Consider the following 106355-nt stretch of genomic DNA (forward strand, 5'->3'; position numbering starts at 1 on the left):
ATAAATGGAATGGAAAACAACTGTCATATTCCTGATTTGGTACAATTTTTTCCCTATGGTTCTTCAATCTATATATATCAATCTTTTAACAATTTGCACATGGTCATGCTTTTCTGTGACGTCTTTACACCTAATTCATTGCATGTTGAATTGATACAAATTGATATTTAGTCTTATGTACCTGAATTTTATAATCGTTCTTATATGCTTTCAAAAAGCCTGTAATTGACTATTAATAAATTCATACCTGTACTTTGTGTTTTATTTTGGTTTCCCGCCCAATTTAACACTATGTAAACCATAAAAAAAATGCCTGTATGGTGGTTTGTTAGGCTAGTTTAAAACCAGGTTCAAAACAATAAAAAAAAATTGTACGAATTGAGACTGATATCAATTGATTTTTCAGTTTATATGGACTTCCCTTTTTGAATTTACCGTGGAGTTTAATTCAAAAATGACAAATAAGTATAGAAACGTAGGATTGTCTAAAATATTTGTAAATTATTCATTATTCATCAAAGTCTACTCTGTAACAGTCTTTACATAACTGTTTCTTTTATAAGTCAGGAAAATGTATGTTTTATCATATATTTTGCCAATGCTTTGTATGAAATGCCTCAAATAGGAATCAAAGCTTAGTAAATTCTATTTCTCTGTCAAATTTATTTTGCGCTTTGACACTCTCTGGTTGTGAGACCTTTATTTCTGTACTCTCTTTTCTTGGTTTATAAAATTTAGCTGCTAAGAATAAGAATATCAATCCCAACACTTTTAAGCATATCCACCAAACCATAATACGAAGTCCTAAATCGGTTTTATTATAAATCCAGCAAGATCCCTGCTTTCCACATGTATTCTGCCATACATCACACGAACTGTCAATGATTGCGCCCAAAAATATAGGGCCAGGAGTTGTACCTGGAATGCATCAATCAATAAATTGACATATGTTCTATCAAAATCAATTGTATTTCTATCATTATACAAACATGAAGGAGAGAAATACCGATGTCTGTTCAGGTATATAGTAAACAATTATTGCATGATTTTTTTAATTCAAAATTAAGTGCCACACATGCATCACAAAGTAAGCATATGCAATATAAAAGTGATTTTAAAAGATACAGTCATTATGTTATTGTTCTATTATATGTCATCATGTTATTATTCTATAATAAATTTGAACGACAAACGACAAAATTATTTTACTCGTGTGATGGTATTAACCATATGTGGAATCTTAAAAATTCTAATTATATACCTATATGGAGTTATTTTCTTTCAGAACGTCAGGTCATTCTTTTTCAGAATCAACCCGGACGATACCATGTTTCAATGGTATATGCTCTAAGGCATAAAATAATTACCTGTGTAGGGTCATTATTTTCCTTGATAAACATGCAATTTATGATTTACTTCAACATTTTATTCGTCTAATAGTTTTTTGTTGCCGATTTGGAAATTTATTTTCTAAAGTACAACCGATGATAGATGTAAAAGAAACCGTCATCGTAGACCCGCAATTTAATTTTACAAACAAATAATAAGAAGTTTTGTTGATTTACCGCTATAATAAAGAAACGTTATCATATAGGTCAGATGAATTTTAATGTAGACTGTCATAAAATAAATCCAGATTTAACATGTGTAAGATTTTAAAAATCTAAATAGGTTGATTGCTTAACGTCCAGTGGCAAATATTTTTTGCATGTTCAGAACGATACACACTGAATAGGAAATCATATGACCTACATGTATTTATATTCGTCTTCGTGTCAGTTCGTAACTTTAAGTATACCTTTTACTCTATTAAATGATCAACTAATAAAATAATCTTATATTCTATTGAATAACATTAACATAACTCACGAAAGGGTCGGGTGCGGAGGGGATATAATTTTATCCTGATTTTCTTTTAATAAAATGTATTGCTATTCGAAAGACAATCTTTCTGAATTTTTCATTCGATTCAAGTAAAATGGTTAAATAAATAACAACTTTTCCGCGATAGAAATAACATAACAAAACGAAACAAAAAAACATACCCCTCCCCCTTTTCCATAAGCTAAGTGGTACAATAAATTACTTACAATGCGTCTTGTATTTGTCATACACCGTTATCAGATGGTCACAATACATTTGTGTCTTACTTCATGCAGTTACAGTAATATTTGTATTGTGTATGGATAACAATTTTTAAAAGGTTGATATCTTAATTATTTAGTGAGTTTTATTTCACATTTAAATGAGCCGTAGGGCGTATTAAAACCTGAACGCATTAGAAAGGAATATCCCACTTTAGTGTTGTCGGTAAAAAAAAGATACTAAATTTTACAAATCTTTATAAAATCTTTGACGGTATATAAGTCAGATAATGCATATTTTAAGGTTTTTCTTGTCGTAGAACACACCGAGGGGTGTCAGGATTGTTTAAAGAAAGACCTCCCTCCGGTCGGTCTTTCATTTGATCAATCCTGACACCCCTCGGTGTGTTCTACGACAAGAAAAACCTTAAAATATGCATTATCTATAACAGAACTTCTGGACAATTTTAAATCTCGGTCTATTTCTAAAATTAATTCTAACATAACTTTTGATTTTTTAACCCTGTATACCACAATTCCCTATGTGAAATTAGAATTCTTTTGAATAAACGTTGAAAGACAATATTTCTTCCTGTGACGTTTACTTTTTATGTTTCTATGTTGTGTCATTAGGACTATTGTTTGTCTGTTTGTCCTTTTTATTTTTAGCCATTGCGTTGTCAGTTTATTTTCGATTTATGAGTTTGTCTGTCCGTCTGTTATCTTTCGTCCCTCTTTTACATTATCTGACGTCAGACACGCAAAGCAATGAGTGTAATTTTTTAACTTGATTGTAAACTTTGTGCTTTTGGCAAATAATTGTTTGTTTTGAGTTTGTAACACAGTGATGACTACTGTACCCATATTTTGACTTTTATTTAGCATGTCTGTTTCGTTCACGCATCGTTGTTAATATAACGAAATTTGATGCGACTGTCATATAAGTGAGAAGGTTATTGCTATAAAACGATGTTCAATCCACCATTTTCTACATTTGAATATGCCTGTACCAAGTCAGGAATATGACAGTTGCTGTCTATTCGTTTGAAGTGTTTTGTCATTTGTATGTGCCATTTTAATATGGACTAAATGATTGAATTTTCCGCGGGGTTCAGTATTTTTTGTGATTTTACTTTTTAAGTGTATAAAATGAGACCAAGAGTTATCCAAAGTGAAATTCAAGAAAATTGAACTGTAAAAACAAACAAAAACACGAATGTGTCCGTAGAACACGGATGCCCCACTGGCACTATCATTTTACATGTTCAGTGGACCGCGAAATTAGGGTCACAACTTTAATTTTGCTTTAAAATCAGAACGATCATATTATAGAGAACATGTGTATTTAGTTTCAAGTTGATTGGACTTCAACTTCATCAAAACCTACCTGGACAAAAAACTTTAACCAAAACTTGAACCTGAGCTTCGCACTATCTTTTTCTTGTTCAGTGGACCGTGAAATTGGAGTCAAAACTTTAGTTTTGCATTTAAATCAGAACGATCATATCATAGGGAACATGTGTACTATGTTTCAAGTTGATTGGACTTCAACTTCATCAAAAACTACCTGGACCAAAAACTTTAAACAAAACTTTAACCTGAGCTTCGCACTATCTTTTTCTTTGTTCAGTGGACCCCCGTGAAATTGTGGTAACAACTTTAATTTGGCATTAAAATTAGAAAGATCATATCCTGTGAAACATGTGTACTAAGTTTCAAGTTGACTGGACTTCAACTTCATCAAAAACTACCTTTAATAACTAAAAACTTTAAACTGTAGCGGGACGAACGGGCGCACGGATGAACGAACGGACGAACGGACGCACGGACCAGAAAAAAATGCCCCTCCACTATCTTTTTTTTTTTTAGATAATTTATAATAGAGAATCGTGGCTCAGTTTGTCACGTTTCAAAGTCATTTATAACTAGATGTGTCAAAGCGACACGAATGGCCCCGTCTCAAAAAGTTGAAAAAGTTCAATAACACATGTGGACACAAACTTGATGGTAGTCTCACATATTAAAAATCAGCTCAAAATTTCGAGGCGTTTAGAAAAAGTCCGTATAACTGTGACTTTTAACAATTTTCAAAGTTGTAAACCCTTAAAGTTAATTTTGGCAAATATTAACGGAGCGTAACAAAACTTAAACTTGATATGTAACTCATCATGGTTAGCTAACATACCAAATATCAGTTCAATATCTGAAGGCATTTAGAAAAAAGATCCGTAGAACTGGGGTTTTCAAAAATTCATCAAAGTTCAAAGCCCGAAATAACAGCAAAAATTAGCAGAGCGGAACAAAACTTAAACTTGATCTGTAACTCATCATGAAAAACTCACATACCAATAATCAGCTCAATATCTGAAAGCGTTTCGAAAAAAAGTCCGTATAACAGTTTTCAACAATTTATCAAAGTCCATAGCCGGTAATTTCGGCAAAACTTGGCCGAGCGGAACAAAACTTTAATTGATCTGTAACTCATTTTTGTTAACACCCATGTCAAAAATCATCCCAATATCTGAAATAATTTAGAAAAAAAGGTCTGTATATCTGTGATTTTCAACAATTTATCAAAGTCGAAGGCCCGAAAAAAAGGAAAAATTAGCGAAGCAGAACGAAACTGAAAATTGATCTATAACTCATAATGGTTAGCTTACATACCAAATATCAGTTCAATATCTGAAGGCATTTAGAAAAAAGATCCGTAGAACTGGGGTTTTCAAAAATTCATCAAAGTTCAAAGCCCGAAATAACAGCAAAAATTAGCAGAGCGGAACAAAACTTAAACTTGATCTGTAACTCATCATGAAAAACTCACATACCAATAATCAGCTCAATATCTGAAAGCGTTTCGAAAAAAAGTCCGTATAACAGTTTTCAACAATTTATCAAAGTCCATAGCCGGTAATTTAGGCAAAACTTGGCCGAGCGGAACAAAACTTAAATTGATCTGTAACTCATTTTTGTTAACACACATGTCAAAAATCATCCCAATATCTGAAATAATTTAGAAAAAAAGGTCTGTATATCTGTGATTTTCAACAAGTTATCAAAGTCGAAGGCCCGAAAAAAAAGGAAAAATTAGCGAAGCAGAACGAAACTTAAAATTGATCTATAACTCATAATGGTTAGCTTACATACCAAATATCAGTTCAATATCTGAAGGCATTTAGAAAAAAGATCCGTAGAACTGGGGTTTTCAAAAATTCATCAAAGTTCAAAGCCCGAAATAACAGCAAAAATTAGCAGAGCGGAACAAAACTTAAACTTGATCTGTAACTCATCATGAAAAACTCACATGCCAATAATCAGCTCAATATCTGAAAGCGTTTCGAAAAAAAGTCCGTATAACAGTTTTCAACAATTTATCAAAGTCCATAGCCGGTAATTTAGGCAAAACTTGGCCGAGCGGAACAAAACTTAAATTGATCTGTAACTCATTTTTGTTAACACACATGTTAAAAATCACCCCAATATCTGAAATAATTTAGAAAAAAAGGTCTGTATATCTGTGATTTTCAACAAGTTATCAAAGTCGAAGGCCCGAAAAAAAAGGAAAAATTAGCGAAGCAGAACAAAACTTAAAATTGATCTATAACTCATAATGGTTAGCTTACATACCAAATATCAGTTTAATATCTGAAGGCATTTAGAAAAAAGATCCGTAGAACTGGGGTTTTCAAAAATTCATCAAAGTTCAAAGCCCGAAATAACAGCAAAAATTAGCAGAGCGGAACAAAACTTAAACTTGATCTGTAACTCATCATGAAAAACTCACATACCAATAATCAGCTCAATATCTGAAAGCGTTTCGAAAAAAAGTCCGTATAACAGTTTTCAACAATTTATCAAAGTCCATAGCCGGTAATTTCGGCAAAACTTGGCTGAGCGGAACAAACTTAAATTGATCTGTAACTCATTTTTGTTAACACACATGTCAAAAATCATCCCAATATCTGAAATAATTTAGAAAAAAGGTCTGTATATCTGTGATTTTCAACAATTTATCAAAGTCGAAGGCCCGAAAAAAAGGAAAAATTAGCGAAGCAGAACGAAACTTAAAATTGATCTATAACTCATAATGGTTAGCTTACATACCAAATATCAATTCAATATCTGAAGGCATTTAGAAAAAAGATCCGTAGAACTGGGGTTTTCAAAAATTCATTAAAGTTCAAAGCCAGAAATAACAGCAAAAATTAGCAGAGCGGAACAAAACTTAAACTTGATCTGTAATTCATCATGAAAAACTCACATACCAATAATCAGCTCAATATCTGAAAGCGTTTCGAAAAAAAGTCCGTATAACAGTTTTCAACAATTTATCAAAGTCCATAGCCGGTAATTTAGGCAAAACTTGGCCGAGCGGAACAAAACTTAAATTGATCTGTAACTCATTTTTGTTAACACACATGTCAAAAATCATCCCAATATCTGAAATAATTTAGAAAAAAAGGTCTTTATATCTGTGATTTTCAACAATTTATCAAAGTCGAAGGCCCGAAAAAAAAGGAAAAATTAGCGAAGCAGAACGAAACTTAAAATTGATCTATAACTCATAATGGTTAGCTTACATACCAAATATCAGTTCAATATCTGAAGGCATTTAGAAAAAAAGATCCGTAGAACTGGGGTTTTCAAAAATTCATCAAAGTTCAAAGCCCGAAATAACAGCAAAAATTAGCAGAGTGGAACAAAACTTAAACTTGATCTGTAACTCATCATGAAAAACTCACATACCAATAATCAGCTCAATATCTGAAAGCGTTTCGAAAAAAAGTCCGTATAACAGTTTTCAACAATTTATCAAAGTCCATAGCCGGTAATTTAGGCAAAACTTGGCCGACCGGAACAAAACTTAAATTGATCTGTAACTCATTTTTGTTAACACACATGTCAAAAATCATCCCAATATCTGAAATAATTTAGAAAAAAGGTCTATTTATCTGTGATTTTCAACAATTTATCAAAGTCCAAGGCCCGAAATAACAGCAAAAATAGCGAAGCTGATCGAAACTTAAAATTGATCTATAACTCATCATAGTTAACTCACATACCAAAAATCAGCCCAATATATGAAGGCGTTTATAACAAAAAAAACTCCGTATAATGGTTTGTTGCGGAATGAAGGAATGACGGAATTACGATATTACGGAATGACGGACAAGGGTAAAACTATATGGCACCGACAACTTTTTTGCGGGGCCATAAACATTAGCTTTTGTATGTAAATTGTTCTATGTTTTTCTCAACATTTGTCCACTGTTATTGATATTATAATAATTACCTAACTTTTGTATGTAAGTAGGATCTACTTACTCTTCCGGAGCACCTGATATCACCCATAGTTTTTGGTGGGGTTCGTGTTGTTTATTCTTTAGTTTCCTATGTTGTGTCATGTGTACTATTGTTTTTCTGTTTGTCTTTTTCATTTTTAGCCATGGTGTTGCCAGTTTGTTTTAGATTTATGAGTTTGACTGTCCCTTTGATATCTTTCGTCCTTCTTTTGTTTTATGTTTTTCTCAACATTTGTTCACTGTTATTGATATTATAATAATTACCTAATAAACGAACAAATAGCACCTGTAAACTAATAGCAAAAGATCTTTGATCATGCGGGACGCATCTGTATAGATTAAAAAAAAGAAAATATTACATTTTATATGTGTGATAACAGCCTGGAAATATTGTTTCTTATATCACACTATTAAATATAAACTGTTTTAGTTTTAAAGAATTTTCCAAAAAAATAGTAAAGGATGCTCGAGGTAACAACCATTTCGTTTTGGCCCCAGATGACTTTTGGAATGATTTCATTATTGAAAAGTTCCCTTTCGTGGAAAAATGACATTTTTTTTATTTAAGAATTAATATAATTTTTTTAACTCATCGGTGACCTATATTTTTTGTTATTTTTTTTCTTCAAATAAGTTGTACTTCATCTAAACTATTGTAAGATTTAATCGATTTCTCTCTATACTTATTTTTGTATTTCAATATAACCTCTATTTTTCCTATTAGTTCAATAGAAAAAAAAGTACCTAAACAAAAATGCATGCTTCTTTCCAAGGTAGATTGCGATCTTAAAAGAACGGTGACCCCGTTTTTTATTTTAATTTTCTATTACAAATATGATAAATTTCATTTATAGAAAAATATTAGCAAAATCCTATATTTAAACAAATGGATTTATACCCTCGAGCCCCCTTAATATGATATTCCAGCAACACCTGCATACAAGGTATATATATATGTAGGACTCGGAACCGCGATGGTACTTCTAACCGTGATGGTCACGCTGAAGTTCGATGGTCCTCGCTGTAGTGCGATGGTTTACACGCTGAAGTGGGATGGTGGCTTTCTGACGTTAGCTTTGTTGATAGCTACTCTTGGTGCGATGGTGGTTACACTGGCGTGCGATGTTCTGTCTGTGACTTGATTATATAAGCAAAATAGACACGAGATGTTTAAATGAAACAGTATCATGAAAGGAGCAACCGTTTAACTTCTAAAGGGGGTATGGTATTTGTCTTGGTTAGAAACTGTTTTCCCCGCAATGCGCTAACTTTTTTTGTAGAGTTTTTCTAACTTAATTATGCCCGCGTCACACTGTCCCGATTTTTACACCGATGGTAACACGATTATGGAAATTTTCTAAATCGGGACAGATCGTATCCAGATCGGGCTATTCGTAGTGCCATCTTTAACCATCGTAGAACCATTGGCCACTTTTTCTAGCCTTCGGGGACAACTTCGGGAAGAGTTCTAAATTTTTTAACATGTAAAAAAATCCCCGAAGGTGCGTCCGATCTTGAGGGTTTGTATTGAGTTCGTATCACCATCCTCACCATCGTAATGTCACCAGGAATGCATCTTTGAACATCGTATTGCATTCGTGTTTCTATCGTTTCCATCGGGCAGTTTTGACATTACGATGTCTACACGAATGAATCACGAAGCTACCTGAAGGTATTACGATGGCAACACGAATTCGTGAAGACCTCGAAATCCCGTCGTGTTGTCATCGAATAAAAGTACGAAGGCGACAAGATGGAACTACGACGGCAATAAATCAAGCTAAATGTAAGTTAATTTTCGAGCTAAAATACATTTAAAGTGCCATGCGCGATATGCACTGGTCAGTCTAATACGACAGTTAAGAAAGACGTTCACAAGACATAGAGCTCATATCATATGAATCTATGAGAACAAGAAAGGCGACAGCGTTGTTTCTATTAATTCAAATGGAACAATAAAAGCAGCTATTACAGGCTCAAAATTTACTTTTACAAGTAAAATATTTTTTTTGTCAATTTTTCAAGTAACATAATGAAAATCAAAAATGCGCCCCGTACACCAATACTGCAGGTACACGTACATGTAAATAGGGAAACCAACTTTTTCTTCATTATTCTTATTTTTTATGTATCGTCTGAGTTTGTCATATTTTGCCGCACTTGTTGCTTTCCCCACATCTTTCCTTTTTTCTATATCATTATCATATTCTCCTGGAAAGAGCTCTTTTTGAATAAAAGGGATCAACGAACCAATTACCTTACCTTTAAGATAGATCAGTAAACATGGGCATAATTATGGGTGATTATTCAGACTAGTGCACACATTTTACAGTTCAAATAAGGCAATGCCGAGCGTGGCATCCCCTCGTATGTAACATATTGGGGACAAATATGGGCACTATTTTGTATATGACACATGCAGAAAATGGTAAATTGAATATGCATATTTGATACATAGGAATCAACCAAAACATTCCGTAACTGGAAATACCTTTAATATTGTATTTAGAACCAGCAGGTAAAAAAATGAGCAACCAATTTCCTGTGTATTATGCTATTTCAAGGAGAAAAAAACAAGTCCATCTGCATGACTTTGACCTTTGGCCTTGAACGTAAAAAATGTCAGATCATTACAAGGAGGAATTATATACCAAATGTGGTTAAAATCTGTTGAAGCATATTGATTTTCGAGTGTCCACAAGGGTAATATTGCCTTGTATTACAACTGCCACTGTGACCTTGACCTTTGAACTTAAAGGTCAATAGCGCTTAAGATATTCTTAACGAGTAACAACATACCAAGCTTTGAGCATTTTGGTTCTAGAGTGTCCATAACACTTTTATCTACACGCAACTTACATGTAGTAGGCGAGGGGATAATAAACTAAGTTTTATCCTCAAGCCAACGGTCTTCCGTCTTATAAACAAACCAGAAATGAATTGTACAAGATAATATATATTCAATATTGATCAAACAACTCTAAACGCGTGATGCCTTCGGCATATAATTTAAATGCATCGTAAGCTGTACACGACATCTTTTAGACATCGTATGGTCATCGCGCCATCATCGGAATCCATCGTGTAGCCTTCGTAATCCATCGTGTATCCTTCGTGATCCATCGTGTAGGCTTCGGCTGAGATATGAATCTTAAATATCCGTCTTCGGTTTACCTTCATATGTCTATCTTTTGCTACCGTATATAATTTCGGCACCATCGTATAGACCTCGTTATTTATCATACTTGTTTCGGTCACTTTTTGGTATTTCAACGAGATCGGGACCAACTTCGTACGAACTTACAATTTTCGCATTCCGGTGTCCATCGAATATAAAAATCAGGACAGTGTGAAGCGGGCATTAAGAAATAACACAATTAAGGTATTCAAAATATAGTTTTTGTCAGTCATTCCCTTAGATTTGACAACCGTAGTTTGCCATCCTCGTATGTGGTAAATCTTTTCAGTTCTGCTCAGGTCAAATAAAAAAATGAATGTTTTTTAATCTAATTTCAAATATGTTTTCCGATTAGCACGCATTAGTATGGGGATACTAAATTGCTAAACAGTACACATAGGAACCAGTCATGTTGTAGACAATTATCACAGAAGCCACAATAAAACAAGACTAGACAAGTTTGTGTCACAATTACAAACACTGGTTCGCCCATTTGTTGGTCAAGTTTATCTTTCATGCGCTTTGCTTCCAATAAATTGCCTCCACGTGTAATGCAACAAACTTTCCAGGACTAAAAATGTTCGTTACTTTCTTTTTAACTCCCTTCCCACATTTAGCATGAAAACTGTTATCTACAACCCTATCATCCTGCTTCGAATCTATGTTGCATTTTAAAACGTCACAATATTTTAACGTCATGCTAAACCATCGCACCTCAGCGAAGGAACCATCGCACTTCAGTGTCCCCATCGCACCTCCAAGTCCTATATAATTAAAATGGATACGATATTCACGGTCTTGTATTTCCTATCATGATTTCCTTAATAGAGGAAAAGAAGCTTTTTATACAAGAGTTCTAAATTGTAAAGTTGAAATCATCCTTTTGTAATTTTTACGAACCCCATCACAAGTCGGTTGACCGTTACGGAATATCCGTTTCACAGATAATATCGGATTTATTCCTAATGTCGTAACTACAATCCTTTTCCTCTTCCAAAAATGTGACCTACATAATAAGTACTGGGTTTGTAATAACATGAGCAGATACGACGGGTGCCACATGTGAAGTAAGATCTGCTTATCCATCCGGAGCACCTTTTTGCTGCGACTGTCATACAAGTGAGAGGTTTAGCTAACTATAGAACCAGGTTCAATCCACCATTTTCTACATAAGAAAATGCCAGTACCAGGTCAGGAATATGACAGTTGCTATCCATTGGTTTGATGTATTTGAGCTTCTGATTTTGCTATTTGATTAGGGACTTTCCGTTTTGAAATTCCTCGGAGTTCAGTATTTTTGCGATTTTACTTTTCTAGATCAGGCCCAGTTTTTGTTCGTGTTGTATAGTCTTTAGTTTCCCCCTTTTTTTGAAACAAAGTAAACTAAATTGCATTTTAGAAAATAATATTGTAACATAGCAGCAAATACAACAAAATGTTATTGTTGAAAAAGAACATGTAAATACTCATATACTATCAAACTTGCAAGCAGAAATATTATTTAACTTAGCTGGAGTATGATTATATTGAAATGATTTCGTTCATATGGCGTGTTGCTTACATTGAATTTATTGAACAAAGGAATAACATGTTAAAGTTTCGGTTTTGTTTTAAGTTTCGATCGAAAGAAAGCATATATATATGACCTGTTAGTCAAATGCGTTTTGTTTAAATATACTTTTTCACGCTTTTGGTCTTTTGGAAAATGTTGTTTGTGCTGTTTTTAGACCCTTCTACAACGAAATTTGTTTGACATGCACACGTATAAAAATTGCGGTTTTTATCCAACGCAGTCATAGGTTTGAACGTAGTTTTCAATTTAGACTCGTTTATATTTTTTGTTTGGGCATGTATCATATTTTCCCTCCGGTTTATATGATCCGTTCATCCTATATATTGACTCTTAAAATTCAAGAGTTAATCTAAAAATGAGGGTACTTTCTCTAAAAAATGAGGGTACTTTTTATATGGCCTTCCAAATACCGTTTCGATCCCTAACATCACTGAAGAGACATTTATTGTCGAAATCCGGATATGGTGTACTAAAGAAATATTGACACCGAATGTTTGTGGCACAACATCCTGTCCACAAGTTAACAATTTTTTTTCTGTGACGTATTAAATTTATATTAACATCTTGTGATCAATTTTATTTGGCAATCGTCAATGGCAGTCAGCAGGGTTAAAGAACATCAGTTGTTCGACCTGTTAGTCAAATGCGTTTTGTTTAAATATACTTTTTCACGCTTTTGGTCTTTTGGAAAATGTTGTTTGTGCTGTTTTTAGACCCTTCTACAACGAAATTTGTTTGACATGCACACGTATAAAAATTGCGGTTTTTATCCAACGCAGTCATAGGTTTGAACGTAGTTTTCAATTTAGACTCGTTTATATTTTTTGTTTGGGCATGTATCATATTTTCCCTCCGGTTTATATGATCCGTTCATCCTATATATTGACTCTTAAAATTCAAGAGTTAATCTAAAAATGAGGGTACTTTCTCTAAAAAATGAGGGTACTTTTTATATGGCCTTCCAAATACCGTTTCGATCCCTAACATCACTGAAGAGACATTTATTGTCGAAATCCGGATATGGTGTACTAAAGAAATATTGACACCGAATGTTTGTGGCACAACATCCTGTCCACAAGTTAACAATTTTTTTTCTGTGACGTATTAAATTTATATTAACATCTTGTGATCAATTTTATTTGGCAATCGTCAATGGCAGTCAGCAGGGTTAAAGAACATCAGTTGTTCGACCTGTTAGTCAAATGCGTTTTGTTTAAATATACTTTTTCACGCTTTTGGTCTTTTGGAAAATGTTGTTTGTGCTGTTTTTAGACCCTTCTACAACGAAATTTGTTTGACATGCACACGTATAAAAATTGCGGTTTTTATCCAACGCAGTCATATGTTTGAACGTAGTTTTCAATTTAGACTCGTATATATATATATATATATATATATAAATGTTTGTATTGTACCTAACGAAATCTTTGTTTCGTTACTTCAGGTCACACTAGCGTCTGTTTGACTAGTTCAATTTCCTGACGAGAAACTTAAAGAACAAAAACTTTTTACCCTTCGATTTATGTGTCAATCACAGTTATGTTAGTTGGGTGAATTGATGCTATTTGTCAATTATTCTCATTAAAATTGTGTTGTTTACTTCCAATGTGAACTAAGATAGTGAAAATTGCTTACCAACAAACTATACTAGTCAGTGTTTGGCACGTGTCTCCACAAAGGAGCTTTGAATTATAAGTTCAATAGAACATGTTCTGGTTAATTGTAATGATGAAAAAAGTAAATGAAAAAAATACAAAAATACTGAACTCCGAGTAACATTAAAAACGGAAAGTCCATATTCAATCGGCAAAGTCATAAGATCAAACTACTGTCATATTCCTGACTTGGTACAGGCATTTTCTAATGTAGAAAATGATGGCTTAGAACTGGCTTTATAGCTAGCTAAACCTTTCACTTGTATGACAGTCATATCAAATTCCATTATATGGACAAGGATGTGTGAACAATACAAACAGACATAGTTGGTAAAAATTTCAGCAATTGGAATATAGCAGACAAAATTGTGATATAACCTTAAATCACTATGAAAACAAACAAATGTGTAACAAAGAAACACAAAAAAAATTGATTGATTGATGGTTGCTTTACGCCGTATTAGCACAAAAAGGCTATATCGCGGCGAGCACAAAGAACAACTTTAGAACAAAGCACATTAGCAAAAATGAAAGACAAGATGACAAACATTTACAAAAACACAATAACATAATGACGGGATGTATAAATTCAGAGCCACGCTATATGAATCAAAGAAACACAAAAAGGCATATAACCAAAGAATATTAGCAAAAACGAAAGACAAGAATACAAAATTTGTCAGAAGAATAACACAATGAGCAATACTTAATTACAAACTCACGTCACATAGTCACAGTTAGGAATACATAAGTACAGAATCACGTAATCCACAATGCTTTTCAAGATACAAATGGAAGTGAACGCTTTATTTTTTTACTTTGGGATGCCTAATGGCAAATTTTGATAGTAGTAAACAAAACGGTAAAAAATGCTACATACAGAAACAAGTGATCAGTATGGCTTAGATTCTTATTGTTGAATTTCAACTAATTGTAGGCATTCCTATTGAAAATAACTGTGCACCGGTCATTGCCGACCTCTTGTTATTGTAATAGGAGTCGGAGTTCCACTGTCATCAACGAGCTGGTGAAATTTATTTGTCTTTTTAGATTTTTTTAACCTCGACTGCTTAGTTCATTTTCGGTAAAATCCGTATGGCATGGCTCGGTATTTATACGTCCCGACATTGTGTGATTGTGTTATTGTAACTTTTGTATTCTTGGTTTTATTCGTGCCTTGGCCATATGCTATTTTGTTTTTCTTTGAAGACATATTTGTTTGTTTTGTTAGTGATTAAGATAAAACAACAATGCTGCCTGCTGTTCCCTTATTTTTTATTTGTTACCTATTATGTCGGTTGCTTTTGTTCACATATTGTTGTCAATATAATGGAAGTGTATGAAGTGTCATGTGTACTATTGTTTTTCTGTTTGTCGTTTTCATTTTTAGGCATGGCGTTGTCAGTTTGTTTTAGATTTATGAGTTTGACTGTCCCTTTGGTATCTTTCGTCCCTCTTTTGTCAATATAATGGAAGTGTATGAGTCATGCAAATGACATGTTAACGAGTTATACAACCAGGCTTGAGGAATCATGTTCTACACATGTCAATTCATATACCAAGTCAGGAACATGATAGTTGTTTTCCATTCGTTTGAGCTTTGGATTTTGTTATTTAAAAGGTGTCTTTCGTTTTGAATTTTCCTTGGAGTTCGGTATTTTTGTTATTTTGTTTTTAATAATTATTTTAAATAGGATCTGTAAATCCGTTTGTATGTGTTTAAGGCAAACATTACCTTACTTGCTTTGATAATAAAAAACAAATGAAAATAATAAATAATACCTGAAAATTGCTGTAAGGATTGGTGACATAGTTGAAAATGTGAACCACATTATTAGGAAGAATAATACACAGAACACGTAAAACCAGTTGCATTTGGCAGAACAGGCACCAGACACTGCCAACGCGGTGTTTTGAGCTGAGCTTATACAATCGCAATTCATATACGACTGAAATAGATTAAAATATATAAAGAAAGTATATTCATGTATTAATTTGATTGTAAAATTTAAAAAGGACAGATACATTGTTTCGTTTGGTTTAGATTTATAACTTTTTCTTCATGTCATGTGCTTTGTTACAGCCGAAATGTCAGAATTCACATACTAGTATGTTCCATAACAATAAGGATAATATATTAAGCTATAAGTACATATTAAGTTATCAGTTATTATTTAATTTGAATCTTTAAATAATTTAATGAATTCTACAGAAAAGGAGCAATAGATACCAGATGGACATTCAAACTCATAAGTCGAAAATAAACTGACCATAAACACCATGGCGAAAACGAAAAACAAAACAGACCAACTAACAAACAAATAAACAATAGTTAAAAAAAACACAACAATGAAAATCCAAAGAATGAGCAACATCAACCCCACCAAAAACTATCGATGATCCCTTGTGCTCCGGACGGATAAGCAGATCCGGCTCAACATATCGCAACCGTTGTATTGCTTATATCAGTACAAACCAAGTAATAATTCTGAAGGTCACATTCGAAAAAAGGGAACGGGATTGTAATAACAACATTAGGAACAAAAACGTTGTCTTTCAAACGAATATTCCATTCCGGTCAATCAACTTGTGACGGCCTTCTCAAAAAATAACAAAAAGATTGATTTCAACTTTACAAATTAAAACTCTTGTTTTCATAGCGTCTTTGTGAGAATCAAACCTCTATAAATGAAATCATGAAAGGAAATACAAGCCCTGGAATATTGAGATATATACTCTGTATGCAGGCGATGCAGGAATGTTGCTACATTGAAATAGAAAGTCCATAATGGGAAAGCTGAAAATTACTTTTTTGTCGTAAAGTTTTGTTTTTAACCGACCCTCATTAACAATCTTTAGATAAATCCAAGATATGAGGCGGATTTAAATGTATCTATTGTATCCTTTCACTCAACATCGATGGGTTAATAAAAATCCCCAATACTGAATGCCGAGTAATATTCAAAATGGAAAGACCCTCTTCAAATGACAAATCAAAAGCTCAAAAACATCAAACAACTGGATAACAACTGTCACATTCCTTGTCTTGGTACAGGCATTTTCTTACGTAGAATATTGTAGATTAAACCTAGTTTTAAAGCTTGTTAAACCTCTCATTTTGATTATTGATAATGATACTTTTAACGTAATCAACAAATTTGAAATGTTTATTTAAAGAACATCATCTAGCAGAAAGTAAGAGCATACTGTTGACTTCTTTTCTTTCTTTCCAAATTAAACCTGTATATAAATAACGAAATAAGTTGGCTAGAAGAAAGGCACAGTTTGAGCACATAAAAATGCCAATTGTTTGTTTGATAACACGTCCTCTAAACGTAACAAATATGTTGTCAATCAAGAAATCAAGCATCTTAATAATGTCAGTTGTTTCAATCAGAATTATTTATTTTTTCATGATAAAGGATATATTAATCCGTAAGACAAGAAACTTTTATCTATATTGGCCATCCTTTTTCATGAAAAAAATCGGACCAACTCTGTTAATTTTTCTTTTCCATTCATATGAAAGTGGGTGACGATTAAAATATAATTGCATTATTTTTCTTCTGATACAATCGCTTGCAAAAATTATGTTGTTAACATAATTCTAGGGGTGATTTCTTGGTCGTAAAGTTATTGTTTAAGAAAATGAAAAATATCGTACTTTCGTTCCATTTGTATTTATAGCTTTGGTACAACCTGCATGACACGGTGAAAAGTAAACTGTTTTGTTCTGATCACAAATTGGTTCAAATCCTGCTGTTGTGCAACCACAGTCATTATTACAGCTAGCAATCAAAGAAGTTCCAATTTCTCTGAAAATAATATTGTCATTTAAGTTTCCAAACTTTGTATGAAAGATAATCCTTATAATTTGACTTCAGGGAAGTTATGTCTGAATATATTTACGTAATGTCTATCTTGATTGCTTCGTTTTGTTGACTTTACAAAAAAAAATCCATGGTGTAATGTCCTTGACAATTAAAGTAATAGTATTTATATGAGAACTTGGAAAAATAATAACTCACACTTTGTAGTCTGTTGACACTCCCGCCACTGGTTGACTCGGACAACTTGATAAGAATATTGGTACAAGTAATGCTGCCAGGCCAATACTAATGCAACAAAAGTATATTATTCCACGAAGCTTCAGATTTAGTCTGTTTACCATATATCCACCAAATATCATTCCACCGCCAGATCCAGGTATTGTTATTGCACCTGTCACAAAATAATGAATTATAAAAAGATCTTTTGTTTGAGATTATACGCTAGTTTCAATACGTTTTATATTTGTTTTGTTTGATGTTGTTGGGTTTTTGCTTCATTGACGTAAATACCATGTTAATTTTTACATTAACATACAAATATCATGCAAGGCCACTCAAGCAACCTGGTAATACATATACTTATATCAGTATAAACCTTTGTTGCCATAATCAGTTAAACCATTTTAGTTTAAAAGCACGCAATTTTCAGACCTTGCAATTAACAGTCGGATATAGTTTCAGCTGTTTAAGTTAACCAATCGTAATGTTCCAATCGAATTTTAATGTCTTTTTCTGATAAATAAGTAATTCATTGTGTTACACACAGAACAAAATAATATTCACATAAATGAGTAATTGACGTCCGAAAAAAACCTGATCTATCTGTATTTATCTTATTACCTGCCGGTTATTCACTAACTTATTCGATCGTTTCAAAGTATAAAATTGAGAAAGGAAATGGTGAATATGTCAAAGCGACAACCACCCGACCATAGAGCAGATAACAGCCGAAGGCAACCAATGGGTCTTCAATGTAGCGAGAATTCCCGCACCCGTAGGTGTCCTTCAGCTGGCCCCTAAAATATGCATAATAGTACAGTGATAATGGACGTCATACTAAACTCCGAATTATACACAAGAAACTAAAATTTAATACATGTTTATCCCATAATTAGTTTTCTCATTTTGTGATTACCGATAATAGTTCCTGCCGTAGCTAGGTCAACATTGAAAAATTCTTGTATTATTTTTGATACAAACGTTGCAGTGCCACCAATTAGCAAAGTTTCACACACACTGCCCAAACAAAGGAAAACATATGTAGGGTTCTTGATCTGAAAGACAGTTTTTAAATCATTAAACCATAAAATATATCGTTCGGTCATAGTGAGAAAAGAATACGTGTTTCTGATATATGTCAGTGATTCTGTTTGGGAATGATCGTCGGTTAAACCAGTGTCATCTTTTTACTGTTTTTTTAGGGGAAAAAACATGTTCATCAAAAAATATCCTACTAAAAATCCTATAAATAATTTTAAAAATTGCGTCATCATAGTTTTATTTCTAAATATAAAGTTACAAGAACAAAAACACCGCACTTCAATGAAAATTCAATACGGAAAATCCGTTATCAAAAGAAAAAAACAAAAGATCTGATAGCTTTGTTCAAAATTCATTATTTAAGTTCCATCATTTAATCGATAGGGAACATGCTTCAAACGATGTATTGTCGAGAAAACCTAAACACAAGAGTTATGTTCACAGATCATTTTATTCAATAAATGCTTTACCTTGTTAATGTGCATTAATATATATATGATAAAAAAAGGCAACAATAGTATACCGCTGCTTGAAATTCATAAATCGATTGAGAAAAAAAACCAAATCCGGGTTACAAACAGAAACTGAGGGAAACAATCAAATATAGGAGAAAACTTCGGCACTATAGCTACACAACACTCAAATGTAACACACACAGAAACGATCTATCATACAACAATGGCCATTTTCCTGACTTGGTACAGGACATTTTAAGTAGAAAAAAACGTAAGAAGTACACCTAAATAAGGAACACATGTACACTTTAATTTTTACAATGTAAATAAATAAGGCTTATTTGGTTGTTGGACCATTAAAAAATAAACAGTGACAATATGCGTGACTTCACAATCAAATCATTCTACAGCTTCGTAAAGGTTAAAGTAGCTTACAAAAAGCGAACAGTTTATTGTTTGATAAACCAAATCAACACGAATTACACAGTCAAATAGTGCAACTATAAAAGAAAATGTCGATCAATTTCGATGTATATTTGTGTTTGTTTGAATGAATGATTTAAACATCATAAAATTGAGAATGGAAATGGGGAATGTGTCAAAGAGACAACAACCCGACCAAATAAAAAAAACAACAGCAGTAGATCACCAACAGGTCTTCAATGTAGCGAGAAATTCCCACACCCGGAGGCATCAGTTTGGTTGCAAAACCTTATAAAGCTCAAATATCTCCGCTCCAAAATAATAACTGAAACTTAAACAACTTAAACAACATTAAGGCAAAAGTTAAGCATTATGTTGGATATAACTATTTATTAAAGTCACGTGTTATATCAATGTGTAGCAGATCAAAATAAAAACCTATTCCCATTAAGATTTCAAAAATAAACACATCGACGGGATTGGGTACCATGTTTGCATATGGTTATCACCACAACAAGGACTGAATACGAAACACAAACAACTTAACTTCATGTGTACCTCTCATAGATATTCTTAAGATTAATCAATAAAATTATGAATTCAAATCTTACCAAAAGCAGGAACGAACGCGGGAAATCTTTCCAGTTTTTACCAAATGATGCTTGTGCAGTGATTTCTTCTGCATCATTATCGTACGCCTCTGACTTTCTTTGCTTTTGAAGCTCTTCATAACCTGGTCAATGTTATAAACAAAATCTGACATAGGAAAGTATGAATATCATTTTATTTACGCATGTCCTGTTTTTTCAGTAGCCATATTGCATTTCAAAATAACTATATCAGTCGTTGATGAAAAGAAATTATGATTTATAGCATGTTGTCATACCAAAGACGGTTACGTCGTAACTAAAATTTCCTTTCCTTTCATGAATGTGACCTACCGAATTAGACTATTTGCCAGATTTGTTATAACATGCGCAACACGACAGGTGCCACATGTGGAGCAGGATCTGTGTACCCTTCCGGAGCACATGAGATCATCCCCAGTTTTTAGTGAGGGTCGTGTTGCTTATTCTTTAGTTTTATATGTTGTGTCATGCGTACTATTGTTTGTCTGTTTGCCTTTTTTTTCATTTTTAGCCATGGCGTTGTCAGTTTATTTTCTATTTATGAGTTTGACTACCTCTGGTATCTTTTGTCCCTCTTTTATCATAGTTGACTTCTTCGTAGCTGCTCTTTATAGTACTAATGAACAATTGTTTTCAGCTTATGATTCAATGTTCAGAAAAACAATTAAAAGATATAAGAAGATGTGGTATGAGTGCATATGAGACAACTCTTCATCAAAGTCCCAATTTGATATATTAACCATTAAAGGTCAAAGGTCTTCAACACGGAGCCTTGACTCACACCAGACAACAAGCTATAAAGCGCCCTAAAACTACAAGTGTAAAACCATTCAAACGGATACACCAAACTACTTATCTATATAAAAACGAGAAACAATAATCACAATAGCCACACCAACAGACGACAACTACTGAAAACATCAAATTCCTGACTTAGACCATTGCAAACAAATGCATTGGGTTTAAGCATTTAAATAGGTACCACCCTTCACCTTTATCTGAATTAAATATGTGGAAGTGTAGTGTAGAGAGTAGAAAAATCAAAACTGTCAACAGAATTAAAAGGAGCATCACGTTTTTGATGGAATTACAATCAATATATGAACTCTTTTGAAATAAAGTTTGGAAAACCAGAATTATGAATTAAGAGTATAAAGCCATTTTTTACTTAAAAGAACAGACAAAGTTGTGCAAAGTATTTTTTACTGATGGAATTGTAATCGTAGTTTAAGAAAAAAATCTATTATACTTTGATCAATGAATTGACAAAAAAAATATTTTAATCATACTCTCGCTATATCTGAAGCTATAAACCTGATAAAAACATAAGAATTTACCTGGAAGACGTCGAGGATACCCAAGTATTGGAAAAGCAACTAGAATAAATGCTGGAACAGCTATTATAAATCCAATCCACCATGCTCCTACCCATTGCGGATCTGATGATGTCAGTGGTAAGCTGAAACGATAGAACATTAAAACAGCTCTTCTTTTATTAATGATCAACTTGGTTAGATAACCATGATAAACAGGAATTAGTGGGGATAAAACACATACAAAGCGCATAGGTTAAAATATGTCATAGAGACCGAGAAGAATTTAATGAGGATAGTTTAATCGAACATAAATTAAAAAAAATAGGAAGATCATTAATAAAACAAAGACTGCAGATGCGTAGGAACAACTTAAATGGAAAATGGTTTCTTCGTCGGTTGAAATATAATTATTAACTAGCTCTCATTTAACGCGAATACTCTTAGACTGGTTCTGATTTCTGTGTTTTTTATCGTTCTTAATTCTTTGTCGACCGAATAATTGGCCATTCAGTCATACATTTTCATTAGTCTACTTGAAATGTTCGTGTGCATAACAATTGTACTTACTTAGCTACGTCAAGTTTGTCTACGTCAACAAAGACATTCAGAAAACTACCCCCTACGATATAACCTGTGGCAACCCCAACTGCATCTGAGCATAGAGTTAACCCTGCAATAATAACGTTGAGAACATCGAATAATTATGAACCTTTCATTGTATCTCGCTACCTTTTTAAATTGTATGTGTAAGACAACGATCTGGTTTAAGTCACTTTCAAATTATTTCATATCATCATTTCTAACATCTAATTTTACATAACTTAAACAAAAGGAAGCAATTTCAAGAACTTTGAATAAGCAATCTGTGTTATGTCTATAGGTGTCAGACCACCAATTACTCCCTCCAATTTAGAACGTATGTGGAAGTAGGCCTACTGGGACAAAAAATAGTGCATTTGATGTCATTGTTTACTTAAACTAACCAACAAATTGGCAGAAACGGAACTTTTGGTGAAATAAAAATATATTTAGACCATTTTGAGACAAAATTTACTTGTCTATGAGTTTGCATTAAAAATTGAGGATTAATGCACTCCATAGTATACTAATTTAAGATTTCCAGAAAACCAGGGGTTATTTTTAGTGGTACTTCTATTCGGGAGACCTCTTCTTTCTTATGTGATTTTAAACGTATGTTGAAAAATTGCATGTAGAAAGCTGATCTATGTACAATGCAGGATATACATGGTTTCTATGAAGTTAAACTTTTTGGTTGAACAGATAGGGACTTTTAATTGGTGGTCTGACACCTTAAAACGCTAAGATTTATAAAATGAAACTTCATAGCAACACTATTAACCTCACCTATATAAAATGATGTTAATTTCTGTTTACAGTTTTCGTCTATATAACTAAGCCCAATAGTAAACATGGGTACAGCACCTATTCCTAATAACATCTGTCCAACAATAAACAAGGCATAATAAACTTTGAAGTATTCTTTGATTTCACCAACGTTCGAGGAACATGAAGACGTTGTATTTCTTGTGCTGCAAAGGTTGTCACTTCCATTCTTAGAGGAATCTAGTGAAATATGGAAAATTAAATACCGCAACCCCCTTATTTCAATATTAATTCCCTTATCATGGCGAAGTCGTAGAAATGAAACATATCTTAAACCTTTTTTAATCAGATATTTATTTAGGATCATTTAGTATTGACTACATGTATTCAAAAAGAGGGACGAAAGGTACCAGAGGGACAGTCAAACTCATAAATCGAAAATAAAATGACAATGCCATGACTAAAAATGAAAAAGACAAACAGAAAAACAATAGTTCACGTGACACAACATAGAAAACTAAAGAATAAGCAACACGAACCCCACAAAAAACTAGGGATGAACTCAGCTGCTGCGTCAGGGTAAGCAGAGTCTGCTCAACATGTGGCACCTGCCGTGTTGCTCATGTTTTAATAGTCAATTGCTTAACTTCTGTTTTCAGAGAACCTTTTGATATATGTGCTACCATTTCATTGAATTTTAAACAGACCTCAAGATTTTAACAACAAAAAAAAGTTTGTTTTACCAATTTATAATCATGAAAATATTTCCTTGGTATCTGAATTCATTCAAGTTCCTATTGTGACTATACATGAAGATGTCTTTAAAATTGTGTAATTGATCGAGGTCTGTTTTACGCACGCTCTGTATATAAACAAATGTAATAAGAAAACAAAAAGTTTTAAAATACTGGTTAAAAATTGTAACTCATAAACCACTTATTGTGTATGATATCTATATATTGTTACTCAGAGATGCAAATACTGGTAAAACTAATTGGGTTTCTAATGTTCGTGACCTATTGTTTAGTATTGGTTTAAACTTTGTATGGTACCAGCAGTCTGGTATGAATATATCATTTGATGTAATAAAAACTAGATTAAAATATCAATATATTCAAAGCTGGTCTGCATCTATGCAGGATTGTGAGAAACTTACTATGTACAGAATTTTAAAATTAGATTTTTGTTTTGAAGATTACGTAGATTATAACTATAATTCACATTTTTTCACAAAGCTACGTAGTGGTACTATGAAGGTAAATGTTGAGATAGGGCGTTATACAAATATACTAAGAGAAAACAGATTATGTACTTGCTGTAATATGAAAAGTGTTGAAGATGAGTATCATTTTACTCTAGTTTGTCCTGTGTAAAGACATGTACGACTGCAGTTTTACCAAATTATTACTGTTCATGGCCAAATGTGACAAAACTTATGTATTTGTATCAAACACAATCTAGATCTTTAGTTGGAAAATTTTGTAATTATTTGAAATCTGCCTGGCAGATTAGATCACATTTAATAAGTTGATCATTTTTTTATTGTACTATCTTATTAAATTGTTCTCTGTTGTTTATTGTGTGTCACAATGTAAATATGGTTGTGTTGCTATAGCATGTACTACTGCTTAGCAAATAAAGAATTCATTCAAATAAACAAAACAGCTTAGATCTAGTGAAACTTGGGAATTACTCATACCTGATAATGTGTAAGCATACTTTTCTCCTATAAACTGCGGAAGAGAAAATACAAGACAACCAAACGACATAAATAAGATTCCAGCCCCCATCAGTTTAGGTTTATGGCGTCTTTCTCCAAAGTAACCGAGAAAGATTAAAAGAACGAAAGCTCCAAAATCATTGGCACTGACAATGATGGCCGATTTTGAACTAGACAGTTCATAACGTTTTTCTAGAGCTGGAATGATTACATTCACCACGCCACTTACAATGAATCCATCGAAAAAAGTGAAAATGCATTGCCAGAAAACATGCCATCGGATTGAATTCAGTCTCTGTATACAACTGAAAAAACATAATCATGTATAATTTGTAAAATAATGACAATAAAAAATATAATTACAGTAAAAACTAAAAACATCGTGGCCTAAAAGAAAAACATCGAAAAGACAAACAACGATCTACAAAACGCTACAAAGAACAACACGATCCCCAACTTTTTTTGGTAGACAGACTTGTTATTGTTACAACGCTACATAGAACAACTCGATGCCCAACATCCATTGTTAGACAGACTTATTAGTATTACAACGCTACATAGAACAACACGATGCCCAACATCCATTGTTAGACAGACTTATTATTATTACAACGCTACATAAAACAACACGATGCCCAACATTCATTGTTAGACAGACTTATTATTATTACAACGCTACATAGAACAACACGATGCCCAACATCCATTGTTAGACAGACTTATTATTATTACAACGCTACATAGAACAACACGATGCCCAACATCCATTGTTAGACAGACTTGTTATTTTTACAACGCTACATAGAACAACACGATGCCCAACATTCATTGTTAGACAGACTTATTATTATTACAACGCTACATAGAACAACACGATGCCCAACATTCATTGTTAGACAGACTTGTTATTATTACAACGCTACATAGAACAACACGATGCCCAACATCCATTGTTAGACAGACTTGTTATTGTTACAACGCTACATAGAACAACACGATGCCCAACATCCATTGTTAGACAGACTTATTATTATTACAACGCTACATAGAACAACACGATGCCCAACATCCATTGTTAGACAGACTTATTATTATTACAACGCTACATAAAACAACAAGATGCCCAACATCCATTGTTAGACAGACTTATTATCAATACAAAAAGTAAAATCACAAAATTACTGAACTCAGAGGAAAATCAATTTGGAAAGTCCATAATCACATGGCAAAATCAAAAAACAAAACGCATCAAAAACGAATGGACAAGAACTGTCATATTCCTGACTTGGTACAGGCATTTTCAAATGTGTACCTTTTATTCTTTTATCACAAATAATACCTTTTTTTCGCTTGAAATATATTTTGTCATGTACGGGCCGTTTGTAGCTTATTATACGATAAGGTTTATGCTTTTTTTTAAATAGTATTGTAGCCTGTCTACATTATTGATAATCATACTACGTTTTGTTATTTTTTTAACAAGTAATATTTTGAACCAAGTCAGGAATATGTCAGCTGTTATCAAATTGTCCGCTTGCATCTATAGTTCATGTTTCTGTTGTTCCCGTATTTTATGTCTGTTTGTTTTTTTCACGCATCCTTTTCTTTATAATGAAATTTGATACGACTGAGCTAGAAGTAAGGGGTTTAGCTAGCTATAAAACCAGGCTTTATACACTATTTTCTGTTTTGTTCACGCATCCTTGTCTTTATAATGAAATTTGATGCGACTGAGATAGAAGTAAGGGGTTTAGCTAGCTATAAAACCAGGCTTTATACACTATTTTCTACATAAGTATATGCCTGTACCATGTCAGGAATATGACAGTTGTTATCCATTCGTTTTTTTTAGTATGATCTTTTTAATTCTATCATTTCATTTCGGAATTTCCTTTCTGAATTTTCTTCGGAGTGAATTTGTTTTGTGATTTTACGCTTTCCTCGGAGATCAGTATTTTTGTGATTTTACCTTTTCCACCTATAATTAATGTGTTTCCCTCTATTAGAGGAATTTAATTTTATTCAGATCAATTCTTGCTTAATCAAATTATGACTATTATACTGCGGTATATTACTGTTGCCTTTATTTAATGAAAACTATATATAAAAAAAATATTACCTAAATTTTATTGGCCAACACCCATAGCGGCGATCTTCATTTTGATTGACGACCATTCTCGATTACACAGACAGAAGAACCTGTAACAACTAGCTAGTATGTACAATAAGTCCTTTTTATCTATAAGCTAATTTAACATTATCAACCATTTCAATACAAGAAAAATCGAGTGTAAAAATTCATGAATTTTCCTACCGATATGGTATTTAGAAAGTGACAACCATATTACATTATACATACTAAATTTAGAAAGTTAAAAACCTGTTTTATTATACTTTAAATAGGGAATAAAGAAAGGGATATCTGTATCATTACCCCATAATACAATAATCAAACACCTGATATCTGATAATTCTATATTACATGTACACAAGAAAAGGAACTGTTTAAACCACCGTCAGAGTTATGATTGTTATTTATTACAATTTTTTAACAATAAATGTAAACAAAATATAATGACATCATTCCGACCTTCACAGTTGTGTTTAGTGATAAATCAATCGGAGAAATACCATCTTCGGATTAAACATTCTTACTGTCTTCTCTTTATAATGTACGACTTATTGCCAATGGTATACGAAATATTGGGTTTATTTCTGTCAATGCGAATAAGTTATTTGTATCAGAATAGTTTAGATTGACCCTGAAATACAAGTCTAATAAAACCTCGGTAAAGTTAAGTACGGTATAAAATTGAGAATGGAAATGGGGAATATGTCAAAGAGACAACAACCGGACCACAGACAACAGCAGAAGGTCAACACTAAATCTTTAATGCAGCTAGAAATTCCCGTACCCGGAAGCGTCCTTCAGCTGGCCCCTGAACAAATATATATACTAGTTCAGTGATAATGAACGCCATACTAAACTCCAAATTATACACAAGAAACTAAAATTAAAAATAATAAAGACTTACAAAGGCTAGAGACTCCTGACTTGGGACATGCGCAAAAAATGCCACGGGGTTAAAACATGTTTATGAGATCTCAATCCTCCCCTATACTTCTAGCCAATGTAGAAAAGTAAACGTATAACAATACGCACATTGAAATTCAGTTCAAGAGAAGTCCGAGTCAGATGTCAGAAGATGTAACAAAAGAAAATAATAAAATGACAATAATACATAAATAACAACAGACTACTAGCAGTTAACCAACATGTCAGTTCCAGACTGCATTTAAACTGATTGAAAGATTATGTCTTCATCATATGAATGTCAGGCACAATCCTTCCCGTTAGGTGTTTAGCATCATAACATCATAACATCATAACATATATGAAAGGAACATAACCTGTGTCATGCCAACAACTGGTTTTTAAATAAATGTGTATTCCTATGAAAGACAATTCAATCCAGCTTATGCACATTTTTATTTTTGGATATGGACAGTGATGAGGTACACATTAAAAAAAGATTTTGTCACATCAAAAATAATGCGAGGTTATTATAGATATAAAATGAAAAAAATAATCTAATTTGAATGCCAGAATGTAATAATTACGTTATTAAGCCTACCTCTTTCTATTTTGTCTTATCCTTGATTTTACATCTTGAATGTTTCTTATTACATAAAGATCAAACACAACTAAGATAAACATGCGGCTTACATATAAATGTGTTATCTTTTTTGTCGCTTCATATCTCAAATCTTTTAGATAATATTTAATCAGAATGGACCCTACATATCACTGAAAATATCATTGATTTTTCACTATTATCTATGTATGTTTTTGTTTATACAGTTCTGGTAAAACACAAGACTAAGTGGTGCATTTGTGATCTTTCAAATTCTTTTAAGAAAAACTTTATTTTCTTATTATTTTATGTTTCATGCGACATATGTTCGTCTGATTAGTTTAAACTTATTTATTTATAGTGGCTTGGGAAACAAGTGTTGCAACTTAAATCTTATTGACATGGTAGTGGAAGATGCATTAAAACAAAATTGTATATCATTGTGGAAATGTTGATTGAGCTATTGTTGTACGGTCAACATTTTATTAATGCCTTTCAAATTCTATTGGTTTGGGTGGAGAATTGTCTGTTTCGCATTTATACTACACATCCATACTTTTAATTAGTTGAAGGCTTTGTTGTTCGTACTGTGAAGATGCAGTAGAATGCGCCCCCGTACCTGTGGTATATGTACTTATATTTTACAGTTTTTTTTATTATTGAGATATTTTTTCTATGTTTTCGATTATATTTATTTCAACTATCTATTGCATATTAAAAGCAGACATGATAAATTGTGTAATCCATGTGTACAGCATATATGACATATACAACATGAAAAATAATGTAGTTCGGGATGACACCGTCAGAAGTACCTGCAACATCTAGCTAGTACATACAACAGGTCCTTCTTATCAAGGTTTGATAAATACTATTACACATAATTGACCGGAACCACATATCATGTTTCTCTGACTGTTTATGGCGTCTTTACACTAAATCCATTGGATGTTGGATGTTTAAAGATTGATACTTTAGTCTTAAAAAAAAGTTTATTTTTGAATTATTCGTTATAAGCTTTGAACTAGCTGTCAGTAACTGGGAGTTCTCCCATATCTGGACTGTGTGTCTTTTTGTTGTTGGTATGTAAAGGCCCCCGGTCACGTCAACGTGTTTTTGTTATTGTTAGTTCATTGTTATTTGTTTGATACCAATTTTCGTGAAATTCGTGGGTACAGGTGAACAACGAAATTAAATATCAATCGAATAACAGATTTTCTATAGGATTGTATTCATACTTCTGTAAAACCAAGAAAATAAAAAGCCTAGAGTACTAATTGTGCACACCAACTGGCCGATTTCTTTTTGTACTCGTATGCAGCGGAATTAATTCAGAACCTTTTGAAAAACAAAAAAAAAGAACCTTGCAAAATTCTTTAACTTTACTTCCAGATACATTGATGATATCCTATCACTGAATAACCTATATCTCAGCCAATACTTACATCTCGTATATCCCAGTGAACTTAAAATTAGGGATACTATTAATACTAGAAGGACTGCTTCATATCTTGACAATTTCTCAATATTGACACAGATGAACAATTTCACACTTAAATCGATGACAAAAGAGACGATTTCAACTTCCCAATTATCAATTTTCTATTTCTCAGCATTAACATATCCTCTTTCCTTTCGTATGGTGTTTTCACATTTCAGTTGATACGTTATGCTCGTGTATGTTCAAACTATACGGACTTCATATACAGGAGTGTGTTGTTCTATATTGCATAGATAAGCTGGTTGATTTATCCGTTGGAATGGTTTTACACTAGTTATTTTAAGGCCCTAGCTTGCTGTTCAGTGTGAACCAAAGCTCCGTGTTGAAGACTGTACTTTGACCTATAATGGTTTACTTTTATAAACTGTGACTTGAATGGTGAGTTGTCTCATTGTCACACATTCCACATTTTCTATATATACAGTCATTGGTGAATACTAAGCATGTGACTTGACATTGTGTGTTACAGAGACACTAGCTACGTAATATAGAAAAAATAAATATTGATTATTATTGTTTAATCATTAATAAAAGTGAAAAGGTGAGGTAAAAATTCGCTTTTAACAACCAGTTTGGTTTAGTTCTGAAAAAAATAAGACATAAACAATGCTGATGAATTATTCACTTGCAAGTGAATAATCCAACCTCACTAAATCTGTATACGTGTGAAGTTCAAGTAAACCTCTAAGTCTGATATGGGTTACGCATGAACTAGGCGAGATCAGCTAGTAGCAGGAAAAGCACTGCCACTTCATATATTTTTTTTAAATTTCCCAAAACACAGTAAATAAAATATTTTTTTTAATAGCCTATTGTGAAGATTTAGAAGATGATGTGGTATTATTGCCAATGAGACAACTCTCCACGAGTGACCAAAATGACACAGAAATTTACAAATATAGGCTACTGTTCGGCCTTCGACAATGAGCAAAGCCCTTACCACAATGCCAGCTATAAAAGAAAGCTTATAAATAAGACGTTGTATTCCATTAAACAAGCAATCTTAAGAATAGGCTTGCCGACATACATTTTACGCACGGCTACGCCAGGTAAAATTATTGTTTATCTTAACACGCAACACGACGGGTGACACATGTGGAGCAGGATCTGCTTACCCTTCCAGAGCACCTGAGATCACCCCTAGTTTTTGGTGGGGTTCGTGTTGTTTATTCTTTAGTTTTCTATGTTGTGACATGTGTACTATTGTTTTTCTGTTTGTCTTTTTCATTTTTAGCCATGGCGTCGCAGTTTGTTTTAGATTTATGAGTTTGACTGTCCCTTTGGTATCTTTCGTCCCTCTTTAAACACTAAAACCACATGTTTCAGTCTCATTAAATATGTTAATTACTATTGATCAAAAACTGAAGTAATCAGTAAAAACGGTCAAAATGTGTCCGATCTGCATATTTTTAAACATTAAAAGTCAATATGATCGTTTTAAGGTCAATTTTGTCAAACCTTACTATATCTTGTTATGCACTACAGTTATATTATTTATTTTTACTCGGCTTTGCCTTGTGATTCGTATTTGTTTTCTCTTATTCGATTGATGACTATTGAACAGCGATATACTACTGTTGTCCTTATATAGACCGTATAATAGGTTAGATATAGCATGCCATATTTGTACCGAGAGTAGTATTTGAAAGATCAGAAAAATAAGGAACTGGACATATTTCGTTGTTTTCCATTTGTGTGGTGTGTTTGTGCGTTTGATTTTGCCATTCATATACTGTAAATGTACTTATTTTCACGAATTTTTGGTCGGTAAATTTTTGCAAAAATATATACACGTGAATTCAAACGCAGATTTCATACAAATAAAAACTCATCATACTCTCGAAGCCCTTTTCGTTAACTCAATTTTTGCTGGAATAATTTTTATTGTTTAAGGCCATATATATTTAAAACTAGAAGATTTACAAAATAATTATTGTAGTCTAAAAATTTACATCATTCAATGTTATAAATAAAACAAAATTATTTTTTACCTTTTGTGTTTTTTTGTTCACACATCGTTGTCAATATAATGGAATTTGATGCGACTGTCTTACAAGTGAGAGGTTTAGCCAGGATTTGCCAAGATCTGAAGAAGGCAAAAAAATCATACAGAGAGATAAAGGTAATATATTTTATTGATTTTTTTAACAAAATGTTAAATTTATATTCCAACCTATACTGAAGGTCGGAATATGTCTACAGCTAATGTTATATTTAAACATGGGAGGATGTGGAATGATTGCCAATCAGACCACTCCCCCCAAATACCAAATGATGTTATGGTTACAATTAACAATTTTAGGTCAATGTATGGCCTTCAACAATGGGAAAAACCCTTACCACATAGTATCTATTTTAAAGATGTAAAAGGTCCAGGAAAGAACAAATGTAATGTAATTCAACAGAGATTTAAGTCATGTAGATAAAATAAAACCATAAAAACTGCATGTCTTCTGTTTGTTTCATAAGGCATGTAAGGTTGCTGTCTTATTGTAATTATAATACTAATATCCCTTTTGGTGGTTTGTGAATAAAAAGGCAACATTTTGTAAAGTTTCTAGTTTCATTGATAAACAAAATAATAAAATAAATGTAATTGATAATAGTGAGAAATAATTTAAATGTACATGTATCTTGAAGAATGAATCACCATCTATATCATCTTTTAAATTATTTTTTGTTCAGTATCAATAATCATTAAATTATTTCTTCTAATTATATAAGTGGCACAAACAAGAGTTTTTCCCAAATATCTTGGAAGATAAGTTTGCTAATTTTTCTTTCATGATTTGAAAAAAAAATCTTTTACACACTGGTCCTTCAACACTTTAATGTTTAGAAAATTCTCATTTTTAAACTTTCTAATCAGGCTAATCCAGTCATCACTTTGTCCTATACAAATTTTGTTTCCTTCCCAACCTTTTTATTATGTCTCAAAATGCCTATCCTGATTTTGTTAAACAGACAGATTTGATAGTAAATTTATGACAAAACTCTCAAAATTGCACTTTCTGAATGAAATCAAGATTAAAAAGAACCTTAATACAGAACAGTTTGAATTATAATATATGTATAACGTTCACCAATTATATTCTAATTGTTAAAAAGCTTCTGAGATATACATGATATAGACCTAACTGAATAAATACAGTGAATGAAAATCCTTAATATTTTGTTCTTTATCTTTTTTAGATCAGTTCATGAGATTTTCAGCATGCAGCAAGACCTATTCATTGCCGGAACATATAACAATAAATAACACTTAGGACAGTTTATTCATTCAAATTCAAACCAGATGCTCTGCAGGGTGCAGCTTTATACGACTACAGAGGTCAAACCCTGCAAAGTTTGGCAAGTAAGGACACAACATTCAAGCTTGATACATCAATACAAGTATTGTGATTAAATAGTTGACAAAGAATATGTTTCTGAACTTGAATGAATGTGGTCTAAGAACCTAAAAAAAAATATTGGATTTTTACATAATATGGTCCAATACCAAAAATCTAAATTACACGATAACCATGATAAATGGTATATTTCTTTAAAAATGAGTGATTGGCATTAAGGCTATGCCATAATTGTCTTTTGGCTTTTACAATAACATTGATATTTTAATGCTCACAGATGTTAATTAATATCAATGAGAAATTATTATGAACAACAATTTATATAAAAATATATTTTCAAAAAGGTTTCTAGACATTTTGAAATATTTTTCTTTCTAATGGCAAAAATTGCCTGACAGTTGGGAAAATTTGTTGTCATTTGATCAAGTATTGTTGGTGATATGATATTCTTTTTTATTTCAGGCCAAGAAATAAATTCCCAAAACATATACAGTATGGATACAGAGGAAAGTCAAAGTGACAAGTTTTCTAGTATTGCAGGTACAGTACTCAACAATTACACATATATATAAGATTAAAATTGGTATATTAAATAAGAAGATGTGGTATGAAATAGCTAATTACACATCTATCCACCATTAATTAAATCAACTATTTCACTAAGCACACAACATCAAGAAGTAAAAGTGAAAACTGGTCGGCTTGGATATTATGTGTAGGTAATGTGACATGTCTTCTTGTGGACTGTTACCTTTTTCATTAGAACGTTAAAAATAATACTCAGATTGGTAGTCTAGTACATAACAGAGTAATATGCGTATCAATCGCCACTAAACATTTGAGTTATGAGTTATGCAACTTTATAAACAAGACAATTGCTGAAATTTTAGTTTCAATTCCTTAACTTTAGTTTACATCGACCAAATGTTATGAAACTTATACACAATGCTTATTATAACATGATACAGATCAAGTTTGAAATTGGTTGGCATCACTTTTACTGTTCTTGAGTTATACCCCTTTATAAACATAAAAATTGCTGAATCAATAAATCAATCATATTTCAATGTAAAAACAAGCCTGGTAGTGACTTTACAAATATGAATATCATAATAATTCTATACATATATAAAGAAAAATTAGTGTAAAGTCACAGAAGTTGTGGCATGATTACCAATGAGACAACTCTCAACAAGAGACCAAAATGACACAGAAATTAATTACTATCGGTCACTGTACGACCTTCAACAATGAGCAATGCCCATTTGGCATAGTCAGCTATAAAATGAATTTAATGACAATGTAAAAAAAAATCATGCATATATTTTAAAATTTTAATTACAGGTAATACACAAAACAGTAGCCAGGATTGGTACGAGTTGCAGAAAACACCAAGAGAAAAGTTAAATGCAGCAATGAAAATACTTTCTGAATCGTTTGAGCCAATCACTAGCCAATTAACAAAAAAGTGGGAAGAAACAAGTAAGAGTGCAAGATCTTATAATACAAAAAAAAGCCAGGGAATGTATCGAACTTGTTCTGAGTATCATGGCACTCTGCCAGGAAGACATTTTATTGGAGAACATACAAATAAATTCTACACAAGAAATCAAATTAGATAACATGACAGCTAGCGTGATGGAAGCATTTCAAAACACTTCTGATAGTAGAACCCAAACCCAAATTCTTTCCATAATTGTAAACAATCACACAAAGACAGAGCTGCAAACCTTGATTCCAGGACTTACCATCAACAAGATAGATAATGCTAGAAAACATGCACTTGTTAGTGGACCTGGAACTATTCTAAATCAACCTAAAATTTACCGGATGAAATTATCAAAGCCAAAAGTGAGTCACTTTGTTGAATTTATTCTCAATCCCATTTACTCTAACATTGTTGGATTTGGAGAAACAATACTAAAAATGTCATCTAAAGAAAAGATAAAGGTTCCTAAAGTCATAAGAAATGTCATAGATACAAGACTCATTGATACTTACCTGAGATATTGCAAAGACAGTGGATTTGATACTTTTAGCAGGGCTTCTTTGTATAGAATTTTAAATGTATGTCATGCTTCCAAACAGAAATCATTACAAGGCCTGGATAATATCACTACCTTAGAAATGGGGGCAATTGATACCTTACTGAAACTGCTTACCAAATTAGAGACTTTTGAAGTCACATATCCTGAATCAAAGAAACTGACTAACATTTTACATATGGTAAACACATTTATGAAATTTGAATACAAAACTCACTTACACAAACTGGATGGCTGTGAAGATCATTGTACAGTGTTTGCTCTCAGTGACCCTGGTGATGCAAAATTTGCTACTGCTTGTGAACATTCACATGAAACTTCATGCCAGAAGTGCTCATTGGTTGAGAGCTGTGTGCCTCAGATAAGAATAAAACTTAATGATATAAGTACAAACATTTCAGACCAAATTGTCGAAGAATTGACATATGAATTAGACAATTCAGAGAAGAGCCTTTTTGATTGGAAAAAGCACATTCTTAGAACAATACATCAAGATCAAGCTAGAACAAGTGTCTTGAAAAATCTTCATGATGACCAAGGTCTTGTTATTTTAGACTGGGCTATGAAATTCCTGCCTTATCAATTCCGTGAAACACAATCTGATTTTTTTGGTAAGAAAGGTATCAGCTGGCATATATCTTGTCTAGTCACTAAGTCTGAAAATGAAGAATTTGATCTTCAGTGTTATGTTCATATCCTTGAGAATGGGTCACAGGGTTGGTTTTCTGTGGCAAATATCATACTGCACCTGTTATCAAACATAAAATCTACCAGACCAACACTAAAAGAGGTGTTCTTGAAAAGTGATAACGCAGCTTGTTACCCTTGTACTAATCTTCTTGCCTTCATTCAACAGAACAATGGTCAGTTTCCCATCAAAGTGGCAGAATATAACTTCAGTGAGGCCCAATCAGGCAAGGATTTGTGTGCACAGTAAAACTGGATCTTGTCGCATGCACATTTTTAAATATGCAAATGAAGGTCATGATGTTTTAAACCCAATGAGTATGAAATTAGCACTTGACAGTTATGGTGGAGTAAAAGGACACAATCGTGTATTGTTACAGTAAATGCAGATGATAAACCTAAAACAAAGATCAGAATGCCAGGGATAAGCACTTACAACAACTTTAATTTTGAAAATGATGGTATTATAGCAAGAAAAGCTTATAAAGCTGGTGAGGGACATGTGATAAAGACCAGTACCCAGTGTAGTGAAACTATTTCAATAGAAAGAGTATATAAACTGGAGGTAAGAAACATGTAGGATTTAAACACACAAATTAAAATTATTAAAAAATTATTAGATGTGTGGTATATATGCCAATGAGACAGTAATAGTAATTATAAAAAAATGAAAATAAAACAGTTGATCTATCATCATTTTCTTTCAAGTGGCATTTTCAAACAGGACATGTTTTTATACCAAAACTTTAATTTGTCTACAAAGTTTTAATAGCGTTTTGAAAATCAGAGCTGATGAACTATTTTTGTTGAGCCTGCAACTTTTGTTGCAGAAAGCTCGACATAGGGATAGTGATCTGGCGGCGGCTGCGGCGGTGTTAGCTAACTTCTTAAAAGCTTTATATTTTAGAAGGTGGAAGACCTGGATGCTTCATACTTTGTATCTAGATACTTCATGTTACAAATTTTCCGTCAGTGACATGTCCAATGTCCTTGTACTCATTTTCATGGTTCAGTGACTACTTGAAAAAAAAAGTTAAGATTTTTTGTAATGTAAAATTCTGTCTTATTATAAGTAATAGGATTACTATATATATTTAGTATGTGAGCACCTTGCAAGGTCCTCATGCCCGTCAGACAGTTTTCACTTGACCTCGACCTCATTTCATTGATCAGTGAACATGGTTAAGTTTTGGTGATCAAGTCCATATTTCAGATACTATAAACAATAGGTCTAGTATATTTGGTGTATGAAAGGACTGTTAGTTGTACATGCATATATGTCCAACCGGCAGGTGTCATCTGACCTTGACCTCATTTTCATGGTCCAGTGGTTATAGTTAAGTTTTTGTGTTTTGGTCTGTTTTACTCATACTATACATGCTATATGCAATAGGTCTACTATATTTGGTGTATGAAATGATTGTAAGGTGTACATGTCTAGCTGGAAGGTGTCATCTGACATTGAACTCATTTTCATTGTTCAGTGGTCAAATGTAAGTTTTTGAGTTATGGTCTATTTTTCTAATACTATATGCAATAGGTCAACTATATTTGGTGTATGGAAATATTTTATGATCTTTATGTTAGTTGCCCAGGTTTTATTTGACCTTGACCTCAATTTCACGGTTCATTGCTTTGTGTTAAGTATTTGTGTTTTGGTCTTTTTTTTCTGAATTTACAAGCAAAAGGTCAACTATATTTGTTGTATGGAAGAATTGTTAGCTGTACATGACTGCCTGGCATGGTTCATCTGACCTTGACCTAATTTTTATTTATTATCCTTACTGTTAATGAAATTCCAAATAAGTGAACACAATTGGACAAAAACAATCAGTTTCTGATAGATTTCATAATTTTCTGTTTATTATTTTTCTTTAATTTTAATGTAGTTTAATTCAAAATCTTGATTTCTAATGTTAATCTAACTGTAATTAAAAAACATGTATTTTTTATCTTTAAATAAATTTAACGCTCAATAAAATATTGAGTTTTATAACCAGTTCTGTACAATATTAAAATTTATCATACTAAAATTATTCACATGATAATATTTTTCTATCATTTCAGGTTTTGGAACCTTTCGCACAAGATCAACCTATCTGTGGCAAACTTAACAAATTTCCCGATAGCAGAATTGAAGATACCCATGATCAGCAGCCTTCCTTAGAGGAGGATCAACCTATGTCAGAAAACAGCATAGTAGTTCTGCATCCAGTGCATATTTCTCTTGCCCTGACTTTTTATGTGATAAAGTGTTTGCTTCATCAAATAACCTTGACCGTCATTTACTCTTAGGAAATCATAATTACCGGAAAAATACCATATCTTCTATGGATACAGCAGTTCAGATATACTCTTCCTCATGTATTGATTTGCAAAAGTACCATGAAAATGTCATTCAGGAAGCAAGTCATGAAGTTGAAATTTCAGTAAATTTGAGAGAAAAAACTGGCTCACGTCCTGATTTTATTGCTTTGTCAGAAGAGCTAAGGAAGGCAACAGATGAAAATGGCAACAAGCTTTTTACAAAACAAGAATGGCTTAACCCACCACAAATTAAAGGATTTATTGCAAACATAATTTCAAAATCTAAGTCGTCTTTGGCTGTAAAGAAACCACGAACAGAACTTCAGGAGGTTAATGTAGATGATGATGAAAAACTCTCAGAAGTTATATCTATGCTAGAAATGAATGATTATAATGAAAATGCTGTTGGTATTGTAAACGAGTTTTTTTCTGCTATAAATATCTAGAAAGTTCTGCTTTTATTACTGTAGATGAAGTTTTGATGATCCCATAAAAATTGAAGTTTTTAAAAAAATGCTTATTTTGTGTTGTTGGAATGCTGTCTTGTGGAAATGTATCCCACATCTCCTTCTATCATTTTGTCTATAAGTTGTTTGAAATTGTGACAGGAAGAGATATTTTTTATGATCTATAAAAATTATTATCTCCTGAATATGAGTGTTATACAATGTACATGATGTATGCCAAAAGTCTTGGATAGGAGAATTATTTATACTTAAATGTTGACGACAAAACAGGACTTTGTCTTTATATGCATTTTTTCAAATCAATTGTCACTAAAAGTTAGAAAATATTTTCTTTTTTTTAGATCATTTGTTGATTATAATATGTTAATTACAGAATTATGAAGGATACATTTTTTTTTATTAAACACAATTATTCATGAAAAAGAAATACAACCAGATTTTTTTCTCCTTTGATCTCAAAAACCAAGGGTATATTGTCAATATGAATGTACATGGATGCAAGAATTAATCATGTTGATTTTTCAAGTTAATTATTTTATACTTTGCATTTGCATTTTATTTAAATATGCACCTTGATGAAAATATTATCATGATTAAGATGGTTTTTAGTTTAACATTTCATTAGGAGTTCAGTTTGAACAAGTACATAGAAACTTTAACACACTATATATAAATTGGATACAAATATTTTTCTGACTGGGACAATAATGGTACAATGTATAACTGAAATTATAAATTTATTCAAGTCAGTGCCAGATTTTTTTTAAGAGACTGTATATTTTGATTATCTTTTGAAAAGTTTCAACAAAATCATAGTTTTCACTCAAGTGTCACTATGGTCTTTTCGTTATCAATTTTTGGAACATATTTATAACTATTTATTACAATGGCAAAGGAATAGTTTATGATAAATCTGATATTAAACTGTACAAAATGATTAATATTCATTTCTAACAACAAGAAAAATTTAAATATTCTTAAAAAGAAAAAGATGTTGCATACAGAAAATTCATGTGTATTCGACCCCCCCCCCCCCCTTTTTTTTTTTGGTGGGTGCTTATTTCCGAATAAATCATTTTAAAAGGAAAATTAACTAAATAACATACATAAATGTTTCTTTATCATAGAACCATTTAAGATAAGTCATATTTCAGGTATAGATATTGAGCCCACCATTTTTTTTAAAACATCATTTTTTTTCCAAATCAGCAAATTTTGAAGTGGCAAAAATTTTTTCATTCTCAAATCCCCAGCACAATATTTTATGAAAGCAGTATGGAGTAGTAGTTTTATCAATTCATAAAAGTGATTTTAAAAATAAAGTGTTATTTTAGGCGCTACATACCTTTAAAAATTGGAAATTTGGGTTGTTTTCATTTTTTTGGCAAATTGCCATTTTTAAAAAGTTGCCTCCCTTTCATGACAATTTAATTAATGTTTGAAATAAGGTAAAAACAAATTGTACTATGTTTGTGTATCAAATAATATATAGTGTTTGTATGAGTTAATTCAGTGTAAAAAAATAAATTGTTTTTATTTGCCTACATTTTGCTGTTATTTTGAGGCCATTTTAAGAAAACCTAGATTTCCAAGATGGACGCCGTGAGACAGCCATTTTAAATTTTTGAGAAAAAAATAATTTGTCATCTAAAAGCTTATCCATGCAACAACTTACTGTCCAAATTATATAAGATTTGGACAACCTTGCTTCTGGACCATTTTGCATGGTTTTCTCTGAGATCAGCTCTTAAACTAAGTTTAATTCTCTATTTTCTTCATCAGAAAATGTCTGTACCGAGTCAGGAATATGACAGTTGTTCTTTTACTAGGGACTTTCCGTTTTGAATTTCGGTGCTCAGGAATTTTGTGATTTTACTTTATTGATATGAGCCAACTTCAATTTGTGTTGAGTTTTTACATCATCTTATCAACTTCTTTTTATCAAATATTTATAGTAAATAAATATAGGAAGATGTGGTGTGAGTGCCAATGAGTAAGTATATCATAAGTCTTAGTCTTAAGTTTTCTTCGTTGCGTCTTGTTAAGTATTATTTGTCTGTATGTCTTTTTTCTGTTATTGTTATGTCGTTGTCAGTTTGTTTTCAATCTATGAGTTTGAATGCCCTTCTAGCATCTTTCGCCAGGGGCGATAGTCCAGACGTTAATTGTTTATTCATCGAATTTTTGCTCCAACATTAATATCAAACTATCAAGTAGTAAACAGTGAAAAATAAATTTGTTGACATTTTTATTTAAATGATAGAGACCCAAAGGAAAACAATCGTGACAATATAAATGAATAATGAATATATATATACATACATTTTTAAAGCGTGTGATAAGATTTTATGAGAAAAGACGTTATTCTATAGTACGACACTTCACTAAACGTTATTTAATGACAATACCATTGAACTGATAAGAAGCAAATATTTTGTTTGGCATTGTGTGTAGAAATAATTGTTTTCTTCGTTGTGTACAATTTGTTAACAACAAATTGTTTTAATAAGGCTAATTTGATAAATTCAATAGACTTGTTCATTTTGCAATGAATACCGAATAAGAAGTCAGAATATATACTTATAGTTCTTGTCAAAACAACGGATAATGTTAATAATCATGTATTTTGTATTGGTTATTTGCTATTGGTAACCCAAAAATTCATTCGGATATAACATTTGTACAATCCAATAAGATGCTACAAAATTAAATAAAGATTTCATTGAAATCTTGTCTGTCGTTTGAGAGAAATTGTTGATACGAAATATCGACCCCCTTGTGTCAACATTGACTATTAAACACTTAAAAATTAATCTATTAATAAAAAGGACCATCATGTTAAGATATAAGGTGAATTGAACAATTTTATAATAAGAACCTAACGGTTATATTGTAAATTGGCTATTTTTAAAAGTTCGAAAAGTCGTTATAACCGATAAATAATTGGAAAATGTCAACATTGCATTAATATTCAAAGACAATTCCTTAACCATCATCATATATCGGTATATCTAATCGGTCAGCAAAATACACATATATGATTGACAGTTGATTTACTTTTAAAATGCTTCTATTAAATATCAAAGTTTTGTAAAGTCTTTTTCTTTGTCATAGATTTTTGATTCTTTGACACTTTCTGGTTGTGAGACCTTTATTTCTGTACTCTCTTTTCTTGGCTTATAGAATTTAGCTGCTAAGAATAAGAATATCAATCCCAACACTTTTAAACATATCCACCAAACCATTATACGAAGTCCTAAATCGGTTTTGTTATAAATCCAGCAAGATCCTTTCTCTCCACATGTATCCTGCCATACATCACACGAACTGTCAATGATTGCGCCCAAAAATATAGGACCAGGAGTTGTACCTGGAATGCATAAATAAGTTTCTTGTTTTATCAAAATCCCCTGTAATTCTATCATTATACAAATATAAGGGGGAAAGTGCCGATGTCAGTTGGAACAAGTTCAGGTATATCAAAAATCTTTATTGCATGACTAAATTTGAAAATAGGTGGTTGGCATGCATCACAAAGTAAGCATATGCAATATTACAGTGCTTTGAGTGTATGAAAAGAGAAATAAAGAGTTTGCCAAAGTGATATTTGTAATGTATTGATTGTTGATGGTCATCAAACTACTGGATTTAACCAAATTAATAAAGCCAATAAAGTATCACATTTATTGTTCACATCAGACAAGCTAACAACATCCGGTTACACAAGTATAGCTAATAACCAAAAAGGTTAATATGGTTAAATACCAAAATGAATATTTAGACAGATATTACAATATTCAAGTATTTTTTTCTGTAAAAACACAACAAAAAATAAAGGGTTCTTGGAAATGAAATATAACAGATATATCGATGCCCAGTTTGTAACATCCCAATGTCATTTAGAAAACTTATAAATGTATATTTTCTTTTCTACTTCTTTCGTAAGTTAATTGAAATATGATTGTTCTCAATATTTGTCCTCTACTATCGACATTGTAATAATTACCTAACAAACGAACAATTAACAGCTGTAAACCAATGGCAAAAGATCTCTGATCATGAGGGACACATCTGCATTGATAAAGTAAAAAAACATTTCTGTATGCAAAAGCATTACATTGAATATGTGTCATAACAACCTGAATATACTTATTTTCATCTGACATCATTCAAGACAAACAATACTAGTTTTAAAGAATTCGAAAACAAAGGTTTAATATGATATTCGAGCAGAACTTTTCTTGTATAATGTTAACAAGTAAACTTAAATTGCATTTCTAAAATAATATTGTTATATAGCAGCAAATCAAATAGCATTCTATTGATGAACTAGATGAGTCAAAATCTGAAGGCCAATAGAAAAAAAGTCCGTATAACTGTGATTTTCAACAATTTTTAAAGTTGTAAACCATTAATTTTGGCAAAAGTTACCGGAGCGGAACGAAACTTAAACTTGATCTGTAACTCATCATGAGTAACTCACATACCAAAAATCAGTCAAATATCTGAAAGTGTTAAGAAAAAAATCCGTATAACTGTCATTTTCAACAACTTATCAAATTCAATAGCCCGTAATTTTGGCAAAAAAATAGTCGAGCGGAACAAAGCTTAACTCACATGCCCCAAATCATCCCAATATCTGAAAGCGTTTACAAAAAAGTCCGAATTACTGTGATTTTCAACAACTTATCAAAGTCCATAGCCCGTAATTTTGGCAAATATTAGCTGAGTTGGAACAAAAGTTAAACTTGATCTGTAACTCATCTTGGTTAACTCACATTTAAAAAAATCAGCCCAATATCTGAAGGCGTTTAGGAAAAAAAACTCCGAGTAATGATTTGTTGCGGAATGACTGAATGACGGAATTTCGGAATTACGGACAAGGGTAAAACTATATGGCACCGACAACTTCGTTGCGGGACCATAAAAAAAACTCTAATACTTATATTCTACAATTAACTCTCGTAAACTTCATCTACCAGAATCTATGACAAACGAGACGATTTTAATTTTGACCAAGATCTTGTTGACAAATAGTGCGTATTAAAGTCACATATAATACATGATTGTCCTGAAGTATAGATTCTGACATTGTTCATCATCTTAGTTACGTTATGGTATTCTTTTCTTTGTCTTTATGAAATATTTTACCTTAACTGTTAAATCCACTTTTTGTAATATCTTTTTGGCGTAGCTTGGTATTTATACGTCCTCCATCGTGTGATAGTGAGGTTGTACTTGTTTTATTTTGTTCTTTGTTTATTTGTCATTTTGGTTTTTTTTTGGAAGAAATATTTGTTTGTTTTAAAAGTGATTAGAATTAAACAAAAATGTTGATTTTTGTATCCTCATTTTTGAAATTTGATCGTTTTGTCTGTTTTTTATACATTGTTGTCAAGACTGCAAATAACAGGTGTGCGAGCTAACAAAGCGGTTTAATATACTATTTTGTACATACGTTAATACATTTATCAATTCAGGAATAAGATTTGAGTAGTTTTCAATTTGTTTGGTGTGTTTGGGGTATGGATTTATTTTTTCATTTTTATTTCAAAAGCGATTTATTGTTTTGAATTTTCCTTGGAGTTAGATATAAAAAGTAAAGTCACAAAAATATTGAATTCCGATAAAAATTCAAAAAAGAAAGTCCCTAATACAATGGCAAAATCAAAAACTGACACATCAAACGATTGGATAACAAATATGCTCCTATGTTGCTACAGGCATAACAGACATGAATAAACTCATTAAAGATACCAGGATCAAAATTTTGTGTTTTGCTTTTAATGATTATAGTATTTACGATAGGATCTGTCAATTCGTTTGCGTGTTTTTCAATGCAAAACTGTTCTTACCTGCTTTGATAATAGAAATACAAAAAACTTTTTTTATTACAATAATTACTACCTGAATATTGCTGTGACGATCGGTGACATGGTTGAAAATGTGAACCACATTATAAGGAACAATAATACACAAAACACATAAAACCAGTTACAGTTGTCAGAACAGGAACCAGACACTGCCAACACGGTGTTTTGAGCTGAGCTTATACAATCACAATTCATATACGACTGAAATAGACATTGTATTCATGTATAAGTTTGATTGAAACATTTTTATAAGAAAACTGACCATTCCATAATTTCAAAAGTTTAATTGTATGTACTTTTCATTTGAATTAGATTTATACTCGATTGTCAATGTGTAATGTGATGTGTTTTGTTACAGACGAAATTCACATGTGTACAATAACTAGTTCATCTAAATAAAACCACAATTCCTTGTGGTGACAAGTTTACAGGCGATACTGGAATTTTGCTACATATAATTGGAAATTTTAAAAATTGGAAGCTGAAATTATCTTTTTTGTCGTAAAGTTTTATTTTCAAGTCGCCTTCATTGTCAATTTAAAGGTATCTTATGTATCCTATCTCAAGTTTGATGGAATAGACGGGTTTAACACAGTCACCAAATTTTGAGTTATTTGAGAGAACGGTTATAGAGCGGAAGTAGAGTAAGAGTAAACTGCGAACTTCTTGTGTTTCTCCCTTCGAAGTTTCTGTTCGAAGTCAGCTTCATCGAATTAAATGAAAAAGTCGACAAGAAAAGGGACATAATTTGTTTACCTGGGAATGCTTATTGTTTGTTGAAAAACATCGAGCATCTTGAAAATGTCAGTTTCAGAAAGTTTGTTGTTAAAATCAGAGTGATTTTTTAAAAAGTATGATTTTCCTTACCGAAGACAAGATAATTGTATTTGCGTTGACCATTTTTGTATGAAACAAAGCAGAACCAACTTTTTCCATTTGTCTTTGAGTTTGGTATGGGAAATATTTGTGTTAAGTGTAATAAAGTCAAATGCTTTAATACGACTGAAGAAAGATGAAAGACGAACGAGACTTAGATCTAGTTTTTCACCTTTGGTTGAAATTCCAAATGAACATAGAACAGACCTGTCATAATCCAGTATTTCTTCTTTTGTAAGTGTCATGAGGGTATATGTTGAGCTTCCCAGTGCAAAATAAAATTGATAGTGTATCTGTTCTTCATAACACTGATGATACCTGTCATCTACAAACTGTGTGTGTGTGTGTGTGTGTGTGTGTGTGTGTGTGTGCCATTTAGGAATCATTTGTAATCAAAATTATTGTAAATTTGGTACAATTATTAACGTGTGAAATAGTTGATTATTCACGTTTATTTTTCTTAAGTTTAATCGCTTGCAACAATTACTTTGGTTATAGAACTCAAGGTGTGATTTCTGGGTCGTAAGTTTACTGTTTAAGAAAATGAAAAATATCGTACTTTCGTTCCATTCGTAATGATAGCTTCTGTACAACCTGCATGACACGGTGAAAAATAAACTGTTTTGTTTTGATCACAAACTGGTTCAAACCCTGCTGTTGTGCAACCACAGTCATTATTACAGCCAGCAATCAAAGAAGTTCCACTTTCCCTGAAAATGATATTGTTATTGAAGTTTCGGAACTTTGTATGAAAGATAATATTTATAACCTAACTTCAGAGAAATAGATCACCTTTGTGTTCATCCGTCACCGGAAAAAACTCGTCAATTATGCACGCCTTTACGACGTCATTTTCCAGATAGAGGGGCTCGCCTGAATCCCTAGCACTATTAACGTTAATCAAGCGTCTTAGTGATCGTCGTTGTGCAGGATAAACTAAAAATAATGGTTGTTCTGTAGGTACTTAATAACAATTCCCTAATGACAGCAGTGCTGATTGTCAATTTTGAGAATTCAATTTGCCGAAGAATTCGTACAATATAGAGTTATAGTTTTCCAACCACTTGCTCAACATTAGAATGAAAGTGACGACGCCCCTAAACGCACATTGACGTTCACTAAACCAGAGTTTTTGACGGAAATGCATCATACTCGAAAGTTGTTTATGATGTCTTATTAAATTACTTAATTTTTATCTCGATTTCTTCGTCTTGTTAACGTTACACATTTTTCAATTTTATAATCTCCATAGATATTTTTAAAACAGTAGTATTTATATGACAAGTCGGAAAATAATAAATATAAACTCATCATACCAGAATTGGATTTTGTATTTGCACCAAATGTGCGTTTCGCCTACAAAAGACTCATCAGTGACGTTCAAATTAAAACAAAATTAAATGTTCAAATAAAGTGCAAACATGAAAAGCATAGAGTACCAAACGTTCTTACTCACACTTTGTAGTCTGTTGACACTCCAGCAAGAGGTTGACTCGGACAACTTGCTAAGAATGATGGTCCAAGTAAAGCTGCCAGGCCAATACTAATGCAACAAAAGTATATAATTCCACGAAGCTTCAGATTTAGTCTTTTAACCATATATCCACCAAATATCATTCCACCGCCAGATCCAGGTATTGTTATAGCACCTTTCATCAAATAATGAATTATAAAAAAAATTTAGCTTGAGACGTTATTTTAATCTCAACATTTTTTTTATTTTTTTTATGCTGTTCGGTTTATGTTTCATTAACGTAAATATCATGTGTCCGTTTATTTATACATTAACATAAAAACATTGTGTAGGGCAAAACATGCAGTCTGCAAATACTAATATTACAATAAACCTGTGTTGCATTAATTATAAAAGTGTATATCTATATCTCTCAACGATTTTGCGACAATCAGTTGAACCTTTAGTAAGACGGAATTTTCAGATCATGCAATTCGCAGTCGGATATGTTCACCTGTATCTGTTAAGCAGTCGTAATAAAAAAAAAATCGAAATTTAAGGTCGTTTTCTATTGGATAAATACTTCATTGTGTAAGACATAGAATTACACAATGTTCACATAAACAATTAACTGCCCTCCGAAAGAAGATGATATATATATCATTATCTTTTTACCGGCAGTTTATTTACAGGCGCTTACTCGATAACTTCAAAGTATGAAAAAAAACAGTTGTTGGCATGATTATGGTTATATTCTTCTCGTATATTTTATGATAGTATGATACTAAACCCCTTACGGGAGGGTTGTACCTGATATTCATATGATGAAGACATAATCTTTCAATCGGTTTAATTGAGTTCTGGAGCTGGCATGTCAGTAAACTGCTAGTAGTCTGTTGTTATTTATGTACTGTTGTCATTTTTGTTATTTTCTTTTGTTACATCTTCTGACATCGAAATCGGACTTCTCTTGAACTGACTTTTTAAGTGCGTTTTGTTATGCTTTTACTTTTCTACATTGGCTAGAAGTAAAAAATCTCATAAACATGGTTAACCTCGCCGCAATTTTTCGCCTATCCCAAGTCAGGAGCTTCTGGCCTTTGTAAGTCTTGTATGATTTTTTATTTTTAGTTTCTTGTGTATAATTCGGAGTTTAGTATGACGTCCGTTATCACTAAACTAGTACACATCATTTTAAGGGGCCAGCTAAAGGATGCCTCCGTGTGCAAGAGTTCCTCGCTACATTGAAGACCAATTGGTGGCGTTCGGCTGTTGTTTGCTCTATGGTCGGGTTGTAGTCGCTTTGACACATTCCCTTATTTCTTTTCTCAATTTTGTGTATTTTCCATAATGTGTTATCTCATTTTGGAATTACCCATAATAGTTCCTGCAGTAGCTAGGTCAACATTGAAAAACTCTTTTATTATTTTTGCTCCGAAAGTTGCAGTGCCACCAATAAGCAAAGTTTCACACACACTGCCCAAACATATGAAAACATATGTTGGGTTCTTTATCTGAAAGACAGTTAAAATATCATTGAAAAATAAAACATATCTTAAGGTCATAGTGGGAATCGGATTGCTGATATATGTCAATGGTTTGGGTTTTTTTTTTATTGTAAATGGTTCTCGATTGAAACCAATGTCATCTGTTTACTGGGATTCTTGAGAGAAAAAATGTTCCGTGTTGAAGTCCGTACCTTGACCTATGATTGTTAACTTTTATAAATTGTGACTTGGATGGAGAGTTGTTTCATTGGTACTCATACCACATTTTCCTATATCTTATCAGTAAAACAAATCCTACATTATTAATAACACTATAATGTGCGTCATCAAAGTTTGATTTTTATATTCAAAGTAATCGAAGAAAAATACCGTTCTCCAAAGAAAATTCAAAACAGAAAGTCACTTATCAAATGGCAAAATCAAAAGCTAAAATAAAATTGTTAAAATTCTTTTCAATTCTATTATTTTTTTGGTAAATAGGATGCTTCAAATCATATATTGTCGGGAAAACTTAATGACAAGAATTACGTTCACGGATCATTTTATTCAATAAATTCGTTAATAGTTATTTTATAAAAATCACATAACAATAAAATGAATTACAAAATATTTAATTCAACTTTTAAAATGAAAAAAAATAAGTTTGTTTGGTTGTAGAACCTTTAAACAAAAATTTGATTGGTAGAGTTTAGTTTAAACATATTTCTTTATGGCGGATTGAGAAACAAGTTATTACAACTTACAAGTAATCCCTTATTGTACTATTTTCACATTTCCTCACCGGTGCGAGAAAAATATTTCTCCTCACTAGTGAAAAATCTGTTCTCGGCAAATGATTAGTCGAAATTTGATTATGACGTCTAAATGTTTTGTTTTCGTCTGAATTTTACTATTGTGACGTTATTAAAAAAGGCGACAATATCTGATGACGTCGTATATAAAGAGCACAAGTTTCTGAAAATCTTTGAAAAAGAACGATAAAAAGCATTAGAGAAACAGATTCCGACACTATAACTCGTGTATTACGATATTTCTTCACTCTCGACAGTTAAATTTTATTATTTAAAGAGCTCGGCAAAATAATAAAATTTAACTGTCTCGAGTGGAAAAATATCGTAATACACTTGTTGCAGTGTAAGAATCTATATTTCTACACTATCAAATCATTCCACAGGTTCGTAAATGTTATAGTATCAACAAAGAGTTACTAGTTTATTGTTTGACAAACAAAACCCAAATCAACACAATTCGCACAGTCAAACAGCGGAACTATAAAAGTCAGTTTTGATGTATATGTGTGTTTGTTTGAATGATTGATTTAAATATCAGTTTGGTTACAAGACCTTATCAAGCTAAAGTATCTCAGATCCAAAATAATAACTGTAACCACTTGAAAGACATTTATGTAAAAATATTTGCATTGTGTTTGGTAATTTACATCTATTTCCTGGTTCTCAGGGAGATATGAAGATTTGTTCATCCAAGAATATTCATATTTCACGAGGGCTTTGCACGAGGGAAATGTGATTGTTCGAGGGTGAAAAAATCTTCACATCTCTCGAAGCTAAGGAAAATGAATGTTTTATTCCACTGACTATGCTTCGTTTACTTACTGAATATCATATATTAATTAATATACGTCTGTTTTCTTATCTGCTTATTTAAATAGCTAAACACGGCATACACATTGATAAACAGTACGGATCTAAAGTTATTGTTAGTCCTTTTATTTTAACGCTTGAACACGGTAATGACATATCTAACGCTATTTTAATAAAAATTAAAAAAAAAAACACTTTCAAAACGAGGTCCCGATCTACAGAGGGTTATATCATGTTCAGTGGGGAATATGATAATCAGAGGGAATATGAAGTTTTGTTCGACGTCACGTGTGATAGTTTGAACCAATCAAATGTTGATTTCAACATCAAAATCAATATGCAGTGGTATAATATTATTTATTAAAATCACGTGTTATCTCAATATGTAGCAAGACAAAGTAAAAAACTATTTCACATTTAAGAATGGAATTCTTCTTTTTGTAACTTCATTGGGGTGTAAAAGCGGTGACCAACGTACATTTTGTAGGAAACGCGGAAGCTTGCTTCATTCTAAATATGTGTGCAAGGGCAAAGATTTTACAACATTATGAAGTTACAAAAAGAAGCATTCAATACTTTTAATTACATTTTTTAGTTAGGATCATGAAAACACGATTTTTATAAGTTTTAATTCAATTTACCTGTGCACTTTATTGTGGGACCTCGTTTCATCATAAATGATAAATGTTATTGTGTAATGCAATTGCTTAAGGAATTACGCGAGACTGCAGTGTATCCAATCAGAATAATGTATTATAATGAAACATACATTTTATGCAATTATTAAGATTTTAAAAACAAATCCATGGATGGCATTAAGTATTATGTTACATATGGAGCACAAACGAATTACCCTGCTGGTGTACCCCTCACCCTTAATTGATATCCCCAAAACTATGCAATATTTCTTAATTTAAACCTTACCAAAAGCAGGAACGATCGTGGAAAATCTTTCCAGTTTTTACCAAATGATGCTTGTGCGGTGATTTCTTCCGCATCATTATCGTATGCTTCTGACTTTCTTTGCTTTTGGAGCTCTTCATAACCTTGTCAATGTTAAAAACAAACCTGATAATTTTGATCTTCTGAGTCGTTTATTAACACAAGTAGTCATATCGCATTTCCAAATACCAATATCAGTCATTGAAAAAATAACAATTGTGATTCATTATAATTTTTTCTTATACCAAAGACTATTATCATAATCGGCTTCGTCATATTTGTACGAAATACAAAACAACAAAATGTGTATTTCAAGCTTATGTTTCAATGTTCAGAAAGACATGCTATACCATGTTTTAATATCAATTATATGGTCATTTTTAAAAAAATTCTGTTTACAAAACTTAGAATTTTTCGAAAAACTAAGGATTTTCTTACCCCAGGAGTAGATTACCTTAGCCGTATTTGGCACAACTTTTTGAAATGTTTGGTCCTCAATGCTCTTCAACTTTGTATTTATTTGGATTTTTAACTATTTTGATATGAGCGTCACTGATGAGTCTTATGTAGACGAAACGCGCGTCTGGCGTATAAAATTGTAATCCTGGTACTTTTGATAACTATTTACACCACTGGGTCGATGCCACTGCTGGTGGACGTTTCGTCCCCGAGGGTATGACCAGCCCAGTAGTCAGCACTTCGGTGTTGGCATGAATATCAATTATATGGTCATTTTTATAAATTTTCTGTTTACAAAACTTAGAATTTTTCGAAAAACTAAGGATTTTTTTACCCCAGGAGTAGATTACCTTAGCCGTATTTGGCACAGCTTTTTGGAATTTTTGGTCCTCAATGCTCTTCAACTTTGTATTTATTTGGCTTTTTAACTATTTTGATATGAGCGTCACTGATGAGTCTTATGTAGACGAAACGCGCGTCTGGCGTATAAAATTGTAATCCTGGTACTTTTGATAACTATTTACCCCTTTCTTATGCATAAGGATTCACTCTACCAAAGCTCCGGATTGATTGTCTTCATCAACTTTTTCGAACTGTTTTTTATATGAGTTATAAAAGCCAATCAAGTTTGACCTCGTCTTATGGCTTTTTTTTTCTTTACATTTGTGGTTAATATTTCCTATTAAATTTGCTCATTCTTTAATATGTTTTGTCTAACTAGCTTGTGCAAATAAAACTAACAACAACGATTATGTTATCATTTGAATCCCGTGCATTCAACATGTATTTTGTGGAATTGCTATCAGTATCGTGAAATAAAGTTTTAAAAACCAGAATAAGAAATTAAGAGAATAAAATAAATACTAATACAAAGCTGTGCAAGTAAATTTTTAATGATGGATTTGAAACCTTAGTTTGAGAAATATTCCATTATTCTTTGAAATTGAAATGTAGATAAAAATGTTTTGTTTTCGTCATCTAATTAACAAACGACTTGTTATCATGTAGCATATTTACCTGACGATATCGATGTTTTAAAGTAGTATGTAGATTTAACGTTTTATACAGCTATTAAGAATAAGCTTGTACCTGGAAGATGTCGAGGATACCCCAAAATTGGAAAAGCAACTAGAATAAATGCTGGAACAGCTATAATGATTCCAATCCACCATGCTCCTACCCATTGCGGATCTGATGATGTCAGTGGTAAGCTGAAACAATAGAACATTGATTGTATTCTGTCTTCACTGATGGCGTACTTGGTTAAGAAAACATGTTTAAAGATACACAGAATAAACTAAAAAATTGAGAGGTTAACCCATATGCAAAGGCACATGGGTCGAGCTATGTCATAGATGAGGCCGTTAGTTTTCTCGTTTGAATTGCTTTACGTTGTCATTTCGAGGCCTTTTATAGCTGACTATGTGGTATAGGCTTTGCTCATTGTTGAAGCCCGTACAGTGACCTATTGTTGTAATATCTGTGTCATTTTGGTGGAGAGTTATTATTATTGGCAAGCATACCACATCTTCTTTTTATACCAAGAAGGCACGTGAATCAAAATATTTCAAAGATCCTGCCTACGAATCAAACTATTTTGAAGATATCGTGGAAGAACGAGTATAAATGTAAGTTGATTAACATAGAAAGAAAATAATGTGTAAAACTTTTAGAAGTTTCGGTTCATAAGTGTTTCTCGTTTCTCGTTTTGTATATAGATAAGACCGTTGGTTTTTTTTGAATGACTTTTCACTTGTAATTTCTTGGGGTCCTTAAGTTTCGGTGTGAACCAAGGCTTCATGTTGAAGACCGTACTTTGACCTATAATTGTTAACATTTAAACATTATGACTTGGATGGAGAGATGTCTCATTGGCACTCATACCACATCTTCTTATATCTATTTTAATGTATCAAAATAAATTCTTTTCTAGGTTACTATTGCCAATTATAAAAACTAAAAGTACGAAGATACTTACTGGGAACATAAAAAATAATGAAGATACATTAGAAGAAAATTCATAAAACAAAGACTGAAGAAGCATAGGAAAAATATACAGGGAATATGTTTTCTTCATCGGTTGGAATATGACTATAACTAGCTCTCAGAAAAAGAGAAAACTCATAAATTGGTTCTATGTGTATTTTCTTGGTCTTATTTTTCTGTCGACTGAATAATTAGCCAGTCAGTCAAATATGTTCTACTAGTCTACTGAAGTCGCTTTTGTGTATAACAAATGTACTTACTTTGCTATGTCAATTTTGTCTACGTCAACAAAGACATTCAGAACATTACCTCCTACGATATAACCTATGGCAACTCCAACTGCAGCTGAGCAAAAAGTTAAACCTGCAAATAAAAACAGACAGAATATTGTCATTTTTAGGAATCTCCCATTGTATCTCGCTATCCAATTAAAAGATATGTGTAACAGAAAGCTCTAGTGTTCCGGATAAGTTATTTTTCAAAATTATTTCATTAAACCATTTCTAAAGTACAATTTTACATAACTTAACAAGAAAGCCATTTCAGTTATAAAAGAAGTTTGTGTAAGCAATCTGTTTTATGATTTAAAACAAGAATAAAGGAAAATTCCTAACATAAATATTAAAACAAAAAAGCAGATCGTAAGTATATTTATTCATCCAACAATAATATTTATCTTACCTATATAAAATGATGTCAATTTCTGTTTACAGTTCTCATCTATATAACTAAGCCCAATTGTAAACATGGGAACAGCACCTATTCCTAACAACATCTGTCCAACAATAAACAAGGCATAATAAGCTTTAAAGTATTCTTTGATGTCATCAACGTCCGAGGAACATGAAGACGTTGTATTTCTTGTACTGCAAAGGTTGTCACTCCCATTCATAGACGAATCTAGCGAAATATGTAAAATTAAATATCGCAGCTCCCTCATTTCAATATTAATGTCCTTGACATGGTGAAATCGTCGAAATGAAACATATCTTTCTTTTTTTTTTGGTCACTTATCTATTTACATAGTTTTAATTAATCGATTGTTAGCTTCTCTTTTTATTAAACTTTCCGATATATTTTCTTCATTGATCTTTATTAAAACTAGACGATTTAAAAAAAATGGTTTGTTAAGCTACTTATAACCAATAAATCCCTGCCTTGTTATCTCCTTCAAGTTTCTATCGTGTCTATACTGGAAGATGCATTTACAAATAGTGAAACCTCTCAACTATCGAGGTATGTTTGATATAAGCTCTGTGTATGAACAATTAAGAAATCAGATGTAGTGAAGTGTGATAATTATTAATACCTGATATTGTGTATGCATATTTTTCTCCTATAAACTGCGGAAGAGAAAATACAAGACAACCAAACGCCATTAATAAGATTCCAGCACTCATCAGCTTAGGTTTATGACGTCTTTCTCCAAAGTAGCCGATAAAGATTAATAGTACGAAAGCTCCAAAATCATTTGCACTAGCAATAATGGCGGATTTGGAACTAGACAGTTCATAGCGTTTTTCCAGAGCTGGTATAATCACATTCACCACACCATTTACAATAAATCCCTCGAAAAAGTTGAAAATACATTGCCAGAAAACGTGCCATCGAATTGAATTCAGCCTCTGTATACAACTGAATAAGAAGAAAAAAACATAATCATCTATGTTTTTCGCTTAAAATATATTTTGTCAGTCAGGGGCATTAATACTCTACTATAGGAAATGGGTTCTGCTTTTTATTGAAAACCGTATGGTGACCTTCCTATGTGTTTTGGATATTTGTCCTAACGGCAATCATACTGCATCTTCTTATTCTAATAACATATAATATTTTGAATTAATTACCAAACCAAAAAATATGATTAAAGATCATCATGAAAAAAATCAATGCAATAAATAAAAATGATCTAGCCTTCAATAGACATTGATGAAAGAAAATGTCTATACTAAATACTAAAAATGGTTAACACTCTAAGTCACTTATTGGACAAAAGTATTTGATCAGTTTTAGCAATAAAACATACAATGGTCGTTTATTAAAAATAGTTTATCCCAACCATTTGTTCCTAAAATGTCCTGTACCAGTTGACAGTTGTTATTAGAAAGTCCATTTCTATGTATGTTAGCGTTTGATTTTTGTAGTTCAGTGTTTTTATTGTTCTTGTGTTTTCCTCTTATAGTTTGTGTTTCCCTTGATTTAAGTTTTTATCCGTACTTGTTCTTGCTCAGACGTATAATGACTATTGAACAGAGGTATACTACTGTTGCCTTTATCTCATGAATACTGTATCAAAAATTAATTACCCAGATTTCATTGGCCCACATCCATAGCGACGTTCTTCATTTTGATCGGCGACCATTCTCGATGACACCGGCAGAAGTACCTATAACAGCTAGTCAGTATGTACAACAAGTCCTTCTTATCTTTGTGTTAATTTTAATGTTATGATCAAGTTCAATACAAGTAGGTTCAATAAATACTATTACATATATTTGACCTTAACCATTTATATATATGTAGAAGGTATAACTTCATATCCCACATCATATTTCACGATCTAAATCGTAAAGTTTGCATATTTTTGGGATACATCTTATTACATTGGTTTAAAATAGACATGTGACTGAAAACCAATTGAGATATTAAAATAACAAGTATTAAATCCAATTATCATATTATACTTATACTAAATAACATTTGATTTTTACTGTATGATAATAGCATTACAATTAACATAAATTCCATATTTTTTCTAATTGGGGCTTAGCGGGCTGATATGAAACGTTTTTCACATACTTCGACTGTTATCGAATGCCTTTCCGTAACGTTATCCCATGGCATTCCAGTGAAACTCGGCAAAGTCCGGAAAATACACCTCAATGCTATGTTTTTAGTGAAAAACATTACAGAGTAGTGTACAAAACAATTATGATACATGAAAGTGTATTGTGTAAAATAATAATAATGATAATACAAAAAAAATATATTTTTTAAAAGTTTCAAGCTTAATTTTGAAAGTTACTTTAAAGAAAATTAGTTGACTTTTCCAAGCAGTGTTTATCATGTATATTGTTTAATAAATTTTTTCGTCGATTTGTTCATTTTAGAATGTTATTCTTCTCTGTTGAGGCATATGCTAGAAAGATTTCATATCGAATGTACTAGATCTATTATCAGCCCTCGGTCAATATCAGCCCTCGAGCCATGCTCTTTGACTGATATTGAACCGAGGGCTGATAATACATGCGATATGAAAAATGCCATGTAATAATCTGAAAGTATCATCCTATCGATAAGGCATAAAAAAAAAGTGGCAACCGTATTATTACCATATAAAAGCAAAAAACCTGATGTCTGATAACTTTATATTACAAATACACTATTAAATGTTATAATTATACACTGTTTTAGTCGTCAGAGTTATTACTGATATTTATTACAATTTTTAAACAGCAAATGTAAAAAAAAAATGAAATGGAACCATTACAACCTTCATTGTTGTATTAAGTGATAAAGCAATCAGGAACCTACCATCCTCGGATCAACCATTCTTATTGTCTCACTTCATAATATACAACGTTTGACAAATGTTATACGAAATATTGGGGTTATTTCTGGTATCTCTTTCGTTGCATATAAAGTTATTTGTATCAAAATAGTTTGGATTGACCCTAGAATACAAGTCTTAGACAAACATTGGTAATGTAAGTACAAAATGTATATACATTTGTTTAAAGTGCACATACTAAGTAAATTGTAACACTAAACACGAAAGACAATTTCGCTTGAGCACATTTTATTAATAGACAGACACATTAGGCAGGTACATGTAAACAGAGTTTGTCACACCAAACATAAGATGAGGTTGTGATAGATATGAAATGACTATATGAGAATAACTAATGTTTACGATAGATCTTTTTAATAACATTTCTTAGCCTACCTCTTCCTGTTTAGTCTTATCCATTTTTTTCAATTTTATTGTTTATAATAATGTTAAGATCACACACAACATAGATAAACATTTGGTTTACATATAAATGTGTTATCTTCTTTGTCTCTTCTTATCAAATCTTTGAGATATCTATTTATCAGAATGATCCTAACTTATCACTGAAAATGTCATTTATTTTTCATTATTATCTATGTATGCAATTTTTTTATTAATGTATTTTAAAATTCCATACGCTCTAATGGAGAGGTTTCATATTTGTTAGTATTATAAAGCTTATCAAAATACATAGGACCAAGAGTATGGAATGCTCTTCCTTATACAATTAGAAAATTAAACACAGTATTATAATTCAAACATAACTACAATTCGATGTTCTTTTGAATTTACCATGATAGTTGTACTGTAATGCCATAAAATTATTGTTTATTGTATTTGAATTGATGTGCATCTTCATTTATCATTAGTATTAAATTTGTATTGTTTATTTTAATGTTATTAGTATTTTATTAAGAGATCCTTATTGAAAACTGTTTTTAGATGATTCTTTAATTTCTGGAAGATTCAATTGAATATATATTTGTGTAGAACAGAAATTTTAAAACATTTACCCTGGCTTCTTTTTTTGCTGGCACTGAACTATACATCCTTTATAAGTTCTGAAGAAATTTTACGTTATCGTTTGAAGTGGAAAAACTATTTGAATTTACACATTTCATATAAAACTGATAAAAAAAAAAAAACACTTAAAATTATATGCTCTATATATTTTCATTAATACATTCTAAAGAAATATCCCTTTACATGCACCGTATCAAATGTATAATAACCATATGAATGCATTTATGATCTTAAGTTAAAGACACATCAAAAAAATAATTCTAAAGGCTTTTGTTGACTTACTTTATAGTTATGAAATTGAAAATAGAGTGTTAAAGAGACAACAACCCGACCAAAGTGCAGCTAATAGCCAAAGACCACCAATGGGTCTTCAAAAAATCCCGCACCCGGAGTCGCACTACAGCTTGCGCTGAAACAAAAAGTATTAGTACAGGGATGATGGACGTCAAACTAATATCCAAAACATATAAATGAACTAAATTCAAATATCATACAAGCCTAACAAAGAAGAAAGAGTCCCCAGACTTTGGGCAGTCGCAAAAATGTGACAGGGTTTAACATGTTTTGTTATATCTCAACCCTCCCCGTTAACTTCATTACATTTTCAAAAAAGAGCTGAAAGAATGAATGATCTTTATTGTCATAAGCCAAATACATAGTTACACAGAAGGGTATATTGCAATGATAACAAATATTAAATATAGCATGTGTGAAAAAACAAATTACTATTATATCATGTTAACATAAACATTTGGACAAAAGATTAAAAAAAAACTTGTAACTTGGATGTACAGTTGTCTCATTGGCACACATACCACATCTTCTTATCTATATATAGTTGTTTTAACTAGGAGGATTAACTGTCAAAGAAATAGAATTAATTAATCTACAATACTTGGTCGTGTGTTTTTAAACCCTCGACTACGCCACGGCTTTAAATTTTTCAAAAAAACATGATCAAGTATTATCTTACCTATAAATTAAGCCCAATGTGAACGATGGAATGGATCGGTAAAAAGTAAAACACCAAAAGAGGTAGTTTTAATTAGTGCCGATCTAATTCTAAATTTGAACGCATCGATCAATATAAACTAGTACGATTGGATCCCAAATAATTTATACGCATATATTGGGTGGAAAATTACACTTGCAATTTGTCATAAAATGGACGACCATCATTTTTGGACAATAAATGTGAATAAAATATTATTAAATCATTACGACCCTCAGTGTTGGCAGACGTTCAGTGATAAACCCATTGGAGTCATTCGTTGTCGAACACTATATGAGGTTATGTTAGATATAAAATTAATATGTGCGAACCATACGGTTTTATCTAATTCTAACGATAGATTTTTTTTTTTATTTCTTATTAATTGTTTCCAATGCTATTATTTATAATTACGTAAAAATCTTAGATAAACATTTGTCTCAAGTTCACATATAAATGTGTTCTCTTCTTTGTTCTTATCTTTAATCTTTGATCAGTTATCAGAATGTACCCGACTCCTCATTAAAATTGTGCTTTACTTACACTAAGTTCTATGTACGTTTTTGTTTCTGGAATTTTAAAAGCACTAGTGGTATATTTGTCCATTATTAAAATTCTTTTAAATCTTTTTTTTTTATTTTTCGTATTAATTTTTTATCCAAAACGTCATGTGATATACTGTTGTATCTAATGAAAATCTATTCAAATTATACATAGATATGTGTTCGTCATATTAGCATTGTATGGTTTGTGGAAGTTGTATTTCATCTTGGAAATTGAATATTCAGTTATTTGGGCGAATGCAGGATCAAAATTTTATCAATGTCCTTTTTAAATTCCTTTCATCAGATTCTTTTCTTTTATAAAAAAAAACCCACTCAAAACTTTATGCTCTATATATTTTCATTAATGCATTCTAAAGAAATATCACTATATATGCACCGTATTTGAATGAAAAAAAAATGATTAAAAACCATATGAATGCATATATGATAATAAATCATAAGTCTGAAGTTAAAAGACATATCAAAAAACTAATTCTAAAGGCTTTTGTTGACTTATTTTATAGTTATGAAATTGAAAATGGAGATGGGGAATGTGTTGAAGAGACAACAACCCGACCAAAGTTCAGAAAATAGTCGGCCTTTTAATGTTGTGTCGTTGTTCTCCTCTTATATTTAATGTGTTTCCCTCAGTTTTAGTTTGAAACCCGGATTTGTTTTTTCTATCGATTTATGAGTTTAGAACAGCGGTTTACTACTGTTGCTTTTGAATAACACCTTTGTATGTATAAAATTAACATGAGGAGAGTAAAATGATCGTCATCGAGACAACAATAGTCAATTACCACCAAAAGTGAAAATGGCTTGAAGGTTTTCAATCATAGATCACTGTACGGCTTTCAACAATCAGCTAACCACAAACTCCAACAGTTGATAGATTATTTCTGAAATATTCGGGGTGAATCCATCTGATAATTATCGTTATTTGCCCTTTTTCAGAGGTGTAAAAAATCAAACCATGTTTTATTATCCAATTCCAAGAGATTTATAAATGCACTGGGATGAAAAAGCATAAACATGTTTATGATGATGTATTTCTTTGCATTTTTCCTTCTTGTATCAAGAAATAATGACGGGACTGTTACATATACTGTTCCCAGTTTCTATGCTACAACTACCTCTTCTTGTTGTGGTGAATAATGTTTATTTACCAAACTCTATGCACATATTGTGCAAACTATTGTTTTACATATGCAGAGGGGTGACTTCTAAGTTTTTTATAAGTTAATATTTGTGTTCCCTTGTACATGACACACTTTCTAAAAGTGGAAAATTATCATGCAATGTTTCATAACTCAACTCCAACGGGTGTTAAAAGAATGAGAGACGAAACCCATTTGTCACAAATGGATAAGCTGTAAAACAAAAGATGTCCACGATATGTACTTGCTGAACGTTTTCATATTTAGAGTTTCTGTATATCTAATTTATGTTTCAAGATAATAGCAACAACCAAATAACTGGGGATAAGAATCATCATTAAGAACAGTCCGTTGAAGATTTCAATTGTTAGACTAGTTTGTAGATCTAGTGTTGCTGATTATTTTCATTCTTAAAAGTTCTGTCAATTTAATATAAGTTTTAATATGAAATGCCAAAAATGAATAGTAATTATTATTAATAAGCAATATAAGCAATATTCCAATCATCCTGAACATCCACAATATGTTTGCAACTGAAATTTAAGCAACCAACAATCAACCAATAATTCAAATATAGAGTTATTTACAAATGTAACCTTCCAAAGCAATATTTACTATATATGGACAATACCTTCTATAAGGCGTCAACTGCCAATATTAGTCTTTTATATATGTAATGAATTGGATTTTTTGCTCAGTTAGATAAACTATTGAGGTTAAATATAACACCCCTACTTTCATTCTAATTAATTCATTTTACTTTTAGACTTGGCAGTCAAGTTGGTTAATTGGCAGTAATAAAAGTTTAAAAGGTTTATGCATATTTTATTATTAGACAGAGACAGTAGTCAGATAAATCTAAAAACAGATTTCGTCACACTAAAAATTATATGAAGTTATGATATATATGAAATGAGTATACTTATGTTTACGATAGATCTATGTACTTTCAACATTACATTTTTTTTTTTTTGGAATTTTGGATCCTCAATGCTCTTCAACTTTGTACTTGTTTGGCTTTATAAATATTTTGATATGAGCGTCACTAATGAGTCTTATGTAGACGAAACGCGCGTCTGGCGTGCTAAATTATAATCATGAAACCTTTGATAACTATTAACATGATAGTTGTACTCCTAATTCCATATAATAATTGTTTATTGTATTTGAATTGTAGTGTATCTTTATTTTTCATTAGCATTGCATTTGTATTGCTTATTTTTAATGTTTTTATTATTGTTTTCAGATGTTCTTCAGTTTCCGGAAGATTCAATTGAATAAATATTTGTGAAAACATTTACCGTGGCTTCTTTTTTTGCTGGCACTGAACTCTACATCCTTTACAAGTTCTGAAGTCTTACGTTATCGTTTGAAGTGAAAACTATTTGAATTTACATTTTTTTATATGCAATTGATCGGAAAAAAACACTTAACATTATCTGATCTATATATTTTCTATTGTGCATTCTGAAAATATATCACTATAGATGCACCGTATCAAATGAATTATAACCATATGAATGCATATAGGATAATACCTACCTATGATCTGTTACGCTTTGCATGTTTTGTACATCAAAAATCTTAAAATACCTATCAAAAGAAATATTCTTAAGGCTTTTGTTGACATATTTTAAGGTAATAAAAATTGAAAATGGAGATGAGGAATGTGTCAAAGACACAACAACCCGATCAGAGACCCGAAAATAGCTAAGGGCCACCAATGGGTTTTCAAAAACAGCGAAAAAATCCCGCTACCGGAGGCATGCTTCAGCTTGCGTCTAAAAAGGGTTCATTCAACCTATGTGAACAGTTAGAAATTAAGGTATAAAATTGAATGAAAAATTAATATCAAAACATAAAATAATTAGGGTCTAATCAATTTACAACCATTTTAAACTTAGCGTGCAAGTGTACTCAAAACCATTTTTTTTTTAATTTAATAGCGAAAATGTAGGTAAATGCATGTGTTTATGCACATTTTTCAATAGGAATAAATTGAATTAATAAAACATTTAAAAATAAGGTTTTCTATAATTTTATTAAATGGATTTTCTTTAAGTAATGACTGTAATATTTTTTCTGTCTATATAGAAATAACATAAAAAATTTGGTGCACACTGAAAAATGCGCGTAGCGGGTTTTTTAACAGTGTGCACCATATTTTTTATGTTATTTCGAATAGACAGAAAAAATATTACAGTCATTTCTTATAATTTAATTCTAAATTGCATTTAAAACCGTAGAAAACCATGAAATAACGTTGATGACGTCACGGTCACATGACTAAATTATGTATATGGGCTATCAACAAAATAACGTCAGCCAATCAGAAGACGCGTTACATCCAAAATTAAATTATTTATTCATATCAAGTATTTGGCAGTGACAACCTCATGAATAAAATACAACAATGATCAAACCATTAAAAGATGAATACAAGATTGTAATTATGGATGCAATTTCATGCGAAAGTTCTCATAAAAATCTTGGTTTAAGGTAGATCATAAGTAAATATTTTTTGAGACAGAATTTTCTTATACTTAGCCAAAATGAAGATTTTAGTATGCTCTTTTCAGAAATGTAATAAAAAGTATGGGTCACCGTGCTATTTTTCAAGCTATGTGTCGTTGAAAATTGCCTAAATTTGGTTAGATTGTTAATGGAAAAACACATTTGCGTGCAAAAAAAAAAATCTATGAGATAGAATTTTGAAATAAATTGTGAAAAGATAGGTTTTGTACTATAGTTTAAGAAAATAAAAAGAAAAAATGGTGTCACCGAACTTGTTTTCTTGCTACAAGTAAAAAGAAAAAAAATCCCTATCAGTCTAGTATAAAATATTTACTAAAAGAGTTATCTTCCCTTAAATGACTCATTTGAAAAAAATGATTCTAAAAGCAAAAACAAATATATTTGTTTAAATATTTTGAATAATAAAATAAATAATCATCTTTTCTTTATATTATCAAACAGTCTAACCTTAAATTTGCAAATCTGTCTCCAAATTTGCAGATTTAGTCAAATAACTAGACCGATTTTTTTAACGTGATTATACAATCCAAGATGGCGGTATATGCTTTTATACCATGTATCTACCTTAATTTCATCTGCTTTTGCTACTTTGTGTGCATTAAGCTTTGTAAAAGTTTTTGTATACCTTCTGTTTTTATGAATAAATTGATATGGGTGGGGAAAGTAATATTCTGTGGCATGTTGCACTGTTTGACAAATGCTGTATGGGAAATATTATTTGCCGATGTGAATACAGACAGGATTCACTAGCCTTTTTGTAGTGGATCAGTTAGGAGTTTGCCATCTTGTTTAATTTCAGTAATACCACCATACTAAGGTTTTTATGTTTACGTTCGTTTGTTGTTCATAGTGCCAAAATTAATTAGTATAAGAACAGAGATAATGGACGTCAAACTATGACTCGGCTTTTAAATATTCATAATACTTGGCCAAGTATTATCTTACCTATAATTTAAGCCCAATTTGAACGCTTGAATCGATCGGTCAAAATTAAAACACCAAAAGAGGTTGTTTATGTAAAATTGATCTAACTTAAAATTTTAACGCAGAGATCGATATAAACTAGTGTGATTGAATCGGAAATAAAATAGATGACCAAAATTTTTGACTAATAAATCATTAAATGTAAACAAAATATAATTAAATCATTAAATGTAAACAAAATATAATTAAATCATTAAATGTAAACAAAATATAATTAAATCATTAAATGTAAACAAAATATATTTAAATCATTACGACCCTCATGGTTGATAGACGTTCAGTCATCGGAACTATTCTTTGTCAAAACTATATGAGGTTATGTTAGATATAAAATGTGTAAGCGCGAACCATATATGGTTATATCTCATTCTAACGATAGATTTTTAACTAAGATTTCATAGACTAACTCTTCCTTTTAGTAATATCCAATTTTTCCAATTTTATTATTTATAATTACGTAAAGATCTCACACAACTTAGATAAACATTTGTCTCAGGTTCATATATAAATGTGGTTTCTTCTTTGTTCTTATCTCAAATCTTTGATCATTAATGTACCCGACTTATCTCTGAAAATGTGCTTTACTTTTCCCTATATTCTATGTATGTTTTTGTGTGTGAAATTCTAAAAAGCACTAGTGGTGCATTTGTTCATTATTTTAAATTATTTTAAATCTTTTTTTTTATTTTCGTATTAATTTTTGTTCCAAAAGGTCATGTGATATAGTGTTGCATCCAATGAAAATCTATTTAAATCCCATGATACATTTTTTCGTCTTATTGTCATTGTATGGTTTGTGAGAGAGGCTTTAAAAATTTAGTTCTATTTCATCTTGGAAATTGGAGATTCAGCTATTTGTGCGATTGTAGTTTCAAAATTATATCAATGTACTTTTAAAATGTCTTTGGCTCTGGTTGAGAATTTTGTTCTCATGGGCTTTCATACCACATCTTCTTATTTCTGTAATACTTGCAGGGTTTGTTGCTATGGCTGTGAAGATGCAATAGAATGGGGTTCTGTGTCTGTGAATTTACAGTCAGTCTTGTGTAATTGTAATTATAATCGTTAATCAGCTGTAATTGATTACAGTGTAATTTAATTTCATCCAATACTTTCAAAATACCCTGTAATCCTGATTACTTTTTTTTATTACATTCTGATTACAATAAAAAAAAAACATCTTGAACTGTATTTATGTTCAATAAATGAACCTTTTTGTTATTCTTATTTAATGAATATTTAACATGTTCAGATAATTTGGTTTATATTATAGAGCATGTTAATTGGTTTATATATTAAGTAAAAAAAAATAAACCGTTACTGTATTGAAAAGTCATTATTAGCCTGAGAAGAGACATATGATACAATTTATGTCTCTGGCCTTAGTAAAAGATAATGTACATTTATACACAATTCAAAGATGTTCACATATATATTTTATAAAACTGTTATACTCAAGTAATATGAAATGTTTCTTTAACCCTGAATTAAAATCTTTTTTTAAATTGTTTCGTTTAAAATGAACACAGTGACGACGGCTGTATCCATATTTTGACTATTTTATTTATTATGTGACATTATGTTTGTTTTGTTTACGCATCGTTGTAAATATTACGGAATTTGATAACACTGTCGTACAAGTGAAAGGTTTGGCGCTATAAAACCAGGTTCAATCCACCATTTCCTACATTCAAAAATGCCTGTACCAAGTCAGGAATATGACAGTTGTTGTCCATTCGTGTTTTTTTTGGTTTTTTTTTGTGTTTCGTCATTTGATTTTGCCATGTGATTAGGGACTTTCCCATTGAATTTTCTTCGGAGTTTAGTATTTTTGTGGTTTTACTTTTGTTTATGTTGTTTATTTTTGTCAACTTTGAATTGACAGGTAGGAAACAAAGTAAGGTGTGTTTTTATTGCAATTTCAAATTTAGTATAGCTGTAGGACAATATATATGATAAAAGATTAATCACACATGTGCAAATGTATCTAATTAGCACAAACTAAATTAAAAATTGGACAAATGTCGGGTTTAAAATAATTTCTGTTTGTACTTGGATTGGACATGTAATATGCATTGATTTATAGTACTTGTATTTTGTTAACAATTTGATTCTATTAAAATTTGACATAATTTTCAACTGGTATCTTTATGTCATCCATATTTCAACTGCACCTTGAAATACATATAAAATCTGGGAGAGGTCAAAAGACAAACATCAAACTCTTTATAAAGCAATATTCAATTGAAATCGGAATAATTCAGAGATCAATGATGATAAAGTGTAGTGGGTCATGACCAGTGACACAATATTCATGTATGTACGAAGTGAAAATTTGTGGTTTATAAATATATATGTGGTTTTAAAATATATAACAACATCCTTTCTAATCAATCATTTAATGTAATCGTCCAAATGACAAAGTAATTGTAATTTAATCAATTACATTGAAAGTAATCAGACCCATCTCTGTTTACAGTTATGATTTTTGGTAGTGAGAGATATATACGACTTATAATTATACTATGCGTATGTTTTATTTCTGTATTTGTATAACTGTGCTTTTAACCCTCCGCGTGTCTGTAGTGAGGTTTTAATTTTCCATGAACATAGTCTATGTTCTTTTTTTATAAATTATTGTGTCAAGTATTTCGTTACATCAAATTACTAAAAAAGTTTAAATAAAAATCTTCCAGGGATATAGAGATCTAGTTTGTAGGTTTGGCTATACCATCAGAAAACTTGTGCAAACTTTTTTAACCGTGATGATGTTTACCAAGTCTGTAAACTAAGCTACAATCTAGGTAAATTTATCGAACATTTAAATGATTTATTTTTCAAAGGTTTCCAATGAAATACTGCTATGATTATTGTTTTATCGGTATAAAAACATACTAGTATGATAGACAAAACAAAATAAATGGAGGAAAAAAACATATCAAAATGAGGCAAAAGATACCAAAGGTTCAGTCAATATTCATGAGTCGGAAAAAAAACCTCACAACACCATACAGAAAAAAACAGCCTTGAAATAAACTCATCAGAGATACCAGGACTAAATTTAGTATATACGCCAGACGCGCGTTTCTTCTACAAAAGACTCATCAGTGACGCTCGAATTCAAAAAAAGTTAAAAAGGCCTTAAAAACTACGAAGTTGAAGAGCATTGAGGACCAAAATTCATAAAAGTTTTGCCAAATACAGCTAAGGTAATCTATGCCTGAGGTAGAAAAGCCTTAATATTTCAAAAAAATCAAAAATTTGTTAACAGTTAATTTATAATTATAACCATATCAATGACAATTCATGGCAGCACAAAAAGTGCTGACTACTGGGCTTGTGATGACCAAATAGTTCTTGCTATGGAATGATTAGCAGTTCATTCTCCACATGTGGAAACCATCATGCAAAGACAATAACTTTAAAAGACAAGTATATCGTTTATCTTTTGACAAATCAATTAATGTTAAAAACTTAATACCGAAATTTCAGGGACTTTTCGACATAATATTTCAATAAATATTGGTTTTGCTTTATGCAGAAGTAAGGAAGGAATGCGATGGTATTATGATATAGGGATGTCACATTGCCACGACTCAATTATTAAAGCTTCATTCAAAATAGAATAAAACAAAATCCATGTGTAGGACATTTTGATGGGTATGACGATTAAGTTATTGCTTTAAAAGACTTTATTCCATAATCTGTGATTTCTGATTACAATGATTTTTTTAAACGAGGATTCCTAGTGGAAAGCTCAAGCCAAACCTTCCCCTAGACAATGAAATCCAAGCAATTTACAGTCAGAGGTACGAACAATAAAGTTACTCATGGTCCTTTATGTTCTGCATCGTAGTTCGATTAACTCTCAGACGGTCGTTATATTTGTATTTTGGTTCTAACTAGACTATTCTGGAACCCAGTACCGTGACATTTGTCTGAATGCGACGGATTACGTCATTATTTGTTATTGTTCACATCTTTTTCCTTTATCACATGGATAGTTGTCTCAATGGCAATTCTACCTTGGCATCTCTTTATTTTCATATATTCCATACATCTTTTGACATGTAAGTTATAGTAAAATAGGAAACAACAATTTCTTAAAATTACAATACTTAACCTTACCTTGTTAGATATATAAAAACATCATTATAGTACGTGATTTTATGATGCTCTGTCCTATAAAGGTGTTGACATTGTCGATGGAGTACCTACCAAATCAAACATGTTTTATGAATGATCGCTTCATTAATTTCAATACATGTACATATACATATATTATACAGTGACATCATAAGATACATTTTGAGTTTTCCTGTCCATTTGATGTTTGAGCTTTTGATTTTGCCATTTGAGTAGACTTTCCGTGTTGAATTTCCTTCGGAGTTCAGTATATCTTTGTGATTTACTTTTTGAGTTTCATAAAATTCTAAACTTTTCTGGATTCAGCTGTGCTATATTTTGTTATTTTTTACATATCAGTTTTTACTTTAAAATTCAATATTGCCAAATTACCTTTCATTTATTTTACTTGAGAGCAATTTTCGAAATGACCATGTGTATAACACCTTTGTATGTATAAAAATAACGTGAGGAGAGTGGTATGATCGTCATCGAGACAACAATAGTCAATAACCACCAAAAGTGCAAATGGCTTGAAGGTTATCAATCATAGAATACTGTACGGCCTTCAACTATGAGCTAACCACAAACTCCAACAGTTGACAGATTTTTCTTATTCGGAGTGGATACATCTGATAATTTATTTATCTATTGTTTTGAACTTTTAAACTAGCTCCTGTTGTTTTAAAAATAGCAGTCAAAACTGTGAAAATTGGTACAATTATACATGATATCTGGGACAATAACTTAAAAAGGGGGATCAAATTTTTCTCAAATTATTTTAGGTAAATACAACTAATGAAACATATATTAGTCTCCTTACAGGTCAATCAAGTTATGATGGGGTCCTTTAAGATTTCAGTGGTTTGGCTTGAGCTTTCCACTTGGAACCCTTGTTTAAAAACATCATTGTAATCAGAAATCAGATTCTGGAATAAAGCTATTAATTACAGACTTAGTTATACGCAGGAAATTTCCAACACTAGGATTTTGATTTTGGCCACATCTATAAGCAGTTAGTTTTCTTTTTTGTATCTTTTTTTTTTGTTGGCTTGAAAAATCAAACCATGTTTTATTATCTTATTCCAAGAGATTTATATAAGCACTGGGGTGACTAAGCATTAGTTTGTTTAAGATGATGCATGTCTTTGCATTTTTCCTCCTTGTATCAAGAATAATGACAGGACTGTTAGATATACTGTTCCCAGCTTCTATGCTACTATTCTAGTTATGGTGAATAATCCAATAGTACCAAGTCAGGAAAATGGCCATTGTTATATCATAGTTCGTTTCTGTGTGTGTTACATTTTAATGTTGTGTTTCTGTTGTGTCGCGGTTCTCTTATATTTGATGTTTCCCTCGTTTTAGTTTGTAACCGGGATTTGTTTTTTCTCCATCGATTTATGAATTTCAAACAGCGGTATACTACTGTTGCCTTTATTTATCTACCCCGTTTAATTACCAAACTCCATGGGATTTATTAACAAGAGTCCAAGCTATTTGTCTTTATCGGTCGTCCCTCTGTCTATATCACTCTGTTCAGCTCTTAATATTATTCCGTATCATGTCTTTGTGACGTCAAATACGTTGACCCGGTCTTAATAACTTTGACCCGAACATATCAGCGACGTCATAATGTTTGAACCGACGTTAATAACTTTGACCCGAACTTATCAAGTCATCTTTTGTGTGCTGGCGAAACAAAGAAAACACTTTCGAAACACGCAAATATAGCCCGATAAATCGATTATCAGATTATCTGCATATTGATATTGTAAAATATCAGCTGCTTGACATTATATGAAGGCTTTTTGATCTCGTTCGCTACGCTCACTCGACAAAAAGCTTCATATTATGTCTCGCAGCTGATATTTTACGATATCTACATGCAGATAACCTGATAATCGGTACATATATGCACAGGGGTGACTTCTAAGTCTTTTACAACGAATTTCAGTTAATATTTGTTTTCCCTTATACATGACCTACCTTCTAAAAGTGGTAAATAATCATGCAGGGTTCCATTACTCAACTCCAAGGGGTGTTAAATGAAAGAGAGACGAACCCATTTGTGACAAATAAATAGGGTGTAAAACAAAAGCATGTCCACAAAATGTACTTGCTAAACATTTTGATATTTAGAGTTTCTGTTCATCTAATTTAATTTCCAAGATAATAGCAAAAATAAATAATTGGGGAAAAGAATCATCATTTAGGAACAGTCCATTGAAGATTTCAATTATTAGACTAGTTTGTAGGTCTAGTGTTGCTAATCATTTTTATTCTTAAAAGTTCTGTCTTTTATGCCAAAAACTCCAATGGATAGTAATTGTTATTAATAAGCAATAATTCCAATCATCCTGAAGGTGTAATACCACCATTGATTTTCACCTATTAGTCTTTGTTAAATTTGCACTTTTCAAAAAATTGTCAGAATTTATCTTTGTTTCAAATAAAGAAATACTTGACATGAGTAAAGTTTTATCCTGTCCAGTTCTATAGAAAAAGTTTCACATAACATTTCATTGCATATAAGAAAATAACCATCATTGGAAGTTAACCAATCAAATTTCTCCCCTTATTCTATCTGTGTACAAGGTTTAGTCACCATGTAACCTCAAGATTACAAAATTTTCTATAGAAATCACAAATAAAAAATAATGGTGTTTTGAAATACCCAAGACATATGTTTATGACACAGAAATAGTTTTACTGCAATAAAATGTAGGATTAATTACCTACAACGGTCAAATTCAAGGGAATATTTTTTTAGACCTACTTTTGTATGCAACCGGATGTGTCGTACCATGATTTGGTGGTATTACACCTGAACATCCACAATATGTTTGCCACTGAAATTTGAGCAACCAACATTCAATCAATGATTCAAATATGGAGTTGACTTACAAGTGTAATTATACAGACATATTTATAGTTCCTGATTTCATAATTTTTGCCCCAAGCAGATTTAGTCCATCTATTATATATTCCAAAACAATATTTACCATATATGGACAATGATTTGCATATGACGTCTACTAACCGTATTAGTCTTTTAGTAGTGCAATGGTTTTTTTTTTTACTCAGTCAGATTTTATCCTTCTATAATGGTTAAATATTAGACCCCTACTTGCATTCTTATTAATATATTTTATTTTTAGTCATGAAAGTCAAGCTGGTTATTTGGCAAGAACAAAAACAAAGTTAATACACTAAGAACTTGTCCAGTGGTGGCAGGGAAGATTCAAAATGAACTGTAAGCATAAACAATGATGGGTGTTAAGTGATGGCAATATGGCCCATTCAGCCAAGTTTGCTAAAAAAAAATACCATTTAAACTTTTTATAGGTCTGATTATGTTGTTGCTATTTTTTGTGCAAGGGTAATAAATAAGCAGTAAATTGTAATAACCAGAATATCCAATTATAATAAAAAAAAATTGTAAGGGTTCCGCGGAACCCAGTGTCTCGCCTATTTTTGCTGTAAATCGCAGGCTCAACAACAATGAGGAAAAAAATCAATAAAAATATTCCTCTTGTTACTATTTTATGATTGTAAGAAAATCTAAGTCCATTTATGCATAAAAGTAAATTACAGAAAAATTGGAGTAATCTTTTTACAAACTTTACTTCTGGATACAATCTTATGATCATAAATAAGCTTCTGTCCCAGTTTGGTACAAATCCAGGATAGTTTAAGAAAGTTATTAAAGTTCTAAAAACTTTAACCACAGAGTGAATGTAATGTTTCCCTGCAGAAAAAACTAAGTCCATTTATAAGTAAAATACGGAAAAAATGGAATTTTATTTTTACAAAATTTACTTTTGGATACTATCTTATGATCATAAACAAGCTTCTGTCCAAGTTTGGTACAAACCCAGGATAGTTGGAGAAAGTTATTAAAATTCTAAAAACTTTAACCACAGAGTGAATGTTTTGTTTCCCCACAGAAAAAACTAAGTCCATTTATAGTAAAATACGGAAAAAATGGAATTTTATTTTTACAAAATTTACTTCTGGATACTATCTTATGATAATAAACAAGCTTCTGTCAAAGTTTGGTAGAAATCCAGTATAGTTTAAGAAAGTTATTAAAATTTCAAAAACTTTAACCACAGAGTGAATATTTGTTGACGCCGCCGACCACGACGGAATGTAGGATCGCTTAGTCTCGCTTTTTCGACTAAAGTCGAAGGCTCGACAAAAACAGTTACTTGATGACAGTGATTTGTAAAACAATTGTTTTTCTTCAGTATACAAGAATACAATCACGCCTTCTAGAAACATGTTCTATGCACATTGAACTTGAATCATAAATTTATACAAGACTAGCATGCATTTTATAAATGGCTGTTTTATACGACAAATAAATAAACACAAAGAAAAAGGTACAAAAAAGATTTAACCTTTTATTTCATGAGATTTTATTTCCACCTGCTTCAGTACACAAAATAAATATTCTTTGCTAACAAACATTATACATCATAATTAACATATGAATACAAAATATTTGGACGGAATAAATAATTCAATAAATATTACAGGTTGCAGCTAAAGCTTACCAAGTTGTTATATAATATAAGGATTGTATTTCAAACTTTTAACTTATAAGGACCTCTTCATGTTCAGTCAATTTTTCTTGGGGCTTTAATGAGACGTTGTTTTCCTAACAAACATCTATCTTTAACAAAGGTATTTTTTAAAGAGAACAAAAATGCAGAAAAATCGGAACCTTATCTGGATATAAACTGCTGGAGATGATGAGATTATACAAAATCTACTACTGTAGACTATGTCAGGTTGATCAAACTTTGGCTAAAAACAAGAATTTTTATGTTACAACAGAATATTTCAATGCAAATAGTTTTTTGATGTACAATTTCATTTCCATCCAAAACTGGTTATCATAATGTTTATGATAAAGAGGATATATATTCCCTTGAAAATTGGAAAATAAATACAAAAATGTTGAACACAGTAGAATCAGTAGACATTATAAAACATAGTTAATCCCAAAACAGCATTGTGAATATGTCATATAACACTGGAATGAATATAAGCTGGAATTTTATCTATAAATTGTTAACAAAATATTTTCTTTATAAATTACATCCTTTCTGTTTCCCTAACACAAATTTATTCCAGATTTGACTAGAAATATTTTGCATAGCACATTTAATGGTTTACTTTTATCATGCTGGAAACTTTTCCTCTACCCTATTGCAAGATTTGCATTATTAATGTCACATTAATTAAAACCATTATGGAAAACCCTTTAAACGCTGTTAAGTCTATTCTTAAAAACAAGATGTGTATATCAATATAAATGTATATTGGAACATTGATACAACTGATTCCCATTGCCTTCTTAGACATAGAACTTGTATATCTGTTTTGTAACAATAAAGCATGATTATTTGATATTCAACTTTAAACTATTTTAATTTTCTCTCATTTTTTACTATATATAAAATAGAATACAGTAACTTTAACTTTTAAAGTTTTGCTATCATTTTCTTCCACAATAAAATAAATAGTATCACAGTTTTTAGGAATGGACATATAATAAATAACTAAGTCTGTGCTGTAACCCTTGGTCTTGGTCCACCTGTCCGTGACGCAGAACTTCCTGTTGACCCTGTGGAAGCAGGCTGGGAAGAAGGTGTTGGTCGTTCTCTTTCTTTCTGATATTCATATTCTATTTTGGATTCTATTTTCTCCCAGTCTATTTCAATCTGTAAAAGATAAAAATAAACATTCTGATTAATAAACTGTGTTTTTACATCATCTCTTGGGTTGTTTTATATATGCACTTTCTGAACATTAATGAGACAAGCTAGAAAGCAAACTACTTGACAGTTGCAACCAGGAAGGATATTGTTCATGAAAACTAGATAAAGGACAATACCAGTCAACTTTTGATGACATCTCACATCTTACTTTCTCAACCACTGCGACAATAAGAAAGTGTAGTCAAATACTTATGATAGAATTAAGTGTGTTGCATACAAATCAAATCTCAGTCACTTTTAAAAATGTGTTAATATTTCCAAGTCATATTTCTCGGTATTTGTTTTTAAGGCATTCAGTAACAAACCTAAAGACTGTCATGTTCAAATTTTCCAGAAATGAAAAATTGCACTTTTCTGAAATTACACTTTTTATTTTATTTCATAAGATCAAAACTGTATGCATGATTATGGCAAGTATTATGGACTCGTTAAAAAGTTTCAGTCATACATTAATACACATTTTTCATTTAAACAAGGGTAGATGTCACACCTAAACACTCTATAATTCATAGCATTCCACCTCATGTGAAGTTTTATTTCCTTTATTATTCTCCAATATAAAATCCTTGAGGACTACTCCAGAAATACAAGGTCAGGAACATGTAATTGCACTACAACTAAAAATTATCAAGCTACAGACCAAATATTTTATTATTCTCTGATTTTTAGTTCGGATGGACAAATAGATAGGCAGACCTGCTTCTGTCTTCAATGACTTGGGAAGAAATCTAGGTAGGTTGGTTTTTTTGGGTTTTTTTTAAGGGGCTTTGAAGAAAACTTTTCAATACCACACCACCCAAATTTTTTTGTAGCATAATTGTATTTGGTTCAGACACACAATAAACATATATTATGTGGTGTCTAATTCTCCATACATTTTTGTCTTGGATCAGCCGTCACAGAGAAATTAAATTCTCTGATTTGTTTGAAGATAACTTACTCCATCTTTGTACTGTTGGTATCTTTTGATATTCTCTTTCTTGGAAAATCTTTCTAAATATCTTTGTCTATATCCTAATACTGTATCTACATGGGTTTTATGTTTAACTGCTAATTCCAATGCTCTGTAATTCAAAGTATTATCAAATTCAATAGATTTCATTTTTAGGCAAAGAATATCTTACTACATTCATTTTACCCCTGTATTTACAATTAAGAAAAAACATTGATTGATAAAAAAAATATTATGGAAATTTCAAAGTTATCATGGTGTCTTTGTGGTTATTATAAATTTGGATTGACATCACAAATTTTCATAAATGTGATAAACTGTTAATAGAATTTGGTTGTTTTAGTGGTTAGAGGAATGTGCCTTCAAAGACCACAAAGGAACAGAACAAAATAAACATAATTTAGATTTTTTTCCTCCCTATATTGTGATAACAATTTTCAAATGCATAATAACAATACCAGATTACCATCTTTTCATTACATTCAGGGCTTATCAATATCATGTGGAAAATCCTGGGTTTTTTTTTAAAGAAACTTAACCAAAATAAAACATATCTGTATCAGAATTTTATAAGGCAGTATATAGTGACCTACCTATCCCAATTATAAAGTTGAATATTTAACATAATTGCCCTGAATGTGAGTCCAGCAGTCAGTAATATAGCCTCAGCGTCCTGTGGACTTCCACATAATAAGGCCATCTCAGCATTCCGAGCTTCTTTAACGGGTATGTCTTTGATATTCACAATAAACTGCACTTTCTCTGCCTGAAAAAGAAACAAATTACATAAATTATGTTATCTACAAAAAATACCTTGTCTTAAGGAAATAAATTCAACTTCTGTGTTTTAAAAGTTTCATTAAAATTCCATTATTTTTCCTTTTGCTATTATTTCAAGACTGTTTGTCTAACTGATTTGTAGACGATGACAATGTAAACATTATTTCAAAACAACTTGGTTATTGCTTCAATGCTCATGAATAGTATTCATTGTCAATATTACATTAATAACCCTAGATGAATGAAAATCCCCAAAGTAAACATTTAGACAGGTATAACCTACCTCTAAGATGGCAGCATATGACACTTCAGCTGTGTTCAGATCTTTAGCATAAGCAGACATTGCAGCAAGACACGCCCATAAAATGTCATCCTGTAAATAAGATATGTAACCATTTTACAATAACATTTTTTACTGTTTGGTTCCTCTAATATTACTGTATATGAACATTCTTATATAATTGAAAGCTTCCATCTTCTTCTTAATTTTCTGGACTTTTCAGAGAAACATAACAGTGTGGCCATATCCAACTAAAATTTGCACTTTTATATATATCATTTAAATGAAAATAACAGATCTGAATGTGTAATGACATGATTTCTTTCCTGGTTTTGCATGGTCCTGTCTCATTAGCATTATCCCCACATCTCCTTCAAGTCTATTTATGTCCAATTAGCTTCCAAGAACCTTTACTTACTTTAACAAACCTGCACAGTCTAACAGCATCGGCAAACCTTGATGACTGTACATAGTTGTGTAGTATTGATGGGTAAGGTGACGTGACTGTACTGACTATAGAACCTTCAGCTCTCCGTATCACGACATGGTTTCCTGTATACTGTAAGATCTGAGGGTTCTTACCAAATTCACTGTAAAACAATAAGATACATTTGTTAGCAGTGTTGATGGATTGGTGTATGTGGATGACTGTTACACATCCAGTGGCCAGTTATATGCTTATTCAGAACGAGAACATAAAATGATATACTATAAACCCTGCTATGTACTAGTCTGAAACCCTGAGTCAAATTTTAATTATGCTAGTCTGCAAGGTAATATTCTGCAGGATAACATGTCACCATACCAGACACATTTTTCTGAACCCAAGCATACAAGACTTGCCTCTACCACTAAATGCTGTATGCTTATTAGAGTAGCAACAAATACCAATTTTCAATTCTTTGGTTTGAACCCATAACCTCCTCCAATCAGACCAGCACACACACACACTTCAATGAGACCACTGAGGTGGTATAAGGTTTAGTACATGTGTACTTCACTTGTCAACATCTGCTTATAAACACACTCCAAACAAAGTGAGGTCAACCATAGTGAAAAACAGAAGCAATTATTCTAAAGCATTTACAACTAAACAATGTATATGTGTAATGGATTGTAAAAAATTCAAACAAAAATTATAAAATAACTTATGGAAGAATTCAAATAGAGAAAAATATTCAACGAGTGACAGAACAACATTAATCATGAATGCGCGTATCGCATGAGTTAATTATCAGTGTTGTTAGGTCACGAGTTGAATATTTTTCAATATTGGATTTCTTTAATTAGTTATTCTTTTTTTAAAGAAATTAATGTAAAACATCTAAGAAACTATATCTTTTTCTACGCATTCACAATTTGTTTTGATCTGCCGTTATCGACGTCTTGACAACGCCTATTGTTGTATGACGTCAGAGAGTGAAATAACTCTGTTTATTTCACATGTGAAATTATTGGTTTTTATTTAACTGGGAAATCAATGTAATTCATTGCAACCAATGTAATAAATCTGTATCATAAAAGAAATCTAACTTATTCCTTCATTTCAATGCTGATTCAAGATCTCTTTTAAAATGATTGCTATACAATTAATGTATTTTTAGGTGAACGATTCTCTATTCTCTTCTATTTATAAGATCTCTTAAATTGCATCCTAGGAAAACACTGTTCTATTTATAAGATCTCTTACCTTGCATCTTAATTTAGAAAACACTGTTCTATCTATAAGATCTCTTACCTTGCATCTTTTGAAAACACTGTTCTATTTATAAGATATCTTACCTTGCATCTTTAGAAAACACTGTTCTATTTATAAGATCTCTTACCTTGCATCTTTGGAAAACACTGTTCTATTTATAAGATCTCTTACCTTGCATCTTTGGAAAACACTGTTCTATTTATAAGATCTCTTACCTTGCATCTTTGGAAAACACTGTTCTATTTATAAGATCTCTTACCTTGCATCTTTAGAAAACACTGTTCTATTTATAAGATATCTTACCTTGCATCTTTGGAAAACACCGTTCTATTTATAAGATCTCTGTCAACAAATACAACATTGGGATAATACCATACTGTAAATTTACTATCTGCAAATGCTGCCAACATATTAGCTGAGTCATTCCATGCCAAGGATTGAATCATGTTTCCTGAAATGTAAAAACCAGGATTTCAAACGTTTTTTCATTGACATATTATGTTTAATCATTTATAATTCAAATATAACTTTTCTACATTCATATTTAAAACCAGACAACGGTAAAACATAATGTCTACCGCTATGGAGAGGGCAAAAAAACCCTCTAAAAATAAGTATTTTAACATATAAAGGGTGTTTGTGATTGACATGCTAAACTTGTTTTTCTTTACCTAATTTATGTGTTTTCCTTTCTCCACCAAACACTCTGACAGATGTCACATAGAGATCCCTATTTTTATCTACTATTGCTAGACGTCTCTCTGTAGCTGGTCCACATTGGTCAAGTGCTATTTCCATTACTTCTAACTGGAAAATAGTTTTAAATCACTTGTTATTATGAAATATAGAATTAATATCACCCTGGCATTTAAATCTTTTTGAAAAAACATTTAAAATATTTCATCTTGTAGCATGCTGATTTTCTTACATCCACTTTATATGAACTTTGGTTAATAGTTGTCTCATTGGCAATCATACCACATCTCCTTCTGTTTATATAGTCTCCAGTGCTTGAGGTTACAGACAGGATCCTCAGTCAGGTTAAACCAAAGTCTTCAACATTGGTATACATGGCTTCTCTACCAAACATGAAGCATAGCAGAGTAGAACAAAGGAATAAAGGCCATACAATTTTATGGATGTAATTTTTAACAGTAATAACTCAATAATATTATTTTAAACTTCATCAATATACTGTTAATTAGAAGGCTGACATGAATTTAGGATTTTGTCCAAAAAAAACCCACAGCTTTGTTAGGGTAAAGATAAAACACGACAATCAATGATTTTTGACAAGACAATTTAGAGTTTGCACAATTATTTAGTCTAACCTCATTTGACATTACTCCTAATTATATTTTTTATAATAGCTGCAAAGTTGATTAATAGATCAGCTGGAAAATCTGTCATATTACCAACTGGGCCTACTGACTTTAAAGGGGCACTAGCTTCGAGATATATAAAAAATCTAAAGTAAGATCTTTTTTGTTCAATCAATAATGAAAGTGAAATAGTGAAATAATAATTCGCTTATAGCAGCCAAAATGGTTTAATTTTGTCAAATTAAGCGATGAAACATCGATAATTACTGTTTCACTTGCAAGCGAATTAGCCGACCTCATTAAATCCGTATTCATGTGAACTTCAATTTAACCCCTCGCTAGAGATTGACAACGCATGCATTATACGTGTACAGGTTATTTAAAGAAAAAGAATGTCAACAATGGAAGTGAAACTACGGTATATCATTTGATGACTGTTTCGATCTATATAAAATCATTCTTATGCGGTTAAAAACAATGAGACACATAAATTTTTAATCTATAAGATAAAATCAAACAGACCTATAAAAATCCAATTGCACGTGTTGGTTTAATCTATTCATATCGTTATTTATGTTTACATCGCTTAAATGGTCATCTGAGGTCAAATCAATAGTTAATTAGATGGTGTCTGGACTAACATACACATGAAACGAACCTACATATTATCTATACTATGCTCTGTATACTGTTTATTTTAGACTTTTGGTAGTTTGGATAAATGTTTTACATTGTTATAAATCAAATATAAGAATTTGAGTCAAATCGGTGACCATGTATTTTACAGCTAGTGCCCCTTTAAGATTTCTTCATGAGGACCCTTTAAAAATAAATGGCTGATAATCCATGCAAAATAGCTGACACCAACCCTTTTTTCAACTGGGTTAAAATTGAATATATGAGTAGGACAGTTAACTGAAATATAGACCTTTTTAAGATTGTATCTATTATTTTCAATTTACCTTGTGTGTAATGGGTTTACCATCACCCAAATTCTTTCCGGTCTGAGCATCAAATACATACACAACTGAAAAAAAAGAAAATGAACATAAGAGAACTTGTAATGGTTTTTTAAAAGATCCTCATACATTACTGAAGACCAGATCAATCTGAATTCTTAGATTTTTCAAGTTTGAAAAAAAATCATATGGGATGACTCCTATGATTATTTTTGGACTTATACCAGTAAAAAACTAAAATGTCTATCCCTCTTTATGACTTATACCAGTAAAAAACTAAAATGTCTATCCCTCTTTATAAGTGATTATGAATAAAACAAATCTTTGAGAAAAAAGGTATTGCCACATGATTTACAAAAGCTTATTTTATAGACAACTAGAACACACCTGCAGGTGTCATTCTGTACAGTGGTTCCTTGAGAAAAAAGCATAGAAAATATTTGTTGGACATACAAACAGCATATCCCTAACTTTATGAGTGGAGGTATAACTTAGTAATTATGGGGTTGAAATGATTGAATGGAAAGCAAAATTATCAAAATACTACCATATTAATCATAATTTTCACAAGTTGTACGGTATATTGCAGTCTCACTAAAACCAACCTTTTTCATCTGTTTTATCTCTTATAGCAATTGTGTCGTTACTGAGTGCCACTGTCTGGTAATTGAGAACATCAGCTCTCATACCGGCATATCTTGGTGAAGATACCATTCTCCCATCATAGGAGTAAACATACACACCAGCTGTGTCAACAAGGACAAAATGTCTGAAATGGAAAAAATGAGTTATAATTAAATGACTGATGCACAATGAGGAGAAGACTGATAGGAGTCATTATCTTGGTCATTAAATTGGGAAAAAATGGATTTTTTTTTTAATTCTTTAAAATTTGAGTTTAATCTGTGGAATTTTTTTGAACTTGAAGTGAGGTGAGAAGTTTTGTTGTGAGAGCACAGATTGTGTGTTATGAGTTTATACTATAGTTGAAGTCAATATTAGTATAATTGAGAAAGAACAGTTTGAAAGGATGTAGAACACTGATACAAACTTACTTCTCTGCTTGCAGGATAAGTGTCACATTGCCTTCCTTCAAATCAAATATCATTGGTGTGTTGAAATTTCTAACACTGAAATTCAAATAAAGTCATTTTATTTGTAAATAGAATAAAAAGTTTCAGGAATAAGAACCCATAAAAAATAAATTGGTATCTTATTGATTCCAGCACATGCCTGAATTTGAACAAAATTACAAAGAAAATAATTATGTGTCTATTAAATCCTTTTATCCTTTCAATGATGATAACTGATGGCAAATTAACTTCATACTTAGGATGATTGTCCATTTGAACAATAATTAAAGAATGTATAAACTAAACTCAAACAGTAATAAATGAAAGGTTTAAAACTTACTTAAATATATAGCACTGTGATGAAGTAGCAACGATGAGATGTGAAAAAGCAAATGATAACTTGATGATTCTGTCCCGGAAGTCCAGCTTATCTTTAACATCATTCACTACGTTCCTTACATCTACTTGTTTACTACTAACAACGGTGGCTTCATAATTCTTCCATTCAAGTCGCCTGTGATGTAGAAAAGAAAGAAAAAAATCATTATTAAGGAGTTATCCAAATTCATTATTACTACCCTGGTATATGTTTTGTTTATTTCGTAAATATGGAAGTCTTGAAACTGTATAAACCAATTTTAGACTAAATGTATCATGTACAAAGAATCTTTCAATTAGATTATTTAGCCAGCATGATATAAATGAGGAAGTTAACTGAAAAAGTCATAAAACATGCAAACATGAACTAAATCCATTAAAATTTGCTGAATATATTTTTACATGAGGGACATTTTTAATAAAAGTGGATAATATGAACTTAAAAAGGACGAGCCATTTTCACCCCTCTGTGCTTGTGAGCATTTTAGATTGCAGTGTGAAATAAAAATTTAAACGTTGCATTATATATTTCCTGTTCATGGTAGGATGTATAGAATGTTGTGTTCAATTCACTGGGTTTTTCCCCATTAGAAAAGATCAAGTGTGGACAATTGAAAAATATCTAGGTTAGTTTGCATGAATGCAATAGTTTGACATAATTGTTGAAATACTGCAGTATTATTTCTAACAATAATACCAGGGAAATTGACCTTACACCTTCTTGTGACCTACCTTTCTATTAAATGTCCAATAAGTACTTGACCATTCCCACAAGCTCCTGCTACCTGGGTACCATCTCCAGACCACGCCAGTTTAAACAGACTCCCTGTGTTAGGTTTCTCCAGAGAGTAAGACCACTGTGAAAATAAAAATCTATTATTTAGAGTATGACACTTTGTGAATTATTGAAGATTTACCAGAAGTTGGTTATATTGTTAAGAAATTTAGTATTGGTGAAGTTGAAAATTTCTTTGAACTTTATTTTTAATTTGTAACAAAGCATTTTTTAAGAAAGAAAGACCTTATTTTCTTTTCTTGTTAGTTTACCTTGAAATGTTTAAAATAATGAATGGCACTAACTTTTCTGCTATATTTGGGACATGTTTACAACAAAGCTGTTAGAAATATTAGATCTTGCATTAACTGCTATCTAATTTCTAAAATAATAACGTAGATGGGTTTAGTTTCAATATATTAGCTATTAAATTTAAGTGACATACCCCTGCTTGGTCACAAATCCTTAATGTATTGAAAGATCCTACAGCAAACAATTCTCCATCAGGGGTCCAGGCAACTGAAGTGATGGGATAATCATGGGCAGAGCTGTTATACATCACTCTACCATAGGTATCCCATACCTGAAACATAAGTATCATATCTATTAATAACATCTAAATAATTCTCCATAGACAGGGGTATTTTCAAAATAGAGAAACCCACATTCAATTTTGTTAAGGTACTCCAGAGTGAGTCCAGACATATTTATTTTATTAATTTTTATTTTAAATATACAATGATATATTCAACTATTTCACTAACCTTATATCTACAATCTTCCCCTCCAGACAGAATCAAATTATTTACTGGGTTCCAGTCCACATTCAATATTACTCCATCATGGGCTTTCCACTAAAAGGTAAATGTCATAGCTTTATACTTTATCTTGTATAAGTAGATTTGGTAAATGTTTAATTTACCTGCATTCCTGATTTTACCAGCTCAATTCACCAAATGCAAACATTTCACTATCCATTCAATGAACTGGAAGGGGCTGTGAAATGCCGATGATTAAGACAGCAACATTCTAATTACCTCTACTGAGAGCCAAACCATGGATAAAACTCAAGAAGAATGTAACGTGGATAACATTTACTATAACAAGATGAAAATTTTGGATTATTTAGTAACTAGTTAACATTACTTTTTTGGTTATCTAGATCGATTGAGCAGGTAGGATAGCTATAAGTTCAGTAGTCTTAATTTATCTAGCCCTTCCTGTGAAATGTGCCATAGATGATACTGAGGTCACAGAAGCAATATTAGGTCTATAAATTTTGAGAAGTTCTGGCATCTCCAAGAAATTGTCATAAAAATGTTTTGGGCTAGTGGAAATGGGACACGTTTCAGCTGAGCAAATACAATAATCCCACATTTCTGGGGAAGACCAGTTGAAATAGTTAATTTTATGGAAATGTTTGAGCAATAAAGGACATATTTAGGCATAGCAGACATGTTTGAAAGTGTTAAATATATAATGGTTGACATGTCTACATGATATATGGCAGATTGACCATATAAGTTTCTCTATAAAGAGAAAATAACTAGATTGTAATATGACTGATTTGAATGACTATCATTAGATGTAGTTGATACTGTTAAGATCTACACAAAACTCCTTTGGTATCTGATACGTGAATACTTGTCCTTGCACCATGTAATTTATATGTGGCCCCAGTGACTGTGGGTCACTTAGTTTATGAAAACAAGGTGTAAACTTGCCATTTAATAAAAAGTTCAGAGTTTAGTCAACAAATCATGTATCAAGTGATATCTAAAATCTGAATAATATAAAAGCTAAGATTACAAATCATTCTGGCTTTAGTAAAAAAGTTTCATATCTTGCTAACAAATGTCAGAGGATAGACTCACCATTGTTGGTTTAGCATTAGGTTGTAATGACTTGATCACCAACTGTCTTCCATTAGTGAAGAGAACCTGATCAGAGTCTGGTCCCCATGCTATACCATACACTGAAGAACCTGAAAATAAAAATTTGGACAATTTCAGTGACCATGTGACAAATGGAGAATCCCTTTCGATAAATTACTAAAATTTTACATATAAACACTGGAATTGGAATCTCATGCATTGCAGGATACTCGTTAAAAAACTTTAGAGCACAAAGATTGCGGGCATATTTGGACAGCTATTTGAATTGTGGGTATTCAGTTAGATGGCATAGATTTGTGGTCAAACTTTTACACAGATATGTATTTGAGAATGAAGTGGCGACTATAGACACAGATCTGAGGAGGAACTTTTTTACAGAGATATATTTGATAATGAAGTTAAAACTATTACTTTATAGAAACAGATTTCAAAAGGAACTTTTTAACAGACATATATTTGAGAATGAAGTTAAAACTATTACTTTATAGAAACAGATCTGAGGAGGAACTTTTTAACAGACATATATTTGAGAATGAAGTTTAAACTATCACTTTATAGAAACAGATCTGAGGAGGAACTTTTTAACAGACATATATTTAGAATGAAGTTAAAACTATTACTTCATAGAAACAGATTTGAGGAGGAACTTTTTAAACTGGCATTTATTTTCATGTCAAACATTTTACAAAGACCTGAATTGAGAATGAAGTAACAGCTATAGAAACACATTTGAGGCAGAACTTTTTAAACAGACATAGATTTTCCAATGATGCAAGGAGTAGGTACAGATTTGCGAAATGGACATAGATCAAGGCCTTCCACAGATTTGATACTTAAAAAATAGTAACACATAAAAAAAAATCTGATAGAAATTTTCTATTGTAAATTTAATTGTTAATTAAAATTTTAAAAATCATATTTATTGATGTTTATACTGACTGTTTTGTGTCAAAGTTGACCGCAACATTCCACTTCTTGACCAAATTTTTACTTGACCATCTTCACCAGCTGAAAAGAAAACAATTGTAGCAAATTAAAGTTTTTATATAAATATTACATTTTATAACATCCCCATTGGTTTTAGGAATTCTAAAGTTCTAAAAGAGAAGTCTGTTTTCTTCATTTACAAAATGGAAAAGGATACCATTGGTTAGCATACAGATTAGACAACTTCTCTTGTTCACATCTTATTAAATGTTAAATTCAATCTGTATTGATGTTTTTTTGTTTTTTGTTTATTTAATAACAATCCTATTGTTTGGATTTTAAACTAATAAAATTCTTATTCTTATTCTTCATGTCCAGTTCAATCAGATATTTGAGATACCTGTAGAGTTAATAGTGTTAAAAGGATATTACATGAGGGAAAAAAACGATTCAAATTTCAAATTTAACAAAAATAAGCTTGCCGAAAATCTAAATAATTTGAATTTTAGTGCTTTATAATAAAAAGCCTTAAAGCATTTTATATAATATCTTATTTACCAGTCACAAGTGCTGATCCATCATAACTCCATCTTCCTGCTAATACTGCTCCTTTGTGTGCCTCTATACTTTTCTCAACTCTCCCTGTTTTACTGATAAGGTGAATTTTTCCTATAAAATTTAATATGGAAAAATTATTCATACAGTAATAATTTATAGAAGAAAAAAAATTAATAATTAATAGAAACAAACAATTAGCCCTGCTTTCACCTTTACCTTTTTGCTGCGCTAGACAGCACAATCTTAACAGACCACAACATCATGCACAAACAGTCATTATGATACCTTTATCATGTTTTAAAATATAATTATACTGATCCATGAGTATCTATTATCAAATGCCTTATGGGCCTAAATATGCATGGAATATAAGTGGTAAGACTTAAGACTCCATCGTCACTTAGTCATAAAATCAAGTTGGTCAACAGATGTATCATACATCTGTTATGATACATCTATTGACTAACTTGACCTACTATCAGGGCATTTTTCAGCCCAAACAAACGAAACAAAACTCCTTGACAAAATCCGATAGAAAAGTAGACCCACACAAACATACAAAATACAACTCATTTACAAAACCAGACTTGGTACAGGCACAAAATGCTGTGGATTTAATTTCAGGTAAACCATTGCATATACACAAACCTCCAACCTTGTATATTAAGATAGTTCAGTGTGTACGTCATACAAAAAATGTACATTGTATAATTAATTTAAATTAAAACAAACACCGAAATATAACTGATGTATTTATATTCTTGGTGAAAACCTTACCATCTGTTGAAGTTAAAACAAAGAGGTCTGATCCTGTCTTCTTTCCACCCCCAGCAGCAGATTTAGGAAACCAGTGCATATCAGTAGGGAATACATCATCTGGTAACTTAACAAGAGTATTTGTTTCATTGTTACTCAGATTCCACTTCAGAACAAGATGATCATCAGCACCCGAATACAGTTCCTCTGGAGTTGTCCATCCTACACAGCTAACTAGTTCAGAATGTGGAAAATGTTAAGGTATCTTAACAAAATTTACTGACAGCTCATAAACAATAAAATAAGTTTCTTTCAAATAAGTAGTGCAATACATAAAAAAGGTGTGGTATGATTGCCAATGAGACAACTATCCACAAAAGACCAAAATGACACAAACATTAACAATAGTAGTATAGTAAAATATAAGAACACAATACCAATTTCATTTTTAATAATTCTTTGATATGAATACATGTTACTGATGATTGCATTTCTTTGTATACATTGAACATGACGTCACAACTTAAATAACTCGTGAGTAAAATCCCTAACAACAGAACCAGAATCCAAAACGTAACAGTATTTCGGTTTCTTAGATTTTGAAGTTATCATACCGTAGTCTAAAATCATTCATCTTGTCAGTTTGTTAGGTATTTGTGTTTGAACATAACACACGGGGAAACTCCGCATTAATGTCACTACGGTACTTCCGGCGTAGAAAAACAGTGCAAAATACGTTTTTTCTGCACTTTAGAATAAAAAAATATTTCTGAAGGTAAGTTTTCATTGTTGTTCTCAATTATTGCCAAAAAATGCCAATTTTCTAATGCCCGTTTCAATCCCGACTTCTGAATGTTTAAAAACATTCTAGAACTTCAAAAAATCCTATTTCCGGCCTCCATTGCCTTGTGTACATTCCATTCAGCGTCATCAATCTTGTGGCAGGCAATACAGGTCAAGCAAATCATATTTTTAGGAATTTAAAAATGAAATACTCCTTACGTCTTTCGCTATTTTCCCGCGAAAAAAGCCCAACCGAAATGAAAGGAAAACTTAGGAAAAAACGATGTCAATGCCATAATTTTGTACAGGCATATAGAGTTGGTTAATAAATAACAATTTACATTTATTTTTCATAGAATTTTCTTTTTATTCATTATAAAAAGATCGATATTCTGACCATCATGACTGTAGGTAAATATTCATACAATATTCCCTTGATGTCAAAAGAGATGGCAAAAAAAGAATTTTCTGTTGAATAAAACCCAGAACTATTGCAAACTATTTTGAAGCAATATCCCACAAAGAAATAACGTAATTGACGCAGACTGAAAAAAAAACTAATTGACAGTAGAGCAATTTGATTGGATATAACGAATTGACATCACGTGATTTTGACGCCATTGAAAATTTAATGTAAACAAACAAGGTCAGAAGGTTCAGTATGGGACAGCATCGTACATTTAGTTACTGACAAACAATTACAAGTTATTAAGCTTGACAATGCATGGTTATAAAAAATGAAAGCCAAGTCTACAGAAAAAATAAGAAAAAAATAGCCTTAGTATAACGACTTATCATTACACCTGGATACAAAAAAATATTTCATACAGACTTCGTCCCCTTTCACTACAGGTAATGCCTGCCTTATTTTAAGAGCAGAGCAGTGATATTGACAGTTCGACGACGGATAAACTGTATCATTCATCCCCTTAAACAAGTTTCATCTGCCTCATATTCTTTGAGATCAGATTCAATATATGTGACTTCAATAGACAAATTATACATGTCATGTATTCAGACAGCAAAAATTATAAATCATAAAAATTCCTATCAAGTTCTAACAGAACTGTTCAAGCATTTTTTAGTTCAAGTATATAGGCAGTTAAAAAGGATATGTTTCGGCTCTTTCTGTAAAGTGGTTTTTAGTCTCATTTTCACACAAATTAGTCGATTTCAAAGAATTTAACACATTTGATATTTTAGTGTTGATTTTCAGCTAAAAATATAGGAATTTAACGCATGCGTCCTTAACTCCGGAAACGAAAAGTAGAAAGCTATGAATAAAGGAAAGATTTATGATTTATTAAGTATTTGTAATTCGAAATAAAGATACAAGTTATCTTGTGAGCATTTAAAAATGAGTATTTATCTTCAATAAAACATGTTTCCCTTATCTTAAAGACATATCCTGTTCAAAGAATTAAAAGAAGTGTTGGAAAACACAATCTATGTTTTAGTCCCTTGCATGCCGGGATATGTAACCAATGAATCCCGCCATATTGTTTATTATGGAGACGGCGAAGAGGTCCAAAATGTGGTAAAATATTCTATTTATTGTGATAGTATTATTTATGATAGCACATCTTATACCAATATTACGTTCTACACAACAAAACTTTTTTTTCTAGATGTTTCGGCATTACAATCACAACCACAGGTCGATTCGGCCATAATTTTTCATATTTTTTATCTAACAGGGTGGTAAAGGGTTATTTTCGTGCAACGTGAATTTACATTTTTATTTTATGCACAGCCGTGAAAAAGGTTTGTCATTCACTGTGATTTGTGAAATCGGTTTAAAGATCAACAAGTAAGAAATTTGATTAATAGTCAACTTGCGAGTTCGATTCTGTATTCTGAAGTTTGATGCATTTCCATCAAAAACTCTGGTTTTAATGAACATCATTTGTGCGTTTTGGGGCGTTATCACTTCCATTCCAATGATGAGCGAGTGGTTGGAAAACTGTAATTCTGTAGTGTACAAATTATTTGGCAAATTGAATTTTCAAAATTGACAATCAGCACTGCTTTCATTAGGGAATTGTCATAATGTACCTACAGAACAACAATTATTTCTAGTTTATCCTGCACAATGACGATCACTAAGACGCTTGTTGAATGTTAATAGTGCAGGGATACAGGTGATCCCCTCTATCTGGTAAATGACGTCATACAGGCGCGTATAATTGACGAGTTTTTTCCGGTTACAGTAATACAGATGAACTCGCAAGTGGTCTATTGATTTTCATCATGAAATGGCAATCCCCCTCTTTATGCCCTTCATTAAACATTGAATATCCTACCGCAGTCTAAAAGCTGTCATCTTGTTGGTAAGTTCAGTAATTGTGTTTGTACTGATTAATGGGAAAAATCTGCATTGATGTCACTACGCTAATACCAGTGTTCAAAATTAGTGCAGAATATGTTTTTTTCTAAATAAAAAAACATTTTAAAGAAACATGTTTGTTTTCATTGTTACACAAAAGTATCAGTCTGCACTAGTCGGCCCACTAGTCCAAATAATTTTGACTTCTGGCAAGGCTATTTTTAATTTTTTTCTGGGACGCCTTCCTTCGAAGTCATAATGCTGACACCATTTTTTATGTCTGGAGTTTGAAAGCAAATTTGGTTGGGGAACTTTGACACCTATTTTTGACCAGAAATTTTCATTGCTGATTAGAAATTTTTACCTAGTTACAAAGTCCTACCTTTTTTGTGCTTGATGATGTTAATATTTCCAGAAATAACCAAAAAGAAAGGATTGAATAAGATAATGTTCTATTTGAAGTGGGGAAATATTTATTTTGTTTGGCAATGATTTCCCACAATTACCAACGAAACCTCACTTCCAGTGAATATAAAATTAAAAATCCAGTAAAATTTGATGGACCAGAATTTCTGTATAATGTAAATCATATGTTCCGGAAATTCAAATCCATTAAAATTTAATGGATTTTAAATTTTATATTCACCTGAAGTGACGTTTCGTAAATATAATATTTATTTTGATTAAATCAAATAACTTGTAGAATATGTAACTTTCAGATTTCCAATGTAAATAAAGACCTCTTCTCAACAAACTTACCATGGGAGACTCCCCAAGTGGCAAAAGTGGCAAAAGTCTAGATGCTAAAAGTATTACCAGCAGAGCTTCTATAAATGTTAAATTACCATCAGCACAAAGTGATGAATTCAAAAGAAAATCTGCAAGTCCAACTAGGAGTCTTCATGGAGATTTTGTAGCTACATTGGAAGGACAAGAGTTTGGCAGAGCGAGACCATTGACAACAACGCCTGTCAGTGTTAAAGAATTTGACCATCCAAGCAGAGCAAAATCCAATTCTAGACTCATTCAGGCTCAAAGATCGGAAAAAGAGTAAGTTCTGATTTTATTATTCTTTACTTTGAAATGTACAAGTTGTTTTACACTTTACCAATATGTTTTTGTACTGTTTTTTTCTGGCATGTGAAATATTGTGCTTTTACCTCAGATATGACAAATTAGATTCAAACTTATTTATCTTTGAAATCAAGTCATGATTGATGAAATTATTTCTTTTATATTTTGAGAGTACTACTTAAAGTTGCAATACATGACTTAAATTTGCTAAAGATTCAATGTAAAAACTCTTTTGTATTCAATGCAGTGTGTCTTATGCCTTTAAAAGCAATTGCCTTATTTAGAAATAAGAGGTTCACTTTGAAAGGGATGATATAAGATTGTAGATGTTTTAACATTCATTTAAGATCCTGTCTTACTTACCAGCTATATTAGCTGATAACTTTATTTTGATAATTCATTTTATAGACTTATTCGACAAGCAGCAGCTACAATCATTGAGAGACAATGGATTGCCTTCAGAGACAGACAAATGTTTAAACTATTAAAACATGCTGTTTGTGCTGCAGTAAGTTTTCACTCTATCTTTTATTCATTAGATTTTTGATTTCTTTTTTGTTGAGGTAAAGCATTAATGACTTTCATTGTCCTTTTATACATTTTACATGGTTAAACTTTGTATGCAACTTTTTTTTTCAATTCAATTCATTTCAAATATTTATTGTCGTATAAACTCTAAACAATAATTTTGTGACAAATTATATGAATGCAAACATACACAAAAGACATTTCAAAAACAAAATCATAGGTAAACATATCCCTTAAAACATATTACTAGTTAACAAATTGTTATTTAACATTGGAATCTATGCTTTACATTTGTATTGTCAGATGAAAACAAATACCTACCTCTTTTAATAGTAGAGTTACTTTAATGATTTTTCTATTTTCAATTTTGATTGAATAACGGTAATATTTATTTACAGGAAAATTCATTGTCAAAAGAAATTTTGAGAAAAGTATGCCCGAAAGAAGCAGAGTTTTTAGCTGATAAATTTCAACAAGTCAGAGTTAGATTCAGGTAAATAATATTCTGAGGTCACTTTAATTGGTACATGTTTTGTATACAAGTATTTCTTATTTGCTTAAATTTATAATTCATTTATTTTTTATTCTTTGATTTAATCATGAACATTTTTGTCCACTAACCAGGTCATATTTTACGTTACCCTTCTATAGCTATAAATTCAATAGAGTGTTTTGATTAAGAACAGACATATATGACTTATTTTAAAGATATTTTTGTCTTCTCCCTGAAGGTTTGGAGGACCAGAATTTCCGCCAATGATATTTTTCAAGATTTATATCCACACAGAAGGAAAAGGATTAAAGTACATGAGTGGAAGAAGAATTATAAAACCTGCATCTGAGGTAAATCATTACTAACTTTCAATGTCCTTTTTACATTTACATGGTACAACTTTCTATTCATTATCATAGACAAAGTGATCTCATATTTATTTACATAGAAATGGAAAGTCCTAGAACTTCGAATGGGAAGTAAAAATTGCTCAAAAAGCAGAAAAAAATATTTGCAAAAAAGATATAAGATATGTTAATTTCTAACTATAGATATTAAGTATGAAATAACAATTTGTATATTATGTAAAAGGCCTTCCTCTCAGTTGGCATTTGAGATCTCTTGAGCTCAGTAAGGCAGATCTCAATTACCTGACTATTACCATCATTATGCATAACACAGCTTGGTCTAGGGAAGAGTGAATCACTTGGGGAGATTTGGGATCAAATAAAAATTGATACTAAATGGGATCAATATAATGGGGTAGTTAAAATTATACAGTAACCACAGCTGCTAGATATGTTGTTTCAGTTAGGATATATACATATTCAGCACTGTCTATTGTAAATTCTTAATTTGCATGAACTTCCAGATTTTAAAAATACACAATTCTAACTTTTAACAAATGATGTTCAGTTTTTATTTTGGTGGACCATGTTCTTTTTTGAGATGAAGAGTAGCATATGAAAGTGTAATTTAAAGATATTGCATAAAGGTACAATTTTCTGAAAATGATGTAGATTTAGACACCATTTTACATTAGACTGTTTATACCGATTAAGGATATTTGTTACCTAAAATATATATTGAAATTGATATTCATTTAATTTTATTGTTTTTTTTGATAAAAGCACTTTTCTATTATCACCAAGCTTACCTGCAAATAACGAACTATATATGTACTTTAAACCTTATACTCATCTACACAAACAGGCATCGGAAGATTCTTTACGGAATATGGGAAACAGAAAATTCTACGACCAAATGTTACAAGACGCCATGTTTCAACAACAATATAAGATAACTGACGAAGTTGATGTTACTACACTTAAAGATTATATGCAGGTAAAACAAAAACAAAATTTATTTCAATAGTTTTGAAGAAAATATCATGGTTAATTAATGTTTCCATAATACCCAGTTGCAAAAATACTTTATGCATATTCAGGACGATATATTAAGATACAAAGTTAAATGAAGAAGATAGAATAAAAAACGGATATTTGGTCTTCAAGTGATTAGGAAATAAATTTATTCGATAATTACATGACCACCTCATTTTAATTCAAAAACTGTTTCACAGGTGCCAACAATTATTTGAATTAGCTCCAAATTTTGCAGGTGTTACTGTATCACAAGTAAAGAGTTTTTTTTTTATATATCTTGTAGCTAGTGCCCCTTTAAGATAGAACATAACATAATAGGAAGACAACTCTGTAAAAATCAGCTGAATGTTTTAATCACATTCTTTTGTTATAGAAATGTTCTGCTTGTCAATGATAAAAATTTGTGTTCATCAAATATAATCAAGTGTGTGGTTCATGTTTTTTGAAATGTCTATATTTTCATCAATAGGTCAAAGCAAATATTTTTGTAAATTTTATGGAAATTAAAGGATCCAAATTAATTTGAGATGAAGAGTAGCATATGAAGGTGTTATTTTAAATTCCTGCCCAAACACAATTGATCTTCTTATCTTTTTCTGCCAGGTCACAAGTCATCTTATTATCTATTTCAGTATTTAGCAAATGTTGATGAATCCCCTGCTACCATGGGTGGAAAGGAAAACTACTGGAGGAAGCTAACGTTAGATGGTATGTATGGAAATAAGTATATTAAGATATTTAAAGAAGAAGGATTGATTTAGACATTGTCAAACAATATTGATTTTGTTTATACAACTTGCGAAATTTAGTCTTGAAATACATTTATTTTTGTTAATTTCTTGTACAACAGCACATGCTTTTTGCAAAAAGTCTGACAATTTTATTTTTATTGATTGTCAATTAAAATGTCAGCAAATGTGTAAATTGTATAAATATTTATGTTCATTCCAAAAATTTAGTGAAACCTTTTGTTTTGTCTGTTCATTGGTTTTTCTATAAGTATGTCTGCAAATTTCATTACAAACTGGAACAGACTCAAATTTAAGTGTGGTAACACTTTTGCATTTTGCAGATCACTTTGACCATATCATATAATATGGTTAACATAAAACTTATTATAACATGTTTCAAATGTGTATTTACAGATTTGTCTAGAAGAACAATATTTTATGATATTGTTGATTATTTATATAATCAAAGAATGTCACCACAGCTGCAGTTAGAAATACCTGTATTAGTTCAAAGACCTGTTTCACAAGAGATTAAACGTCAGCATATTCGAGTTATATCAGAATTACGGTAAGAGCTCTTAATGGATGATAGGACAAGATATATAAAATAATGGCATTTTTGTTTTTGAAACTGACTTTATCAGCAAGAATATCAAGCGAGCCCGAAAGGGCGAGCTGATATTTGAGCTGATGAAGAAGTCAGTATTAAAAAATAAAATGCCATTATTCTTTATATTGGCAATCTGTCGTAACTCTATGTTGTTTTTTTGTAAAGAATATGAAGTTAATTGAAATAAGTAAAACTGCTTTTAGGCGTACAAAACGTTGGGTTCGTTGTTCCGTTGTATGAATGAAGTCACATGCATTTCATTGATAAATTGAAGCGGATGAACAAGAACATGTGATGTTACTGCACTGATACATGACGTCATTGCCTAATATTTCCGAGTATCAAGTCCTGTCCATGATATTGAAAATATTAGGCAGTATGTTCAAAGGAAAAATGTTCTAATTGCTGATAAATATTGTTTATTCCTGTATTTTTACAGGCATGATATAATAACTGATGCAAAAAAAAATTCGAGTACCTAAAAGAATTATTTTAAAAATTACTGTACCATTTTGTCATAGATATAAGATGATGTATGAGTGGCAACGAGACAACTCTCCATCTGAGTCGAAATTTGTAAAAGTAAACCATTAAAGGTCAAAGTACAGTATATTGAGCCTTGGTTCATAAAGGGCCTAAAAAATTACTAGTGTTAAACTATTCAAACAGGAAAACCAAGGGTCTAATCTATATTAAAAAAAATTAGAAATGTGAAACACTTATGAACCACATTAGCAAATGACAACCACTTATCATCAGGTTATTACATATATTTCCTTACACTCAATATTTTAAAGAAACAACTCAATCCTGACATCTATGGAATAACTACTTAACTTCTCCAATGTTATTGAGGTGAAATGAGGTTAAGCATCTTTTACAATGTAAGATTGGATGACTTACTTATCAAATGAGATTTTTGTTTATTTGATGACCATAATTTGCATGAAATATTGACCACTATACATGAGACTCTTATAAATTAATCATGCCTAAGTTGAGTATTTAATTTGGACTTTAATTACAGGTCTGCATCTATACCTCAAGTTCCAATGCACACTCCTAAATCCAAACATTCACAGTCATTCAGTCAACCATCTAGTCGTAGATCTAAACAAGCCAGGAATAGGGCTCTCAAACTTAGGAAAATGTATGGTTTAGACAGGGTAAGTATTACAGGTAACAAGTAAGCCAGTGTGGAAATAAGAAAAAAAATCATTGGTTAGAAATATGATTAGTTTTAGAAACTATAAAATGACCTCCTGTGGTAAAACCTTGTTAGACAGAAATTTTGAATTAAGATTCACACAAACAATTTACTGATGATAATAATGCACTTATATAATTTCCCTGAATAATTAGTAACTGAGGTTTCAGTGACACCAACTGAAACTGTACCCAATAGCAAAGTGTGCACTAAAAAATGCATAAGTTAAAAAAAAGTTAAACGAACTTAAACAAACCAGACAATTGATCATAAACTGTGTTGTTGCTATTTTACAAATTTTTCTTTGATCTAACTGACTGGTAATTTTCTTTCTCATTGGAGTCGAGTGATATGAAAATTGTGGCTAGAAACTAAAGGGGTACATAGCCATGCTAATAAAATTGACATGAAATTGACGTCATAGGTAAAATAGAGATAAACATTGGTCATTTTAACTCAATTCCTTTTCTCGCTTTCGTGGTATCGGCTCAAGCGAAAAAATCCATCTCGTTGAGATGATCAACCATAATCTATAATACAAACTTATACAAGAAATATCATGAAACTAGGTTAAGTACAGGTATATCCATGTTATTTTCCCATATTTCATATGTCCATTGAATTTAAGATTAAATCACGTAACTTCCATACAGTATTCATGCAAAAACAATTGTGTATTTTGTAGGAGGGAAGTAATTTAAAGTTAGATTCCCGAGAGCCAACAGCTGTTTCAGAAGAACCTGATGACTATTTTGATAAATACGGTATCACTGGTGACGACGGAGATGGAGAAGAATGGGAAAAAGAAGCTAGTAAACTTTATGAATGGACACAAGAATTATCATTCAACGATGACTTAATAGCCACACCCAGACTCCCAACAGGAATGATTATGTCCTAGCATTTAGTTCACTGATATCAGACTTCAATCAAGTCATGTGATGTTTATATGCTTTGATAGCAGACATTAGAAGTGTCATCAAAAGTTGCATACAGCTATGATTGAAGTGATTTGGGTTTTATAATTTGGATAATGCTTATTGTGGCAATAGTGAATAACTAGCTTTAAGAGTATACCCAAAATCAGTAACATGAGAAATGCACATTTTCTTGACAAGGAAAATCTTAGAATAAGAATTTGAGCTTTATTAGTGAATCAGTTGATCTGATGTCTGTGTACAAAATCATTTGTTAAGATTTGCATTTTTCTATTTTCATCTGTGATTAAAAATGTCAGACGTACATTTAATTCTCCATTCCTAGACCTTTTTATCATTCCTTTTAAAGATTTTGTATGACAGTTTAGGGATATAATGAGACATTGATTATGTAACTGTTACAGTACAAATTTGTTTATTATTGTTATTAAATATTTATTGATAAGAATTTGGAATTTGTATTTGTTATAAATAATATACTTATGTTATGTGTAATTATTTACATCTAATTAATATATGCATATTTACACATAAATAATTGTGTGTTTTGCAATAGGAAAACTGGACATAACAGCAGAAATATTTTTGAAAATAAACCCAAGAAAGTTCTTTTTTTGTAGAAAAGAACTCTTAATTCCGGCTGGAATATTCATATATGCACATTCTCAATTTAGTTTAAGTTCAAATATGTATTACACATCTGAATGACTGATAAATCATTGTTCTAAATAAGTGCTCTGTACAGTACTGGGAAATAATGACCAGGTTTTGATCCAGGAGAAAATTTCTTCATACAAAGTGCTAGGAATAAAGGATATATCATGAATTGCATTTTTAGTGTGTGATACTCATATACATCTATTTATATTTTCATATATATATATATATAAAAAATAATATAATGTTGACAAAATGTATGTATTCTTATGGTGCTTCATATGATACTGCTGAAAATAGATTTTTGTTAATTTCAATAATTGTGATATTTAGAGACTGATATACACATATGAATATTTTTACATTTATAATAAAGAACATGTGTTTGTTTTCTGACACTTAAAGTGTTGATAAAAAGCATATTTATAACTACATACTTTTTGATTTGCTGTCCATTCATATAAAGCTCTACTGGTTGCTTTGTAAATGTTGTAATTTGATGTAATTTGATGTGGTAACTTTACAATACTTCTGAATGGATTATAATTGACAGTATTGTTATTTCCACACTTACAAGTGAATCTTTGTTCTGTTACTAATTGGTAGAATGTTCCCCACCCATTAAAACTGTTTATCATAAGGTTCGCTGTTGAATTTACCAATTGACTGATAAAAGTGTGGATAATGAACTTTTTTGTGGCAAAATACAGTTGTTTTTTTAAATATGGAAAAAGAAACTTTGCCCATGGATGTCTTGATTCTCAGTTTTACTCTAGATCACAAGAATTCTGTAGAAACATGTCTAAATTCTCCATTTTACTCTAGATCACCAGAATTCTGTAGAAACATGTTTAAATTCTCAGTTTTACGCTAGATCACCAGAATTCTGTAGAAACATGTTTAAATTCTCAGTTTTACTCTAGATCACCAGAATTCTGTAGAAACATGTTTACATTCTCAGTTTTACTCTAGATCACCAGATTTCTGTAGAAAATGGGTAAAAAAACAAGATCAAATAAACGTTTATTTTTAATATATTAGGGTGTAATAATCTCAAACTTGTGTTAACTAAGTACATCACATATCATTTTTTACCTGTAATCTTTTTTGCATTTGTTATGGTTCTGATGTTATTTGTTTTTTATAATGTATGACATTAAATTTTTTTTACATAAAATATCTGTTGTTAATTAGAGGCCTACTTATATAAAAATCAACCTGATTTATATCATGCAATATTTTTTCAATCTGTTCAATCAAACTTATTTACTGGTAAAATATTTTTGCTCAATTCCAATGAAATGTTGTAAGTATGAAGCAAATACCATGCATATATAAAATATTCTTATCATTTAATTCCTGTGATTGAATATATATATGGATTGAAGACAGCTGATATCAGTAAAATGTTACTAAAACAACTTGGATATCAATGGTTATTAATACATGTATATTATAATGTATTCTAAAATGAAATCTGTTTTTTTTTGTCTTGCTTGACAGAGTAAAAAGCAAGACATGGGTATGCTGTTTTCAGTGGCCACGGTGTCAACAATGTATTAGTTTGTGATTAGGTCTAGTATATAGTGAATCACAGTGGTAAGTTAATGATAATTGGTATGCAGTTGTATTAGCATTGGGACATCTCATTACTGTGGAGATTATTTGACCCGCCCCCTCAGTTAAGGTTTATTGACTTTGAAATTTTGCTTAGTTTACATGTATAAGTTAGTGTTAAGGTTTGTTATAAAGAAACCTCTTATGATAAGTCAATGGTATTTTGTATGCAGTTGTATTTATCAGCATTGGCACATCTCATTTCCATGGAGATTGATAAGCCATGTACCTTAGTCATGCTTCATTGACTTTAAATATTTGCAAAACTTACATGTTAAAATGTTGCTATTTTAATTTCAGCATTTGCATTTTTATACCCCCGCTTTCAAAAAAGGGGGATATACTGTTTTAACTCTGTCTGTCCGTCAGTCAGTCCGTCCTATGAAACTTTTGTCACATTTTTCTCAGGAACTACAATTCAAGGATTTCTGAAATTTGGTTTCAGGGTTTATCTAAGTCAGCTATACAGTGTGATGCATTTTCAGATTGATCACTTGACAACTTCCTGTTAACCGAACACTTGTTTGATTTTACACATGATAGCCAAGTTGAAATTTTTGTCACATTTTTCTCAGGAACCACAATACAAGGATTTCTGAAATTTGGTTTCAGGATTTATATAAGTCAGCTATACCGTGTGATGCATTTTCAGATTCATCACACGACAACTTCCTGTTTACCGAACACTTGCATGTTTTTACACTATTAATATTATCCACTTGCGGCGGGGGTATCATCAGTGAGCAGTAGCTCGCAGTTCCACTTGTTGAATTTACAAAAAGCGAGACATCTCTCTGTGATAACAAGTTATTTTAAATGATGAAAACATATTAACGGGAGATAATTTTATTTGTGAAAAATCTTTATATTATCTACCTTTGACAACTTTAATATGTTACAATATGTTCTATAATTTATTTCTTGAAGACTTCACACACTAGCAAAAAAGATATGTCAGCATTGCAAATCAGTCAAAAAAATATATATGGTCATGCATTTGAATTATTGGAATTAAGCTTTATATCTCAGTTCAGTGACTGCTTGAAAAACAATAAGATAAGATTGAGATTGGAAATTGGAAATATGTCAAAGAGACACCAACCAAACCAAAGAGCAGACAACAGCCTATGACCACCAATGGATCTTCAACATGAGCTTGTTTTTTTGTAGTGAAAATTTCTCACTAATTATTAGTTAAAGAATAAATAAATTTGGTATATGGTTTCCTTGCAACATCTACATGTCTGTCTGACAGAATTCACCTGACCTCGACCTCATTTCATGGATCAGTGATCAAGGTTCAAAGTTATGTGATTAGGTCAGTTTCTCAAAGACTGTATTAAATGATTGTAAGGTGCACATTTAGAACATTGATTATGAAAAACTTGTGGTAAAACCTTCATGTTACTGACTTTCAACATAAATAATGATAAGTAAAACAGGCATGACATTTCAGCCTGTGCACTCTTGATAAACATAATTGGATGAGTGCAATCAAAAATTATTCTAAATCATCCAATCAGTAGCTGTATGCAAAAGGTCAACCATATTAGGTGTATGTGAAAATTATTAAAGATGACATTCTGGGTACCACATCTCATTTTTATATGTCAGTCTGGCTTTTTTTTTTTTTACTAAGACCTCATTTTCATGGATTATTCCTCAATGATAAGAGTTTGGTTCTTGGTCCTTTTTTCTCAAATTTTAAGCAATGTGTCAAGTATAGTTTGTGCAGGGAATGATTGTTAGATGTATATGTCTGTTTGGCAGGTATTATCTGACCTTGACACCATTTTCTTGATTTGTTGGTCGATACAAGTTTTCATGGTTTGATACTGATATGTGTACTATGAGCCATATATCAACTATATTTGATGTATGACATGGTTATAAGGTGTACATGTATTTCTGGTTTGGTTTATTTGACATTGACTTCATTTTCTTGAATCATGTTAAGTTTGTGTGATACTTGTTGTAGAACTTCATATTTAGGACTGTCAACATAAAGTCAATGGTCAGTAAAGCAAACAAGATATTTTAGTGTGTGAATTTCAGACAATGATGATTATGGTAATGCTTGACCAAATATTTTTTTTATGGCCCACCTACGATAGTAGAGGGGCATTATGTTTTCTGGTCTGTCTGTCCTTCTGTCCGTCCGTTCTGTCATTCGTTCAGGTTAAAGTTTTTGGTCAAGGTTGTTTTTCAATCAACTTCAAACTTAGTACACTTGTTCCCTATGATATGATCTTTCTAATTTAATTGCCAAATTAGACTTTTGACCCCAATTTCACGGTCCACTGAACATAGAAAATGATAGTGCAAGTTTCAGGTTAAAGTTCTTGATCAAGGTAGTTTTTGATCAAGTTGAAGTCCAATCAACTTCAAACTTAGTACACAATGACATTGTCCTAAGGTTATGATCTTTCATATTAAAATGCCAAATTAGATTTTGATGCCCCACCTACGATAGTAGAGGGGAATTATGTTTTCTGGTCTGTGCGTCCGTTCGTCCGTCTGTCTGTCCGTCCGTTCGTCCGTCTGTCCCGCTTCAGGTTAAAGTTTTTGGTCAAGGTAGTTTTTGATGAAGTTGAAGTCCAATCAACTTGAAACTTAGTATACATGTACCCTATGATATGGTCTTTCTTATTTTAATGCCAAATTATAGTTTTTACCCCAACTTCATGGTCCACTGAACATAGAAAATGATAGTGCGAAGTTCAGGTTAAAGTTGTTGGTCAAGGTAGGTTTTGATGAAGTAGAAGTCAAATCAACTTGAAACTTAGTATACATGTTCCCTTTGATAAGATCATTCTAATTTTAATGCCAAATTAAGAGAATTTATTCCAATTTCACGGTCCACTAAACATATAAAATGATAGTGCGAGTGGGGCATCCGTGTACTGTGGACACATTCTTGTTTTTATCCCTATTTCACGGTCCACTGAACATAAAAAAATGATCATGTGAGTGGGGCATCCGTGTACTATGGACACGTTCTTGTTTATTTTAACACAATGTTATTGACCATACAGTACGGGCCAAGTTCTTTTCTCCGCTATCGAAAAGTTGAGAATGAGAGACACGGGGATGCCAACCAGTCAGTGGTGTGTCCTTGTAAACCATTTGCAAAAAAAATAAAATTTTAGAAGATAACTGATATTTATGCTTTATTCCTTGTAATCAAATGTAAGTATGTTCAATAGTTTCAGTCAGTTACTCAGAAAGACTTTTAGTTTGTAAAGATTTTAAGCTACCAACATTTTTACTTGTTTAAATACCATTATATATATAAAAACAAGAATGTGTCCAAAGTACACGGATGCCCCACTCGCACTATCCTTTTCCAAGTTCCATGTACCGTGAAATTGGGTAATAATCTAATTTGGCATTAAAATAAGAAAGATTATACTATAGGGAACATATGAACTAAGTTTCAAGTTGATTGGACTTCAATTTTATCAAAACTACCTTGACCAAAAACTTTAACCTGAAATTCCAACTTTCATTTTCTATGTTCAGTGGACCGTGAAATTGGGGTCAAAAGTCTAATTTGGCTTTACAATTAGAAGGATCGTATCATAAGCAACAGGTGTACTAAGTTTCAAGTTGATTGGACTTCAGCTTCTGCAAAAACTACCTTGACCAAAAAATTCAACCTGAACGGACGGACGGACGAACGAAAGGAGCCACAGACCAGAAAACATAATGCCCCGGCCTCTTCTGTCGTAGGTGGGGCATACTAAGAAGATGTGGCATTACTGCAATTGAAACAACTCTCAACAAGATACCAAAACGGAGAAGGTAGAACTTTTGAAGTATGGTCACTGTACGATCTTCAACCATGAGAAAATCCATACCGAATAGCAAGCTATCAATGGCATTCCGACCAAAGTAAAATAATTCAAACAAGAAAATTAAAGGTCTGGTGTATGTAAAAAAAAAATAACGAAAAAACAAATAAAACTGATGTACAGCAACAAACGACACCCACTGAATATAAATCAACAGTCATGATATGGGACTGGCATATATATAACGTCGATGGTTAAACATGTTTGCGGCATTCTGTTTATCGCGCTTTGCTGATAACTTGTCTGTTAACAGTTCCTCTTTAACTTCTATACATTAAAGCCAAAAATCGACATGGACAATAACTCCCATAAGAAAACAACTTAAAATTTTGTCTATGCAGAACTGTTAGTCTTATCCTGTATATGTATATTGCTGGTTATTTTTGCATTTTAATGTTAATTTCTATCCATTTTCAGCATTTTTCAAAAAAATCATTAAAGACAGCAACTTGAGTCGATGAACATTTTTGGGTCATTTGTAGATCTTTACTGGCTGATCATTGCTATATACTTTTCTATTTGTAATAGTTTTCAGGCGACACGACGTGTGCCAAGAGTAGACCAGGATCGGAGGAAAAGGGGTTAAATATACTATAGCATACCAAACTGTTATTTTCATTTTTGGTACAGTTTGTCTGTCTGTATAATACAGTTCTGCACAGAGAAATGGGGGTAAACCAGAGAACTCTTTTTGTCAGAAAATACTCAAACATCCAAACATACTATCCACACTGATCTGTGTCCACACTTGTATAAATTATGAAAAAAATGGGTTTTTATTGTTATAAATAAATCGTGCCCACAAAAGAATCATTCCTTACAACCGGATTCTCCTTTTCATTGTGTCGCCTCAAAGTAAACCGCACAAAACGAGACAAGGCAGCAGCAGCGTTAAATATTGTATAAAGCGTCTATATATAACAGAAAATAGAAAACCTGGATATCTTATTCACATGTTTGTTTCCGTTGTAAAGGGACTGTTAACAAAAACAATTTTATGATAGTTGGATTATTTGTGAAAAATTCTCACATATTGAGAGTTAAATTTTGTAAATGTATTCCTGCCGTCAAAATTTTCTCTGGTTTCCGTCAAGGCGAACATTGTCTCCCTGTTTACACTTTTACATGTTTTATAGGGATTGTATTGGTCTTCGGGGGGGGGGGGGGGGGGGGGGATACAAATGACTGAACATTGGCCTGGTAAGAATAAGAAATAAATGCCTTGCATACGTTGAATGAAAATTAATATTGTTTACAGAAGAGAAAATAAATGTTTGAGCGACAAAAAACTCTTCCTCCTCTTTTTAATTTAATTTGGTTTCTGGTTGAAAGTTGTCGTATTGGCAATTATAACACTCATCTTCTTTACTAGCGTGACAAAAAACTCTGTAATACATAGAAGTTAACATCTGGCTTTTGACAATGAGCAATATTATACCCATACTACAAAGTGAACTAAAAAATGGCTTAAATTTTCAACTTCAAAAATATAAAGAATATACTTGTTTTTCTTTCCACCATTAAAAAAATTGAGAATCACAAAAAAAATGTTCTGTGCAGATCCAGTATGGCTTCCTTTGCCGCACTTTTTTAACTGTTTGTTTTAGTTTCCTGTGTTCCGAAGGGTTTCTATTCAGTCTGTTTCTATAACACTTATTTATCTTATTAATGAGTTTCCTTAGATTGTTGTTTATCCAAGGTAATCTATGCTTGTAGGGAGAATTTTGAGAGTTATATAGGAATCTACTAATTTGAGAAGATCGTTTTTTAAGGTGTTCCATAGTTCATTGCATCACAAATGTCATACAATAGCATACAAGTTATAATTGATGATCATTGATGATTATCTTTACGTGTTGGCTTGATGTGGCTTGGTGTATAAGTTGTGATTTGATATTATGTCTAGTCAAAGTTGATGTTGTTTAGCAATATATGTAATATGTTAATTTTATGTATTATAATATTAATGGAGAGACGTAAATAAACTATTTGTATTGTTGTATTGTATTAGCATATGGTTTGCCCAAGATGAATGCTGGTATTGACCAGTCTAGACTATCATATGTGTCCAAGATTGAAAGTCTTCTCCTAACCATATATTTGTGCTTGTTGTATTATCTAGTCAATTCAAGGACATGTTAAGTTGTTCTAAAGATGCAGCCGTCTATCTGATGGGGGTCTATATAGTAGCTACCAACACAACTCTTGTTTGTGTCATAGATGTTCTAACGGTACTAGCATTTCCTTGCAGTAATCCAGGATATCTTTTTTTTTGATTGGGTACATTCATGCAGGGACGTATATAAGTCCTTGATTCATGACATTAGTGTAACAGGGTCGATTCTTGGGTCAAGTAATAACCAACTCTGTTTAGGGTTCGGATGATTTATTATACCAGTAGTATAAAAATAAACTCTGAAATAACAATATCACAATTATAAATAACAGATCTATTATAAAACTCAAGTACCCTAAGTTATACATTATCACATATAGTTATGGTAAAATACAATGCACTTTAATACTGTGTACTTTACTGCGAATACATTTAATAGACAATCAGTGAGCTGATGTCACGTCTACTTTTACTTCTAATTGTGATACACTATACAAGAATGCAACCCTTGACCGTAAATTATATACTATATAGTGTTTACTGTTTTACTATGTGTACGGTACAAAACTAAAGTTAAAACTGCGAACATAACATTAAACTGATCGGAACATAATATATTGTTTGTTCTTTACATACAATTACATTACAACAATAATTAAAATGTAGATACTATTCTCATAAAGACTAATTAAGCCAATATATTAAATATGCTTAAAACCGCATATTTAAAGGGAAATAATCCATAACGTCTTGTTTACAACATTACATAGTTAAAAATAGATTGACTCTTACCACTTGTGGAGTGAGTTTTTACTGGCAAGGACAAGGCACAGTTCACAATGTATACTCTGTATATAATAACATCAATAGAGTCCTAAAACCAAAATGCAATCATAAACATTCGGACTCATAAAATATTAAAATATACGATATGACAAAATAACTCAAGTTCATTTATAGTTATACTTCTATCATTACAATGTATACTATAAATGTACAAATAAATATCAACTTTATCTCTTTTCCTTATTTTTGTCTAATATGCCGCCATTTATGAAATATAAATTATCTGTGTCAATAATCAAATAGCTAAGCAAATATATTGTTCTATCGTGACAAATTAACGGTAGATAATAAAATACATGTAGCACGAAGTTAAATAAAAGATTCTCGGGTACATCTATCATACTTATGTAATAACCAAACTTTACGAGGAGAACGAAGTCATACAATAGAAACTTTGCTAAATTTATCATTTACATGTGAAAAATACTAATTATACAATAAAGAAGTTAACTTACATCAATATGTAATATGTTGTGTCCACAATGAATTAAAACCATAACACAGTTATATAAATCGGGATACAATATAATGCGACTGTAATTGTCAAGTTCCCGTGCAAATTATACCTGGTCAATACAAAATATAAATTGACCGCGAAATCACAATGACCAATCAAATACGTAATTTAAAGTAAGAACCTTTTGAATATTCATGAACTCAATATAAAAAGT

At 31.5% G+C, this 106355-nt stretch overlaps 5 protein-coding genes across 7 annotated transcripts; 1 reads left to right on the top strand and 4 right to left on the bottom strand.

The window, feature by feature from the left end:
* Positions 1-564: 564 nt before the first annotated feature.
* Positions 565-15721, bottom strand: LOC134709845 (solute carrier organic anion transporter family member 4A1-like). Its single transcript, XM_063569977.1, has 3 exons — positions 15573-15721; positions 7649-7713; positions 565-918 (listed from the first exon to the last, which is right to left on the bottom strand). The coding sequence occupies exons 1-3, from the start codon at positions 15620-15622 to the stop codon at positions 629-631; spliced, it is 405 nt and encodes a 134-aa protein (XP_063426047.1). The 5' UTR covers positions 15623-15721; the 3' UTR covers positions 565-628.
* Positions 15722-17430: 1709 nt separating this feature from the next.
* On the bottom strand, positions 17431-28500 carry LOC134711139 (solute carrier organic anion transporter family member 4A1-like). Its single transcript, XM_063571582.1, has 10 exons — positions 28403-28500; positions 26887-26966; positions 24747-25072; positions 23069-23287; positions 22271-22373; positions 21725-21846; positions 20370-20491; positions 18756-18894; positions 17819-18011; positions 17431-17605 (listed from the first exon to the last, which is right to left on the bottom strand). The coding sequence occupies exons 2-10, from the start codon at positions 26940-26942 to the stop codon at positions 17431-17433; spliced, it is 1455 nt and encodes a 484-aa protein (XP_063427652.1). The 5' UTR covers positions 26943-26966; positions 28403-28500.
* A 12006-nt stretch (positions 28501-40506) lies between these two features.
* On the bottom strand, positions 40507-68476 carry LOC134712803 (solute carrier organic anion transporter family member 4A1-like). 3 transcript variants are annotated; one of them, XM_063574695.1, is made up of 13 exons: positions 68377-68476; positions 55764-55843; positions 54767-55092; positions 54139-54357; positions 53718-53820; positions 52561-52682; positions 50995-51116; positions 48337-48475; positions 46965-47157; positions 46068-46218; positions 44667-44833; positions 42766-42830; positions 40507-42129 (listed from the first exon to the last, which is right to left on the bottom strand). In XM_063574695.1, exons 2-13 carry the CDS (start codon positions 55817-55819, stop codon positions 41840-41842), a joined length of 1953 nt encoding a protein of 650 aa, XP_063430765.1. In that variant the 5' UTR covers positions 55820-55843; positions 68377-68476; the 3' UTR covers positions 40507-41839. The 3 variants fall into 3 exon arrangements, with proteins under 3 accessions (XP_063430765.1, XP_063430764.1, XP_063430766.1); XM_063574694.1 differs by lacking the exon at positions 68377-68476 and adding an exon at positions 57404-57522; XM_063574696.1 differs by lacking the exons at positions 42766-42830; positions 68377-68476 and adding an exon at positions 57404-57522 and having other exon boundaries at positions 41940-42129.
* A 4281-nt stretch (positions 68477-72757) lies between these two features.
* Positions 72758-86761, bottom strand: LOC134712804 (intraflagellar transport protein 80 homolog). The gene is made up of 18 exons (XM_063574697.1): positions 86541-86761; positions 85764-85874; positions 85218-85286; positions 84258-84367; positions 83148-83237; positions 82829-82966; positions 82341-82465; positions 81571-81744; positions 81213-81287; positions 80763-80926; positions 80161-80225; positions 78548-78683; positions 78180-78327; positions 76596-76767; positions 76181-76270; positions 75711-75883; positions 75106-75229; positions 72758-74108 (listed from the first exon to the last, which is right to left on the bottom strand). The coding sequence occupies exons 1-18, from the start codon at positions 86617-86619 to the stop codon at positions 73947-73949; spliced, it is 2205 nt and encodes a 734-aa protein (XP_063430767.1). The 5' UTR covers positions 86620-86761; the 3' UTR covers positions 72758-73946.
* A 1957-nt stretch (positions 86762-88718) lies between these two features.
* LOC134712805 (uncharacterized protein CXorf58-like) lies at positions 88719-98420 on the top strand. The gene is made up of 10 exons (XM_063574698.1): positions 88719-88839; positions 90348-90678; positions 91111-91210; positions 91629-91723; positions 91962-92073; positions 92936-93067; positions 93741-93816; positions 94254-94407; positions 95477-95615; positions 96342-98420. Exons 2-10 carry the CDS (start codon positions 90389-90391, stop codon positions 96555-96557), a joined length of 1314 nt encoding a protein of 437 aa, XP_063430768.1. The 5' UTR covers positions 88719-88839; positions 90348-90388; the 3' UTR covers positions 96558-98420.
* Positions 98421-106355: the final 7935 nt, after the last annotated feature.

This window comes from Mytilus trossulus, chromosome 3 (assembly GCF_036588685.1).
Source record: "Mytilus trossulus isolate FHL-02 chromosome 3, PNRI_Mtr1.1.1.hap1, whole genome shotgun sequence".
Lineage (NCBI taxonomy): Eukaryota > Metazoa > Mollusca > Bivalvia > Mytilida > Mytilidae > Mytilus > Mytilus trossulus.

Excerpts from the sequence above, each read along its gene's own strand:
- LOC134711139 (XM_063571582.1), bottom strand. The coding sequence starts at position 26,942 with ATGGTCGTCAATCAAAATGAAGATCGCCGCTATGGGTGTTGGCCAATA. Across the intron at positions 25,073-26,886 it reads TGTTGGCCAATAAAATTTAG|TTGTATACAGAGACTGAATT; the intron begins GTAATATTTTTT and ends ATGTTTTTTCAG. Across the intron at positions 20,492-21,724 it reads GTATCCTCGACGTCTTCCAG|GTTATGAAGAGCTTCAAAAG; the intron begins GTAAATTCTTAT and ends AACATTGACCAG.
- LOC134712803 (XM_063574694.1), bottom strand. The coding sequence starts at position 57,427 with ATGGATAAGACTAAACAGGAAGAG. Across the intron at positions 54,358-54,766 it reads ATATGCATACACAATATCAG|ATTCGTCTATGAATGGGAGT; the intron begins GTATTAATAATT and ends ATATTTCGCTAG. Across the intron at positions 42,130-42,765 it reads GTTAATTGTTCGTTTGTTAG|GTACAACTCCTGGTCCTATA; the intron begins GTAATTATTACA and ends TATGCATTCCAG.
- LOC134712804 (XM_063574697.1), bottom strand. The coding sequence starts at position 86,619 with ATGCACTGGTTTCCTAAATCTGCTGCTGGGGGTGGAAAGAAGACAGGA. Across the intron at positions 75,884-76,180 it reads CATATGCTGCCATCTTAGAG|GCAGAGAAAGTGCAGTTTAT; the intron begins GTAGGTTATACC and ends TTTCTTTTTCAG. Across the intron at positions 74,109-75,105 it reads ACCAACAGTACAAAGATGGA|ATTGAAATAGACTGGGAGAA; the intron begins GTAAGTTATCTT and ends TATCTTTTACAG.
- LOC134712805 (XM_063574698.1), top strand. The coding sequence starts at position 90,389 with ATGGGAGACTCCCCAAGTGGCAAAAGTGGCAAAAGTCTAGATGCTAAA. Across the intron at positions 92,074-92,935 it reads TTATAAAACCTGCATCTGAG|GCATCGGAAGATTCTTTACG; the intron begins GTAAATCATTAC and ends CTACACAAACAG. Across the intron at positions 93,068-93,740 it reads CACTTAAAGATTATATGCAG|TATTTAGCAAATGTTGATGA; the intron begins GTAAAACAAAAA and ends TATCTATTTCAG.
- LOC134709845 (XM_063569977.1), bottom strand. The coding sequence starts at position 15,622 with ATGTGGTTCACATTTTCAACTATGTCACCAATCCTTACAGCAATTTTC. Across the intron at positions 7,714-15,572 it reads ATCCTTACAGCAATTTTCAG|ATGCGTCCCGCATGATCAAA; the intron begins GTATTATTTATT and ends TAATCTATACAG. Across the intron at positions 919-7,648 it reads GCTATTTGTTCGTTTATTAG|GTACAACTCCTGGCCCTATA; the intron begins GTAATTATTATA and ends GATGCATTCCAG.